Below are 127,500 nucleotides of genomic sequence, written 5' to 3' on the forward strand. Positions count from 1 at the left end.
GGTGGTAGTGGTGGTGGTGGTGGTGGTGGTAGGGTGGTGGTGGTGGTGTGGTGGTGGTGGTGGTGGTAGTGGTGGTTGTGTGGTAGTGGTGGTGGTAGTGGTGGGGATCCTTGACATAACTATTTTAGAACTTAAAGGGGTATTTCACCAAAAGAACAATGCTGATTTATCTTGCACATAATCTCACACACATTAAATCCTTGTGTTAATTCCAGCTCAGTGAAATGAGCTGTCTATGTAGCGGTCTATGTTTTCATCTACATTATTTCATAGCGCTGTAATTAACACAACACAAGGATTCAATGTGCCTGATGACATCACTGGTGGCCATATTCAAACTCATTCACTCTCAATAACAAAATGAAATAAATGAACATGTGCAAAACTGTTTAGAGTGTGTGGGATTATGTGCAAAATAAATCAGCATTGTTTTTTGGTGACGTACCCCTTTAACATCTTTATATTTCAGTGCTTGGAAACATTCCGTCATCAATGCATTACTTACAGATACAGATATAGGTTAAGCTCAAGAGACAGAGGTCTAGTTATGCACTGATTCTTCTTGAAGTTGGCTCTGTGTCATTAAAGTGAATAATTTTCATGATCTGATGAAACGTTCGGTATGCACAACCTTTATTCTTCAACCCAACTAGTGCCTGCAGATCTGCAAAGAAAATGTAGGAGTTTAAACTATATTTAGATTATATTGCTTTGGATTAGAATGGACTGAAGAAGTAGTGTCTCATAGTACAAAAGAATTTAAGTACTTAAAATAAATTGCACTTGGGGCACAATTCTAGGATAGACATTATTGCTTACCCACTGCATTGTGATAAAAATACTTACACAGGTCCAAAATAGATATGAATGATGAATGAGAGCTCTATGTTTCTGCACGCTATAGAGTATCAGACACACAAAAAAACACGTTAACAACATATAATTGTGTAGAGGGACTTTAAACTATATATGTCAGAGATCATACATCAACACATTAACAAACGAGTAGACCCTCTGACCCTGCAGTGTTCGTAGCATGGTGTCCGGTGCTGCTGTGATGACAGCTGTGTGAGTCACTCACTGGGGTCCTGCCCCCCACACCACCCCCCAACCCTCTGGCTGTCCTGGGAGAGAAGATGAAAAGCCTCCAGAATAACTGTGGTCTCCCAGAGCTGATTCACTGTTCTGGGAAAGCAAACCACAGAGAGCCTCTTCTCTTACCTCGCTCAGACAATTACAATGCATTCTAAAAACAGATCAACCCCCCCCCCCCCCTCTCTCTCTCTCTCTCTCTCTCTCTCTCTCTCTCTCTCTCTCTCTCTCTCTCTCTCTCTCTCTCTCTCTCTCTCCTATCTCTCTCTCTCTCTCTCTCTCTCTCTCTAGACTCTCTCTCTCTCTCTAGACTGTCACATGTCACTTTAAAAAAAAGAAAAACGTTCACAACCGGTCCGCAATACTTTTAACAGTGATATGGCCCCCCGTCGACTGTTGTAATGTAAAGGCTGACCAGTATTCATAATGTCAATAACCCACGCCGTGCCCCCGCCATAAGGAAATAGAGCTCCACCACAGATCCCAGCGCTCCACCACAAGTCTTATATGAGTCCGTCTCTGAGCCCGTTCTGCCGGGTCCATAATGCCTCACCAGATACCACAGGAGCCCATAGCTCCCGGCCCACCGCTGCTCCGCCACACAGGCCTCTTACTTCCACATGGGGGGAAAGTAGGGATTAAATATATTGCTTGCATGTAAGTTCTGCAACACAAGAGAGGGAGAGCAGAGGAAGGAATTTGTCAGAAGTCCATAAACACACATTATATAGAGTCAGATTCAGATGCCAGCGAGTGCTCCAAGTGAGGAGAGCTTTCCGGAGGCACACACAGGCATGCACGCACGCACGCACAAGAGAGGGAGAGCATGCACGCACACACATACACACACACACACAGACACACACACACACACACACACACACACACACACACACACACACACACACACACACACACACACACACACACACACACACACACACACAACACACACACACACACACACACACACACACACACACACACACCACGCACACACACGCAGGGGAAGCTGAGGGTGAGAGTTAGCAGAGCTGCTAACTGGGCCTAGGGTTTACAGAGAGGCCAGCCAAGCAACAATGATACAGTACACAGCAAGAGAGAGAGAGAGAGAGAGAGAGAGAGAGAGAGAGAGAGAGAGAGAGAAGAGAGAGAGAGAGAGAGAGAGAGAGAGAGGAGAGAGAGAGAGAGAGGGAGAGACATACAGACAGAGTCAGGGAAGCAGGGAGAGAGAAATGGAAAGAGAGATGGAGTGAGAGAAAGAGAAGATTTGTTGTGGGTCCTGCCAAACCCTCCATTCAGAATGGATGTGTCCGGGCTGTACAGTACCAGATGTAACAAACAAAGTGGAGAAGATGCAGAGGTGGAGCACGGTGGGGAGATAGAGAAGTTAACAGGACATGAGGGATGTGGGAAGATAGAGGAGTTAACAGGACATGAGGGTGGTGGGGAGATAGAGGAATTAACAGGACATGAGGGCGGTGGGGAGATAGAGGAGTTAACAGGACATGAGGGCGGTGGGGATAGAGTTAACAGGACATGCCCACTGAAACGTTCCATCTCTCTGCCAGAGGAGAGAAAAAAGAGTAATTCCAGATGCTGTTCACTGTTCACAATACATGTTTGATTGATTGATTGATTGAAAACTTTATTAACAGATTGCAGAATGGGTACAATACAGTACAGCTCAATACACACAATTGTTAAGGGGATGCAGACCAGAGAAAGACTTTCGTCTTGTTTACACCAGGGTCCCCATTTTCAATTCATCAGGACATATATGACATACATGACATACAGATAGACAGTACTGCTACATCTATACATTTATGACATATCAGATTTGCAAATACAGTACTGTTTGTGATACAGAAGGAGTCAAGAAAAGGGAGTATATACATTTGACGTAGAAACTGTACATTGGAGGAGGTTGGGTGGGGGGGGTTGGGTACACTGGGATATTGACAACCATACTGGGTAATTTACATTGGAGGTGGTTGGGGGGGGGGGGGGGGGGGGGGCACACTGTATAAGCAAGCAAAACTGTACATTGAGGGGGGGGAGACTCTGTACAAACAAACAAAATTGTACATTGGACTGTTGACAAAACCATACTAGGTAAATGACTGTACATTGGAGGGGGTTGGGTTAGGATATTTACAGGGGCCAGTGTTGAATTGCAGTCTCCCGTAGGTGTCTCTTGAGAGAGGTTTTGAAAGTGGGTAGTGATCCACATTCCTTTACAGCTTTGGGTAGGGCGTTCCACATTGATGTGGCATAATTGCGAAACGTGTTTAGTCCCTTATTTGAGCCGAATCTGGGTTTAACATGATTTGTGGAGCTCCCTCTGGTGTTGTGATCGTGGTATTCACTGACCTTTGGGAAGTGTTTTGCCATGTACATGGGTACCTTGGTCGTGTAGTGTATCTTGTAGACCAGGCCCATTGCAAGTTGCTGTACTCTGTCATCTACTCTAAGCCATCCTAGGTTGTCAAAGTGGGCAGGGGTGAGGTGGGTTCTAGGAGTAAGGTCAAGCAGTAGTCTGACCAGTTTGTTTTGAGATGTTTGTAATTTTGTTTTTAGCGCCTTTGAGGTGCTTTGGTACCATGAGGTGCAAGCATAGTCGTAGTACCCCTGAATGAGTGCTCCTGCCAGAGTCTTCAGGGTATTCTTGTTTACCAGAGAGGAGATCCGGTACAAGAATCGAGTTCGTTGGTTGACTTTTTTTATTACATTGGATGCCATTTTGTCACAGGAGAGATTAGCCTCTAGGATGGAACCCAGGTAGGTAATTTCATCTTTCCTTGTGACAATATTGTCACCCACTGTAACTGAGAAGCCGTCGGTCTTGCTGAGTTTGTTATTTGAACCGAAGAGAATGGACTCTGTTTTGCCCATGTGTAATGATAGTTTGTTATCAGCGAGCCATATGCAGATTCTGCCTAGTTCCGAGCTGAGGGTTTTTTCAACCTGTAACTTGTTCTTGTCAGAGACCAGCAGGGCTGAGTCGTCCGCAAACAGGAACAAGTTGCAGTCACAAGCTGACGACATGTCATTTGCATAAATTAGGAACAGTAGCGGTCCTAGTATGCTTCCTTGTGGAACACCACAGCTCACTGTGAGGGGGGGGGATAGGGTACCGTTTACCTCCACCATCTGTTCCCTCCCCTCAAGGTAGGATTGCATCCAGCTCACTGATAGACTATCAAAACCAATTGCTTTTAGCTTGTCAATCAGAATGGAGTGATTGACCGTGTCAAAGGCCTTTTGTAGGTCCAGCATGACCATGCCGCAGTATTTGCCTGCGTCCACCTCTTGTTTGATGTGGTCATTCAAATAGAGAAGGCATGTGTCAGTGGAGTGGGATGTTCTGAAGCCAGATTGGAATTCGTAGATTAGATTTTTTTCCGCTAGGTACTTTTCGACCTGTTCGTAGACTATTTATTCCATGACTTTCGAGATGGAGGTGAGAATAGAAACAGGGCGGTAGTTGCCTGGGTCTAATTTGCTGCCCTTTTTGTGCAGAGGGGTCACCCTCGCAATTTTGAAGTCCTTGGGGACGTGTCCCTGTTTTATGGAGAGGTTTATTATGTGTGTGATGATTGGGGTGATGGCGGCTGCTGAGTCTCTGAGGAATTTGGAGGGGATGTTGTCATGGCCAGTGGCCTTGTTAGGTTGGAGGGCGCTCAGTTTATTGAGTACCTCATCTGTTGTTACCATTTCCAGCTTGAAGTCGTCCTTGCGGACCCCTAGGTTTTTGTAGTAAGCTACTATGTGTTCTACCCCATAAAGCCCTGAGTGGGAGGGTAGTTTGTTTACCAGTGTTGTGGCTATGTTTGTGAAGAAAATGTTTAAGTAATTGGCTACATCCAGCTTGTCTGTGATGAGCGTGTTGTCCGTTTTTATGTTTATGTTTGAGAATCTGGTTTTAAGTTTTTTACTGCATCCTAGTTGATTATTGAGTAATTTCCAAAGTTCACGTGGTTTGTTTTTGTTTTCCTCAGTTTTGTCATTGATGAAATTCTTTTTTGCAGTTTTGATCATGGAGTTTACGTCGTTTCTTAGTCTGTTTCTTTCTAGTTTGAGTTCAGTCACGTGGGCTTGTGCTCTGATTTTCTTGAGATGGGGGATAGAAAGAGGGGGGGAGAAGATGAGTGCATGATGAAGATTATTGTGGGGGAGAGAGGGGTGAGGGTATTGACCATATTCACACAGCGGCCATTTTGCTCTTGTGTCGTGAACAGATTGGGATTCCTTTCCAAGCTTTTCCCAAGCCAGCTCACTCTCCATAGACCATATTCACACAGCGGCCGTTTTGCTCTTTTTAAAGGAATCCCTAGCTGAGCACGACACAAGAGCAAAACAGCCGCCGTGTGAATATGGTCTATGGAGAGTGAGCTGGCTTCAATCAGCCGGAGCACAGGAAAGAGCAGAGAGGATTTGGTTGGCAGATGTTTGACATGTGGGGACTTGTCTCTCCATTCGGGGGTCTGCATAATAGCTCAAAGGGTCACGTGGTAACGATATTAGATACAGTGGCTCACCATTTGGCGTGCGGCAAGAGCACCCACTGAAACGCCTCAGCGGTATCAATCAAACCATAGATGAACTAGACATGTGCTGTAGGTGGCTGACAGCGGGTAGGATATCCCAGAGCGGCTTGATGCTCAATCCACTTTTATGACCATGCCTCTACTCCGAGCTGTTAATAGTAGTTCATATGTTTTGTTTTATGAGAATAGCACCACCGTGAGGCTAGATGTTTTCAGAAAGCGTCCTTTCTATGGTAAGGCAAACATGATATTATGTCAGGTTTGGTGGACATTGGATCAGGAGATACACTAATTTGAATATTGAACATTTGGTCTGATGGTGGCACTAAAGGAAAGGTCATGGGGTCACCAAAATCAATAGGATTCTTCCTCTTGGGGTCATGAATGCGCAGAGCAAATTTGAAAAGATTCAAACAAAAGGTATTCGAGATACACCAATCCTAGAATTAAAAGTTTGGCCTGATGGTGGTGCTAGAGAAAAGGTCATGCGGTCACCAAAATCAATAGAGTCTATCCTACAGGGGTCATATTTGAAAATATTAGAATGAAAGCCATTAAGAGTTATCACATTCACAAGTAGGATATGAACATTTGGTCTGATGATGGTGGTAGAGGAAATGTCATGGGCTCACCAAAATCCATAGTGTAAAATCAACAGGGTTCATCCTCTACGGGTCGTGAATGTGTACCGCAAATTTGAAAAGATTTGAATGAAAGCTATGGGAGCTATCACGTTCACACGAGGGGTCCATAAGATCCCTGATACTGTCGTTCAGGGATATAATTACGTATTCATCCATAAACTTGAGAGGGAACCAATAACCAACAGAAAATAATGTGGATAGATGACCTGTCATGGTTCTGGAGCTCGCTGATCCCTCATAGGCCCTATGGCCACCTTGTCTCCTCTGCTCCAGATGACGGTGCGATTGGCCTGTTGCTCTTGGCTCCGGATCTCACCGCTCGGTTGGCCATGGAGGAACAGACTCGGGGCCGGCCCCCCTCAGCCCTCCCAGCCACTGGGAGGTGAGCAACGCAGCAGGTGTAAAATACTGTCGGGCAGATATATTTCTGGTATGAAATATGGATGTAAGCCTGTATGCACGTGTACGAGTGTGTGTGTGCGCGCATCTGCACGAGGGTCACCCGGAGGTCAACCGCTCACTTTGCCGCCACAGACCAGGCGGCACTCCCAACGCCAGAAAAGCAGCAGTGTCTTTTGCTCATACTCCTCTCTTTCTCTCTTATCCTCCTCTCTCCTGCTCCTCCTCCTTCACTTCTCGCTGTAGTTTGCGTGCAGATGACATGCAGGGAGTCATGTGGTGTGTATCTGTGTTGAGCTCCGGACTTAGCACTGTGTGTGGGGAGAAATGTGGGTTCAAGAGCACGAGAAGTCAAGGAAATGAAAAGCCTAAGAGAGAGAGAGGGGGGGGGGGGGGGGGGGGAGGTGCCTCACACACTAAGGATCCTCCTAATGAGCTTCAGTAAATAACACTGTAAAACTTGGAATCTTACTAATGAGCTGTCACAATCAGAATCACAATCAGAAAGGTCTTTATTGCCAAGTAGTATTCACATACAAGGAATTTGCTTTGGTCGTTTTCGGCGTGACATTAGCGGACATTAGCGTTGGCGCTGCACTGTCACCCCCCCCCCCTACAGCCCTGTAACAATAACAACCCCAACCCACTCCCCCCTCCTTCCGTACATGGCGCTGCCTAGGACGGCTGCCAGTCTGTTTGCGGTGGTGAATACGCATATGTTTGTCTCAAGGCTAGCCCTATAGGCCTATGCGTCATCAAAGCGCATGTAGGTGTTTTATGCTCTGTACCATTATTACTATCTAAAATGTAATAATTGTGGAATATTACTGTAATGAGCTGTATGTGTATGATCCAAGCGTCCTATGATCCTCATAGGAGCATAACAGAAAAAAGCATTCCATGTGAAGGTATTCTGTATTTTTGCACGTCAACTAATAAAGAAACTTGAACTTGAACTTGAGACATTAACAGACAGATAATACAATAAAGAGGTGGAGTAAAATAAAATATGAACTAAGTTAAGCACAATATAATATAATATAATTATGAAAATATAGGCCAGGGCTGTACAACTGTAAATAAAGAGGTAGAATACAATTATATGGGATATAAACTAAATAAAATATAGCAAAATAGAATATAGTACAATTATAAGTAAAAATTAAATAGGAATAGGAATAGGCCAGGGCTGTACAACTGGCCAAGATGTGGTCAAATATATACACTAATTAGAATGAGGTAACAATACAGTGGGCAAGTATATAGTCCAGTGGGGGTGTGTTAATGTAACACAGTGGGGGGGGGGTGTCAGTGAGGGTCCCGAGCCTTGTTGATGAGGCTCACTGCAGAGGGGAAGAAACTGTTCTTGTGGCGTGAGGTTTTGGCCCTGATGGACCGCGGCCTCCTGCCAGAGGGGAGTGTCTCAAACTGGTTGTGACCGGGGTGGTAGGGGTCGGCCACAATCTTACCTGCACGCTTCAGAGTTCTGGAGGCGTACAGGTCCTGGAGAGATGGCAGATTGCAGCCGATCACCTTCTCAGCAGAGTGGACGCTGCAGCCTGCCTTTGTCCTTTGTCCCTGTCCATGGTTCCCAAGAAGCGTAAGGACATCACAGTGTCCACTGGGGAGTCACACAGGGTGATGGGGTTGAGTGGGGCTGGGTTCCTTCTGTAATCCACAACCATCTCCAGTGTCTTGAGAGCGTTGAGCTCCAGATGGTTCTGGCTGCACCAGGTCACCAGATGGTCAATCTCCCACCTGTAGGCGGACTCATCCCCACCAGAGATGAGTCCAATGAGGGTGGTGTCGTCCGCAAACTTCAGGAGCTTGACGGACTGGTGACCAGGCACGCAGGAACTATAAAACGGCAGGGGGTGCTGGGGGGTCGCCAGATGAAGAAAAGTTCAGGCCACTGAACTTAGAAGCAGGCCAGGCCAGTGTTTCTATTTGCACCAGCGCAATAGTTAGATAACCTAGGTGGGGAACAACCAGGAGATCACTGCAACTCACACAAGTTGGAGAACTATCTCTCTCTCTCTCTCTCTTGCTCTCACACACACACAAAGGGAGCCGCATGTGATTGGTGGAGGCGGGATCCTTACGAAAAACTGCTAATCATTGACACATGCTAGCCTGTAATAATCCCCCCCAGAAATATCACACACACTGGCATTTAAAGGGTTAGAATTATAAAATTAATATGTGGTGTTATGATCAGGGCTGAAGTTGAATAAAATATTGTATTTATCAATTACAAAAAACTGAAAATCCATAGAAATCTGTGTTGTTGCTAATCATACATATGCTAGCCTGTTTTTTAACAATAAGTTGTGATGCCATCACAAACACTGGCATTTAAAGGGTACAAATAAAAAAAATGCCTGCACCAGAATGCAGGAAATTAAGTCTTTGTAACAAAGAAAAATCCTGGTGGGGGACCCCCAGACCCCCTGCTTAAAAAGTGGCCTGACTGGGGCTATATTTCCTGGCCTGAATGATTTCCCCAGTCCGGCCCTGGTTAAAAGCCTCCAATGCTTATTAGTGTGTGTGCGTTTGAACGTTTGCATGTTTCAACCATACATTTCCATTTAAATTTTTTTTTTTACCTCCTATACTAGTGGGGGTCGCGGCTCTCTGACACCGTTTTTTTTGGGTCGCGGCCTGAAAAATTTGGGAACCCCTGGTCTAGCCTGTACCCCCCAGACATGTTGCTGGCCCCGTCAAAACAGTATCCTATCAGCCTCTCCATGGGCAGGTCGAGGCGTAAAAGTATTTTATACACAAAAACAGCGTCTCGGCTGTTGTGTCTGGGCCGGGCATTGTAAAAACCCCAAAAGAAGTTCTGAGCTTCCAAGTTGTCATCGGCTAACTGTATATTACACGAGAATTGTTCTTTTCCAGTGAGTGACATCAGTGGTTCCGTCAGCGCTCAAGCCAAAGATTGGGCTTTTGGATGCTTTGCCTCTAATTTGTCGCTGAATATCATGGGCAAGCAGCTGTAAGATTTCGTTTTGGATGTTGTTGGACATCCAGTTGTCTCTCTTTTGGAGCCAATTCTTCAACTCGGGATCAGACTCGGTGCGCACTCTTTCCATCATGAGCTGCCATAACACCCCATCCCTATTTGCATCACCCCTCAGTGGAAGCCCCTGGCGCCCGAGGGGGGGTATAGGGGAACAGACTCAGTTAACTCTTCAATACCTGATGCTGAGGCTGAACCTGTCGTCTCTGTCTCTCTCTGACGTTTATCAGATATAGTGGGACTGTCACTGGGACCGGCGGGACGTTTCGAAAATAAATCTGATATTTTTCTTTTCTGCAAGTGAGACATTCTGTGCTAGCAAAGTCTGACTACTAGCTCAAATCAACTGACTGCGCAAGCACTGTATCACAGTAGCTCAGTGGTTCGTGGCGCGTGGGAAGGGCGGGAGACGGGAGGTGAATACAATTAGTTGTTTCACCTGTCATTCAATCAGTCTGTGACACAGTGGCGGCCGCCACTGGGGGGCGCTAGGGCGCCGCCCCCCCTTCAGGCCCTGCCTGGTTATATGAGAGTAGAACAAGAAAAGGTATCTTTTTGTTTTTTGTTTTATAGCCCTATAAATAATATAAACATGTTTAAAATGAATAATATTTACTCATTTTAAGTATGTTTGTATTTCCAATGCACAATATAACGTTATTATCGCAATTAAAAAACACTCGTTTTCCAGAGCAGGAAGTGACATCACGTTTTTTAAATTTTTTAAATTTTTTCGTATTTCTCGGCCCGGGCTATACGCGATAGCGCTCTGAGTGCGCGTCACAGTTTGATCGCTGTATCCGTCACAGCCAATCAGTGCATAACGCGTTGTGCGTTGAAATATGACTATTATGTTGGAATCCGGGCGCGATTTGAAGCGGTCTAGCCAGTAGCGTCAAGAATATCTGTAGCCGCATTTCGCGGAGACGCTCTCTGATTGGCCGACGCCAGTATTTTTTTCCGTAGCAGAATTTCACAGAGACGATCTCTGATTGGCCGAATCCAATTTCTAATGTTCCAATTCTAGCTTCTAGCTTCCTAGGTTGGTTCCTAGGTTGGTCTAGGTTGTTTGTCTTAGAGCGTGCCGTGACTGCAAGTTCTTTAGACTGTTAAGCTTAGGCACTCTTTCAAAGTTGGTTAAGGTTAGAGTTTGTCTTAGAGCATGGCGATAGAATGCCAGGTAGTTTGCAGTCTGTTCGAGCGGAAATGGACAAAGGAATGTACTTGTTGAGTGTTGTGCTAACGGGCTAACACTTGGCTAACAAGCTATATGGCGGATTATACACGTTTATCAAGCTCTCCTGCCCTGGACGTTTCAACTGAACAGTGAGTCTCTCTCTCTCTCTCTCTCTCTCTCTCTCTCTCTCTCTCTCTCTGTGCTTAACGTTAACGTTTGTAAATAGTTTTTTTTAGGAGCAGTACTGTTAGGCTACTGCTGGCCATTCATGAAGCGAGACATTGCTGATTGTTTATTCATTTTATAACACAAGACTATGACTACCAACTGCCTAGCCAGCCGTGTATCAATCTTGGATGCAATAATAACGTTACTTACCACACTGACTATGTCGATGGCTCATTGATTTAACTACTGCAGCTCTCTCGGATTGAAAATACGTGGATTATGGCTTGTTCAATATCGTCTATGTTTGAATGAATGAATGAATGAGAACTTTATTAACAGATTGCAGAATGGGTACAATACAGTACGGCTCAATACACACAATTGTTAAGGGGATGCAGACCAGAGAAAGACGTTTGTCTTGTTTACATCAGGGTCCCAGATTTTCGATTCATATCGATAGTTTAATAGCTAGCCTTGGCTCGTTTAACAATATGCAAAATATGTGTACAGCCCTGTACTCATACTGAAGTTATTCTTGGTATATAATAGGTCTGATTGTGTAACGAATCGATTCCACGTCGCGCTGTGTGTGAGAGAGAGAAGGAGAGAGGGAGAGATCTGCCTGTGTTTGGAGACGGGCGAGTTTTGTTTCTAACTTTTCTATTTATATATTGTGTTTCAAGTTGTGAATTAGAGTCTAGACTATACTTTATTTGACTGGTTGTGTGTTGTTGTAGTAACAGCTGAGCGACTCGTTCATAAGAGCCGATTCATTGCCGTGAGCGTGAGTCGAATCGCTCACGTCTTGCCATGAGTCTTGCGTGGTACAGTACTGTACTGTACATGTTTGCAAAATATTTGGTATAGCGCCCCTAGTGGCGAAGTACCCACCGGCCGCCACTGCTGTGACAGTCTGTCATCACTCGAAAATCTACTCGGTTTTACACGTATGATTGTGTACATACAGTAGTGTAATGAATGAATGAATGAAAACTTTATTTAACAGATTGGAGAATGGCTACAATACAGTATGGCTCAATACACACAATATTAAAATGGTGACGTGCTTTGAGCAGGATAAACTTATAATATACAGTGTTACAGTTATACAGTTACAGTATATACAAATATATAAATACTACCATAAAAAAAAAAAAAAAAAAAAAAAAAAAAAATGTGCAATAATTGAGAGGGGGTGCTGCAGCACCCCCCGCACCCCCCCTTCCCGCGTCCCTGCGTGGTGACTGGAGGTGCAGCTGTTGGTGTGAAGTGAGAAGAGAAGAGGGGAAAGAACACAGCCTTGGGGGGCCTTGCTGATGGTCTGGGGGTCTGAGGTGTGTTTTCCCAGTCTCACGTGCTGCTTCCTGTCAGACAGGAAGTCTGTGATCCACCTGCAGGTGGAGTCAAACACGCTCAATCTAAACTTCATGAAACATTTAGATGACAAGCTGACATGTCACGCACCACTTTAGGAGTTTGGAAAACGTTTGGATGGCAATACATTTTTTCTTTAATTCTTTCCTGATGCTGGCAAGGTTAAAATTAAGTGCAACGATAGGCGGCTGGAAGTGAGATGGCACAGCAAGCACAACATATTGGGCGTTGGGTGGATTTGATTGTCCACAGCTCCTTCCAGGACTATGAGCTATTAATATTTAACATGGATGGTCTCAGTGGGGATTGAACCCCAAATTCTCAGTTGTTGGCCAAGTAAAAAAATCACATCTTTGAAAGTCAATTATCACAGAAAATATCTCTAGGGTTAGGGTGAGGTGTCCGATGAAGTTAAAGGTGCTGCTGTACAGTAAGTGGTATTTTTAAGATAAGTGTTAAATAGCTGTATATGTTAAGAGTGTTTGGTCAGTAACAGTCCCTCCACTCTGCAGTAAACAGAAAATAAATGTTCTGATATCCTTAATAATAATAATAATAATAATAATAATAATAATAATAATAATAATAATAATAATAATAATAATAATAATAATAATAATAATAATAATAATAATAATAATAATAATAATAATGCAGGACCTCATTAGAGAGAGGTCTTTATTCGGCATGCAACGACACAACAACATGCAATGGGCGGCACACACACACAGAGGAATACACACACACACACACACGTGCAATTGTCTCTCAGGGTCGGCGATGCGATTGAGCTCTGCTCTTAACCCATCCCGTCGTCCTTCCCCCCAAGGGCTGCCGGGGCTGCCTGGGGACCAATCCAAGTGCTCCTGCCCGTCTTCCTCAGGGACGCGTCAGCGTCAGCGATCTGTTGTGCATGTTTTTCCATTGGGTTTCTCTTATCGGGGGGGGGGACCCTTGCGAGCACGGGGAGAACATGCAAACTCCACACAGAAAGGCCTGGGAGATACCCCACCTGGGTACCTGGCATCATGGAAACCTGGTTGCCAAGCGGGACCCTGGACCTTCTTGCTGTGAGGCGACCGTGTTAACCACTACACCACCGTGCCACCACTGTGGTTATCCTATAACCCTAGTTATACGACTACTGGCAGAGCGTCTCGCTTCGCCTATTGGACTACACTCATGTGCCTATTGCACTCGCCTGAAAAAAACAATCATACACCTTACATCTACCATAGCCTTCATTTATAAAGCAATTATTGGTCAACTCCCTTTTACCTCGGTTCATACCTCACCATCACATCAAACCCATCTTACAGCCTACGATCACAGGACTATTTATATGCCTCAGTACCCAGAACCTGCACAGAGTTTGGGAAAATGTTATCTGCCCCCTCTGCCTGGAATGGACTTCAAAAAACTTTGAAACTGCAGGCCCTCACTACCATATCTGATTTTAAAGTTCAAATTACGGGCATTTTAAAGAATGAGATGGGAGAATGTTGATGCTTCATTGTATAATGTGGTGTTATATATATATTTTTTATCTACTTTTTCTCCCCCTTTTTTCTGTATTTTTCTCCCATCCCAATTTAGTCGTTATGCCAATTCCCTTCCCTCCCTTCCTGGTCGTTGCGCACATTCCCCCCCCTCTGGCCGGTCTAGGGAGGGTTGATAGATACTATCACATGTCCCCTCCGATACATGTGGAGTCAGCCAGCCGCTTCTTTTCACCTGACAGCGAGGACTCTTACTGGGGGAGCGTAACGCGTGGGAGGCTCACACTACTTCCCCCAGTTCCCTCCCTCGCTGAGCAGGCGCCCCGACCGCTGTTTACAACGACCAGGATACACACCCACCGGCTTCCCACCCACTAAGACTGCCAATCGTGTTAGTATGGACGACCGACCAAGCCGGAGGTACCGCTGACAGCTGGATTCGATACCAGTGTCTCTGTGGTGGTAGGCAGGCGCTTAGTCCGCTGCGCTACCCAGTCGCACCAATGTGGTATTATATTTTAACCTCCTTCAAAGCCAGGAGCCAAAGCCAATCCAATGTAATCAAAAAAGTCAACCAACAAACAAGATTCTTGTACCGGATCTCCTCTCTGGTAAACAACAATACCCTGAAGACTCTGGCAGGAGCACTCATTCAAGGGTACTACGACTATGCTTGCACCTCATGGTACCAAAGCACCTCAAAGGCACTAAAAACAAGATTACAAACATCACAAAACAAACTGGTCAGACTACTGCTTGACCTTACTCCTAAAACCCACCTCACCCCTGCCCATTTTGACAACCTAGGATGGCTTAGAGTAGACGACAGAGTACAGCAACTTGCAATGGGCCTGGTCTACAAGATACACTACACCACTAAGGTACCCATGTACATGTTGAAATACTTCCCAAAGGTCAGTGAATACGACGACCACAACACCAGAGGGAGTTCCGCAAATTATCTTCAACCCAGATTCGGCACAAACAAGGGTCTAAACACGTTTCGCAATTATGCCACATCAATGTGGAACGCCCTACCCACAGCCATACAAAAATGTGAATCCCTACCCACCTTCAAAACCGCTCTTAAAGAGCACCTACAGGAGGCTGCAATTCGAAACTGGCCCCCGTAAATGTCCAAACCCCCCCTCCCACCCCCTCCTAATGTAGTTTCCTCCCCCTTGTATGTATATATTATCTGTTAGGATCTCTGTTTAACAGTACTGCATATCATGTATGTCATGTATTGTCATAAAAGGCATGATATATATCTGTGTGTTGCGTAGAGTTCCTCAACCTCTTCAAATCATACCTTTGATTCCGTTCCCAACTTGTCAAAATAGAAAATCATAAATCTACTGCCATCTGTCTGTCAACTGGTGACCCGCAGGGCTCTGTCTTGGGTCCAATCCTGTTCAGCATGTACATTAACGATTTGCCTTCTGTGTGTGGCCAATGTGATGTACTGATGTATGCTGATGATACAGTGATCTTTACACACGTTAAAACCACAGAAGAGGTTGCAACAAAATTGTCTAATGTCATGGTGAATGTCACATCCTGGCTTAAGAACAGCTGTTTACAATTTAATGTCTCTAAGACTGTCTGTATGTTCTTCTCTAAGGGCCACAGAGAAGTTGCAGAGCAGGATATCTTCATCTCCGGTCAGAAATTACAGGTAGTATCAGAATATAAGTACTTAGGATTACGTCATAGACCCAAACCTTAGCTTCAAAAATCACATAAAAAAAGTCTGCAATAAGGTAAAGTTCAGCCTATCAAACTTCAGGTACATAAGAAACTTCCTTTCAACCGAGGCAGCAAAGCTATATTTTCATTCAATGGTTCTTTCCCACATCACATACTGTTTGATAACCTGGTCCAATTCACATTCCACCATTCTGAAACCACTTCAATCACTTTACAAACAAGCAATAAAAATTCTAGACAAGAAACCATTCAGGTACCATCACTGTCACATTCTAAAAAAATATATAATCTACTCAGTTGGGAAAACCTGACTCTATATCAAAACGTTTCTGTAGTTTTAAAAATAAAGTGTGGATTGGCTCCTCCTCCTTTGCCCGGTTTCATCAACCTCAAGTCTGCCTCAACCAGGAACATTAGAGGTGCGGCAAGGGGGGACTGTACAATCCCTTTCAAAAAAAGTTTATTTGGCCAGGCCGTCTTTTCATACAGAGCATCCCACCAATGGAACTCAATTCCTCAAACAATTAGAGTGTCCACATCATACCATTCATTCAAGTGCAGGGTTAGGGAATGGCTCATTGAAAACCAGCACTGTCAACACTGAGGTGTCTGTGTGACGTGTGTATGTGTGTGGATATGGTGCGTCTGTCTATGTCTGGGTCTCTTAATATGTCATGATGTGCCCTGTCCTTGTGTCCATGACTGTATTGTGACTTGTATCCCTATCGTATGTCTATGTGCTTTTGTTGTGTTTTTATTCTAATGTTATTTATCTTGATTTTATTCTGTTTTTATTGCTAACCCTTTTTTTTACAAAGGATTTTAGCATGTACCTTCTGGCAGGGGGACTGCCAATGGAAATGAGCCTTTTGGCTAAAATTGGGTGCATTTACATCTGTAAAATGTTTTATTAATGTACACTGTCCCCCTTGAACAAATAAAGTAAACCTAACCTAAACCTATGTCATTAATGTTATTATGAATTGAAAATGGGGGACCCTGATGTAAACAAGACGAAAGTCTTTCTCTGGTCTGCATCCCCTTAACAATTGTGTGTATTGAGCCGTACTGAATTGTACCCATTCTGCAATCTGTTAATAAAGTTTTCAATCAATCAATCAATCAATCAATCAATCAATCAATCAATCAATCAATCAATCAATCAATCAATCAAGCCTCATCTTCCCTCCTCTTTCTACCCTACCTTTTTTACCCTACCCTCCAATCTCCCCAAATCCCATTCAATCTTGTTTGCTGCAGTGCAGCTCAAATGTATCCCCTTGCCCCACTTTGCATTTTATGTCTTTGTCTGTGTTTGTGTCTTGTATGTTTGTTTTTGTTTTGCTGCCATTTTGACCAGGGCCCTATTCCCCGTACCTGGCTAACTGAGTTAGCCGGATAATGTTCAGCATAGCTTGACTTAAGCCAGACATTTCCGTTCCCCGACGTCGGATTTTCTAAGTCACTATGGCAACAGATCGAAAAGTTTGAACCTGCTCCAGAGCAGGTTTAGTTGAGTTAGCTGGATATAAGCTGGCCACTCCCTCGGAACAAAATGGCAGCTCCCTTCCTCAGAGATTGATTGATTGATTGGAAACTGTATTAACAGATTGTAGAATGGGGTACAATACAGTACGGCTCAATACACACAATTGTTAAGGGGATGCAGACCCAGAGAAAGACTTTCGTCTTGTTTACATCAGGGTCCCCCATTTTCAATTCATAATGACATTTATGACATAGGCCTACATGACATACAGATAATACAGATATATCATGACATTTATGACATACATGACATACAGATATACAGTACTGTTACATTTGTGACATACAAGATATGCAAATATACAGTACTGTTAAACAGAGATCCTAACAGAAAATATATATACGAGGGGGAGGAAACTGTACATTGGGAGGGGGTGGGTGGGTGGGAGGGGGTGTTTGGACATTTACGGGGGCCAGTTTCGAATTGCAGCCTCCCGTAGGTGCTATTTGATTTCCAGAATGTATTGATTTCATAGAATGTGTGAAATAGGCCTATAATTAAAAACAATTAAAATACATTAAACTGGTCAAATAAATGCTGATAATAAATCATATTCAGCCTATGGATTTCCTACATACTGCATGACACCTGTTTGAGCTGCGGGATGAGGCGCGCTTGTTTCTGATGGAGAATGTGTCCCAGCTCGCTGCCCACCTCCGATGCCGACTAGATATCAATTGAGGGGGAATACGCGGCACAGCTATACCTACCTATTTGAAAAAAACATTATCTGCACTGACTTATATAAAAAATAAGTACAGATCACGTCTGAATGAATGTGGAGGATGATCTCAGAGTCGCTGTCTCCAAAATTAAACCCAGACTATGCGCATCCATCTCATTAGGTGAGTTGAATATTATAGCCTTCTAAATGAAACACGCTATATGTATTAATTTTATGGTTGTTTGATTATTGTGTTATTTTGTGTAGTTATTGTGCGTGTTAAAAGCCTCCAATGCATATGTGTGCGTGTGAACGTTTGCATGTTTCAACCACCTCTATATAATAGTGGGGGTCGCGGCTCTCTGACACCGTTATTTCGGGGGTCGCGGCCTGAGGAACGATGTATTTATTATATTACATGATACCTAAGCGCATACAGTAGAGATATCCTCATAAGTATCTATTCATTCGTATAATTAGATATACTCTTTATCTTTGGGCTTGTTTTTGTATACTTATTCTGAAAGAGTTGAAATAATTATTTTCGCTAGCAAGATCTCATTTGATTATTCATTCCATTGGCATTAAGCCTATTGCCAGCAGTTACATTTAAATACATATAATCTGATTGATTGGGGTAATAAGGGACTTAAAATGTGCCTATAGATTATGCATTTAACTTGTCGGCGAGGCTATTGAGCCGTACTGTATTGTACCCGTTCTGCAATCTTGTTAATAAAGTTTTAAATCAATCACTCAATCAATGCCGTTAGAAAATCAGGATTTCTGCGATCGACACCTGCTGTCTTTTCAACTGAAGCGGCCGCGCGCACTGATCCTGAGCATCAAGTCTGGTTCGAATGAACGAGACTGAATCCACCTTCGAGGAACAGGGAAATCCCGGATTCAAACATCTGGTTAATTGAATCTGGATAATGGGACTTTTGATCGACTTAGTTGAACCAGGTACGGGGAATAGGGCCCAGGTCTTACTCAAAAAAGAGATCATTGATCTCAAGTGACTACCTGGTCAAATAAAGGGTAAATAAAAAAAAAAAAGCCACGCCTACCTCCGGTCGTATATAACCTGGTGTAGTGGCCATGCTCACCCTTCAGAGTCTGAATTTCATGTGAAAACAGCCAGGGGTCCTCAGGGCCGTAAAGCGAGACGCTTTAACTAGGGTTATAGGATAACCACCGTTATACTTCCTACTGGCTTTGTGTCTCACTTATTATTATTCAATATCTGAAATGAAAGAAGAAAGATGAATAAATAAATAACCTTCTTACTGTCGTCTACTATCATGCACTTTTCCACTAAATAATCCCCCAGGCCATCGGGATGCTCAACGACAATGACACTATGTAACCCTAACAACCCATCATCTACACTCACAGCACACACATCCACATGTACACACTCACTTTAAATAAACACTCACCTTAACACCCACTTTACTCACTTTAGACCAGGGGTCAGGAACCTTTTTGACTGGGAGAGCCATAAAAGCCAAATATTTCTAAATATATTTCATTGAGAGCCATATAGTATTTTTAACGTATAATAAATTAAATATGTCTTACTTTTAATGCGACTTCTGGTGCTGCATGGTTTTGCTGATGGCCTTGTAATCTGGTTCATACGTGGTGAGGTTGAGCAGCTTCATGCAGGCGTTGAGGCTTCCATCAGTTAAACGTAAGCGTAGGTTGGTCTTAATGTTCCTCATATGCGAGAATGACTGCCCACATGCATATGTAGAGCCAAACATGGTCAATACGGCAATACTCACGCTGCATTGTGTGGTATGTCACAGGAAGCTCGTTCCAAGTTTTAAGAATCAGCTGGTCTTCAGGTTGAAGATTTTTAATTTCTGTCCACTTGTGTTCCCTCGCCAGCTCTGCTATATCTTCAGCTACAGATACTATTAGCTGTATCTTCAAAACTAATTTCTGTTTACTTTTAAATGACACAGTATTATTAAGAAATATCACAAGCATTACATTTTTTTTTTTTTACTCAAAAAATTCTGGGAGCCATATGCTGTCACCAGAAGAGCCATATATGGCTCGCGAGCCATAGGTTCCCGACCGCTGCTTTAGACACTTTAATACACTTTATATTATTATTAGTAAAGAGATTCGCACTACAATTCATACCTCATTGCACCTTACCCTAAGTTTGTACCTCATCCCATTTCTGCATTGTACCTCACTGTTACTCTTTTTTACTCTGTATTGTATATTGTATATATATGTATATTGACTATTGACTACTGTCTATTGTATATATATGTATATATATATATATATTTTTTTTTTTACATACTTTTGACTTTTTCTATTTTATACTTTTTATCTATTTTTATCTAGCACACTCCCAGAGGGGCTCATACAGAAAAAAGCATTTCATGATAAAGTATTCTGTATTTTACTATGACAATTAATAAACAAACTTGAACTTGAAATGTGAAACTCTTTATTTGTCATCAGATTAACACACACACACACACATGCACTGAGTCGCTGACGAAATGTTCTCTGCACCTCCCATCCCATATTATACTTGGACTAGGATCTTACTTGATATCCATTATCTTGTCTGTTGTGTCACTACGTTATCTTGTGTGTCCCTCCCGGTCTGTGGTCATCATCACGTGACGTCGTGGTGTCTGGTGTTTGGTGTGGAGGATGAATATATGCCAGCAGCTGATCCTGGATCCTGATGAACTGAAGTGAACCTCTGTCGGCACGTCAGGTCACGGGATGTTGCCAGACTAGAGAGCAGTGAAGACAGGCGTACAAATAGTTTTGCTGTGTTTCTCTGCATTTTGGCGTTACCAAATTCATATTGTCGTCTGACAAGGGTCTCTTAACCCCCCGTAGGTCTAATCTCAAGTCTAGGGGGGGGACGTGCTTTTGCAGGTCACAGCCCCTGATCTCTGGAACAGCATCCCCAATGTCCATTAAATCTGCCCCCTCCATCAAGTCTTTTAAATCGAAACTCAAAACCCACCTATATCGCCTGGCCTTCCCTGACTCACTTTGACTCTTGCCTTGCTTGTTGACGTGTTGTTCTGTTTCCTTTGTCTATCCGTTGGTTGTTTTTTCTGTTTATTCTATACTTTTCTTGTTCTTAGCTATGTGAAGCACTTTGGTTGACAAGCGTCATGTCTAAATGTGCTATATAAATCAATTTTATTGATTGATTGATTGATCGATTGATACCGAATATTGGCCAGGTCTTGCTCGAAAAAGAGATCATTGATCTCAAGTGACTACCTGGTAAAATAAAGGTTATAAATAATTGTATATATCAGTGACTTACTCATAGTATATATTCAGATTCTAAGTGTTATTGACCATATTTATTGTAATTTATAATATAACTGATAGGGCATATAGACCCTCATCTGCACCTTTTGATCACACTGCCTACATCAGGGCTATTCAACTAAATTGTTCAGGGGGCCACATTGTCAGAAACCCAAGGGGCCAGGGGCCGGACTGCCACGGCGCCTCCCCGTGCTATGAATATATGTACACTTGACACAACACGCAACCACATTTTCACAACTTTTATTTAACTACATTGCAAAAGTAGTATACTTTTCAAAAAAAGTGCTTCATTTATGTGCCACATCTGCAACATCTCCTGCAGAAAGTGCTTAATTTACGCACTACGCTCTGCATCTTCTGGCCGCCTCAGACCTACTCCTATCCAAGCTCCGGGAGGGTCATCAAAGAGAAGTCGCCTATTCTCAATCCTTGCCCCACAATGGTGGAATGAACTACCCACCCCAGTTAGGACAGCCGAAACACGTCCAATCTTTCACCGTCGACTAAAGACGCACTTCTTCAACCATTATCTGAATTAAAAAAAGAAAAGAAAAAAAGAAAAAAAATTATCTAACCCTAACTAACCATACTGTCATGCACTTGTCCTAATAAACTAACCTACACTGTAGCACTCAACACTTTGATGAACATGGTTACTCAGCTGATAGAGTTGTGCCCTTCCTGGTGGCTTGTCGTACAGAACTTGTAAGTCGCTTTGGATAAAAGCGTCAGCTAAATGACTAAATGTAAATGTAAAATGTACATTTATGACTGTGCAACAACTGCAACATCTCCTCTTCAACATTTCAATATAAAAATAAAATAAAAAACAAACAAGTGCATGATGTGCATCTGAACATTCTAACATCAACACTTGAACAAAAAAACACATTTATAGTGCAGCTGAGCTTATGAAAAAGTGCTTCATGTCTGTGCAACAACAGCAAATCACAGCATCTTATTAGCACTTATTGTCCACTCTTAACTCTCAAACATCAGGGGGGTGGGGGGCAGACAGGCCTAGCCTACATACACACATCTAATGAGAGCGATTGCACTTCTTTGACTGGGCAATGGCAGAGAAAGAGGGTTCATAGGAAGTGAGGGCTACCCGCAAACAGTGATGCAAATGCTCATTTGTCAAGGAGGCACGTTGCTTGTTTTAATGGCATTCATGTGAGAGAAACTGGATTCACAGGTGTATGTTGAGCCAAACATTGTTAGCACAGATATTGCCAGCGTTTTTATTTTGGGGAATGTCTTGACATGAATACACTTTATCCAAAATGTTGTGGTGGATTCATTCTCAAGTGCCTGCTTCAGAGCAGATGAAGCTTGCATGTCAATTATTTCAAGTTGCAGGAGACCTTCATCAATGTGAAGTGATGCAAGGAACTCTTGTCCTTTTGTGGAAATAGCAGCTACATTGGCAAATGGGTTGCTCACAAAATGCATCAATTCTCTGGACATGTCAAATTCATCAAATCGACTTGCAAAGTTTTCCCTCAATTTATCAATGAAATCTGTCATTAATTGAGTGACTTTTGGCTCAATTGTGCGTGTTAACGTTTAAAAAAAAAAAATTATTATCATGTAATAATAATTAGCGGGCCGCCAGTTGAATAGCCCTGGCCTACATGCTCATATTCTATATTCAGAGTTAATTATATTGTTTACCCTGTTTATTTTTTACTTTCCTACTGTACTGTAATTGTATTGCCTGTATTTATGTCTTTCTACTATTACCCTGCCCATACCTATACGCTATACCAGCCCTCCCCCCTCACCCATGCTGCTATGATGCCTGAATTTCCCCCAAGGGGATCAATAAAGGAATATTATCTGATGTTATTACATGGCGTTTTCACATTCGCCGAAATGCTTGCTTGTGATTGGTCAATAGCGCGCGTCAGAGGTCAGTTATCAGACAATAATGACCGCTGTGGGACAATAATGACCGCTGTGCGCAGCTGTTCGCAATCAAGCCCACTGACAAACACTGTTTCAGTGCAGCCAATCAGACACACCTGCCGGGCTGCCCGCGATAATAATAATCACTTTATTTGGGCTGACAGAGCCACAGAACAACTGCGATTTGTCAAATGAATTAGGTATATTGTTAGTAAGTTAGCCATGTAATAAGCGGGATAATGTAAAGCTTTACTCGGTCATCATCGCAAAATAATTGACCTTCACTGACGTTTAAAACACCTCGCCGAGGCGGCTCGGTATTTTAAACTACGTGTCGGTCAATTATTTTGCGACAATGACCTCGTAGCCATACATTATCCCTTACTTATCCTAGACATGAACCCACCCAGGCAGGCTACTGCAGGGCATGTTGTGGTGCCTTTTGGACTAATCATGGGCGGAGCTAGGCGCATAGCCCTGATAAATGTACCCCCGAGGTCCCCTTTACGACCATCAAAAGCGGGGAGGGTCCTAGCCCCCACACTTGTCCTAACGAGGAGCGGAGGGATAAGACTCCGACCATGCGTAATAGGGCGCAGCTATCCCAAAAACGGTGAGTAGACCATGCGTAAACCCGCCGTCTAGCTCACCGTGCATCCCGCCAGTAGCGGTGAAGAAGAGGTTCCAGCTCTAAGGACCACACGAGAGAAAGGGCCAGGTCCACGAGATAGAACCCGACCAAAGGGCCTGATGAGGGGAGAGAACAGATGGTAGAGGTAAACGGTACTCTATCCCCCCCCCCTCACAGTGAGCTGTGGTGTTCCACAAGGAAGCATACTAGGACCGCTACTCTTCCTAATTTATGCAAATGACATGTCGTCAGCCTGTGACTGCAACTTGTTCCTGTTTGTGGATGACTCAGCCCTGCTGGTCTCTGACAAGAACAAGTTGCAGGTTGAAAAAACCCTCAGCTCGGAACTAGGCAAAATCTGTAATCTGATAACAAACTATCATTACACATGGGCAAAACAGAGTCCATTCTCTTCGGTTCAAATAACAAACTCAGCAAGACCGACGGCTTCTCAGTTGCAGTGGGTGACAATATTGTCACAAGGAAAGACGAAATTACCTACCTGGGTTCCATCCTAGAGGCAAATCTTTCCTGTGACAAAATGGCATCCAATGTAATAAAAAAAGTCAACCAACGAACTAGATTCTTGTACCGGATCTCCTCTCTGGTAAACAAGAATACCCTGAAGACTCTGGCAGGAGCACTCATTCAAGGGTACTACGACTATGCATGCACCTCATGGTACCAAAGCACCTCAAAGGCGCTTAAAACAAAATTACAAACATCACAAAACAAACTGGTCAGACTACTACTTGACCTTACCCCCAGAACCCACCTCACCCCTGCCCACTTTGACTACCTAGGATGGCTTAGAGTAGACGACAGAGTACAGCAACTTGCAATGGGCCTGGTCTACAAGATACACTATACGACTAAGGTACCCATGTACATGTCAAAATACTTCCCAAAGGTCAGTGAATACCACAACCACTACACCATTGGAAGCTCAACAAATCATGTTAAACCCAGATTCGGCTCAAACAAGGGACTAAACACGTTTCGCAATTATGCCACATCAATGTGGAACGCCCTACCCAAAGCTGTAAAGGAATGTGAATCCCTACCCACATTCAAAACCGCTCTTAAAGAGCACCTACGGGAGGCTGCAATTCGAAACTGGCCACCGTAAATGCCCAAAACCCCCACCACCTCCTAATAGACAGTCTCCTCCCCACCGCATGTATATATTCCCTCCCCGCCGTATGTATATTTCTCTCCAACCCACCCACCCCCTCCTAATGTACAGTCCCCTCCCCATCATATGTATATACTCTGTCAGGATCTAGGGGTAACAGTACTGTATATTTGAATACCGTTTAAGTCACAAATGTATCAGTACTAAATACCTATATGTCCCTATGCCATAAATGTCATGTATGTTGTGTATGTCATAAATGTCTATATGAATTGAAAATGGGGGACCCTGATGGAAACAAGACAAACGTCTTTCTCAGGTCTGCATCCCCTTAACAATTGTGTGTATTGAGCCGTACTGTATTGTACCCATTCTGCAATCTGTTAAATAAAGTTTTCATTCATTCATGAGGACCACGAATTTTTTATTAAAAAAATTAATAAAACAGTGCTAGGAGGGAACGAAGCCCAAAGGGTTCCACTCCCATCCCTTTGTCCATAAACATATATATGAACGAAATACATGTAAACATGGTCTAGAAAATAAACTCAAAACAAGATCAGACATAAGGCAGCCACCATGGCGAAAAAATAGAAAAAAAATAGGCGAAGCGAGATGCTAAGCCAGTAGGAAGTATAACCCTAGATATTTTACTTATTTCAAGAAACCTAGTTTTTATTTCTTATTTTTGTCAGACCAATGAATTTTCTGTTTACTGCAGAGCGGAGGGACTGGGAGACCCATGTTACTGACCGAACCCTTGTATCGGTGATAAGATGTAGACCTCTTATTTCAAAGAAATACCATACAGCACCTTTAAGGCTAGGGTTAAGGTAAGGGATGGGGTTAGGTTTACAAACAACTTGTTGGGTGAAAATTATGATGAGTTCAGGCTTTGCAGCTTGGCCAACAACAAGAGACAACCCAAGTATTTATGAAAAGGCTTGTTATTAGCGAATGTAACAATCAACTATTGTTAGTACCACTTGCTCCTTCCTACCAGCAAAGCGTATGCAGCAGTCTGATGGTACTCACCCTTGACAAGTCTTTTGACGGTGCTGCCAACTGCATTGAGGCTCAATGTGCTCGTCAGAGATAGAACTGTATGTACTTTGGACGCCAGCATGGTCCGCCGATAAGGTGTCTTTAAGACAGAGCTGAAGAGACCCCACACAGATAACCAACAGATAAACAGGCGAGATCGTCATCATCTCACCTGCGTCTGGGGTTAACTCTGGATTCCACAACTTATCGCTGGAAACACTGCATGGCAGGTGGTTTCTGTTCTTGAAGTGCAAGAGGGTTCAGGGGTCGGGTGGGACTTACATTTTTGCAAGGGTGGGAGTTTGAGCATATTGTATTCATATTGTATTCAGATTCAGACGTATGAAGTATCTTTGTAGCCGGAAGGTTTAGCAGTAGGTTCCTCTCCTCGTCTCGACAGAAAGTTCCCCGGCCTGTGGCGTGTGAGCCGCTCACCCTCCCTGTCTCCCTCTCTCGGGGCGAGCGTCAATTATTTATAAGCCTCGGGCAGCTAACTTGAAACCGATAACCCACATGCTATTTATACTTCATTTCAAATGAACAAATGCTTAACGGTGGAGCTCCAGGCAGCATGTGTGTTGTACCTTGTCAGCATCGAGTGCCCATATACCAGCAGCTGTATGGACTTAACCCTTCCACTGCCACACACGACAGGTTAACCCTTTACTATCACACAACACGACGGCTGTCGTGTGGCAGTGAAAGGGTTAACCCTCTTGTGTATTGTCGCGGTGGAAGGGTTAGCCGTTTTGGTAGCACGGCAGTGAAAGGGTTAAGAGATGACGTGAAAGATCAATGAATTCCCGTTATCAACTTGGAACACCTGTGCCAACAACATCCCTCAAATCAACAGATAACTACTTTGGACGGTTTCTCCACAGCAGATATTGGAATGCGAGTGATTTCAACTACACTTTAGGGAGAAAGAATATAAACAAATGAAATGTATTTAAAAAAAATAAATAAAAAGGATTTGTATAACATCTGGTAATCGGTGCTGAATAGTAAATACAGATTTTTCCAAACTACTCCCCTACTTAATTTGTGAAAAATGTTAATATGAATATTCATGAACAGGTTTGTTCCAATGACATAATTGACTGATTACATAACATACCTATTGGCTCTGGAGTAACGCTCAGCTCAGGCTCAAACAGCAGACTCGAGACACCAGTTCACTAACGGACTGACCGCCTGGCTTTGGTCACCGACGGAGCAGAATGCAGGGGTCCTCCTGATGTCAAATTCAATGACTTTTCCAATACTATAGTGGAGCATTTTCATGGCCAAACACGTCATAATTCTTTCCTGGCATAAAAGAGTTTCTAGAAAAAGTCTTAAGGATAAATACCCTGGTTTGTAAATAGGCTTCCGATGATTATTATAATCTTTTTTGTCAAGAGATACACAAATTAGATTATTAAATCAAGAGGCAGATAGTTTGGGGTATATATTCCATTGCAGTGAAGGTGAAAATGTTAGTCAATATTTAGCCACACAACATTTAAACAAAGTTGCTTTTAAACATTTGAAGAATAAATGTAAATGTGCATGTAGTTCCCAGCAGGAACAAGACTGACAAACTGAATGGAACTCTTATTAAATAAGACATGCAACCCCCCCCCCCCCCCCCCCCCCCCACCAAAAATAATATTATTCATATATATAATTTGCATAATCAGACATGGATAAAAAAAATAACTGATGGACCCTTAAATTGTGCTGGTCATCTTAAATAAAAGGTACATTAATGTAACTGCTTTGTGCCCAATTCTCAACATTAATATTCTTAATAATACACAATGTTAGAAGGTTCTGTGTATAATTCACAGCATTAGTTCCAAGAATCTTTCATATACAAGCAAAATTGATATTGTAATTTAACAATCCCTAACTGAATTGGGAAATCAGCTGTGATATCCAGGCCTACATCTGGGTAAGCTAACATGGAATGATTGGTAGCCTATCTACCAGTTATTTGCCATCTTTTCATACAGTATTTAAAATGTTCACTCTAGCTTCAAATCAAGGCTGCTAGAACCCTCTCAATCAATCTCTAGTTTCTAATACAGTTGGCCCTGCTGTGCAAAGTAGCCTTACAATATATACCTGTATAAAAGCAACTGAAAAGCACCATTTAGTGACAACAAGCTGTAAAACACACCCTGGTAAATTCTTGTGAACCATTTAAAAAATGTCCTGAAATTCTACGACAATATATTAAATTCCCTGACTGCCCCGTAAATCATATCTCAAAAGCCATTGATATTCCAGAAATTCCACGAGAACAAAAGAACAGACCAAACATTGAAACATGGTCTGATGTGGATTACACTTAACAGTTTTATTTGGAATATTAAGACAATGAAGCATAAGCCAAGCACCAAGTGTGACGGCTACAAGTGTCGCATCATACGGCTCTTTAAAATAAACAGGTTATACTGGAAAATAAACTGTAGGTTTTTTTGTTTTTAAAACGGTGAAGATACACAGAACAAAGACACTGAAATGTGAACATGATTACGTCGTTTACACTCTCCAAATCCTACCTGACAGCAGTAGAAAAAAAGGAGAAAGAAAAAGAAAAAAGAAAACAGAACAGCGATATTCGTCTGACAGAGTTTGGTTCGCCCGTGGCAGCGGCTGCAGCCCCGGATTTGAAGGGCTCTTGTGATTAGTCAGAACGAATAAGGCAGTCTGGGAACACAACAGTGCTGTAGAGTGTGACAACCATTAGTTCCCATCATTGTCAAGTCCTGTTGCCACGGCACCCACATAGCAACCAATGTGCATGTACAGCATTAAAGTGACAGAGGATTGCAACCATTGTTACATTACACTCCATTGCATATTAGGGAGAAGTAATAATGAAAAATTATAATTCTTTAGTCATACATCTTTTTTTTTTTCCTGTTTTCATATAGAACTTAACCCAGTTTTCCAAAAAATATATGGGAAACATGAGAATAACTTTGTTTAAAATTATAATTTCTTTGTCCTCTTTTAAGAGCTGAAACCATGAGCCATACAAGGGGCATGAAGACCCGGGTCCAGGGGTTGTTTGCTGTGGTCCAGTGGGACGGCTGGTGACGTGACCCGCCTGTCTCACATCTACGCCAGACCCAGTGGTTTCTCGCCACAAACGAGGCTATCATAGTGCAGCTAAATAGTGTCGTCCTAACGACGATATAAGTTCAAAATAGTTCAATTCACACCATCTTTTTCTTCTTCTTCTTCAGAACATAGAATATACATGTAAACACCTATCTTTGTTATCCCTTTATGGGGAGGGGTCACACAGAGAGGTGATGCTGGCTAAATGTGGTCCTCGTTTAGACAGGTTTAGGGTGTGATGCGTCTCAATATCTGGGGGTTGCGCATGTGGCAAAAAGTGTGATTATGAGCATATGCAGGTGTGTGTGTGTGCGCGCGCATGTGTTCCAGACAGTTAATGCACCACAGATGAATAAAACGTATTTTCATTAGGACTTCTAATACATCTTTCATCATACAATGTTTTATTTTATTTTTTAGTCTACAACAGGTAATATGAAAAAAAAAAAAAAAAAAAAAAAAAAAAAAAAAAAAAAAAATGCGCTAATGAAAATGTCAGATTTCCTATGAGAAAAACTGTTGAGGAACCAGGGACTTGCCTTGTGCTGCTGGGGCTGCCTGAGAATAAGGGGGTGGGGGGGTAGCAGGGGATAGAGGCTTTGTTCATAGGGGTCACCTGTCACTCAACACCCCTCACAGTCAACTCTGCACCCGCCCTACACCAGACCCCACTATGTGGCTCTGTCCACACACACACACACACACACACACACACACACACACCTACAACCAACAACACACACCCGCCCCTCCAAGTCTGCAGCACGGCAGAAAATACAACTACCAACATTGCTTTAAAACGCCTGAATATACATGAAATAATCCAGGATCACCACCTTCTCTAAACACATGCACACACACACATATTCCCACCTTGAGCAAATACACACAAAACACACAATTAAAGTGCCATTTACTTCAACAAATCCTTAGACGACCCCACCCGCCCTTCCCCTCCCCTGCACCCCAGTCCCGCAGCAGGAAGCTGGGCCACTCAATGGGTCATTGTGTGAGTCGGGCACTCTCTCACTCTCTTTAATGCTAACTTTAGTATGGAAGGGGCAGGTTGCTCAAACAACAGGCCCTAAGTCCACTCTCCTCCACGCATCCCAGCATCAGCAGGTTGATATTGAGGATGTGGTTCGGGGAGAAGAGAGGCAGGCGGGAGGGAGGGAAGAGTCCACTCAACCAACAGTCACACAGCACCCATTAGGCAACACAGACCGGCCCTTTTAGTGCCCAGTAAATTTAGATGCAGGCGAGGTAAAATTAGCCTGTGATTAGCGCCCGCGGGTGGGGTGGGGCAGTGCCAGGACAGGTGGCATTTAGGAAGAGAGAGTACGAGAGTACATGTGTGTGTGTGTGTCTATGTGTGTGTGTGAACTCGGGACACTAGAAGATGTCACGATAACTTTTAAGTCTTGAGACATAAAAATTCACATGCAAACGACTTTAATGTCACAACCCCACCACCCCGCTTAACAGATATCCAGCCATTCTGTAAGTAAAAAAAATACAAAATTAAATAAAAATAAACACATATGGGAGATGACATGCAATATTCAAGCTTTCTGAAGACAAAGTGCAGGGTTAGGGGGGGGGAAATGTTCCACACACCAGAGGAGCGAGCTCGGGTCGGGCGCGCGTGTGCACTCTTATGGGTTTCACAAAACCGGGGGAAGAGGGGCCAGACTTGCACCGAGGAGCTACCATTACACCTGCTGGAACGGGAACCATCAGTCTCTAACAACCAGAATGGGTTGCCGTTTCGCGACACAGTGACAGAAGTAGGGCTGTACCGAATGCTTCGATCATAATGTTGACATTCGAATTCTAAATCAACATTTGAATTTTTTATTTTTAATACATTTTTGTATTTTTTTAAATCTTTTTTTTGTTGCGTCTATTCAATCTGTTTAAACCAATGGGGGTTTTCTTCACAGTTGCAGTTAAAGATTAGGTTACACTAATATTATAATATAAGACGTGACCATCACTTTCATACCAACCGTGCCCTTATTGGATTATTTATGTTGACGAAACTGATGAGTTATATTCATTAAAGAAAGTTGATTTAATAAAATAAAAATACTAATTTAATCAGATTAATCACTTTATTCAAATTGAGGATTCAGTTAAAAAATTTATAACTTTTTAAATTTATTTAAAGTACTTTATTTTTTTAATAGACATTCGAAGCTTTGTTCGAATACTTCAATCGAAGCTTCGAATGTTAAAAAATTACATTCGGTACAGCCCTACTAGGCAGGGTGACCTGTACATGGTGCTGCGAAGGGGTGGAAATGGGTGGCAGGGTGACCTGTACATGGTGCTGCGAAGGGGTGGAAATGGGTGGCTGGGTGACCTGTACATGGTGCTGCGAGGGGGTGGAAATGGGTGGCTGGGTGACCTGTACATGGTGCTGCGAGGGGGTGGAAAGGGGTGGAAAGGTGTGGCAGGGTGACCTGTACATGGTGCTGCGAGGGGGTGGAAAGGGGTGGCAGGGTGACCTGTACATGGTGCTGCGAGGGGGTGGAAAGGGGTGGCAGGGTGACCTGTACATGGTGCTGCGAGGGGGTGGAAAGGGGTGGCAGGGTGACCTGTACATGGTGCTGCGAGGTGGTGGAAAGGGGTGGCAGGGTGACCTGTACATGGTGCTGCGAGGTGGTGGAAAGGGGTGGCAGGGTGACCTGTACATGGTGCTGCGAGGTGGTGGAAAGGGGTGGCAGGGTGACCTGTACATGGTGACACGTCTGTCAGTCCACCTTTCATCTCCGACACCTTCTCGAAACCAAAGTGGATCTCACTTAGTATAGAAATAGACTTTCACACGAAATGTATGTACAGTCGTTATTGAAATCTATTGAATCGTAACTGATGTGTTAATACTATAAGACACAGTGACACGTGTTACTACTGTGTGCAGCACTTTTAAAAAGAGGAGCTTTGGTCACAGAAACTATATTCATAGAGAAAAGCCCCAAAATACATTGCACATTTGTCGTTTCTAATGAGATTGAAAAATTATATTTAAAACCTCCCTCTCTCTCACTCACACACACACACAGGGGCAGTTAACCTCTTTTGTTAGTCTCAAGATTTGAGATATACCTTTCCAATGAAGGTAAGATCACATGGATCTGACGTTAGTGTTACACAGTATATCAATATGATTACTTTAGGGTTTTCATATACTCTCCCTCATTTTGTACGTTTACAAAGGATCAAGGTCCCATCTGAAGGCCCATCGGGACCTCGTCACTGCTCTGCCTGTCCCCACCAATCAGCGTAGTATCCCAGTCACACACTCATATGCCCACTTGGTTAAAAAGAGGGGGATTTAATATTTTTCTCTCTTTTCTTGGACGACAGAGTCCTATGTCTTCACATCTAATTTAAGATTTACAAGGTCGCAGATCAGACAGGTAAAGAAAAAAACGCTTTCTGAAGCCATCGTCATTGTCTAAAACAGGACTATCTACATCTATCTACCCTTAACCTGCCATGTCCTGCAATTATATATCTGTCCAGTGATATGCAACGCAGACATCAGCTCTACTCGCTCAGGGCTGGAGAAGCGCAGATGCCTTGCAGACAAGGCGCTACAATCAGGCTGGTATTGGACCCACTAGAACGACCATAGCAATTCCCAACTATTCCAAGTATAGAAGCCAAAAGAAAGGTGACAGGGGGGGGGGGGGGTAGATGTATGCATGCTTTAGTGAGTGAGAATGGGTGTAACGAAGCTACGACTAACCACTAAAATCCTCTAGCTAAACCAACATGTGATAGCACCACTAAACTTCTTTTTCTTTTTTTCTTACAAAACTTGAACGTGCACCATGAACAATAAAGTGAGCTCAGAGCTCACGTACCTCTTCTTCATTATTCTCTTCAGTCTCATTCACAGATGCCAGGATGTGACGTACTACTGGGGCATTTCATGCACCAGGTTTGGACTGAGAAGCAACTGAATACTCAGAGGGTGGGGTGGGGGGGACAAGACAAAGAAAACGCTCTTAAAAAAGGCACAAAGGTTACATTTAGTTGTATTTTCTTTTCATGATACAAATTCCCAATGGAAATGACTAGCTAGCTAGCCTGTAGTGTGTGTGTGTGTGCATGTCATAGGTCACATAACTACGTTAATTCAGATGGAGCAGTTATGTTACATAATCAAGATAAGTGAGTGAAAGTTTAAGGGTTGCCTTCAGAGTCAGATCCACACATATACAAAAGGTTGACAGAGCAACATTTATGATCATCCCTTATAGTAACAAGCCCCAAACACTAGCATTAGCAGCTTCCAAGAAAAGACTGCCACGCTGGAACTAACGCTTCAGAGTCGTCTCTACCCGGAACTATCCAGCCTGGCCACGCGAGGACTAACGCTTCAGAGTCGTCTCTACCGGGAACTATCCAGCCTGGCCACGCGAGGACTAACGCTTCAGAGTCGTCTCTACCCGGAACAATCCAGCCTGGCCACGCGAGGACTAACGCTTCAGAGTCGTCTCTACCCGGAACTATCCAGCCTGGCCACGCGAGGACTAACGCTTCAGAGTCGTCTCTACCGGGAACAATCCAGCCTGGCCACGCGAGGACTAACGCTTCAGAGTCGTCTCTACCCGGAACTATCCAGCCTGGCCACGCGAGGACTAACGCTTCAGAGTCGTCTCTACCGGGAACTATCCAGCCTGGCCACGCGAGGACTAACGCTTCAGAGTCGTCTCTACCGGGAACTATCCAGCCTGGCCACGCGAGGACTAACGCTTCAGAGTCGTCTCTACCGGGAACTATCCAGCCTGGCCACGCGAGGACTAACGCTTCAGAGTCGTCTCTACCCGGAACTATCCAGCCTGGCCACGCGAGGACTAACGCTTCAGAGTCGTCTCTACCGGGAACTATCCAGCCTGGCCACGCGAGGACTAACGCTTCAGAGTCGTCTCTACCGGGAACTATCCAGCCTGGCCACGCGAGGACTAACGCTTCAGAGTAGTCTCTACCTGGAACTCGCAGGCTGGTCAGGCTTGTGACGCCCTCCCTTTAAATCTGGGACTCTTTACTATATGGATGGAATCCGTTATTCAGAGAAGCGTCCCTGTTCCCACCGATGACTGATGATTAGCGGCGCCAGCAACACCTACTACCCTTAGGGGGGGGGGGGGGGGGATAAATCTTGCAAACATCATAAATCCATAATGCAAGTCCATAAAGACAGCAGACGGTTAGTAAACCTGAGTACTCAATCTCAGACATGGAATATGAACTATGGGCTCCGTCCGTGTGTGTTTGTGCGTGCGTGTGTGTGTACAACTGCATGAACAGAGTTAAAGTGCCTGAGGCCAGTGAAGAACTGACAGACTGCCTTAAAAAAAATAAAAATAAAAAATACATAATGGCAGCAAGAACTGTCAAAATCTTTCCATGAGAAGTGTCCCCTGTGAGAATCAGTGCTGGTATGGGGCAGGAAGAATATCTACAAGAACAGCATGCCGAGTGTACGGGACAGTAGTACACATACTGTACCCCTGTACACATACTGTACCCCTGTACACATACTCTACCCCTGGTAGTACACATACTGTACCCCTGGTAGTACCCATACTGTACCCCTGTACACATCACTTCCTGCTGGTGTGCAGAAGCAGTAGTTCCTATGGACCAGACTCCCATTTCCCTTAAGTGCACCTGATGTACTGATCTGGTCTGAACTCCCCCGGACCCACTCAGAAGCAGTCTCCTGGTTTGGCTCATACTGCTCTCTGTATAAACAGAAGGCTAGGGATGTGATCTGTCCATGCTCTATCCACGGGACAAGCTGACTGCGTTTTTTTGTTTGTTTTCTTTTTATTTTTATTTTTATTTTTCCGAACAGCACCTTCAGACCCCCCCCCCCCCCCCCCCCCCCCCCCCTCCTCAACACACACATCTCGAACCCTCCCGGACAGGCTCTTTATCGAGCGAAAGAAACAATTATTATAGAAAGCACAAAGTGAACTATACAACGTAGCCAAACCATGTGGGGCCTAACTAGAGACTGGGGGGGGGGGCATGCAGGCAGGTCTACAGGCAGGGTGATGTTGTGGGATCAGGCAGACACTTAGCACAGAGGGGGAGAGAGGGGAACTCAAAGCGTGGACTCCGTGCGCTCTCTCACCGTCTAAAAACCTGTTCAACACTAGAACATGTGCTTGCCAGACAGCGTTATACTGAATATAATCATATGTATTTTTTCTGTGATGGAAGTAATAACTAAAACAATAAAGAGATTAGAATGAATCTTGTATAGCTCATTTCACCTAAACTCCCCTCCCCCGCCTGACAGGAAGCCACGTCGTTGTGGCCTCTCCTGACTGGCTAATCGGGAGCGTCTCAAGAAAAAGTGTCGTCCTCCTGCCACGTGCGTGCAGGCCGTGGAGGAAGCCCCCGCCCTATTTGACCTTGAGCGGCGGCTCCCTCTCCAGCCAGCGGACGCGTACTTTCTGTTTGTAGTGATATTCCTTCAGGAAGTCCTGCAGGGCCGGCGGCAGCGGCAGGGCGCCGATGCCGTCGTAAGTGGTCCAGCGGCAGATGGCGGCACGTGCCAGGTGCTGCAGGCCAAACGGGAAGGTCCGGTGGAGCGGCGCCGTGAGCAGCGGCTCGAAGAACATGCAGGCGCTGGGGTCCTTGTAGTGCTCCAGCAGGCCCGTGACCGTGGACGAGTGGAACACGCAGGGGTCGTGGGCGTCGAAGCTAAAGTTGTGGTTCCACTGCTCGATGCGCGCGTGCAGCGAGCGGTTATAGCGGCGGAAGCTGACAGAGAAGAGGTAGTCCTCCTGGGCCGAGTCGCGCAGGAGGAAGGTGCCCTCGGGCCGCCCGTCCAGCAGCGCCTCGGCCTCGTAGCGGTCCATCACGCCCCAGTAGCAGGGCAGAGACGTGATCCGCCGCAGGTCCGGAACCAGGCAGTGGATGTAGTCGATCTGGGTGTGGACCTTCCACGGCCCCGGCTGCTGCTGCCGACTCAGGTGGCCGTCGCCGGAGGCGTGCCTCTGCTTGGGCCTCCTGGCCTGCAGACAGAGGGTGGTGGAGTCCTCCTCGGAGTCACAGTCCTGGGCCCCCGGCGCCTGTCCGCTGGCCCCCGACGACGCAGTCCCCCCAGAACAGCTCGCCGCCGCGGCGGCCCGGCCGTCCCCAGAGGCCTCTCCCAAGCCGGGAGCCATTTTTGGTCCCAGTTTGTAGAGAGAGGAGCCCGGCGGCACAGAGGCCTCCAGGGTGTGGATCTGGGCGTTGGGCGGGGGGTCCACCCCCTCCTCGATGCTAAGCCTGCGCCGCTCGCGCAGACGCTCCTCCTCGTCTTCGGGAGAGGGGTGGGCCGGGTCGAAGGCGTCCAGCAGGGCGGTTGAGGAATGCGGGCTGACGGGCGCGGTGTGCTGCTTGATCAGGTGCCACTTGTGGGCCAAGTCCGAACCCGGTGGGAAGGGGCAGGTCTCCAACATGAGCTCCGTCAGGTGGATCTTCCGCTTGGCGGTGACCAGGGTCTTGGACGAGCGAGAGCACCGGCGAGGGGGCAGGGGGAGGCAAAGCCCCACCGTGTCACTTAGCCTCTGGCGCAGGGAGCGAGCGCTCAGGCTGCGTCCGGCGGACACAGAGTCTCCCATCTCCTGGATGGAGCTGACCCCATAGCGCCTGTCCCTGCGGCTCCCCCGCGACCGCCCGGACCGCCTGTCCGCCTCCAGAGAGCTCTGGGTTTTAGTGGAACATGAGTGTTTTTTCTTGCCCCCCCACGGAGCATGACGGGAGTAGGAGTCTCTCCGGGCCAGGGGAACGCCCCCCGAACCGCCCCGCACGTCCTCCGTGTCCTTGTCGATGGTGATCTCTACTATCTGCGGGATGTCCGACACGCAGTTGTGGCGCCGCCCCGCGGCCGTCACCAGGGGGAGCGGTAGGAGGCTCCTGGGACTGGAGGCCGCAGACGCCTGGGTGTCGCTTCCCTGCCCGAGGTCCACCACCACGCAGTGGACGGCGTCTGCCTCCACGCTGCTCTCGCTGGGGCCCGAGCCGTCGTTGTGGAAGAGGGTTTGGCATTTGCTCCTCAGGTTGCTCCACATCTTGCCCACTTTCTCCATCGATCGGAGACCCAAGACCCTGCGAACAACAAAAAGAGAAGACAAAATCCCATCAGATCGTAGCTCAAGAAATCTCACAAAAGCCACGGGGGCCCCCACTCATGCCTCCGCGAAGGTCGGCTCACATTTCACTGCACTGAACTACTATGAGTCTACTAATAAAGACACGGAGAGGTGAGTTAGCTCTAGTGGTAGGAAGAGCAGACGAGAGTGAGGAGTTGCCAGGCAGACGTGTAGGGACACAAGGCCATGTGGCTATAAATGAACACAGAGATGTGCTCCCAGCTGATCTGCTGGTATGTACTGTATTACAGAGCCAGTCTGGACCTGACCAAACACATTCTCTGCCACCGCAGCAGACGTGCCACCGACAACACTCCTCGGTTAACCCTTTCACTGCCACACTACAAAGGGATAACGATTTCACTGCCACACTATATAAGGTTAACCCTTTCACCACCACACTACAGACAGTTAACCTTCTGTAGTGTGGTAGTGAAATGGTTAACCAAGTGTAGCCGCTAGCCGGGTTTGACAAGGATTTGGAAGTAGTAGCAGCATCTGCTTTCTAATGATGTAATTTTTGTTTTGTTTTTTATTCCATTTATTTTTTTAGTTTTCTGCATTTTTCACCCATTCCAATTTAGTCGTTATGCCAATTCCCTTCCTGGTCATTGCGTGCATTGCCCCACTGTCGGCCTGGGGAGGGTGTAGAACTACCACATGCCTCCTCCGATACATGTGCTACTGCTTCTTTTCACCTGACAAGAGAAGAGTTTCACTGGGGGAAAGTAACGCATGCAGAGGTTCACGCTATTTCCCCCAGATCCCCTCCCTACTGAACAGGCGCCCCGACCGACCATTTGCAGTTTACAATGACCAGGACCCATACCCCACCAGCACCCGCTAACACTGCCAATTGTGTTAGTAGGGACAACTGACCAAGCCGGAGGTACCGCTGACAGCTGGATTAGATCCCAGAGTCTCTGCGTGGTAGGCGAGTGCTTAGTCCACTGCGCTACCCAGCCGCACCTATTATGTAATTTGTTACAGCGTGCGAAGCAGCCAGAGGTACAAAGAAAACCTCAGAAGGATTCCACAACACACTGGTCGTTCACACAGCGTATATCCTTCCCGTTCCAACTCGTGGTTATTGGACTTTGCATCTTAGTGGGGAGTTCTCAACTCTTCAACCAGTATTGACCATATTCACATGGCAGCCATTTTGCCCTTATGTCATGCTCAGGTTGGGTTCCAAATCTGGGAAATGTCCCACTTCCTCCCACGCTTCCTCTGATAAATGTGGCCACTCCCCTTACAGGCTAAAACTAGCTGTGCTACCACCTGGCTTAACACTGACCTGCCTGCTGTGGAACCAGCCTCTCAATATTGATAAAGATAGGATATCATGGATTTGCACAGTCAGCTGTGACAGATAAGAGGCCGGGGATGCACAGAAGGCCAAGTCTTCAGCACGTGACTCATTAGGGTTGATATCCAAGGCCTGTCCCAACCCCTCAGAGCAGCAAATCACTAACCAAAGTCATAGCGTACAGACCAGGCCCCGTTTGGATGAATTCTCATCACTGACTCGATTTGTACGCAAGTCATCTCACTGAAGCCGGCAGCATGATAAGGACAAAATATCATATTGCAACTACTTTGACAGCTTTTGTTAATATAGCCACATTTTTCAAAGCTGCCTCGTTTACAGTTTGATATGGCCTCTCAAAAAGGGTAGATTTGTGGGACGTCAGCCAGTATATGTCCCACTGAATCTCCTCACATTGTATTGTATTCTTGTCTTGAGGGAAGAATGCTTGCGAGACAAAATTAGTTAGTACCTCAGTGCTTGCCTGCATTAGGGATGGGACTTTCTAGCAAAAGTGCTATTCGAAAATCGATGGTTCTTAACACCGAATATTCGATTCAGTTAAAATGTTCAGTTTCAGTTCAATTCAGTTATTCTTTTTAATAGAATGGATAATTAAAATCAAAGGGTATTGCACATAAATAGGCACTTCAAAATCTGAAGTTCAGATAATCCTTCAGAACGTTGATCGGCTCAGCTGACCGACAAATACAATAAATAAAAATTACACCATTCACCATCGTAGCCTATACAGGGCTCTACAGTGAGACCATATTGCTCGCATATGCCCCTAAAAATATGTGCGTGCGAACATGCAAAATCAAGTACTCACACGGCGTGCGAGTGGGGCCAGCGAGTGCAGAGTACAGCCTCTCATTTGTCCTTTTTTTTTCTCCGCTGCGAGAATCGTTAAAAAACTACAAGTCCCACAGTTCACAGCCGCATAAACGTTCCAATCACAGTAGTTTCCTGTGGTCACGCGACTGGAAACCGAAAGTAATGATCAGCGTCACTGTCTGAGTCAAACAATAATACAGCCACGTCGAAGCCCATTCATTTTTATTTTGCGCGAAAGATACCGGAGAATGAGAAGTCAGGCGAGGCAGCTCATGTTACAGAGGTGATGGTTAACGTTAATGTTAACCAAGATACTGACGCTAGCCAGCATGCTAGCGAAGTTGGCCAAGCTAGCGAGGCTACACCCACTGTAGCACCCAATGTAGCCACTGTAGCTAGCGAAGCTACACCCACTGGAGCCGGAGGGAAGACATACAAATTTAACGTGAATTGGCTAAACATTTCCCCATGGCTAGAGTTCGAAAACAATGTCATGTTTTGTAAATATTGCAAAGTAGGATCGATGCATTGCGATGCATTGTTACACCCCTACAACTGGCCCACTGTGTATGTGTGTACAGCTAACTTGGCTAGCGTTATCAACCGCAGAGGTGGGCAATGGGTCCAGCTGTAACGCCGGACGGCCAGAGTGCAAGCGGTGTGGCAATAGGGTCCAGCTGCAGCGCCGGTCGGCCAGAGTGCAATGGTGTGACGTCGTAATTGGCAGAATCGACTGTCAATCAATGGTCTACCTGACACGCAAACTACTGTACTGGAGGTGAACAGTATTTCAATAGGCAACCCTGAAAGGATTATTTTTCTAAAAGAGCAACACTAGCTCCCCTCTCTACTGATGGCCCTGGTTGTAAAGCCAGTGTCTCCTTTTTGTTCAATATCACTGCCTTTCTTATTAGGCCTAGTTGTTGGCTACAACTTTGCCATAGTAGGCATTAATCACTTAATTAATAGTTCAAATGTCTGTCCCATTCCCGTTTGCACACGCAGATGATACACACACACGCACACAGTGGGCCAGTGACTTTGGTGGTATGTGCTATTGCACAGATGTGTCCCGTTCCCGTTTGCACATGCACGCACAGTACAAATATACATTTATTAAAAAAAAAAAAAAAAAAAAAAAAAAACTCTGTTACTTGACATATTTTCACTGTGCTCCTAAATATTTTTGGGTGCTCCTAAATTTCTTTGTGTGCTCCTAAATTTTTTCATTTAGGAGCACCTGTGCCCCTAGTGAAAAAGGTTAGCGTAGAGCCCTGCTATAATAACAGCATTGCATCGGCCTATCAACCGGTTTTAATAAACAAACAGAAACAGTAGCATGTGCATCTTTTAGATCAATTAGGCTATGAGAATTAGGCTGCCTCTAAATATAAAAAGGAATTAAATAAGAATGGTTTGCTTCAATAAAAAATTAAAAGTATCGACATGAAAATCGAATGTGGAGACTGGCATGCCATTGACTATTCGAACATTTTAATATTCTATCCCATCTAGGGATGGGTACCGTTCACATTTGAACCGATACCGGTACCCAACGGTACCTTTTTTCGGTACTTTAGTCTCTAAAAATGTAATCTACCTTACCTAAATAAATAAATGTATTATTATTACTTTATTATTTACATCTTACTGATGTAAAGCACTTTGAACTGCAATCCCCTGTATGAAAGGTGCTATACAAATAAAGTTATTATTATTTATTTAGAACAACATATATACACACAGTCAGTCACACACATATCAAATTATTCTTTTCATCAGCTCTCGGCGTTGCTTCCAGCTTGGCTGGTCGTTCATACTAATACAATTGGCAGTATTAGGGGGTGGGAAAGCCGGTGGGTGGGGATCGGACGTTGTGGACAGCGACTCCTACAGATCGGTTGGTGCGTCTGTACAGCAGAATCAGGAAGTATCAGGGGCAGTGTGAGCCTCCCATGCGTTACTCCTCGCCACTGAGAGATCGCGCTGTGCAGGTGAAAAGATGCGACGGCTGCCTCCTCGTGTACCGGAGGGGACACGTGATTAGGGGTGCACCGATATGAAAATTGGCCACCGATACCGATACCGATTGTTCAACTAACACAATCGGCCGATACCGATAATTGTGGCAAAAAATAAGTATTTTTAATTTTTTTTAATATTTTTTTTAATATTTTTTTTAATATTTTCTTTTTATTTTTTTAATGAAACTACTGTATATTTGTATGTGTGTTTGTATTTGTAGGCCTCTTTACTTACTTAAAAAAGGAAACATCAAGAAATATGTTTATGGTATCACTGATCCCTCTCCCAGTATCGTCTGGCGGCCTGCAGAGGGATACTATTTTCTCAACCAGAGCTTTCAACCAATGCAATGGAACCATTCTGGCGGCCTGCAGCGGGATACTATTCTCTCAACCAGAGCTTTCAACCAATGCAATGGAACCATTTTGATTGACAGTCGATTCGGCCAATTACGCCACACCGCTAGCACCCACCTCCTGCTTACCACCAAGCGTTTATTAATTTTTCTACTTCGGGGCATGCCGCCATTGATCTGCTTGCAAGAATGCGAGTCAAACTCAGAACCACAACAAGCTAATACGTTAGCTGCCCGGCAGTGCCCGCCGACCAGCGCGCTCCACAGGATGGCCAAACGAGACACAATGATTTTACTGCAACAAATGTTATAATAAAACAAAGCCTTTCTATACATTTGTCTGGTTGAAAACTTTATTAACAGATTGCAGAATGCAGGGCTGTACGTTAACTTTTTTTGCACATAGCACTGGTGCTACAGAGGTTGATAGTTTTGTAGCACAGGCCAAAATCTTGTAGCACAAGTATAAAACTTGTTATATTTGTAACAGTCACAAATGTGCCTATTGTATTTGTGTTATTTAGTTGCAGTGCCATGTTTGGCTGTCATTTAGTATATCGCCATGTGTTATTATTACTATGATACTCTCATATGCTATTTTCAATTAATATCATAAACAACATAAGGAATATTAGCATAATTTTGAGTGGACTGAAGGAATGAGTCAGCGTTAATAGTTTTAAATGCAAATAATTTATTGAAACATAGAAGTGGGGTCGGTTGGGACACACACACACACACACACAATGGGGGACCCTGATGTAAACAAGACAAACGTCTTTCTCAGGTCTGCATCCCCTTAACAATTGTGTGTATTGAGCCATACTGTACTGTACCCATTCTGCAATCTGTTAAATAAAGTTCTCATTCATTCATTCACACACACTGTTTCAACTCACCACCCCCGCATCATATTGTAGTCTAGTCTGTCTTCAAACTTCCACTCCTCTCGAAACTTGTTTATTTGAATATCAACATTATCTGTCCATCCTCAGTTTACTATAATATACTCCTGTCCTGACTAGTGACTTCATCATCTTTCCAAACGCACGCACGCACACACACACAGGGAAGGGGAGAGAGTGCCCCCCCATTTCCCTTTCCACACTGTGTCTGCTGGCTCTGCCTGTGATCAGGATTAGCTTGTTAGCTTGCTAACGTTGTAGTGATTGTAATGGTACATAAACGTTAATTTCGGGCGATGTGCGCATAAAGGAATGGCGACGGTGCAAAGCATGTAGATGCATTTGACCCGTTGCGAGAAGAAAAAAACACCACGGACTTATTTCGGGACGTGTAGGCGCACTGCTGTGTTAAGGCAGCAACCGACCAACGCGCTGCTCTGCTTGCAGAAGGCGCACGGATAGGGCGGATATGACTCGTCGAGTTGTCACAAGAGTTTTTTCAAAATAAGATTATCATATGCACCTGAACGTTGCTAGCTTTCGGAGCCTAGCTGGAGCTGCGCGTGGGCAGAAATGAGACCCGCTACAGGATTTTCAAAATAAGAGTATCTATATGAACCGAATCCCTATCGCACCAGTGCTACTGAAGTAAATCCATCCATCGCACAGACCGCTGTTGCTGTAGCACGTGCGAGATATATGTCGCACTGTACAGGCCTGCAGAATGTGTAGTTGGGTACGGAATGAGCAACGGAATGTAACCGAGCTATGCACGGCTTGCTTGCTATCTTCGGGTAAATACTATGCTGATGTAATTGAACGTGTAACTAACTATAATAACGTTAATGCCACAAAACGAATGTTTGTGTCATTTTAACAGCAGATACTTTCTTAAATGCCATCCTCCCGACAGAGCGGTGTTGATGGGGAGCTCTGATGGATTCGCTTGGTTGTGTTATTACTATGCATTGAACAGCTAACCGAAAGCTAGGGTTAACTATGTTAAAGGTTTAGCCATAACGTTACGTTGGCTAAAGTTGGGGCTATTCTTAATCCAGTAATAATGGCTGCAGACCTGCAAGCAAAGTACAGCAAGTTGGCAAAGGAGTATTCCAACGTAAATCACATTTTCACCAGTAACGTTAGTCTTCTGCCTCCCGGCTATGAACGGACTCGGAGTAATGCCTTGCTGCTATGGGTAATAATAATATGCTGATGTTATTGTCCGTGTAACACTAACTATATAACGTTAATGCCACAAAACGAATGCCTTGTTAATCATAAATAGTAACTTTGATGCAGTAGCTTGTGTGTGTGTGGGGGGGACGGCGGGCGTTGTGCAGGTGGGTCGCGAGTGAACTTTTTTTTTTTTTGCCTTTTGACGCTACACAAATGGATGGTTAGTTATCGGCGACTGCTATCGGCACATTTGAGCTTATCGGCCGATAGGCCGATAGCAGTCAACAAGGCACTTATCGGCCGATACCGATACCCGACCGATATATCGGTGCACCCCTACACGTGATGCAAGGCTTCGTCCACATTGCAGCCGACCAGTGGGAGGCATGCATGGTCTAGCAATGTTCGAGACAGGGGAGGGAAGAATTGGATAATATGAAATTGGGATGGGAGAAAAATTGAAAAATGGGGAGAAAAAGTAACGTCACGGTGACCAAATGCGTCCACAGTTTTATAGGATTCTATCTCATTTTCATAACAATAGCTAATATAACTTACCCTGCGCCGTTTTCATTGAGGTTTCTTACAAATTAACAATGTTTTATTTGTCCTTTATATGCAGATAACATTCAAATCTTAAATTGTACCATTATGTTCCCGTTTAGACAACTAACATAATGCTAATGATGCACTTTTGTTAAGATAATTGGGTGACCATTCTCGATCACTGTACTCAGGTGGGTCCCATTAATAGTTTAACGCTGTTCAGATCGCATCAAATAATAGACGCGTCCCAGTGACCTGTGATAAAGGTCTTTGGAATTGTATTAATTTTGTAGTTTTCACATTTTCACCTTTTAATTTTAAACCAATGCTGCCATCTGTTATCATTGTTATAGCATAGCAAACCAGAACCTACTGAGCTGGGACAATCTTGTCAAATTCAAAGATGCCTGCCTTACCTATAAAATCCTACATGGCTTGGCTCCTCCCCCCCTCTGTACTTTCATAAAACAGAAAGCATATGCTGATAGATATACCAGGTCTGTAGTCAGAGGGGACTGTGTAGTCCCAAACAGGAGGTCTGCTTTTAGTCAGACAGCCTTTTCCGTGAGAGCAGCCCACACCTGGAACAGTCTGCCAACACGGCTCAGGGAGTATCAAAGTTACATCTCATTTAAAACTAACTTAAAATCATGGTTGAGAGATGGTCAAGTGTGCGACCATTTTAACTGAGGGGTTGTATTTTGGTGTATTTATTTGTATGTATTTTAGTGTATTGTAACCTATACTGATTCCTACTGTGTTTTAATTACTGTACTATGTTTTTTAACTGAGGGGTTGTATTTTAATGTATTTGTTTGTATGTATTTTAGTGTATTGTGGCCTATACTGATTCCTACTGTGTTTTAATTATTGTACTATGTTTTAATTATTGTTGTGCTCATGTCACCTGCCCCAGAGACTACAGTTGAAAATTAGCCAACTTGGCTAAACTGGCATATTTACAGTCAAATGTTCCTTAATATGCACTGTCTCTGTATTTTAAACCAATAAATACAAAAAAATAAATACAAAAAATCTACTGACAACAGAAAGTGTTGTGTAAGTTATAGTATAACGTCAACTTGAGACCTGCACTTCCGTAAACACCGTTGCCCAAAACACATTCTAGAGATTCCCACTTTTTACTGGTACATAGGTTCATATCTAATAGTCTTTAGATGACTAAATATAGATGAATACTCATGAAATTTGATATATATATTCTAAAATAAGTATAATTTCACCTCATCTACCTGTCGACATGAAATTCCCAAACGCTGACGATAAAAAAGCCTGGATGTCACGCAAAATGGGGCGTGACCGCATTTGGTCCCAGACAATAAGAGTGACTGAGGCCCCGTTTAGACGAGCGTTTTGTGAACAGAAACCGCAAAAGTCATCTTGCGGTTTCACTTTTAATTTTACGTTTAGACGAGCGTTTTGGAGTGGAATTCTCCGTGCAGACGACGCTGTAACGACGGAGACCCGCTGTCACACGATTGGCGCATATGTCACATGACGTGCTGTGAAGACCCGCCCTACTCTGCCTCTGATTCGCAGACTGTGGATGGGGAATGTGATTGCACCAAAGCAGAGTCACTCACAGACAGTGGGTCCACTCACGCCGCGGCGGGACAGATTCTTGTGTATTTAACCCTTTCACTGCCACACGACAGCCGGTTGTGTGATAGTAAAGGGGTAACCTTCTGTCGTGTGGCAGTGAAAGGGTTAAAAGTACTGCCAATGTAGCCTTCAGGTGATCTCCGTTGATATAAGTCAGACATACTTGCTTTGTTTACGTCTCGGCTACTGGCGCATACCTGCTACCTGTGACGTAAGCAGTACGCGCGACCAGAGCCGTGACAAACCTTTCGTCATCGTTTTAACAGATTTATACGGTTTGACAGTTTAGACGAAAGCGCAAAGCTTTTGCGTTTCTAGGAATTCCACCCTGGAAGGTAGTCTCACTTTTTTGCGGTTTCACCCCGTAAAAACGCCGTTTCCGTATAAACGAAAGGCACATCCGTAAAAATATTTTTGCGGATTCACCTGCTAGCGTTTCCGTCTAAACGGGGCCTGAGATTGGTCTACGTTCCGTTAGATCAAATTTTTTTTTAAATTCTTTTCATATGTATTATCTGCAAGACAGCGCCAACATGCAACCTCAACTGCAAGCAGCAGTGTCTCTGTCACTCTGCATGTCGACTGCTCCACTGTCTGTCAACTGAACTCTGCTTTGGTCCAATCACATTCCCCCACCCACAGTCTGCGAGTCAGAGGCAGAGTTGGGCGGGTCTCCACGACACGTTTGGTTATCTCTCACCCGGGGCCGTGCAGAGCATGCACTGCTATAATGAATCTTTTTAGAAGGCTCTGGGCAGTGTAACGCATAATTATGTTTATTATATATCTCTATGGTGTAGCGTATGTTAGCGGGCCTCCGTCATCTTACTACACTTAGTAAGTAAAGTAACTTACTGTCATGCTTGCTTTCACACACACACACCACACACAGTGCCAACGCTTGGTTTTCACAAGCTGAACCGCTTAACGTGTGGTTTCGTTTTAGCTGTAAACGAAATAAATAAATAAATAACCGAAAATTGGCACCGTTGGATCTCACGTGAATCGATACTCGGTAGTACCGATGTGTTTCGGTAGGTACCTTTAAAAGTACCGAATTCGGTACAATCCCTAGCCTGCATTATAAAAAACATCCCATATTGCAGTCATTGTGATATATACAGCAGGGTTTCCGTTGTCCGGTAATTACCGTTTTTTTCCCCGGGGAAATCTGTTGAAGTCCGACATATTTAAATATCTCCGGTAGGGGTGGACGGTATAAACGGTATACGGTATAAACGGTATGAATTTGCTCTACGGTATGGATTTTGACTATACCGTCTAAACCGGTAGTGCAGCTCTAAAATACCAATGACGTCATGTAACCACAGCGCGACTATTTCACTCGCATTTGCCCCTAAAAATAGATAGAATTAGTCATAGATAATAGATATGTGCGAACTGGAAAAAGTTATTTAGGAGGCTTCGCGCAGTGGGCGTGCCAGCCCCTACCGCACGCATGTAAACACGGATCTAGTAGTCTAGTGGGACGGGACACGGGAGCTCAGCTGTCGGCGGCGTCTCCCTGAGCTAACGTTAGCTTATCTACCGTTACAAAATGACCCAGTCAACTATTCACTTTTAGTTTAATACATGATGAGGCATTGTCTAACCGAACGGTATCTAGTCGGCCAGCTACCGATAGCTCCTGACATCAACAAACGCTCCACAAAGTCTAGTAGAGAGAGACGTGTGTGTGCTACCTGTTAGCCGTTAGCTCACGTTAACGCGAGTTAGTTCACCGTTCAAAACGAAATGTCCCATTGAACTAAATAATTCACTGAGGCGTTGTATTAACGTTATATATCCGGCTTAGCCGGATAGCTCCTGATATCAATGTCTTATAACACTGATTCGATGCGTATTCGAGCTGAGGGCTTGCTAACGTTATTCCAATATAATAGGGTCCAGGTGCAGCACCGGAGAATCCTGGCCGTAGCTCTGCTCGAGGCTACTGAGTATAGGTCCAGGTGCAGCTCCGGGGAAACCTGGCCGTAGCTGGAGGCTACTAGAGTACACACAGACAGTGGAGCTTGTTGCGTGGTGGCGATGTCTCGCAGATAATACAAGTACAAGTCTAATTATATAATATATATATTTTATAAAAAAAAAAAAAAAAAATTATATAAAATAAAATTTTGTTTTTATCAAAAACGATTATACCGTGATATATACCGTTACCGTCTATGCTTCAAATTATACCGTGATATAAATTTTAGACCATACCGTCCACCCCTAATCTCCGGTCATAATGTCCTGTGAAAATAATTCCCTCTAAGCACAATTTGAATTGTATTAAAATAGTTACATTTGTTTCATTGTTGCTTCACCAAGCAGGTATAATAATGACAACGATGTGTAATGTGTGTCATTATTATCAGCGCACAGCAAGTTTCAATTTCAGTTCCTGGCATTTTTAACCAGTGGAGAAAGGTAAGAGAGATTTCCCTATCATTTTTCGTATATGAATTATTCAACCTACGTTAATAAAACATACCTGGTGATCAACTACAGTTTGCTGTGAACATTATGATATGTGTGTAGTGTTCTGATAACGACTATTGGTGAAGCGATGTCGAGATTAATTTGAGTTAGGCAGCGGGAGCTTGATACTGGATTTGCGAGAAGCATGCAACTGCAGAGCCGCAGAGCTGACAGTTGTGCCCGCACAGTGCAATACTCCAATTCAGCTATTCGCAATTTAGCTGTTGGGTGGGGGGCGCTGCTGAGCGGTCCCCAGACCGGACCTGAAAGCGCCGCTGGCTCTGCAGTTGCATACTATTGGTATGTTCGTCGTTGGGACGGAGGCGGAGATATAATAGTCATCACGCAACGTTTATATTTCACGATAATGTTGCTGTCTCTCTCTGCCAAATTTCTCAGTTCTTCGCTTGATATAATTAATACTTCTTTTTCTTTCGGCTTTTCCCGTCAGGGGTCGCCACAGCGGATCATCCGTTTCCATCCGTTTGTCATCTGCGTCGTCCTCCGTCACTCCCACTGCCTGCATGTCCTCCTTCACTGTGTCCATAAACCTCCTCTTGGGCCTTCCCCTCCTCCTCTTTCCTGGCAGCTCCATCTCCAGCATCCTCCTCCCGATATACCCCACCTCCCTCCTCCGCACATGTCCAAACCATCTCAGTCTTGCTTCTCTCACTTTCTGCCCGAACTGCTCAACATGGGCCGTTCCTCTGATGTAGACATTTTCGATTTTGTCCAACCTTGTTACTAGTACTCCCAGAGAGAACCTTAACATCTTCATCTCTGCCACCTCCAGCTCCGCTACCTGCTTGTTGGTCAGCGCCACTGTTTCTAGACCATACAGCATAGCTGGTCTCACTACCGTGCTGTAGACCTTTCCCTTTACTCTTGCTGGTACCCTTCTATCGCAGATCACCCCTGTCATCCTTCTCCACCCGCACCACCCGGCCTGCACTCTCTTCTTCACCTCCCTACCACAGTCCCCATTACTTTGGACTGTTGACCCCAAGTACTTAAACTCGTCCACTTTTGGTACCTCTACTCCTTGCATCATCACCACCCCTCAGTCTTCCTTCCCGTTCACACACATATACTCGGTCTTGCTTCTGCTCACCCTCATCCCCCTTCTCTCCAGGGCATGCCTCCACTTCTCCAGGTTCTCTTCCACCTGCTCCCTGCTCTCACTACAGATTGCGATGTCATCTGCGAACATCATGGTCCACGGGGACTCCTGCCTGACCTCGTCTGTCAGCCTGTCCATCACTACTGCAAATAAGAAAGGACTGAGGGCCGACCCTTGGTGCAATCCTACCCCGACCTTGAACCCTTCCGTCACTCCCACTGCACCTCACCACAGTCGCACTGCCCTCATACATGTCCTGTACTACCCTCACAAACTTTTCAGCTACTCCTGACTTTCTCATACAGTACCACACCTCCTCTCTTGGTACCCTGTAATACGCCTTCTCTAGGTCTACAAAGACGCAATGCAGCTCCTTCTGGCCTTCTCTATACTTCTCAATTAACATTCTAAGGGCGAACAATGCGTCTGTCGTGCTTTTCCCTGGCATGAACCCATACTGCTGCTCACTAATCCTCACCTCTCCTCTCCTCTTAACCTAGCCTCCACTATCCTTTCCCATAGCTTCATGCTGTGGCTGATCAGCTTTATTCCCCTGTAGTTGCTGCAACTCTGTTGCAACCCTTATTCTTAAAAATCGGCACTAGCACACTTTGCCTCCACTCCTCTGGCATTTTCGTTTTCCAAGATGTTGTTGAACAATCTTGTTAGAAAAACCACTGCCATCTCGCCTAGGCATCTCCAGGCCTCCGCTGGTATGTCATCTGGGCCTACCGCCTTCCCACTCTTCATCCCAAAGCTGCCCTCACTTCCTCCTTACTGATCTGTTGCACTTCCTGGTTCACTGCCTCCACACTGTCCATCCTCCTCTCCCTCTCATTTTCCTCATTCATCAGCTCTTCAAAGTACTCCTTCCACCTTCTCACCACACTGTCCTCGCTGGTCAGCACCTTGCCCTCCTTATCCTTTATCACTCTGACCTGCTGTATATCCTTCCCTGCATGGTTCCTCTGCCTAGCCAGCCTATATAGGTCCTTTTCTCCTTCCTTGGTGTCCAACCTCTCATACAGCTTGATATAATTAATACAAATGTCCAATATAACGGAATTCGTTAGCTCAGAAAAATGTGATTATAACAGACTGCTGTTTAATCATGTCGGGCGACTGCCCATAGACTATTTGATTTCAAGTCTGCAGCAGCACGGAGTCTCGAGGGACTTATTTTATTTGGAATATAATTAGGGATGCACGATAATTATCGGGCCGATATCAGCAATTATGACGTCATCCCGATAAACTCGATAACGTTATTGATAGCTCCGATAACATATAATAAATGTTTTGGTTAAAAGAAATCCGGTGTGGGTGGATTTGGATGAAGGGCGCTTGTTTTTATTATAGCCTCCTCCCGTTTTGCCAGTACTGTGGTAAAACTGATAGCGTGTGGTTTAGGAACAGGGAGTTTTTCACAAATCCAGCGCTCCCTTTCATGGCTGTGACGTAGTCACGTTACATTCGGAGACAGACAGTCGATCTGCCAATTACGTCCCACGGCTTGCACCCACCTCTTCTTCTTACCACCAATCAGAAGCTCTCGTTCGTTTACCTCCGGATTGTCAGCCATTACTCTACTCGGAGCTAACGTTATCTCCCCGCCAGCCACATTGACAAGTACCAGCGCTTATACATTACTGGCAAATGTCTTGTTGCACTTGTGGCAACGAGCGTTGTCAGCATCAACTTTAGTAAAATAGACAGAGACTTTTGAACATTTCGTTCTGTCCGCCATTATGAGAGCAGAGCTGTCTGTAGCCTACTCGGCAGCGCAGCACCAGTGTCTGTGTGTGTGTGTGTGAGTGAGTGAGTGAGTGAGTGAGTGTGTGTGTGGGAGGGGAAGAGAGAGCACAGCAGGCAGAGAGCACAGAGCTCCCCGCGCAGACAACTGCCAACAAGATTAGTTTGCGACGTTTAAATTCCTCAAAAAAAAACTCCATAATTTCTCGAGTACCGATAGCAGTACCGATGACGTCGGAGCTTATAAATACTAAAAAAAAATATATATATATATATATATATATATATATATATACAGTTAAAAAAAATATTATAATACAATAAATATCGGTTATCGGTATCGGCTTGAGGAGCATAAAGTTATCGGTATCGGTGTCAAAAAAATCAATATTGTGCATCCCTAAATATAATGACTGTATACGCAAAAGTAGCCTAGTTTTAAGTTAAAATATTATAAATCTACATGCCTTGAGGATGTCATTCTTTATATAGCCTGCCTATCAATTGTTTTTAAGCTCAATAAACTCTGACCGGAATTTCTCTCATTTGTCCGGGAGATTGAAATCTTGCAGGACACAGAGACCGGCAACAATTTTTTCTAACTGAAACCCTGATATACAGCATGCTTTAAAGTTTCAATATAAATAATTGATAATGTTCAGTCCTAGGTTTCACCATGAAGCCGTGACATGAACAGGATTCCCACGCTTGCCTTGACATTTTTTTCCATGCTACCTCCTGATTTTCCAGGTACCATATTAAGTGATGATCTATAGGCCCCTGAAGCTTTCCGCCCCCATCCGCGCCCCCCTCCCCTCACACACACAACCACCTAGGGCAGGGTTGGGCAATTCATTTTTACAAGGGGCCACATGAGAAACCTGAACTGTGTTGGAGGGCCAAACCAATGATAACTTGAACTTAATTCTGCTCAATATTCATCATCTCCTATTGTAAAAATTTACAGCGGGCCGGACACGGACGGCCAAAGGGCCGGAAGTGGCCCGTGGGCCGTAATTGCCCAGGTCTGCCCTAGGGCCTAGGACACCAGACTACTGACTAGGGGTGGGACGATACATCGATCCAGATCGATACATCGATGTAATTATCAACAATCGAATCGGATCGATGCGATGTAATAAGATCGATTCATATCGATACTCTTATTTTGAAAATCCTGTGGCGAGTCTCATATCTGCCCAAGAACAACAGCAGTAGCTCCGTGTGTGTAGATGTTACAGCATAGCATTCTCCCTTTCTGTGTGTGTGTGTGTGTGCGCGCGTCTTTGGAAAGACAAGATGAGGTCAGAGGAGTTTGATGTTTAAATGTTATTTAAACATAAACAATATAATACATAATAAATGTAGGCCTATACATGATCATGCAACATCAACAAATTGTTGTAGGAACGGTTTGGGAGAGGGAGGTTGTGAGTTTTGAGTTCCAAAAAATGTAGCTTAAAGTTTAAAGCTCAATATATAAAAACGTGGCACTTTACAGTGAACAGGAGGTCTATTTGTATTAAAAACAATAGATTGATTTTCCTTTAAATGTCTGGAAGAGCTCAAAAATACAAATGTCAAATGATATTTTCATTACCTTTTTTTTGTTGATCTAAATGTTACCGATTGTGTTAAATGGGCATATGATATCATCTCATATCGATCGCAGGCACCTGAATCTAATCGTATCGTATTGTATCGTGAGAGACTTTGTGATATCGGCAAATATCGTATCGTTGTCCAAAGAATCGATATCATATCGTATCATGATGAAACTGGTGATTCCCACCCTAGTTGATTTTAAAGATGTGCCAGTCAAGTCTACATTGTAAATGCTTAGAGATTATGTCTTATTGATAATATCAATGCATGAAATAATGCAACAATCTGTAGATGAACAATAATTTATTGAACTGGAACTTTGAAACACATGAGCACTGGGATTGATATATGTTCTCTCTTCCACTCCTCTCCCATCTCATCCTGTCCTCTTCTCTCCACACCTCCCCTCATGTCCGCTCCCATCTTCTCTTCCTACTCTTCTCAACTCCTCTCCACTCTTCTCCCTTTTCCTCTGTCATCCTCTACTCTGTTCTCCTCCTCTTCTTCTCCTCCTCCTCCTCTTTCATCTTCGCCCCTCTTCTCTTCCTCCTCCCTCTTTCCTTTATTATTAGTCTTATTAGATTATGAGTCTTACGTAGAAGGGTATGCCTACTCTTACTCTGTAAAATCTTTTGTAAATCAAACTAATGAACCTAAAAGGGAAAACATAAGGCTGGTTCCCGTGGTTCCTCAGTACAGCAACCCCACTAGTAAGCTAGCTTAACAGTATAGTTGTATAGAATCAGTCTAGGCATGATCAATGATTTTTCAAAAATGTCTCACCCCAAATGTTCCTATTTAGTAGTATAATCTTTTTTAAGAAAAAAACAAAAAATCACAAAATAGCTAAAAGTAGATATAAGAATGAATGTTACAAAATGTATCAAGACTAGACTATTCATGTCAACTAGTATAGAAGTAATGTCACAGCCTAATGTGAAAATGTATTGGTAGTTAGCTAGCAATGCAAGCTAGCCAACACTAGCTCAGGGTATCTGCAGGTTTAGCCCAGTCAGATTTAAGGCTTTAAGACTTTTTAATGCCACTCAGAATTTAATTTAATACCAATTTCACAATAACAAAATGGCAAAAATCATGGGTACTCTCAGGCGTCGGTTACAAACAGGGTGTTTTCGTTTCGTTTTCAAGATCAGTTTCGCTTTCCAGAGCGCAACGTAGTGGCAGGCGAGTTAGACATTTGTTTTGCGACCTGAGCACTTTCGTTTTGTCAGAACGAGGCGTGGTCAGACCGCAACGGATCGCGTCTCGAATTCAGCACTGAGCATGCGCCGGGAGGTAGTTACCTTGGATGTGCCAATACACTTCCTGCAAAAAAATCAACAAGCCACCATCTTTAACCCATTCTTCGCCAGGCATTGTACCCTTCTTATACCATCCTCTGCCAGCTCTATTTGTCTATGGAGATGTTCACCTACTTTGCAGGGCTATAACTTTTTAAATTGACATTACTATGGCCCATTCAACATCAATTATCTATCGTTCAGGATGTGGGAACGTTAAACTTTTTCATTCACACATTCATACAAAAATACGGTCTAGAGTATGAATATGTTTTTATCGTTTTCTGCAGTATTTCATAGAACGCGAGTTATAGCCATTTATGCATATATTAGATCATCAAATGCAGTTTGATAGCGATTGACGCCAGATAAAAAATTTCAATTGTACAAGGTCCTAAACGTCATGACTCATCTGCTGGTGACCGGAGGGGGGGGGGGTCGTTTATGATGCAATGACTGACGTTAAATGATTCATGTCGTATGGGTGATATATAGATCATAGCAGTTTGTATGGATAATAATAATCAAAAACGCTGAAACTCACCGCAGCTTCCTCGTAGCGATGGGGGATGATACTGGAGCAAAAAGATCGCTATTATGGGATGTTATCTATGCGCTCCATTTCCAGGTTGTATAATACTATATACGTCCAAATAATGTTGTTTATCGAGTTATGGCAACGGATCGATTATCCAGTGTGTCCAGATGGAGTCCCGCGAGCAATAGCGAGTGGCGGACGGGATAGGGGTGACACCAAGCACTTCCGGCCCCACTTCCGGGTTGGCAACTCGCCGATCGGCCACCAGGTGGCGGTATTGAAGCGCTGGAGAGTTGAGTGGAGATCTACAGCACCAGTCATAACTCTGTGGGTGAAATGTGAATACCATGACGACCATGAAATATTGATCTCGATGACGTCGTAATCCATCATTGGCAGATTAAGCATGGCGAGGAATGACGTCTTAATCAGTCAATGGCGGAGAATGGGATAAATGCCTCCTTGAGGCGTTATTTTTTTCCGTAGCCGCATTTCTCTGAGACGCTCTCTGATTGGCCACTGACTGACGCTCTCCGATTGGCCACTGACATGTTTGCCCAATCGCGTGACGAGCTGTGTCTTTGCCCATTTCCGCGTCGAACAGCCTGCAAACTACCTGCCGTTCTATCGCCATGCTCCAAGACAAACTCTAACCTTAACCAACTTCGAAAGAGTGCCTAAACTTAACAGTCGAAAGAACTTGCCGTCACGCTATTAAGACAAACTCTAACCTTAACCAACTTCGAAAGAGTGCCTAAGCTTAACCAGTGTAGAAACAGACGTCGGCCAATCAGAGAGCGTCTCCGAGAAATGCGGCTACGGAAAAAAATAACGCCTCCGTGAGCCATTAGCCAATGTAGATTTATTGTTCAGCAAAGAAAGTGCAATAAACAAAACGGATACATTCACTGTGTGTTCTGCCTCTCATTTGTTGATGAAACAAAACTAACATCAACACAATTGACCACCAAGAGCGGATAGTTTAGTCTCACAAAAAGATCACCGATTTTGTTAGCTTACATGCTAACGCGATATGCCATTATAACAGTATAGCATTGTGGCTAGCAGCTAACGTTAGCTCACGTTAGCCAGCCAGCACCAAACTGATAATATCAGGAGCTATCAGTAGCTAGATAACATTAGACAACGCCTCATGTATTAAACAAAGGTGAATAGATGACTGGGCTATTTTGTTTAATGCTTGTTAAGATTGAAAGAGGAGCTCTGAGCTAACAGGGTCTGGTAGCTAACGTTAGCTCACATTAGCCAGCTGCTCATGCAATCGTTAATGCTAGCAGAATGAATGGATGTAAACTTTATTTAACATATTGCAGAATGGGTACAATACAATACGGCTCAATACAAACAATTGTTAAGGGAATGCAGACTGTTGTAGCTTGGACTGGGGTCCATAACAATAACTTGACAACACATGGTAGCTGCAGCTATTTGGGACAGCTCTGTCGTCACCGGACGTTGGTGAGGGCACGCAGATGTCGGTATCTACTGCGCATGGGCGTTGAGCAACAACGGCTCCGCGCAGATTACATGACACGTTGTCTGTGAGTTTTGGCGAGTATCCAAAACGGAAACACAATTTCAGCGTTGTCAGTAGGGCAACGCGTTTTCCTGCCAAAACGGCATTTCTATTTAACTGGGACAGCAAACGTATTCATTCAGCAACAAAACAAAAACACCTAGTCTAACCATGGCCTCAGTACTCATTCAAGGGTACTACGACTATGCCTGCACCCAGGGACCGAAACTAAAGCCCGCCGCCCGCCAGGGGCGGTCTGTTTTTACCTTTGGCGCATGACACTTAGAGGGCTGCCCGCCGTGTGGCGTGTAGACGTGTAGTTCATAACGATACTCTTGTGCGAGTACAGATTATAGCCGCTCGTCTTTTTTTCTCCGCCGCGAGATCGTTAAAAAACTACAAGTCCCACATTGCACTCAAGTCAACGGTCCAATCACAGTAGTGACGTGACTGGTTTCACGAGAAAGAAAGCAAATGACTAATCGGAAGCTCTCATTTGGCTTGTTTACTTCCGTCTGCTCTAGTCTATATCGGACCTCCATGAGCTAACATTACTGTTTAAACAATGACCCAGTCAACTATTCACTTTTAGTTTAATACATGACGAGGCATTGTCTAACGGTATCTAGCTGGCTAGCTACTGATAGCTGCTGATATCAACAAATGCTCCAGCAATAGTCGACTCGAGTGCTCCGTTCCCTCGTTAGCTAGCTTAGCTAGCTCACGTTAGATGCATCTGTCCCAGTAAACTAAATTGTCTTAACGTTATCTACCGGGCTAGCAGTAGCTACAGATAGCTCCTGATATCAATGTCTTATAACATTGATTGAATGCGTATTCTAGCTGAGGGCATGTTGAATGTGATTTGACAAAAGAACCGTAACGTTAAATAGGGTCCAGCTGCATCGCCGGAGAATCCTTGAATGCTGAATGTAGGGTCTAGCTGAATATAGGGTCTAGCTGCAGGGCCGGAGAATCCTTGCTGGAGCTGGAGGCTACTCAAGTATACACACAGACAGTGGAGCTGTTTGCAGATAGCAAGCATTTTGACTTATTGCGTGGTGGCGATGTCTCGCAGATAATACAACTACAAGTATGATTATATAATATATATTTTATTTAAAAAAAAAAATTTTATATAAAATATATATATATATTTTTTTAATCAAAAAATGTTTGGCAGTTAAGAAATATGCTTGGCGGGTAGACTCTTCCCATCTACCCGCCACTGGCCGGTGAGTCAAAAAGTTTATTTCGCTCCCTGCCTGCACCTCATGGTACCAAAGCACCTCAAAGGCACTAAAAACAAGATTACAAACATCACAAAACAAACTGGTCAGACTACTGCTTAACCTCACTCCTAAAACCCACTTTACCCCTGCCCACATTCAAAACCGCTCTTAAAGAGCACCTACGGGAGGCTGCAATTCGAAACTGGCCACCGTAAATGTCCAACCCCCCCCCCCCCCCCCCCCCCCCTCCTCCTAATTTAGTCTCATCCCCATCATATGTATATAATATTTTCTGTTAGGATCTCTGGGTAACACTGTATATTATTTGCATATCGTATATGTCACAAATGTAACAGTACTATATACCTGTATGTATGTCATGTATGTCCCTATGCCATAAATGTCATGATGTCATGTATGTTGTGTATGTCATAAATGTCACTATGAATTGAAAATGGGGGACCCTGATGTAAACAAGACAAACGTATTTCTCTGGTCTGCATCCCCTTAACAATTGTGTGTATTGAGCCGTACTGTATTGTACCCATTCTGCAATCTATTAAATAAAGTTTTCATTCATTCATCCAGTTGTTTTGTTTTTGTGGTTTGGTTGAATGAATGAATTAATACTTTATTTAACAGATTGCAGAATGGGTACAATACAGTACGGCTCAATACACACAATTGTTAACATTCCCTGCCACGCTTCTATCCATCCATGTATGATCACTGCCACCAGTCTAAGCCTATGGAGATGTTTACCTTCTTTGCAGGGCTATAACTTTTTAAATTGTATTGCTAAATTGACATTACTATGGCCCATTCAACATCGATTATCTATCGTTCAGGATGTAGGAACGTTGTACTTTTTCATTCATAGATTCATACGAAAATACCGTCTAGAATATAAATATGTTTTTATCGTTTTCTGCAGTAATTCCTAGAACGCTAGTTATAGGCCTAAACGCATAATATAGATTATCGATTGCAGTTTATTCGTGATACACGCTATATTAAAAAATCCAACTGAATACGATCCTAAACGTTATGACTCATCATGCACGGATGAACGGGGGGGGGGGGGGGGGTCGTTTATAAGTCCGTGATCGTCAGTAAATGCTTTATGTAGTATGGGTTGATTTATTGATCAGTTGGTTTGTAAACAAAGAAATGTACAATCGCCTTGAAAATGACGTCAGCGTCCTCTTACCGTTCGCCGATGAGACTGGATGAAAAAGATCGCACTTATTTGACGGCGATCGACTCGATCCATTTCCGGTTTGTATAATAATAATAAACGCCCAAATCATGTAGATTATTGAGTTATGGCAGCGATCCATGCACGCCAGTGTGTGTCTGTAGTCCCACAACATTATGTGAGTGCCGGACGCATTTCCCAGACTCACCGAGATCACGTGAGATCTATTTCCGGTTGTAACTTGCCGATCATCGACCAGGCGGCAGTATTGAAGCGTTGCAGAGTTGTGCAGGCTCCCACTGCATCAAACCAGGCTCCGTGAGGGAATTATGAATAACATGGCGAAAAAATGAAATATGACCTCAATAACGTTGTACGCCGTGGAATGGCAGAATTAGCATGAACTTGAATCACGTTGTACAACGTTTATGGCGCAGGATGTGTTAACACTTTAACTGCCACACACGAGATATCTCGGGTTTATTAATATGTGGTTGAAAGCCACTCACGAGATTTCTCGAATTTTTTTAGCGATCTGAAATCATATTGCATCATGCGAGCCTACCCGAGTATACACGAGCACCGCCGGCGATCATATGTGGGAAAAAGCGCCCCCTATCGTCTCCCAGATGACATAAGGGATTTTGGAATGGACTCAATGAAAATGGATGGGGGAAAAAATGCGGTACTCCACATTTTCCAGTCCACTGATCCAGCCGGGGTTACCACAGTTCATTCTGGAGCCTCTGAGCCCCGCTGATCATGGAGTTCTACTGTATCGCGTTGGATCTATACACGTATCGATTTTTTCGAATGGTGATCAGGAATTGGAATATACCAGTTGGATACCATCTGATGTCAGGTAAGGAATCTATGTTATCAGTGTTAGGATAATCAGACTAATTTTGATGAAGTTATAAGCTGTTTTGTGAAATGGGCTCTTTCGGTTTCACTGTAAAAGTCCAAGAGGAAATCAACGCAGCGATTATCCGTGCGCGGCCCGAATGTGCTTGCGTGCACGTATAATATTGATCATCTAGCGTTAATTTGAAAACTATTCATAAATAGGCCGACGAATAACAACGTTGTGGAATATTCCAGTAAAAGACGATTTTCATAGAATGGTCCAGAATGAACAGTTTTTTATCTCAAAACGGGTGCTTTTCTAAATGCTCTGAAACGGAAATGACGCGATAAAAAAAACAATCTGCCTTGACAGCACTGACTGGAAAATAGTCTTTGATAAGCGACGGGCAGATTAGACACAGCCATAATTTAAAACATAGATTAGGCGATATTAACGTTAACATTGAAGTGGATGGTGGCATCAAGGGAGTAAAAAGGAAAACCCGGCGTGGCACTCAAAGTGTTAAGGGGATGCAGACCAGAGAAAGACGTTTGTCTCGTTTACATCAGGGTCCCCCATTTTCAATTCATAGTGACATTTATGACATACAACATACATGACATTTATGGCATAGGGACATAGAGGTATATAGTACCGTTACTAGAGCTGCCGCGGTATTGATGTTTTCCTTACCGCACGGATTTGCAAAATATTTCCTACCGCGCGGTTATTACCGCACGCAAAAAAAAAAAAAAAAAAATTTGAATGCATTTTTTTTTTAGTAGTAGTCTACTTTTTATAGCATATAGCCTGCCTCTAGTCTAAATGTCGATCTTTAGAGGATGACTTTGCAGCATGAATATTGTTTGGGATTCGGCAAGCACGCATTAGTTATTGAAAGTGAAACACGGATTCCAAGTTTCCCATCTGGTCGTGCGCCGTTCACTCGGTGTCGCGGGCAGGGGTGGTTACCCCCCCGACCCTTCCTTATTATTATTACTATAAAGTTACTACTTTATAATAAAGGCATTCGTTTTGTGGCATTACCATTATATAGTTATACGTTCAATAACATCAGCGTATTTACCGGACCATCTCAGTTCCTTTCTTTGCTCAGAGCGTGCTGAGTTGTCCCATTCTGTGGTCTGTTAATAAAGTTTTCAATCAGACAAGTGTATAGAACGAAGGGCTTTTATTATAACATTCGTTGCAGACAGTAAAATCATTATGTCTCGTTTAGTACTCCTGAGGAGCGATGGTAGTCCACTCCGGCGGGGAGTTAAAGCTAACGTTATTAGCCGTATTGTGATGAGCTCTGATCAATGGCTGACATTCAGGATGTAAAAAACTGCAGGACGCTCCCAACGTGTGACGCGTCTCTCTTCTGACCAATCAGTGGTCTGCAATGTTTCACGTGACTTTTCTGGTACCCAATAGGGTCGCTTGGAACCTCGATAGAGAAGTAGGGTATATCTGCAGAGCCGCAAGCCCAACGAGAGGACTCAGAGGAGGGTACTTCATTATTATTATTATAAAAAACAGCGGTGATGCGGTATTCAGCCTACTCTGCGGTGGCCGTGATGTAACAGCGATACCGCGGTAATGCGGTAATCGCGGCAGCTCTAACTGTTACATTTGTGACATATATGATATGCGAATATACAGTACTGTTACCCATAGATCCTAACGTATATATATATATACATATACATATGATGGGGAGGAGACTGTACATTAGGAGGGGGTGGGTGGGTGGTAGAAAAAAATACATACGGTGGGGTGAAGCTCTCATCAACACAAACGTGTCCTTGTTTACATCCGATTCCGTGAATAGATTATTTTGGATGTAAGAGACCAATCCAAACCTGGCTATGTAGGACGTTTTGTCTTTGCCGCATGTTAATGTCTTAGCGATTTCCGAGTCAGGGAACATAGCACGGAATACCTCTCCTAGTCCCTCATTGCCAGTGTAGGACTGGTGCTTTGCGACTGTTGAGAAACCACAGTACCTCAGCTTCAAGCGTTGGCGTGGAGCCGAATGTTATCCAGACTTCTGTTGGTGCAGATGTTATAATAATTGGTGTCGCTGGTGGTAGAAATTGTAGTTGTTTGCAGGCGGGTTTTCGCAGAGGTAACATGCTTAGTGCTCTGCATGTGTGGACTCGACTGCTTTTACTCCCATCGCCCCCAGTTTAAAATCCTTTTTGCAGAGGGCCTCGTAAATGTCTTTCACTGGGACCAACCATGGTACACTACAAACAGAGGGTTGTCGAGCCAGTTCTCATTAAATTTGCACTTTCCCATGATATTAAATTAACGAGTGCAAATAAATACAAATGAATGAAACTAAACGTCAGCGTTATTGCTATGGCTTGATAACGTGTTACCTATACTCCGGTGCTCTGAAATAGTTCCCGACAAACATTAAGGACCATCTTAATTGGTTCCGCTCCATTGCGTGAAAGAAAGAAAAAAAGTCCGACTTTATCTCCCGTTAACCGTTTTTCCCCAGATGACATGGCATTTTATCTTTCCTGTCTATGACATTTTTTAAGACCTCCGAAAGTCGGATTTAAGAAATTTTAAGACAAATTAAGGCCTTAATAGTTGATAAACAAATGTAAGACTTTAAGACTTTTTAAGGTCCCGCGGACACCCTGCTAGTAGCTAGTTAGTTAGCAAACTGAATGTTGGCTAGCAAGATTGCACTCCAGATGTGCTTGCATCATTAACAAAATCCAAATTCAAAACAAACTCAAACTCAAGTTGCTAGCTAGTTAGCAAGATTGCACTGCTTACTAACTAACATTGATAAACCCAGGTTTACCACACAGTTAAAACACAGCTACAGTACTTACATTTGAGGATAAACTTGCATAAGAAGTTTCACTGTAGATGTCAAGGCTCCCGTGTTGGCTGGGAAATGCATGTATTTGACCCTTCTATTGAGATCGCGAGTAACGTTATTATTCCTGAAGTCCACTAGGGCTGCAACTAATGACTAATTTGGTAGTCGACTAATCTGCCGATTATTTTTTCGATTAGTTGACTAATCGAAAACCAATGTAAAAAAAAAAAAAAAAAAGGATTTTTTTTTTTTTTTTTTTTTTAACCTATCTTTGTGAAAGTGGCTTCTCAGCTCTGGTCCAGCTGAAGACAGAGCAGAGGAACAGATTGGACATTGAGCATGACCTCAGAGTTGCTTGTCTACCATCACCCCAGACTTTGAGACTCTTGTCAGGACCAAACAACAACATGATGATCCCATAGCAAATTAAAATAATGACTCATGAAACATTTGAATTTGGATCTTTAAGCCACTTTAAATGAAAATGTATTTGAAGAACAATACAGCAATCACTCATAACAAGATTTTGTTTGCTGTGTGTGAGAGGAGTCCGTGTGTGTGTGTATGTCTTACTCTGATCGCTGTGTGAGTGAGAGGAGTGTGTGTACTGTGTAATTTGTGTGTGTGTCTTACTCTGATCGCTGTGTGAGTGAGAGGTGTGTACTGTGTAATTTGTGTATGTGTGTGTGTCTTACTCTGATCGCTGTGTGTGAGTGAGAGGAGTGTGAATGTGTGTGTGTCTTACTCTGATCGCTGTGTGTGAGAGAGAGGAGTGTGAATGTGTGTGTGTCTTACTCTGATCGCTGTGTGTGAGTGAGAGTGTGTAGGTGTGTGTGTCTTACTCTGATCGCTGTGTGTGAGTGAGAGGAGTGTGTATGTGTGTGTCTTACTCTGATCGCTGTGTGTGAGTGAGAGGAGTGCGTGTGTAATGTATTGTGTGTCTAGTCTGATCATCATCTCCTGCAGGGGAACAATGTTTTCAATGTCCAAAATTTGCTATGGGATCAGCATGTTATGATGTTGTCTGGAACCCTGAGAAGCCACTCTCACAAAGATAGGTAGTGCACAAAAAAATAAAAAACAATTTTTTTTTTTTTAATGACTAATCGACGCAACAATTTCTCGTAGACGATTTTTTATAATCGACGACGTCGATTATGTCGACTAATCGTTGCAGCCCTAAAGTCCACCAATCCGAAACTATACTTTTAAAGTCCATATCACCAAGTTGCCTGCATCAAATTCCAACATCCAATATAGGATGCCAAGAGCATGCTCTACAACATGGGATCATCCATTTCTATCTACAGTAAACGCTGTTCACATGTAAAGGGTTTTTATAAACTCATCTTAATCTTGTGCTCAATAGTTTCATTTTATTACTATTTTACACATCATCCAAGACTTTTCCATACCTGGAAAATGAAAATTAATTCCATGTTTTCCAGGTACCGTGGGAACTCGATCAGCGCCAGAGGGATATGTCTAATGTGTGGTTAAAAGGCCAGGGTCCTAAAGTATAGGAATACGTGGCAGTGTAACTATATTATAGCCAGGGCTCCAGACTAACTTTTTACATTGGTTGCAACAGTGCGCCTAACCTTTTCATTGAGGTGCACCAGCAAATAATTTAGGTGCACCCAAACATTTTCACGACGCCTTTTGCTGCTGCAATAATACATTTTAAGCGTTACCTTTACCATTACCTTTTTTGTCAGTTCCCATACACATTAGTAATTTCTTAACACATTGGGGACGAAGCACGGATATATCCGGCTTTCGAATCCATGCATTGTGGACAGAATCACGGAGATATCCGTGGGAAGTTGTTATTGCTTTTATTCCATTTTAATAACCTGTTCAAGGTCGCCGAGCGGCACTGCAGATCTTTCCTACTCTATGAATTCGACAATGTGCAATACCGGCCAGATCCTCTTAGGGGCGCTATCGCGCTACTGCAATGTGCCCTGTGGGCGAACGGATCAGTCTCTTTGTTTTCTTTCAATGGAGTTTTCAGTTAGCAGGATTCTGGATCTGCAGCCTGTAGCTTGGATTACGTTTCGAATTGCAGATTTCACCATGCAATAAGGGGATTTATCATCAGCCAATGGACATATCGATCTACCAGATGGCGATCGATAACGGGGAAATGCTCGGGGGGATCCCACCGGCTCATGGTAAGATCTTTTTCACGTAAATTACAGCCCGATCAGAGCTTGCTATGATACTCAACCAGCCGACCAGCGTATGTGGCTACTTAGACGAACACGGTTATTGGTCATCAATAATAATAAAAGACGTCCCCCGCCCCCCCCCCCCCCTTTCATGCATACATGCTTTGGGATCGTCCGGATCATATGCAGTTTGAGTTATTTCTGTAGCATCTGTAAAACGGAAATGCCATTGGATATAACGTTAGCAGCTATTAGCTCTATAACTAGCCTTCCAGAAAATATACTAGCCCAAATCCGCTATAAAGCTTATATTCACGGCACTATAAAATGAGAACCTATTGATGCATATTTTCCCCCTTTAAGCCATATTGAAGGGACGGTTTATGCACTCAATTGACAATGAGAATGGACATAGCAATACTATAAAGTATAGATTTAGCTGTACAAAAAGCCACACGTTTGTTTACAAAAGCTGGTCCTCAACCATTATATTAGACGGGCCCCAGTGGCCGCAAAAGTGTTAAGATGTTATGTAAATGATTGTAAAAATAACATTGTATTACAGTTAGCTCACAAAGTCCAATCCTTCACTTTTTTATGTCTATTTTAACACATTCAGCTCAACTCCAGGTAGAGCTGTCCCCAAGCCTGTTTTTGGGATTCGAACATTCGCCAGGGTTTTTCGAACGGATGTTCGAACCATCATTTTTAATCATGCAAAAAATGGGCTCCTAAATAGGGAGGTGTAGTCTGACGTCGCTTTGGACCACCCTTGAGGTCCACCCGTATAGGGATTAATCATTGGGAAAATGGATTATCGGCTATTGTAACAATTCTGCCTCATGAATATTGAAAAGCTTTCCATTTTTGCACAAAACGAGTTCCCTTCTATCACTAACATTATTGTTTATGCATTTTTGGTTGAAATATTTTCATGTTGAGCTATAGATTGTGGAGGTACACCATGCAAATGTTAATGCTTTATTTGTTTTAAATTAGACGATTTAGAAATGGTCAATGGGGAATTACATTGCGTTTTCAAGATGGTGGACTGGCCGGAAACAGCAATAACGTAACCACTACACCTCCCTCCCTATACTAATAGTATTTCGGGTATTTTATTTTGAAAAATGGCCACTTCCATCCGCGCCTCAATCCAGCGTACTTGACTTACTCGCAGGTTTTTTCTAGTTCAGTACCGTCGAGTCTAGACTTTAGGCACATAGCGCACATGCTGCGGTTTAGTAGTACCTACTGGTCACAGGAGGCTTCAATAACGTTTGAATGATAATGCATCTTGTGAATGCGACGGCTCCTGCTAACTTAACGTTAGCAAGCAGGGCTGCGCTCTAACGTTACATGCATAACAGATAACATACCTGTGTAGCGTTAAGCAACTTGTGTTCCGCTGGGAAAGCATCAGCATCACTGCATACACGTTGTTTAATCCAAACGTCCATTCGGAAACGTTGCATTATGAAACCAGTATGAGACGCTGTGTTTTTTTAGCGTTTCTATTCAGAAAGTTGATGCTCGGACCTCTGACAGCAAACTTGTGGAAGTGGGCACGGTTTCAGGTTTCACAGTACCACATGGCTTTTTTGTTTATCCCGTCATTCAGCGAATATCAGGGTGATGATCAGAGCCAATCAGAGGCAGATCGGGGCTGGTCTTTGCAGAATGCACATGTTAGGTAGGGCCAATCAAAGGCAGAGATTAAAAAATATATATATACATTTTTAATTTTTTTTGAATGCACATAGCCAGGGGGAAAGACGCTACACGCACACACACATACACACAGACAGACCTGCTGGGAGCTGGGAGCACCAGTGCGACAAGGGAAAACATTAAGTCGCACTGAACTGATTTTCGTTTTTTTTATGCTTTGATCATCACCAACGGAATACGTTATGGACTAGCGTTACACACATACGCTCGGATCGCAATGAAGGCATTCTTTGATCAACGCAAGATTGATAGCCCTTGATCATATAGCCCTTACCTTGACTAGGATGTGCCCCAAAAAAGAAAATTCCAATTATCTGATCGTGAGTCCCAGTATTGGTGTCGATCGTGTCGCCAACATAATCCGCCACACATCATCCATCTAGAGCATTTCGGGACCCTTGCCCGACATGGAAAAATCAGACCGGACTTAGTTTAGATCGACGCACAGCCCAAGACAATGTTTCAAAGGGTGCTCGATACCGCCGCCTGGTAGGATGCGGCCGGTATTGCACTTTTGCGATCTCAGACTCATTCCCTATGATAACACCAGGCTCCCTGGATGGATAATGAATGGAAATATCGAATAAAATAAATAACGATGAAAACCCGACTTTTCTCTGGTTTGGCGCTCAAGCGTCTGCCAGTTAACCCGACTTTATTCGGGTATGGCGTCCATTGAGTTAATGTAAATTCTTTGTTTCTATGAAGGCGGAACATGTTCTTCCTCAAGTGGCCAATTACGTCATTTCATCCGATGCCACGTGACTTAGGGCTGGGCGATTCTTGCTCAAATGTGAATCACGATTTTTCTCTCTAAGAATTGAGATCACGATTCTCTCACACGATTCTTATTTTTTCAATAAAATCATTTATTGCACTCTCTTAAACAGACAACATAACATATCAAAGTGCTTGACTTAAACTTAAAAGTCTCTTGTAACATACAAAATAACTCATGTCAGAATCGTCATCATTTAAAAAAGTTAGGTAAAAGTTAAAAAAAATATATATATATGTTTTTAATTTTTTTAATAAAAAAGAATAGTCATAATTTAGAAATAAGATTGCATGGGTCTATGAATTGAGATTGCGATTTTATTTCTATTTCGATTAATCGCCCAGCATTAACGTGACTCATTCACTTGTCTCCTGGACTCCCAAATGTGGTATTTATGCATGTACACCACAGCACACACGTCTGGCTGAAGAGGAGCATTGTGTGTTCAGTCAAGAGGTGTTCCCCCTCTATTCTCTTAAAGCCTGGTCCTGCTATTCCATTCAGCAGGTGACTACACTATGTCCCTCCCTCCCTTACTCAAGGCAACCCCAACAAGGCCCATTAACCACTCCTTCATTCAGATATCAACTAAATAAATCCTAAGACTTGACTACTGCAGTCAGTCGACATCACATCTAAAATCATTGAAGACAAGCCCACAGTAGAACAAGACAAACCTACTCCAAACCCTGAATGGGAATGGATGCGGCTTGAACTAAAAAGTATGAAAAACTAAAAAGAAAGCATGCCAAAACTGAATTCGAAATATGAAACATACATCATGCAGTCTATTTTACACACACACACACACACACTTCTACAGACTTGTAGGGACCACCTACACTTCTTGACGCAGCAATTTCATATTATTCATGTGACGGGGTGGGAATCACCAGTTTCATCAAGTCAACCAGCATTAGCCGGCTAGCTACCTAGCATGTAACAAGCTACCATAACGCGCGTTCAACATAGTGGACTATACTGAGCGGCTTTGCTTAAATGCAGCCGAGTGACATTTTATTATTACCGGGTTTCCCCCCATATCACCACTCGCCCATATGCCCTTCACAACGGTGATGTTGTTGAATACACCTGCTGAACCCCTAGCGTTGTCGATACGGTTCCAATGTATTGTCATCTTACAGCACAAGTACAGTACAACCAGAATTAGGGATGGGAATCGAAAACCGGTTCCCGTTGGGAACCGGTTCCTAATTGGCCGATGCCTGGAACCGTGTGGCTCCTGTGACTTTCGATTCCCTTAACGCTGCCAGGTTTTTCCTACAGTTGCGCGCGTTAGCATGTAGCCATGGCAGACTCTATTTGATTCCTTAAGGGCTCGAAATTGCCTGGCTTTTGGTCATATGCTCCCGAAATGCTCCCGCTGTTTGGCTACTTCTATGTGCAGTGAAAACTACTTGAATGCTTTCATTGATTTAGTTTAGGGTGAGCTAAAATTAGCCGCGGAGCTATCGCTAGCTAACGTGAGCTAACGCTATTTAATCAAGCTCACAAAGAGAGATAAACAGCTGACAGCGGATAGTACAGGTACAAATACAATAAAACAGCGGGTGGGGACTGTTCTGTAAACATTGTACTCTTTAGTTCACATATAATAAGAGCCGGATTGTTTATTTACTAAGTCCGTCAGACAGGAAGTACCATGGTGCAACATACAAATGTGTCCGTGTAGCAACACAAGCCAATACCTACAGGACAGGGGCCCGGGGAGGGAGCTCTGTGTGTCTGTGTGTGTGTGTGTGTGTGTGTGAGACAGAAGTCAGAGGAATAACGACTGTTATTCAATAGATTAAATTAGTTTAAGAATAAAAAAATAAATACATTTTAAGAGAATCTCAAATACATTATTTTATTTAAGTGTAGGCTATAGTTAATGTTTTATTTTTTACAGTTTTTGTATTTTTCTGACATGGTAAATGGCTGCTTTTTTATATAGCGCTTTTATCCAAAGCGCTTTACAATTTGTTCCTTACATTTTACCCAATCACTCACACATTCACACAACGACGGCGCAGGCAACCATGCAAGGTGCCAACCTGCTCATCGGGAGCAGTTAGGGGTTAAGTGTCTTGCTCAAGGACACATCGACACGCTGCCCGGGAGGAGCGGGAATCGAACCGGGAACCTCCGGATTGCCAGAAGACTGCTCTACCTCCCGAGCCACTGTCGCCCCTGACATGGGGGCTCAACAATAAATGACAATCAGAAATGTCAAGTTGCATGTTGTTATTCTAACCAGCTTAGTTCTGTTGCATTTCCAATTTATTTATTTAAATTATAAATTGATCAGGTATCGATAAGAGAATCGATAAAGAATCGAATCGATAAGCAGAATCGATAATGGAATCGTATCGATAAAATCCTATCAATTCCCATCCCTAACCAGAATACATTTGGCATACAACCAGAGTGCAAATGTAACAAGTCAAGTTGTTTTATTTAGCTATTACATTACAGTGAAATGCTTGGTTCTTTCACTGCCCAACTCAGTCCAACCTAGACCAGCCCAACCCAGTCCAACCTAGTCCAGCCCAGCATCTTTCACTGGCTAGTTCAGCCCAACCCAGTCCAGAATAGTTCCCTCTTTCATGTTAATATGTGATATCCTAATATTTTGAAGAGTAGAGACAGTGTGATTAATACATGTTGTATGCTAATATTGTGAAGAGTAGACTGTTATTAATGTTTTATGCTAATAAATATTTTAAAGAGTAGAGACACGGTGTGATTTTTACTATGATTGAACATCAATTTAGACAAAGACATACAAAGAAGTAATTATCACAATTAGCGATTTTTTTTGGCTGGTAAAAAATCAGTTTGTCTGGTAAAAAAAATCAGATACTCGCCAGTTGGCTGGTAAGCCAAAAAGTTAGTTTCCTCCCCTGACGGTATTACGATATACCGGGGTATTTAGAAATACCGACGGTATTGAAAATCGTCCGTCACAGTAGGGCTGCACGATTAATCGTTTTTTAATCGAAATCGCGATTTGGAATGATGCAATTATCAAATCGCCAAGCCTGCAATTAAAAAAAAAAAAAAAAAAAACATTTTTTTTTTTTTTTATTTAACCAGGAAGTCCCATTGAGATACAAGATCTCCTTTGCAAGGTAGACCTGGCCAAGATGACAGCAATAACATTTGCAATACATCACACAGCAATAAAATGTGCGATACATCACACAAGAACATAATAAATGTGCATGTATACAATACATCACATGTAAACACAAAGCAGAATAGTCTACATGACAGCTGATTCAGCTGTTATTGGCTCTTTTCTGGGGACCGCACAGCAGCGCGCCCCACCCAACATTGAATTGAAAATGGCTGAATTGGAGTACTGGGCGAACAACAGCATGCGACGCGTCTCCTTCGAGTCGGATGAGAATGACAAGTCAACCAGCATTAGCCGGCTAGCTACCTAGCATGTAACAAGCTACCATAACGCGCGTTCAACATAGTGGACTATACTGAGCGGCTTTGCTTAAATGCAGCCGAGTGACATTTTATTATTACCGGGTTTCCCCCCATATCACCACTCGCCCATATGCCCTTCACAACGGTGATGTTGTTGAATACACCTGCTGAACCCCTAGCGTTGTCGATACGGTTCCAATGTATTGTCATCTTACAGCACAAGTACAGTACAACCAGAATACATTTGGCATACAACCAGAGTGCAAATGTAACAAGTCAAGTTGTTTTATTTAGCTATTACATTACAGTGAAATGCTTGGTTCTTTCACTGCCCAACTCAGTCCAACCTAGACCAGCCCAACCCAGTCCAACCTAGTCCAGCCCAGCATCTTTCACTGGCTAGTTCAGCCCAACCCAGTCCAGAATAGTTCCCTCTTTCATGTTAATATGTGATATCCTAATATTTTGAAGAGTAGAGACAGTGTGATTAATACATGTTGTATGCTAATATTGTGAAGAGTAGACTTATTAATGTTTTATGCTAATAAATATTTTAAAGAGTAGAGACACGGTGTGATTTTTACTATGATTGAACATCAATTTAGACAAAGACATACAAAGAAGTAATTATCACAATTAGCGATTTTTTTTGGCTGGTAAAAAATCAGTTTGTCTGGTAAAAAAAATCAGATACTCGCCAGTTGGCTGGTAAGCCAAAAAGTTAGTTTCCTCCCCTGACGGTATTACGATATACCGGGGTATTTAGAAATACCGACGGTATTGAAAATCGTCCGTCACAGTAGGGCTGCACGATTAATCGTTTTTTAATCGAAATCGCGATTTGGAATGATGCAATTATCAAATCGCCAAGCCTGCAATTAAAAAAAAAAAAAAAAGAAAAAAAACATTTTTTTTTTTTTTTTATTTAACCAGGAAGTCCCATTGAGATACAAGATCTCCTTTGCAAGGTAGACCTGGCCAAGATGACAGCAATAACATTTGCAATACATCACACAGCAATAAAATGTGCGATACATCACACAAGAACATAATAAATGTGCATGTATACAATACATCACATGTAAACACAAAGCAGAATAGTCTACATGATAGTAAAAGTGTATAATACAGGGTAATACAGTAATTTTGCAGTTGGGACCCGACTACAGAAAGCAGCAACATTCTTCTTGTAAATTCTTTTTTAAATATGTTATAATCGCATCGCAATATCTGTCAGAATAATCGCAATTAGATTATTTCCCAAAATCGTGCAGCCCTACGTCACAGTCAAAATCACAGATGCGCTTCAGCTTCTATTACAGTGAAACGGAGTTTTGAGTGTAGTGCACACACGCGCCAGCAGAGGGCGAGACCAGTCTAGTGGAGCGAGTGGGTCACAACGGTGTTCACGTTTTACGGTAATGTTGCGACAGTGCTGTGAAAATACCGTAAAGCGTTGTGACGAGAGTTGGTGTGTGTTGTTGTGGAGTGGTACACTGGTGGAGCAAGCAAATAATCCGTCTCTTATTATGTGAACTAAAGAGTACAAGGTTTACACAACAGCCCCCACCCGCCTTTTTATTGTATTTGTATCGTCCTGTACAGGGCTGTACGCTAAGCTTTTTCACTAGGGGCACACTTGCCCCTAAATGAGAAATGTAGGGGCAAAAAATATTTTTTAGGGGCACATTTTTAAATAACAATTTTACCATTATTTATATCGATTGTTTTTGATTTAAAAAAGAAAAAGAAAAAAAAATTATTTTATATAATTTTTTTTTAATAAAATATATATATTATATAATCATACTTGTAGTTGTATTATCTGCGAGACATCGCCACCACGCAACAAGTCTAAATGCTCGCTATATGCAACCAGCTCCACTGTCTGTGTGTACTGAGTAGCCTCCAGCTACGGCCAGGATTCTCCGGAGCTGCAGCTGGGCCCTATACTGTAGCCTCCAACTACGGCCAGGATTCTCCGGCGCTGCAGCTGGTCCCTATTGACTATATTCAGCGTGCCCTCAGCTCGAATACGCATCGACTCAGTGTTATAAGACATTGATATCAGGACGGAGCTATCTGAACTATTTAGTTTAATGGGACGTTTCGTTTTGAACAGTAAGCTAACGCAAGCTATCATGCACTACTAGACTTACTGGAGCATTTGTTGATAGCTATCAGTAGCTAGCCGGCTGGCAGGCTCACCGAGGTCCCAGTGTTTACAACAGCCACGGGTGCGAGAGGGCTGGAGGAGGACTCAGAGCAGACGCCGCAGCTCGCTGATCATACCTGCTGAGTGCTCGCGTGAGTGACATCATCGCGTCATCACACGCCTTGGATAATTTAGGAGTGAAATGCGAATCCAAGGCTTGAAAGCACTACTCGCAAGCCCGCCCCCAGATAATATTTACCAATCGCAACGGCCAATTAAAGGGGGAATTCGCGACGATATCATCGCACTGTACAGCCCTGCTGTACTATCCGCTGTCAGCTGTTCATCTCTCTCTGTGAGCTACTGAGCTTGATTAGCTAGCGTTAGCTCTGCGGCTAATCTTAGATTACCCTGAACTAAATCAATGACTAGGTTATAAAGCATTCGAGTAGTTTTCACTGCACATAGAAGTAGCCAAACAACGGGAGCATTTCGGGAGCATATGACCAAAACGAATGCAATTTCGAGCCCTTAACGAATCAAATAGTCTGCCAAGGCTAGATGCTAACGCAGTAACGCTAACGGTGCGGGCTTCTGACTACCAATCTGAGAGCTGACGATGATTTGTTTACTTGGTAACACGGGTTGCCACCCCCCCCCCCCCCCCCCCCCACCGATGAAAATGAAAGTCATACCGTCAAATATAAGGTATAACGGTGTGAAAAAAAGGATACCGCCCTTTATAATTCTGTGGGCAACGTTATATCATTCATCTAGTGTGGGTGATATGATCATTGGAGCAGTTAGTATAGAAGACATTACAAAATAACGCTGAAACTCACCGTAGCTTCCTCGCGCCGTTGGGAGATGAGCGTGGAACAGAATTTTTTCTATTATGGGATATAGAAATACCCAATCCATTTCCAGGTTGTATAATAGTATATACGTCCAAATCATGTTGTTTATCGAGTTATTGGCAACGGATCGATATCCATTGTGTCGAGCTCGAGTCCCGGGACGAGTGATCGGACCAAATTGAAATGAGCACCAGTGTCCACTAGGGGTGGGACAATACATCGATCCAGATCGATATATCGATCTATTATCAATAATCAAATAGGATCGACGCAACGTAAAAAGATCGATTCATATTGCGATACTCTTATTTTGAAAATCCCCGCGAGTCATATCCACCGGCGCCCAGTATTGTGAAACTCCGTGTAGACATTACAGCAGTGTTTGCGTCTCCTGTAAAGCACTCAGAGCGTCTATTTTGCGAGCCGATATAAGTCTGTGCAGTTTTTTCCCCGCAACGGGTCAAATGCATATAACAGGCGTTGCATCGTCGCCATTCCTTTATGCCAACGTCGCGTTAAATATCTAAATGAACGTCGCGTTGGCTGCTTAAAAGCTAAGCAGCTAACCGTGAGAGAGAACAGGAGAGGAGAGAGGGGACTTGGAAGGAGGAGGGGTGGGGGCTGTGGGGGACTGTGTGTGTGTGTGTGTGTGTCTGTGTGTGTGTTAAAGCTCAATATATAAAAACAAAAGTGAACAGGAGGTCTATTTGTATTAAAAACAATAGATTGTTTTTCATTTAAATGTCTGGAAGAGCTCAAAAATAAATACATCAATTGATATTTCCGTAGCCTTTTTTTAGTTGATCTAAATGTGACTGATTGTGTTAAATGGGCACATAATATCGCCTCATATCGATCGCAGGCACCTGAATTGAATCGTATCGTATCGTGGCAGACTTTGTGATATCGGCAAATATCGTATCGTTGTCCAAAGAATCGATATCGTATCGTATCGTGATGAAACTGGTGATTCCCACCCCTAGTGTCCACTTCCCAGATGGCGCTCTTGAACCGTTAGAGAGTTGACAGGGGCTCACCAGTACATATAATGTCTCCGGGGGAGAAATATGATTTCGAGCACAGATTTTTGAAATATTTATATCAATGACGCTGTACAGCGTCATCGGCAGAATAAGCATGGCGGGGAATGACGCTGAAAAGCGTCAACGGCGATTAAAGGGTTAACAAAGAGAGGCAGAGTTGATTTAAAAAAAATAAAATAAAAAAATTTATATAATATTTGATGCGGCCCAGCCTCACCCAGACTCTACCTACAGCGGCCCCCAGATAAATTGAGTTTGAGACCCCTGCTCTAGGGGATGTATATTCTATTCAAATGACAATAATGAATATTTCTATTCATTACAGGCACACAGACTCTGGGTTAACATGGGGAATCATCCTGAGAATGCCAAAGTGCAATACCGGCCACATCACACTAGACGGCGGTATCGAGCACCCTTTGTAACCTTGTATCTTGGCCTTTTCCTTGTCGGCCGAGGCGAACGGTTCTCCCGGTTCCATTGAAGCGCGTCGAAATATCCCCGATCCATATGTTGTGGTGGATTATGCCGTGGACCAAATGGACATTGGATATACCAGATGGCGATAAACATTTGGAATATTATTTTTGGAATACTCCCGATCACAGGTAAGGACGATTTGACGTACATTTTTGCTTGATCGGACCTGCAATGCTTTTATACCGATCGGGCTGATAAGGCCTAACAAAAATAATGGTTTGGTTCCGGTTGCCGACCGACCCTGCCGATTTAGGTGCGACCCAATTTATTTTATGAGAATTTCTTTTAATTTTTAAATATCTTTTTATTAATTTTTTCAATAAAGTTTCATAAAAATCTTAGTCAAACCTTTAGTATTATGGATATTAAACATGCTGGCAGAGTACATGCATCCATGTTGTCGTGAACATTTTAATTAAATAAAGAAATTCCCTATCCTATGGGGCGACAGTGGCTCGGGAGGTAGAGCAGTCGTCTGGCAATCCGGAGGTTCCCGGTTCGATTCCCGCTCCTCTCTGGCAGCGTGTCGATGTGTCCTTGAGCAAGACACTTAACCCCTAATTGCTCCCGATGAGCAGGTTGGCACCTTGCATGGTCGCCTCCGCCGTCGGTGTGAGAATGTGTGAGTGAATGGGTAATATGTGAGGAACAAATTGTAAAGCGCTTTGGATAAAAGCGCTATATAAAAAAGCAGCCATTTACCATTTACCTATCCATAGTCGCCGTGGGTAAAGATAAAATAAAAAATAAAATAAAATAAATTCCCTACCTACTCATGGCCTTAACTGACAACCAACAGGAACCAAACAATATTTTTTGTTATGACCAAGCGGTTTTAGTGTTCAATACGCATGCCGTTACTGACAATCAAATCATCAGAAACGACCCCCCCCCCCCCCTTTCATGCATTCATGATGGAACATAATCCCTATGATATAAACCTGATTTCGGAATAATAGTGTGTACAGGCAAGAAATGACAACATCTATACTAGTGGAATTGACGTATACGACTATAACGCAGCATTTCAGGAATTACCCTAGACCGCTCTAAAACCATACTTATATTCACCACGGTATAACGCAGCCGGAACATATGATAGGTGATAATAATAATAATAATAATAATAATACATCTATTTTATATAGCGCTTTTCCAGGTGCTCAAAGACGCTTTACATGGGCAGGAGAGACAAACTATGGCAAAACAAAAAACAGAACAAAACAGAACAAAATAATACATGACAAAATAAAATAAAATTAAATAAAACCAACAGAATTAGAGGTCAAAAGCAAGATTGAAAAGGTGAGTTTTGAGGGCTGATTTAAAAGATGTCAGGGTGTTTGCATCACGGATATGGCTGGGGAGGGCATTCCAGAGGGAGGGGGCAGCAGCAGCAAAGGCAGTCAAATGGGCCATAGTATTGTATCCATAGCTATAATATAGAATATAGTTATAGCTCTACAAACAAAATGATCCACTCGTATCTTTTAAAGCATGGAAGTGCTAGAGCGGGGCCCCGGCTGCCTATTCTTTATGTGCTGCAGAGTGCTTCCGCGTTTTCCCTGATTGGCTGCGACACGCCCCGCGGCAGCAAGGCAGCCGCAGAGCGGAGCTCGGCGGAGCGGCAGAGCTTGCGGCATTATGTAGCCGTAATCCCAGATGTTTTTCATAGCTTGCGGCATTATGTAGCCGTAATCCCTGATGTTTTTCATTCGACGCTTAGCTCAACTGGTATGCCGCCGTGCTGTGGATCCTGCGGCCTTGGTGACAAGTTCGATTCCCTTCAATTTATTATTATTATTATTTTTTTTTAACGTGCATTCTTTCGCCGGTTAAGTTTAGGCATGTTAACTTTAAGCATTGTTTCGGAGTTGGTTAAGGTTAGGCATTGTTTCGGAGTTGGTTAAGGTTAGAAGGGTTAAGTTTAGGCGCTGGTTAAGGTTAGAGTTTGTCTTAGAGAATGGCAATATTCTTTCGGAGTTGGTTATGGTTAAGGTTAGGCATTGTTTCGGAGTTGGTTAAGGTTAAAAGGGTTAAGTTTAGGCGCTGTTTAACACTTTAGTTGCCAAAGGACGAGTTTAGGCGTCCTTCCCCGCCATGCTCAAGTTGCCGAACTCGTCTTTGATATCAATATTTCACAAATCTGTGATCGGAATCATATTTCCTTTCCGGGGCCCTGAGACACAAGTGTGATCTCCTCTCAATCCTCTAGCGGTTCAAGACCGCCATCTGGTGGCCGATCAGCAGATCGAAAAAACGGATGTTACCTTTAACCCGGCAGGACTCACAGTCACTCCATATGTGGTCCGGTCACTCGCTAATGTTAGAGAGACTCAGGCCCCGTCCACACGAACGCTGGGTTTAATGTAACCGTGATTGTATGTGCGCAGTTGCACTGTTCGGCCACACACAACCGGGGATTTGCTACACTGCAACCGCGGTCTTTTGAAACCGGTGGCCAGGGTGGAGTTGTGCGGTTTTGCAGTTGCGTGTGGGCATAGCAACCGAGGTTATTCCCAGTGTTTACAGCAGAGCTGTCGCAATTATTCCCCATGTTCACGGCAGACCGCGGGGTAGAGAGATTAGAGCAGAGCCAACTACACCAGTGTTTACAGCAGAGCTGTCCCAAGTAGCGTTATATGAAAATGATTGTAACAAACTTTTGTTCAAAACGTATCGTCTGTGTTGAAGAGTGTTGTGATCGACTGATGTCTATTGACGCTCAGAGTAAACATGTAGCTGCAGCTAAACTAAACTCATGTGTTGTCAAGTTATTGTTATAACTTATAAGGAACCCAGTCCAGACTGCATCCCCTTAACAATTGTTTGTATTGAGCCGTATTGTATTGTACCCATTCTGCAATCTGTTAAATAACGTTTACATCCATTTCATATCGGTAACGTTACTTCTTCTTCTTCAGTTAATTAATGGCAGATCGCGACCCAACAGGAAGTTTAGTGAGCGTTCAGTCTTTTCTGATTGGTTGAAATGGCCTTCATGTCTGAACAACATCGCCGCCTACTGCTTTGGCATTGTATTACATTGTACTAAATGTATCGGTTGCTGGGTTCCAGCTCTGCCCGTGAGTACGCAGTTATACACGGTTGTCCACCTGTGTTCACCGTGTGGACGGAGTTTTATTTTTTCAAACTTCGGTCATATTAAATCCAAACTCTCGTGTGGACAGGGCCTCAGTCTTCACACAGTGAACATCGATCGCTGCAAATAACTCGAAAAAAACAACATGATTTGGACGTATATATTATTATACAACCTGGAAATGGACCGGGTATTTCAACATCCCATAATGGAAAACTGTCTACCCCACGCTGATCGCCCAACGGCCCGCGGAGACTGGGGTGAGTTTTAGCGTGTAATATTACCGTGTTCGACACTAACTGCTATGATGAACATTTGACCCACATTAGATGAATGGTATAACGCTGCCCACGGAATTATAAACGCCCCCTCGCCCATCCGGTCAACATCAGATGACGTGTAGTAACTTCCAGAAGTCCGTCCAGTTGGATTTTTTTATATCACGCCGATTGCTATCAAACTGTATTTGATCATCAATATAATGCATTTGGGGCTATAAATCACGTTCTGGAGAAAGCTGCAGAAAGAGATGAAAACATACTTATACTTTAGATCATATTTTAGTATGAATATGTGAATGAAAAAGTTTAACGTTCATACACCCTGAACAATACATATAGGACATTGAATGGGCCCTAATAATGGCAATTTAGCAATAGAATTTAAAAAGTTATAGCCCTGCAAAGAAGGGGAACTTCTCCATAGACAAATAGAGCTGGCAAGGGATGGTATATCATGAATTTAGCCTTAGGCAATCAAAGTGTTAAGGTTAGAGTTTGTCTTAGAGAATGGCAATAGACAGCCTATTTCCGCACTGCCGCTCTCTCGCGCTGCCGCGGTCACATGGGCGTTGCAGCCAATCAGGGAAAACGCGGAAGCACGTGACGCACTCTTCCGCTGGGAATAAGCTACACACGCCCCGGCTAATCCCCGGTGGTCAATGAGTTAATGATGTGAGGACACTGTTGCTAGGCAACTGGGCAATGCATGTTGAAGCCATAGAGGCTAACGATTTAGCTAACATAATGACAGTAGGAAAAAGACTTGGCTGTTGGGAATATCAGCATTTTCCAGCATTATAAATTTAGTAAGAAAGACTAACTTACTAGATCACAACTCGTGATTTCAGAGCTTTCAGAGATCTCTACTTAGTTATGACGTTGTGAATACCACAAGAGTGGGTCGTTCATATGGACTCCTCTTGTGAACACGGTAAACACAACCCCAATTTAAGGCACCAATTTGTGACTGTGCTGAGGCTGACATAAAAAAATGGCAGAGCCCATGGGAGTTTGTTTTGCCATGGAATTATTGTAAATTGAGTCTCTTAGTAAATTAATAATATATATTTGGAAATGTTTGATATTACCAAGTCTCATTATTATGACTTTGCATTTTGGTTAGCAAAATAGTTAGCCTCTTGGCTTCGAGACGCATTACCTCGTTGCCTAGCAACGGTGTCCTCACGAATTTAACCACTTCGAGACCACGAACTCACAAGTTCCATTTGAAGGCAACATTATTCATCGTATAAGACCCGCCCACTTTTGCAGTTGTCCATTTTCTATGGCTGAACTTTATGATAAAGATGCTAGCTAGTGTGTGGATATTCCCAAACCAAATAAATAACGCATCTAAACACAACCCTGTTTAAGCTAGCGCATCATCCTTATAACAAAGCTATATATAAAGAAATAGAACAGGGGGGCTTGGTGTTTTTCATTCAAACTTGACAGATTTTGAAGGCTAATAATGTATCCCTTTCTAGAAACTGTCACCAGCTCACAGCAAGCTGAAAGACAAAATCGGACAAACTGGCAGCATCCGTGTTGCCTAGAAACACTGAATGATTGATTGAAAACTTTATTAACAGATTGCAGAATGGGTACAGTACAGTACGGCTCAATACATACAATTGTTAAGGGGATGCAGACCAGAGAAATACTTGTCTTGTTTACATCAGGGTCCCCCATTTCACACAAGGTGAATAGATACTCTGTTAGACGAGCAAACGAAGCGAGGAGATGTTGGCATTGTGAGTAGTGTGCGAGAGAGAGCCAGCTTTCTAACTAGGCTGTGGCAATTATTATGGAAGGCCTTTGGCTTTCTGGAGAGGCCCTTCTTCTTATCCTCGGGTCACAGTTATAGCCAAGTTAGCTAGGCTTGCTAACACTTTAGCCATCCACAGCAGAGTTCTTAACATTGACGTCCATGCAGCAGCGGGTTGACTCTGACGTTAGCTGCGTACACTAGCAGCATAATAGATCATAGATTAGTTATATAAACAAGGGGACAACCGGTACGTTGGCATAGGACATTAGTAGTTAACGTTAGCCGTCGCTTAGGTCGCTAGCTGTCAAACACGAGTCTCCTTTCAGACGCCGGGGTTTACTAACTAACGTTAGCTAGCAAGAGTTCAGATATAGCGCTAGCTAACGTTATAGCTAACTTGGTCTCGCAAGCTCCGTGTGGCTCCAAGTCAGCCAGCTAGCTTGTGAATTCGATATAATAAATAAAAAAATAAAATAAAACATAAGCAATGCGAAACAACACAGGGATACAAAGCAGACACATGGTATAATATGTTCCGACAAAATAATCGCCCGGTTTCCCAGTGTCCACACAGCTTACCCTTTTGTCTTTTAGAAAGCCCTACTCAACAGCTCTCTTTGTCTGCAAAAAAAATGGCTATCCAGAGAAGTCAGGCGCATATCCCCCTGGCGGTCCACCACGGCGGCGTCGGCTGAAAAAAACCCGAAATGTACGCGGATAATTGACCGTTTCATTATGTATACTTAATAATAACCATAGACGACACTTAGTTGATTCATTTAAAAAAGCTAAAATTATCTTCGAGTGTCACGAAAGCCTAATATTTGTCATGGTCGAGTCCTCTCTCTTTTCTCTCCCTGCCCGTGGTCGCGTTCCTGTTAGTGTTCCCCGGCAGGCAGCAGCCGATAGGACGACGGTCGCTCAGCTCAGAGTATAGAAGAGGCGGGACCCACCGTCGGCTCCTCGCATGCGGGAATAGAGTGGCACCTTTGAAATCCAATGGCGACAGAGGGGAGCGTTCGCGCACTTCCGATGGGCACACACGCGGATAGGGGAAAGCCGTGTGACTGGCTCTGCTTGATGATGGGCACCCCATGTCTCCAATGGGAGGAGAAAATAAAGAAAGTATCAAGCTCTCCTTTGGCAGCTACGTGGAGTCGTGGAGAGAGGTGATGCTTGTGGTCCTAGCAGCAGCACTAGCGGTTCATTCATGTCACTCACTCAGGTAGGCCTTGTTGCAACTAAGGGATGGGCATAGCTAGGGCTGGCTGGGTGATGCATGGTAAACCTAATGCACTGGTCTGGCCTCCTCCGACCTAGGCCCACATAAAATGGCAGGCAGACTGTGTGTGTTATGTTACATCCTTCCTCATACATTTTTCTGTATGGCATGTGGTATTCTTCAGTTTAATACATGTGTACCTAAAGCCAATTAGCCTCAAGGCAAAGACAATATCCAAGAAAATACATATACTCCCATGTTCTTAAAGACAATTTCTTAGGCATTCTTAGCTTTTTCAAAATGTTCCAGAGGTTCAATTAGCAAACATTGATGGTATTGCATACAGTGCCTGATCAGGGCATGGGCAACTGGGGCTGCAGCCCGCCAGGGCCCAAAGCTTGCACGGGCCCAGGCCCAGCCACAATAGGCTGGTCTTGCTAGAAGGCAGGGCCGGATTAACGACCGGGCCGTCCGGGCCGCGGCCTGTGGGCCTCTAGTGACGAGGGGCCTCCAAATATTTTTATTATTATTTATTTTTTGGAGGCCCCTAGGGCTGTCTTAAATACTTCGAAGCTTCGAAGCTTCGTTCGATGGCACAAGTTTCGAACATAAAAAAAAAATCGAAGTAAAAAAAACAAAAAAAATAAATCGAAGCTTCGAATTAAAACCGAAGCTCGGCCCCGAAGCTTCGATTGCCAAAAAAAGCTTCGAAGGTCAGCCCTAGAGGCCCCTCGTCACTAGAGGCCCAAACATTTTTTTTTTTTTTTTTAACTTTAATTTTTTTTGAGGCCCCTCGTCACTAGAGGCCCCACGTTTTATTTTTATTTTATTTTTATTTTGGAGGTCGATGTCATACTGTGACACTGAAATGAAAACATATTTCATCAACTAAAATATTTAGTCAACAAAAATATTTCATCAACTAAAATATACAGTACGTCACACCCTGCCGTCTGCAAGTGGCTAATCTTGAGTATTTTTTCTCCTCTTCATAAGAGTTTGAGGTTTTCCGTTTGAGGTAAAAACAGCAATAAAAAGTCAAAACTTGCATCTCCACATCCCAGCCCCGACGCCTGAATACTTTTACCAATGGATTTCCAGTTCCGCGTTCGTGTTCTGCGCTCTGATTGGCCACTGACGTTTCTGGTAGCGCCAATCGTGTGACGCCTCTTTCTTTCACCGGTTAAGCTTAGGCACTCTTTCGAAGTTAGTTAAGGTTAGAGTTTGTCTTAGAGCAGGGCGATAGAACACCAGCCCTGATTCCATACTCTAACCTTAACCAACTTCGAAAGAGTCGCCTAAGAAACGTCAGTGGCCAATCAGATCGCAGAACGCGGAACTGGAAATCCGTTGGTAAAAGAATAGACACAGCCCGACACGAATAAGGCAGATTGGGATCATTATTCATGACAGACAGCAGAGACCCGCCGGTGCTGATAGCGGATATCATCGAGCTCCCCCTAGTGACTAGGGGGCGTTATTTCTAAATCTAGACGCATTTCTGGTTGGCACTGATTGGCACTGACTGACGCTCTCTGATTGGCCACTGACATGTTTGCCCAATCGCGTGACGAGCTGTGTCTTTGCCCATTTCCGCGTCGAACAGCCTGCAAACTACCTGGCGTTCTATCGCCATGCTCTAAGACAAACTCTAACCTTAACCAACTTCGAAAGAGTGCCTAAGCTTAACCGTCGAAAGAACTTGCCGTCACGCTCTAAGACAAACTCTAACCATAACCAACTTCGAAAGAGTGCCTAAGCTTAACCAGTGTAGAAACAGGCGTCGGCCAATCAGAGAGCGTCTTGCCAGAAATGCGGCTAGGTTTAGAAATAACGCGACTAGGGGCCTCCACTACACACTAGTAAAAAAAATTAAAGAGATACGAAAAAAAAATATATATATAATCAGATCCTCATCCAGCGTTTACTTTCACAGCATCTATAGTGACTACTAGTTTCATCTCATCTCTTCTCTATCTATTTTTATTAAATTTTTTGTATTGCAAATAAAAATATGATTGATTGTTTGATAATGAGGGGTGAGAGACGTTGAGTCTACGTGACACTGACGTCCAGGTCCAGGGGTCACTGTCAGGTCAGGTCAGGTCAGGTGACCACTGATCGCGAGAATTGCACTTGCAAGTTGATCAAGTAGGCTAAGACTTGAGTAGTACTGTATGATCATATGACACTCAAAAAACATGGATAAAAAAGTTAAACGGTGGGAAAGCGGAGCTGCTAAGTTAAAATCTAAACAGGAAAGGGACAGAAAGAGCGCGTTACTTCGGCAAAGCATACCAACTATCTCTACTTTTTTCACCCAGTCAGGTAAGACTAAGGAGGACCTGGAGGAGGATAGTCCCCTCCCCCTGGCTAGCACTAGTAGTAGCAGCAACATCGTTAAAGGGGTTGAGCCAGGCGCCCCGGGCAGAGAGGACGAGAATGCTAACGTTATTATTATTGATGCTAGCGACAGAAGAGAGAGAATTCAGAGGCACAATGTGTCACATTATGCAAAACACGCCCCTTGTGAACTTTGGAGCCCCCTAAATTATAAACATCTAAAACCATGAAACTGACCGATACACTTAAAACAGACATGTCAACATCGTTTTTCTACCTGTTTACACAATGATGAGGTAAAAACAATACAAAGATGTAAGGGGCGTGCAGTTTAGGGGACAGGCATGCACACGGCCCTGTAGAGCTACAGCAGAAATCTGACATATTTTACAGGCATTGTTCAAATACATATGGTTTATATTTTTTGTAACATGTACACAGGGCCGCCTGGGAGAAATGCGAGGCCCTGTGCGAGATTTAACGCGAGCCCCCCCCCCAAAAGGTTAAAAAAAAAAAAAAAAAAAAAAAAAATATATATATATATATATTTTTTTTTTCATACAGTCAACATATTCTTAAATAATAGCGCTGCCCGAGGCGGGGCATGATACAGTCAACATATAGCAAAAGAGAGAGCGAGAGAGAGCTCCCGTTCTACAGTCAATATACAGTGTACAGAGAGAGAGAGAGAGAGAGAGAGAGAGAGAGACACATTGGAAAGAAATTGAAATGCTATTTGGCCCTAAACAGAGAGTACACAGTGGCAGAATACCTGAGCACTGTGACTGAAGATCCTTGACTATGTACAGACTCAGCGAGCACAGCCTAGCCATCGAGAAAGGCCGCCATAGGCAGACTGTGTGTGTTAGAAAGAGAGAGAGAGAGAGAGAGAGAGAGAGAGAGAGAGAGAGAGAGAGAGAGAGAGAGAGAGAACATGTGTGTTTGTCATGTGTGTGTGTGTTAGAGAGAGCATGTATGAGAGATCCAAAAGGACAAAGATCAACACTTAAATCCAAGAGAGAGAGAGAGAGAGAGAGAGAGAGACACATTGGAAATAAATTGAAATGCTATTTGGCCCTAAACAGAGAGTACACAGTGGCAGAATACCTGAGCACTGTGACTGAAGATCCTTGACTATACAGACTCAGCGAGCACAGCCTAGCCATCGAGAAAGGCCGCCATAGGCAGACTGTGTGTGTTAGAAAGAGAGAGAGAGAGAGAGAGAGCATGTATGAGAGAGAGAGAGAGAGAGAGAGAGAGAGAGAGAGCATGTGTGTGTGTGTTAGAGAGAGAGCATGTATGAGAGATCCAAAAGGACAAAGATCAACACTTAAATCCAAAGAGAAGAGGGTCTATACCAGAGAAACCAAAGCAGCAAGGAGCCAATGGCCGACATCAGCTAAATAGGCTAGCCAGGTACTGTGACACCAGGCCACACACAGCTTTGGCCAACGGCCCAACGCTACCCAAGCTACACAAACGACCAAGACATTCACACACAGCACATGTCGTATCTCCAAATGTTGTGAAGTAGCATATGTTTTGCCTGGAAAAAAACATCGTTATTAACAAAACATTCGGGAGGGGAAGGAAGGAAGAGTGGGGTAATGTCATGACATTTTCATTAATCTTACCTGCACCAAGGAACGCAGGGCGAAAGGCCGCAACACAGGTATCCACGTTGACGAAAGGCCTCTCGCTGTCGGGACAAAAATAAGCTGCTGCCAGAGCCTTGTCATGGTGCAGGCCCGACTACATCTTCTGTCAAAGATGATGTCGTAGTCAGAGTGCCAGAACCCCCTGCTATTCTCACGGCTAATGTCAATGGTCGTAGCACAAGCTAACAGCTAACTCAAGGCTAACTGATAGCATCAAACGAACGTTCCCAGCCGAGCGCAGCCGGCAGTTAACGTCGAAGCTAAACAGCTAACTGGCTAACAGTTAGCTCAACCAGGCTATCGCTAACCATTAGCTAACGCAGAAGCAAGCTATGCGGCTACATACAGCCAGGTGCTGACACCAGGCACACACTGTTAGCTACTAGTAGTACTACAATAGCTAGTCGGCCAGTTTAGCTCCAGAGAGTGAGAGAGAGAGAGAGAGCGATGTCCACGGCGGGAATAGAATAGAGTTAATAGAATAGGTTAAAAACTCACCAAACGTCCAAGAGGATGGAGACAACCACGTGGAGTTGACGAAGTTCATCTGCCAAACGACCATCCTCTTCATCTTGGCTGCAGGTTAGCTAACGCTAGATAGCCTTTAGCTAAGCTAGCTACTAGCCGACATCATCATGGGCCATGGCTATATCCCGACTGCATCATGACAAGGCTCCGGCCATTTGTCCCGCCTTTCGTCAACGTTCCTTGGTGACTGACCGACTGATAATGACGACCTTGGCTGGCATAACTAAGCATAATAGTCAAAAGCTGCACGCGCGAAATATTCAAACGCAGCTGACTCTTCTTCTTCTTCTTCGTTTAAGTTTCCGGCGGCATACTATGATGTAAGTAACCACTCCCTTCGTTGAAACCAATAGTATGTCTGCTGCAGAGCACCAGAGCTCCAATAGTGACCCAGGTGCAGACCCAGGAACAAGTCAGACACATTCTACAAACGTGTCTAATGTGAAATATATAAGCATATAAGCAAAACTAGATTTTAGGTATGTGATGAAAAAGGGCCTCGCGGGAAGGGGGGCCTCGCAAAAAAAAAATATATATAAAAAAAATATATATATAATAAATAAAAAATATATTTCTTTTATTTTTATTTTTTTTTATTTTGCGAGGCCCCCCTTCCCGCGAGGCCCTGTGCGACCGCACTGCTCGCACACCCCCTGAGGCGGCCCTGCATGTACATGTACAAGTATTGTATTGTAGAACCATATACTCATAACATATATTTTAGTTCACACAATGGAAGGGTTCACATGTTTTCACACATATTTTTTCTTAAAAAATGTCCCCATAAACATACATTTGTCCTAATAAACTAACCTACACTATAACATGCAACACTTTGATGAATATTGTTACACAGGTGACAGAGTTGTATTCCCCCTGAACACCTGTCGTACAGAACTTGTAAGTGTTTTGGATAAAAACGTCAGCTAAATGACTAAATGTAAATGTAAATGTTGTAATACCAACTATTTGACAGTTTGGGACACGGTGGTGATTCTTATTTTCTTATTTCGTAAAACTAAGACTAAAATTAAGAGGTAACAGATCAGAGAAAGACTTTTGTCTTGTTTACATCAGAGTCACCCATTTTCAATACATCAGGGCATACATGACATACAGATAGACATTAATGTTACATCCAGACATTTAGGACATACCAGATTACAAATACAGCACTGTTTGTGATAACTTGTAAGGGTCTGTCTGTCCAAGCTGTTCTAACTGTTTCAATAGGGTATTTCATCCATCTTTAATTAAGACTTATTTTTGGATATAGATCACCTCAAGGCCTGAATGTCCATACACTGTATCAATGCTAAGCCTACATTTTTAGGTCAAATACCCTTTTTAGCATGGTTCAGACCTCACCAACACATCTACCCCAGTGTATTACAAAATCTTTGTATCTAATGTAGACAATATACAATTATATAATTGTCACCTGAAAACATATTGCAGAAACTATGGTAAATGTACTTTGGTGCATGTAAAAACTTCATACAACTTCATGCAGAAGTACAGAATACTTTTATACAAAATGCTTCTATCTGCTACTCTTTCTGTTATTTTATGAAATAAAATAGTATACCATGTAAAATAGAAGTAAAAATAGAGGTCACAGTGTTCAGTATAGACATATGTACAATGTTCGATGCAGAATAGAAGTAACAGAGTTACCATACAATATACTATGCAATGTACTAATATACAATACTATATAGTGCAAAGCAGAAATGGGATGAGGTACAATTTAGGTACAATTTACAGTAAGGTCTACAAAGGTATGGGGTGCATTGCAAATACAATACCAATAAATATAAAGTGTCTTTAGGTGTTCTAAAATGTGGAGAATGGGTGCTGCAATGTGTTGTTTGTTTAAAGTGAATGTATGCGTTTGGATGTGTGTGTTGTGAGTGCATTTGATATTTGTTGTGTAGTGTTATTGCACGTTACGTGATAACACATAATCCTATTGAATTATGAATTCTTTGTTTATAGGCTGAGTGTTACGAAGGATCAGATTAAACCGAATATATATATTTACTGATTGATATATATTGCATAATATTTGTATATCGTCTGATATCCCTTGTGTATTCTTTGTACATATACACGGAATATCCCTTTAACCTAGTACAGACCATAATATTTCGTTCTCCTATTGGACAGCGGTCCCTTAGGCGCCACTGCCATACCCCCAGGGTCTGGTTCAAAGTCACCGCCACAGACATGCCTGTACATGAACGGCCCTGCGCCAGAATACGAGACAGGAATAAGGCTGGTACTAGTTTGTTCACCTAACGTATAAATACGGCGCAGGTGGATACAGCAGTTAGTTAACCTAGTTCGAGTTACCCAATAAGTTGAAGCCTCACCCACGATACAACGTGCGGTGAAGTATGGCCTGTTTGGCCCCAATAGAGCATTGAGACCGCGTGCGAATTAATAACTAAAGTATCAGAGTTTAACGCTGTACCGTCGAGTTCGACCTATTCTATTATTTCAGTAATAGTCTATTTATGTATAGTGTATCGTGCGGCTACCGTTCTACAGTGACCAGCATTACCAACGCTTCCTCGCACCAGCTAGTGTGCTTATCCAGGCTGGGCTGCTTACCCTGGCGCTTTCACCCGAGGAGCCCTAGACGAGGACTGTGTGAACATGTACACTGGATAATCTACCCGACGACTACATAGCCCTTTTCGGCTGGATTATATTTGCTTTGGTCCTGTAATTGATGGAGCGGAGAATCGCCTACACCCACAATTGTGTGGGATTTACCCTGTGAGGAGCAACGTCGAGCCCGCCTCTCAGAAACCTGAGGCTGGCTAACTTTCTTCCATGCGGAGCTGCATGCCACGGAGAACAGCTGTTATTCGTCTGCGGATCAAGAGATTATTGCACCATCTCCTGTACTTGGAGTCTCTCTATTCTTCGTTGACCCAGACTCTACTACCGACAAATCCTCTCCCCTTGCTGGCTTACAACCGGAGGGACCCTACCAGTATCTCCCGCTGCCTTTGCTGGAGTACCATAGATATAATTCCTAAGATTCAGGTTGTATTCATTATCTCCTGCGTAATATGAGAATGGACATACGTTATTGATTTGCTTACGCACATTCTTTTGCCTTATAAGCGCACCCTAAGTAAAGTATTGTTATATATACTATCATTGCTGCTAATAAATATTCTTAAACCCAGTTTTGTGTGGAACCGTGTCATTGTGGAGGTGTTCTCATCATATACCTGTGTACTGTATGGCCAGTAGTAATGTACATAAGACAGTAGTGGTTTAATGATACCATACTTATTAATACAGTCAGGGAATTGTACCCCTCAGTTACAATTGGTCCTTCGAGCCGGAGATAGTAATTAGCGTAATATTAATATAATATTAATATTAACATGGCCGATGATGAACACTCCACAAACGGTTCTCCTAAGCTAGATCGCCCGGAGTGCAGACGGCAGCCACCTCTTCACCTAGAGGACTACGTTGTCAGTCCAATACCTAGCTTTAAAAGGAAGTTAAATACGGATAAAATAACTAAAGCGGATAGTAAAAGTATGCCAAACCCTAACGACCAGGCGACCCCGCCAGTAGAGACCCTAGTGGGTTCTAACGTAACTGACCAAGCTCACGGGGGGGACCAGGAGGGACATGACATGACTTTACCCCCCGACAACGCCAACGGGACAGTCCCTGGAGAGCTCCAGGATAAAGAAAGCGTTCCAGGGACGGAACCCGACCCACTACCAGAAGAGACGCACACCCAGGAGATGGATCTCCTCGGAGCGCGACAGGAGAACGGATCTCCAACGAGCACTGCCAGAAGCCGATCACCTCCGCCTGTGTCTTCCCCCAGCGAAGCGGACAAGATGCTGGCGCAGGCACTCATCGCCACCCTGGCAGCCTCCACCGAACGCGATCGACTTCAAGCGCAACAGACGAGCGAGCGCGAACAAGCTGCAGACCAACGAGAGCGCCTTCACGCGCAACTCCAAGCGCAAGCCCTCAGTGAACGCGAACATTCTACAACCGAGCGAGAGCGCTTCCAGGCGCAACAAAGGAGTGAAGACGACCGCATAAGACTGGAGACCAGACGCCTCCAGACGGAAGAGAACATTGAGAGAAGCCGCGCCGATGCGCAGCACGCCGCCGCCAATGCACAACGCGACGCCGCCAATGCACAGCTCCACGCAGCCCATGCCAGCGCCAATGCGCAGCGCGACGCCGCCAATGCCCAGCGCGAAGCAGTGCGCGACGCCGCCCATGCCCAGCGCGAGGCAGAGCGCGACCGGCTGCAGGCGCAGCTGATGGACAAATTAATTACCATGGCGACACCCCCTCAATCCGCACGGAGCTCCCGGAGATCGTCAAGACAAGGGTCTAGGACACATTCCCCTACCCGACCAAGCGACCCGGGACCCCGCCAACAGGAGGATCCTGTCCACGTCTCCGAACCCCCTCCCCGGCCAGTCCATACAAGACCCAGCAACCGGGAAGAACCGGACCACGCCGAGAGACTGAACAGAAGACTCCAGGACCTAGCAGAGGAAGAGGAGGAGGAAGAGGAGGAATGTCAAGCCGACCAGCAGCAACGTACTCTGGACCAGGAGGCCCAGTACAGCCCCGACCAGCAGCAACGTACTCTGGACCAGGAGGCCCAGTACAGCCCCGACCAGCAGCAACGTACTCTGGACCAGGAGGTCCAGTACAGCCCAGACGTCAGCCCCGAGGCACTGCGCTACAAACCCCCGACTCAACTCACGGGTGAGTTTGATGCACCGCCAGCCCCGAGGAACAGCACCTGGGTACCCGACCTTCGGTACCCACCAAGTACCAGCCCAAGACGACACGCACGGGGAGACTCGCCCAGGAGGCCTCTCCCCCAACGCTCACCGATGTGCCAGCCATCCATGGCATCGTACCTTGGCACACCGACGTTCCCGGACTTCACACACGAGAACAGAGCACAGTACACAGAGCTACGAATGTGCTTAGAGACAATGATGTCCGATGTACCGGATGAAACGTACAAGTATGCTATCCTACTCAAGCACCTGAAGGTGCCCAGAGCGCACAATATAGCGCTGGCATATTCCAACTCTACTACCCCATACACCGCGGCTCTAGTAGCCCTCGACCAACGTTATGGACGCATATGGGACTACGTGATACAGGAGATAAGAGACATTGACCGTCTCCCCCCAGCCAGAGACAACAGAGCATTGGATGACCTCTCTATCAAGGTACAGTCCCTGGTAGGGATGCTGGGGTCCCAAAAGGAAAAAGGGATCTATGAACTGTACGCTAACTCTAATGTAGAGAGGATATTAGAGAAGCTCCCTCCCGCCCGACAAGAGCGCTTTCGGCGGCAGAGAGACCACCGTGACCCCAACGGCCCAGAGGCATCCCTCCTAGACCTGTCTGAGTTCCTCGCCAGGGAGGTCAGCAGCTTACGACTGGACACGTTCGTATGGAGTGGACCAAGCCCAAGACCAGGACCTTGGGGATTAAATGATAACCGCCGGTCGGTGACCGTTATGCACCAAGCCGAATCAGTACCGCAGCACAAGAACCACGACACCCCCTCGACGAAAGAGGAGTGGAAGATTGAATGCCAGTACTGTGAAGGGGAACATCGGCTGTATCAATGCGACGATTTCAACAAGCTGACCACGGATGAGGTGAGTCAGTGGATCAAGGACCACCGCCGCTGCTTCCGCTGCGCGCGCAGCCACATGGCAGCTGCGTGCCGCTTGAAGAAGAAGTGCGGCAGGTGCGGCGGCGCCCACTTGGAGGTCCTGCATGACATCAACAGGCGTCAGCCAGGACAACAGAGTGGGCCCGTCGCGGTAATGTACCATGCCGAGGCGGTGGCACCAGTAACGAAGATCCACCAGACCGCTCCCTACTGTTCCGACTGCTACAGCAGACACTGGGAGTCACGGTGCTACTCGGACGACCGCGAGTCGGCACCACCCCAGACGATCCAAAGCACAGGAGAGCTCCACATTGACCAGCATAGCGGGACCCCCCGAGTGCTCATCAAAGTGGTCAGAGTGCTCCTGAGCTACGAGGACAAGGTCCTGGACACTTACGCCGTCCTGGACGATGGGTCTGAAAAGACTCTCCTCCTCGCTTCCGCCGCAGCCCAGTTGGGCCTGCGGGGTGCCAAAGGTACCATGACCATACGCACCATCAGAAGGGACCAGAAGACCATAAAAGGTGAAAAGGTCTCCTTCAAGATAGCAGCGGTGGACCAGCCCGAGAAGCAGTATAGTATAACCAGCGTCTTCACCAGCCACGACATAGGCCTATCACCGTACACCTACCCCATCCCACAGCTGATGGCCAAGTATGTGCACCTACGTCAACTACCTATACCTCTTATCGACGGCACCACACCGACCTTGCTCATCGGCTCCGACCACGCGGACCTCATTCTCCCAATTGAGGCGGCCCACATCGGAACCAAAGGATGCCCAGTCGCGGTTCAGACCCGACTGGGATGGACGCTCCAGGGCCCCCTCTACGGACTTGACAGTCAACCCACGTCTACACGCTGCCTACACACAAAGGCGAGCGACACCGGCCACTCCCTCGTACAGCCCGTTGAGAGGCTATTGACATTAAGCGAGAGGCCTGTGAGAGAACCGTGGGCACAAGAGGGAGGTCGGAACTCCACCCCCCTCAGCTGCGCTCCAGACGTAGCTGACCTCGAACCTAGCACCCCAAGCAACTCCTTGACGGGGCGGCCAGAACCGGCCCCTCCTCAGACGGGGTACAGAGCAAACAAGAGAAACAGACGGAGGAGGAGGAGGCACAGCCAAGCACAGGCCCGCTTCCTCCTAAACCCCCCTTCATCCCGTCCAGTCGTCATGATCATAGACCAGTCACTACCCCGAGCTGCGTGGCCGGCCGGCCGCGTAAGCAAAGTGACCACTGGTGCCGACGGAAAGGTCAGAGCGGCAGAAGTGCTCGTCCAAGGGCGGACATACACCCGGCCCGTGGCGAGGCTGATAGAGTTGCCAAGGCTCCCAGACACTATTGATGACGACCATGACCCCCCGACTTTGTGAACTGCCCTACCCTCACAACGGACATTGAGTAGTGGACAGTGCGGTTAATCTGTCTCTGCTTATCTAATTAGGTGGGACTAATTAGGAGGCGGCTGTTACGAAGGATCAGATTAAACCGAATATATATATTTACTGATTGATATATATTGCATAATATTTGTATATCGTCTGATATCCCTTGTGTATTCTTTGTACATATACACAGAATATCCCTTTAACCTAGTACAGACCATAATATTTCGTTCTCCTATTGGACAGCGGTCCCTTAGGCGCCACTGCCATACCCCCAGGGTCTGGGTCAAAGTCACCGCCACAGACATGCCTGTACATGAACGGCTCTGCGCCAGAATACGAGACAGGAATAAGGCTGGTACTAGTTTGTTCACCTAACGTATAAATACGGCGCAGGTGGATACAGCAGTTAGTTAACCTAGTTCGAGTTACCCAATAAGTTGAAGCCTCACCCACGATACAACGTGCGGTGAAGTATGGCCTGTTTGGCCCCAATAGAGCATTGAGACCGCGTGCGAATTAATAACTAAAGTATCAGAGTTTAACGCTGTACCGTCGAGTTCGACCTATTCTATTATTTCAGTAATAGTCTATTTATGTATAGTGTATCGTGCGGCTACCGTTCTACAGTGACCAGCATTACCAACGCTTCCTCGCACCAGCTAGTGTGCTTATCCAGGCTGGGCTGCTTACCCTGGCGCTTTCACCCGAGGAGCCCTAGACGAGGACCGTGTGGACATGTACACTGGATAATCTACCCGACGACTACATAGCCCTTTTCGGCTGGATTATATTTGCTTTGGTCCTGTAATTGATGGAGCGGAGAATCGCCTACACCCACAATTGTGTGGAATTTACCCTGTGAGGAGCAACCTGAGGCTGGCTAACTTTCTTCCATGCGGAGCTGCATGCCACGGAGAACAGCTGTTATTCGTCTGCGGATCAAGAGATTATTGCACCGTCTCCTGTACTTGGAGTCTCTCTATTCTTCGTTGACCCAGACTCTACTACCGACAAATCCTCTCCCCTTGCTGGCTTACAACCGGAGGGACCCTACCAATATCTCCCGCTGCCTTTGCTGGAGTACCATAGATATAATTCCTAAGATTCAGGTTGTATTCATTATCTCCTGCGTAATATGAGAATGGACATACGTTATTGATTTGCTTACGCACATTCTTTTGCCTTATAAGCGCACCCTAAGTAAAGTATTGTTTACTATCATTGCTGCTAATAAATATTCTTAAACCCAGTTTTGTGTGGAACCGTGTCATTGTGGAGGTGTTCTCATCATATACATGTGTACTGTATGGCCAGTAGTAATGTACATAAGACAGTAGTGGTTTAATGATACCATACTTATTAATACAGTCAGGGAATTGTACCCCTCAGTTACACTGAGGGTCAATGATACACTTGAAATAGACATCTAAAATCATGAAACAGGTCGATTTTTAGTAGATTGAATCATTAGACTCCTTGGGAGGATAATGCTATTTTCTCAGGGGGTTGACATATATCACCCCTTGACACCTCACTCCTTTGTAAGACAAACAGCTTTGGTGCTGTAATTACAGTGATTAGGCTCGTTTGCCTGTCTTTCATTTTTTATTAATCTGCTTTTTTGTGTATTTTTAGGTGTTTGGTTATGTTTTATCTGTCATTTTGACTGGGTCTAGCTAAAAGAGGGGTCTATGATCTCAATTGACTACCTGGTAAACAACTTCCGTGAAAGAATTGGAACTATATTGTGGTACACAAGAGTAAAACAGACTATTTGCAAACAGCATTGTTCTAAACAATGCAAGGCATAAATCTTTGTATCTACTAGACAGTTTGTATTTATATCTTTGTTATATGAAAAACATGTACTTTGGTAAAAACATGATATCACATAATCCTATTGAATTCTGAATTTGTTGTTTATTGGTTGAGTGTCAATGATACACATAAATTATAAACATCTAAAACCATGAAACTGCCCGATACACTTAAAAACAGACATGTCAACATAGTTTTTTTTACCTGTTTGCATAATGATAAGGTAAAAACAATACAAATGTATTTTTACAAGTTTTAGTACGATCAAGCCCCAAAGGTATTTTCTTTAACCTGATCTAAGGTAAACAAATAGCACATTTATGAATTACTTTGCTGAACAGTGTTTAGTTTTTTAGCCCCCCTGAGTTTTATGCTCTCAATATTTCGATATACATTAAATCCTACACACGATAGGAAATATTCAAACAGCTCAAAGATGATAATTCTAAGGCAAATACATTTTAACTCACTCACCATAGTTAGTGTATAGTTTGGCTAACATGTATGAAAGTTGTTGATACAATATTATAATTCATAATAATTATGCAGAAAAAAGCTAAATACAGAGTATTACCGGCGAGGTTGTTTGATCTTTGTCCCGATGATTGAAGGAAATTCACTTTAAGAACCATTTAGCATGAAACATCTTAAAACAAAGATGTATTTTTATTCATTATAACCATGAAAATAGACTTCCGGTTGAGCGAGCGAGGAGATGGCAGCATAGGAAAACATGCTCTCGACCAATTAAGTTAAAAGTAGCCCAATACGACTCGAATCAACTAAAAGTTTTGAGACAACTGGATGCAAGATTGGGCGCCTTGAGAATGCCTAGAAAAACAAAGAACTCAACGCAGATTGAAATACATGAGGCAGAACGAGAAGACCAGTTAGCTCCCGAGGCGAGCAGGGCTATGGAGGGGAATGACCCACCGACCAGCAGTGACACGGAGGATAATGATACGCTGGACGGCGACGGAGAACAAACAGGCGGAGCGGGCCTGGACCTCATACTGAAAGAATTGAGAGAGTTCAGGAAAGACAACAGCCAGCAGCTGAAGAGGATTCGGGAAGAAATAAAGAAAACTAACACTAGAATCGAGGTGGCGGAAGAGAGAATAGAGACGGCTGAGACACGGATACAAGCGGCGGAGGGGGCGGTATCTGAACTGTTGAAACTCCAGATACAAATGCACGCTAAACTGACTGACTTGGAGGGTCGCTCCAGGCGTGAAAACATTAGAATCCACGGAGTTAAAGAGGGAGCAGAAGACGGAACTCCGTTAATGGTTTCCTATGTAGAAAGCCTGTTTAGAGAACACCTGGAGCTCCCGGCCACGTTCGAAATACGAGTTGAAAGAGCGCACCGCGCCATGATGCAGAAGCCGCCCCCAGAAGCGTCTCCGAGGTCCATAGTAGTCAAACTGGCCAGCTACAGGATGAAAGAAGAAATACTGAAACAGGCATGGCAGAAGCGGGGATTTCAACTTTTCGGGAGAAGGGTAAACCTTGACCATGACTATGCCCCCGATGTCTTGACTAGGCGAAGGGAATACGGCGAAGCGAAATCGGTGCTGAAGGAGAAGAATATTCGTTTCCAAACTCCGTTCCCGGCCAGGCTGAGAGTTTTCTACCAGGAGGGGACCGTGCTATATGGATCAGCGGTGGATGCGACCAGCGACATGGCCAAGAGGGGGCTTCAAGTGACCGTCATCAAACAACCAGCGTCTCTGTTGGAGCAGGTCCAGCGCTTATCGTGGAGCACGAGCAGGAAAACGGGGAACAAGGAAGCTGCTGACGGGAGGGGAAACTACAAAGATAAACTCCAGGCTTTCAGGCGTTAGGACCAGGACTCAGAGTGACTGTAAGTAGAATGGAAAGTGATGGAAATTGACGTTTATCTGGTGAGCCCACCGAAGAGAGAGTGAGTTTCAATATATTTTAAAAACTCCGAGCCCAGCCTAGGACATTCGGGACAGACTGTGAATAATTACTGCAAATGAGAAGAGTACTCTGTGGGCAATAACTAACAAATATACATGTGTGGTCGGGGCTGTTTCCTTAGCCTGCACATAACCTAATGGACAGCAGCATGGACTGGAAAATGCTGACAAGTGAAGGCCCTCTCCCACCAATAGGGGGGAGAGGTTATCCCTCAAAGCCCTCTTACAGTCTGGGCTCAATTAGGGTCATAAGGAAGACCCCACACATGGAAGTCATTTTTGTTAATGTTTGTATTATGATTTTGCTCATTTATGTTTTTTTGGTGGCTGCTGTTCTTTGCAGCCCCAGGGGGGTTAACTTTGATAAAGTGAGTTCACTATCGATAATTGTGTTTAATTCTATTGGACAATATGCAAGCAGTTAAAATTGTAACGTATAATGTGCACGGTTTACTCAATCCAATCAAAAGAAGCAAGATATTAACTAAATTGAAAAGAGATAAAGTGGAAGTGGCTTTTTTGCAGGAAACGCATCTTACAGACATAGAGCATGCAAAACTGAAGAGAATGGGTTTTAAATACCAGTTTTCTTCCTCATATCCGGCGGGCCACAGGAGGGGAGTGGCGATACTAATTTCCAGCAAACTTTGTTTTGAACTCACATTTGAAAAGAAAGATACGGAGGGGAGATATGTTTTGATAAGAGGAAATTTGGGCGGGACATTGATAACTTTACTAAACATTTATGCCCCACCTAACTCGAAATGGGAATTTTATAGGATTCTATTTGATTTGATAATAGCAGAGACTCAGGGGGTCCTGATTTGCGGGGGGGACTTCAACATTAGATTAAATCCTAATCTTGATACATCCAAAACACGCATAACTCAGCCAAAACTGACAAACAAGAAAAGAAATACCGCAATGAAGGATATTGGGTTAATAGACGTTTGGAGAGAGTTGAATCCACAAAGGAGGGACTACACATTTTTCTCCAACCCACATTCGATGTACTCAAGGATTGATTACTTCTTGGCTTTTGGTAAAGACTTACACATGATTGGTGACTGTGAAATAGGCACTATGGACCTCTCGGATCACAGCCCTGTTTATTTAAAAATGAATCTAGTACAGGATCAGAGAAATACTCTGTGGAGATTAAATACCCTCGTCCTGAATCATATGAAGGATCAAATTGAGGTGGATATTAGAGAGTACTTGGAACAGAATGACAATGGAGAGGTTTCCCCTCCGATACTTTGGGATGCATGTAAAGCAGTTCTGCGGGGTAAAATAATTAGATACAGTGCTCATTTAAAGAGGTCTCGGCCAAAAAAAAATTACGATTTACAATCAGAATTAAAACAATTGGAACGAAACCATAAAGACACAGTAGACCGGATAATTAGAGAACAAATAAATAAGAAAAAGAATGAAATAAATGAGATTTATACAGAAGATATTCAAAGAAAGTTGATATTTACAAAACAGAAATACTATGAAGGGGGGGCAAAAGCAAGTAAACTGTTGGCGTATAAATTGATAAAACAACAGGCGGAGAATTCAATTCATAAAATTAAAGACCCTCTGACTACATTTACATTTACATTTAGTCATTTAGCTGACGCTTTTATCCAAAGCGACTTACAAGTTCTGTACGACAAGACAGCAAGAAGGGTACAACTCTATCAGCTGAGTAACAATGTTCATCAAGTGTTGCGTGTTACAGTGTAGGCCAGTTTATTAGGACAAGTGCATGACAGTAAGGTTAGTCAGGGTTAGATTATTATTATTTTTTTTTTTTTTTTTTTTAATCATTTCAGATAATGGTTGAAGAAGTGAGTCTTTAGTCGACGGCGAAAGATTGGACGGGACTCGGCTGTCCTAACTGGGATGGGTAGTTCATTCCACCATTGTGGGGCAAGGACTGAGAATAGGCGGCTTCTCTTTGATGACCCTCCGGGAGCTTGGATAGGAGTAGGTCTGAGGCGGCCAGAAGATGCAGAGCGTAGGGGTCTTGAGGGTGTGTAGTTAGAGACCATTGACCGGAGGTAGGCGGGAGCGGTTCCCTTTGCTGCACGGTATGCTAGGTCGAGGGCCTTGAAGCGGATACGTGCAGCAATGGGGAGCCAGTGCAGGTCCCTAAGAAGTGGGGTGACATGGGCCGACTTCGGTAGGTTTGATATCAGGCTAACCTTATGCAACACAAACTAAGTGATATACAAAACTGTTTCGAATTTTTTTTAAGAAATTATATTCCCAACCCCAATTTGACAAAACAAAGATGGAGGAGTTCTTTAAGACAATTCATCTTCCAAAAATAACCAGTGAACAGAGTAATCACCTCGCAATTGAAATATCGGAGGAAGAAATTAGTGCGGCCATAGCTCATCTCAAACCAAGTAAAGCCCCGGGACCTGACGGATTTCCTTCAGAGTGGTACAGATTAATGAAAGATTTGCTGATTCCGGTGCTGAAATCCACCTTTAATTGGGTCCTTCAGGAGAGTAAAATACCCCCCTCCTGGAGGGAAGCGGTAATCTCACTGATTCCAAAAGAGGGAAAGGATACATCTGAATGTGGTTCATTCAGGCCGATAAGTGTTCTCAACCAAGATTATAAGCTCTTTACGCATATACTGGCAAAGCGAATAGAGGGACTTTTACCACAAATCATCAGCCTAGATCAGACAGGTTTTGTCCGCGAAAGACAAACGCAAGACAACATCAGACGGACCTTACATGTAATTAATCATATAAAAGAGCATAATCTAGAGGCAGTGTTGGTGGGGCTGGATGCCGAAAAAGCCTTTGACTGTGTGAATTGGTCATTTTTATACAGGGTTTTTTGATACATTTGGCTTTCATAGCAGTTTTATTAAAACAATACAGGCTCTTTATGATAAACCAAGGGCTAGAATTAAGATAAATGGGACAGTGTCTAGTTCCTTCGGACTAGAACGCGGGACTAGGCAGGGTTGTCCAATTAGTCCCTTATTGTTCGCAATTTTTATTGAACCCCTGAGTCAGTGGATTATACAGAATACAAATATTAAAGGGATAGATATGAAGGGGGGAGAACAAAAAAATTCCTTATTTGCGGACGATGTATTAGTGTATTTATCAAGCCCAGAACATTCACTTAAACAGTTATTTTTGCTTTTAGAACAATATGAGTCATTCTCAGGGTATAAATTGAATGTAACGAAAACGCAAATTCTTAGTTTTAAATATAGCCCTTCAAGAAATATAAAGACGGAATTTAAATTACAATGGGAAGCAGAATCCATGAGATATTTGGGAGTAAATATACCAAAAGATTTGTCAAATTTGTTCACCATTAACTTCCTCCCCCTGAATCAAAAGATTAAAGAAGACATAAGGAGATGGGATGCAATACCTCTTCTGAATTTTGGATCGCGAATTAAATCGGTAAAAATGAATATTTTGCCGAGATTACTCTATCTGTTCCAGGCCCTCCCTCTAGACCTACCTGACCAAACATTTCAGGAATGGGATAAACTTATTTCAAGGTACATCTGGCAAGGGCGGAGACCTAGAATTAGATACAAGAGTCTACAACTAGCAAAGAGCAGGGGAGGGGTTGCACTTCCATGTTTGAAGGACTATTATATTGCAGCTCAATTAAGACCAATGACGTGTTGGTGTAGTCCAGAATATTTTGCCAGGTGGAAGGAGATTGAGATGGCGGTAACAGCAGAGTATCCAATTCAAGCTGCAATTGGGGATAAGGCTTTGATGAATGATTTAAGGGAGATGGGAAATCCATGGATTAGTTTACCACTTAAGTTGTGGAGTAAGGTAACAGCCCCAAAAAATTCAAAAGAAGCCATAAAAGTTTTGAGATGGTGTGCGTATGACCCAGAGTTCGTACCCAAAAGAATGGACGTACGGTTGAAAGGGTGGGAGACTCTAGGCCTAACAGCATATTGTACCTTTTTACATCAGGGGTCAATGAAGAGCTTTCAAGATCTGAAGTTGCAGCATGGTTTGAAAAATGAAGATTTTTACAGATATCTTCAGGTTCGGCACCATATTGAGCAACTACTGAAGCAAAGTAAACAAACACTTTCTGAAAATATTTTATTAAAAGTCTTCAGAGGGGCTTATGTCTCGAACTCGAACCAAAAAACCATCTCAAGACTCTATAAGGGATTACAACAGACGAAAGGTAATTCATTGTATGTAAAACAGAAGTGGGAAAGGGAGGGAAACCTAAATATAACAGAAGAGGAATGGGAGGATTTATGTGAAATACAATGGAAAACATCAAGTTCACCAGTATGGAGAGAATTTTGTTGGAAATCCCTGATTAGGTTCTTTAGTACTCCAGCTCAAGGGAGCCACCATACCAAATCTTCCAACTGCTGGAGACAGTGTGGCCTCTCAGAGGCAAATCATTACCACATATTCTGGTCATGTCCCTTGCTGATGCCTTTCTGGAGGGAGGTCCATACAATCTTTGAAAAAGTATTCCAGGGGGACATCCCATTTAAATTGGAAAGTCTATACTTCGGCGCAAGGCCATTAGAAAATGGGGATAGATATATATTTCAGATATTAAGTGCGGCCAGCAGGAAAGCCATCACTAGAAAGTGGTTAAGAACAGAAATTCCTACAGTGGATGATTGGATTGATATTATTTATGATATTTTTAAGATGGAAAGAATTACTTTTTCTCTTAGGCTGCAACAGGATAAGTTTAGGAAGAAATAGGAAAGATGGATAATGTACATTACACCGTTACGATCTTCATTTGTTTAAGGTGTATAGAAATGATCATTCGGGATAATTGTTAAGTGAAACTTGTGTAAATGGAGGAGAGTATCAGGAAGATGCACCCCAACATATTATTTGGTTATTTGTTTACTTTATGGTAAATGCAGATGTATTGGAGAGGTACCATAACATATAATTTTGTTTTGTTTTGTTATTTATTATTTTTTGTTATTGTTTTTGCTTGTCTAGAAAAAAAAAAGTATAGGATGTTATTGACTGTATGGGTCCTCACGCACGTAATGATACTTCTGCACTGCAACTTTTAAGTTAAGTAATAATTATTAACAATTGATGCAATTTGTACAGCAGAAGGCGAAATCAAGATATTGTTTGTATGGACCATGGTGAAAATCAATAAAAAGATAATAAAAAAAAAAAAAAAAAACATGAAAATAATACAATGTTAGGTTTTACCGTGATTATAGTGTTCACAGATAGGAATGTATCCAGGATACATTCAGTAACATCAGTAACCCTGAACAGACTTGTGAAGTCAGAGATAGGAATGTATTATTCACATTCAATTATCCAAATGTACACAGTTTGTGTGAAATTTACTCTGCGAAATGTAAGGTGTAGCAAAAACAATTCATATTGTTTCAGTGATGGCCTGGTCGATAGGTCTATTGTCGACTTGTCTTATTTCTACATGAAAGATGTGCTTTGTTCACGCAATAAATATGCTGTTTGTGTAAAAATAATGTATAATATCTGGACTGATTCACTGTATAGTGAATCCAGGGGTATAGTGGATCGATTATATTTTGTATGAAACACCTTAAGACAATGAGGCATTTCATTTATAATATCAAAACACGTCTTATGTTCTATAAGATGTTCTTATGTATCTACAAGTCTTATATAGAATGATGTAAAAAGAGTTCTAGTAATATATTTCACTTTAAAAACGTGTACAGAAAGATAAATATCCGACTCTTGCTATGGGAATTACACCTTTTTCTATACATAGCAACTGTTATGGTATGTTTTATTGTAACTGTTTGGTTGTTTTTAGTGCAAGACTGTCAGCAACATTTAAGAAGGGTCTAGGGTTATCTCCTCAACACTAGGTCTGAGATGCATTTAAGTCCTATTTATAGGTTTTTCCATACCTTTGCAAGGATATGTATGACTGTGCTGCATTCATTTATTTTAAATTTTGTGGACTTTATGGTATTTTATGGTTTATTTATGATTGTGATACTTATTGAATTGTTTAAAGAAGATGTGTTTAACCAGAGGGGTCATTAATGTGTGTATTGTAGGACCTTACAAATAAATCTGATTTGATCATGATCCCAACAAATGGTAAAATGTTTTCAAGCATTACATTTAACAGACAGTGTTGACATTTCGAGGTCTTAAAGGGTTTCAATTAAGGATGCTCGATATTGGCTTTTTTACCGATACCGATATTCCGATATTGTCCAACTCTTAATTTCCGATACCGATATCAACCGATACCGATATATGCAGGGTTTCTCCCCCCAAAAAACTGAATAATTTCAGGTAACTAATAATTTCACTGGATATATATATAACAAATATTGTTATAGTTTTTTTTTTTTTTTACCGATACCGATATTTTCCGATATCACATTTTACTGCCGATATCGGCCGATAATATCGGTCGGCCGATAATATCGGACATCCCTAGTTTCAATTCACAGAGCTGAACTTAAAAAAGTTAGAGAAAAGGTAGAAAGAAACGCAGTTGGTTATATTATAAAATATTTATTAAAGAATATTGCAGATCATGCTGTAACCTTTTTTTATCAATAATATAAGCGTGCATAACATCAATAATGTGATTAATATCTAAAGTTTCTAAACACTTATGATTTGTCAGTTTAAAAGCCGTAACATCCACTATTACAGTGTATAAACATAACAGGTGTGCTCTGTTAAAATGACCATTCATATGATCTAAAATAGTAACTAAGCCGTTTTCAGATAGAAGACTTTCATCCTCTGAGAGTGTCTCTATCATATATTGCCAATTATTTAGCAAGCCTTGCTCTCTCACCAGCTTCAACATATTTTCAAAAAGCCTTAAGCGCAGGCTATTGACATTCCCGTTTACCCATCGATGTACAAGTCCTGACAGCTCCGCGGCGGTCACTAAGGCTTTAAGAGTAGCTACTTTGATTGGGAAGTGGAGGGTTTTTCTTCTAGTAGGACACAGTCTCTTAACCATACCCCGGGTAGGGGATGGCAGTGATGATGCTTTGTTGGTTACATCAACTCTTGAGCATTTCATCTTCTCACTTCCGGTAACCAAGTGGCTGCAATGTCTCCAGACATGCGGGGAGGTCCTTCAAGAGGTGTTAGAGGCGAGAAGGCTCCATCCAGCCGACGAATCAGGGGACCTGGAGTACGATTGACCCCAGCGAGGGGGTGGAGGATGGGGCGTGTCAACCCTAAATCCTCCTTTAAAAAGACTTACAGTGCATTTTGTACTTTTAGATAGCAATCATGGCTTTGTATGTGACACATGAGGCTGATCCTGCTAACTCTGCATTGGATACACTAGATAGCCTGTCTCCACTATACGATCCAGATGAGGAAGTTGAGACATTACCCGTACCCCTGTATGGTTATAGTTTCATGGACCCTCCTTCACAGCAACCAAACTTTGCTTACTATGTGAGACACGGGAAAGATCCTTCTAAGCATGCATTGGATACACTAGATAGCCTGTCTCCACTATACATGCCTGACGATGTTGAGACATTACCCGTAACAATGTATGGTTCAACTAAAACTCCTTCATTGCTAAGCCTCCTCCTAGACACCCCTAGGACTAGTTACAGCCCTCTTTCAACGAATTGGGAGACTTCATCGCCGGATTCATCACCGCCAAACCCCGTCAGGCGTATGGATGTCCCTCCTAATAGCCCCTGGTACACGGGTTCTCCTACATCAGAATCTGATGTATTCCACCCTGACCCCGAAGAAATACCTATCGCTGATGTAACCAACAAAGCATCATCACTGCCATCCCCTACCCGGGGTATGGTTAAGAGACTGTGTCCTACTAGAAGAAAAACCCTCCACTTCCCAATCAAAGTAGCTACTCTTAAAGCCTTAGTGACCGCCGCGGAGCTGTCAGGACAATTGTACATCGATGGGTAAACGGGAATGTCAATAGCCTGCGCTTAAGGCTTTTTGAAAATATGTTGAAGCTGGTGAGAGAGCAAGGCTTGCTAAATAATTGGCAATATATGATAGAGACACTCTCAGAGGATGAAAGTCTTCTATCTGAAAACGGCTTAGTTACTATTTTAGATCATATGAATGGTCATTTTAACAGAGCACACCTGTTATGTTTATACACTGTAATAGTGGATGTTACGGCTTTTAAACTGACAAATCATAAGTGTTTAGAAACTTTAGATATTAATCACATTATTGATGTTATGCACGCTTATATTATTGATAAAAAAGGTTACAGCATGATCTGCAATATTCTTTAATTCTTTAATATTTTATAATATAACCAACGATAGGTTATGACTATAACCAAGTTCTGTTAATTAGGGGTGACGCTTGGCATCACTCATGCACTCCCTCGCGTACGTGCACGCGCACTGAATAAATTCCACAAATGTACCTTTAATACCAGTATTAGTCTGACCACACCCCTCATCAGCTTACCTTCATAAGCAGGTGTGTGGTCACCTGCTCTCCTCCTACCCAAGCTTTCACCACAAGGTGAGGTCAAGGGCTGCAGCGGCGTCGGATGCCAAGCGTCACCCCTAATTAACAGAACTTGGTTATAGTCATAACCTATCGTTCTGTATCATTAGGGGATCCGCTTGGCATCACTCATGCACAAAGGGAGGCCAAGTGGAGCCACTGGCCGACAAATACACCCCGCTGAAGGCCCCCCACAACCAACAGAACAGGGAGGGCCGAGCCCCCCCGACCCCCCCTAATGGAGGGCACCCCCCCTATTAGAGGTTTCCCGGGAGGGCGACGGACCCGACCGTGCGAAGAGGCACTCAAGCAACCCAACGCACAGGGTGAGCAGACCGTGGCTTGACCCCACGACTACACACACGCACAACTCGCATGCCACCCGGGAACGAACAGAGGGAAACAACCTCGTTACTGCCCCCAGAATCACGGGGTCAAGGGCAAACCCAACCCTGTGGCAAGGCCGTAGCAGCGGAGCGCGAAGGAAGAACCAGACCCACCAAAGGGACTGGACCCCCTGGAACGGGGGCCCGGAGAAGTCCATGATGCCAGCATCAAGACCCCACCAGGTGGGCACTTAGTGACCCCGCCCCCCACATCGCCAGCGTATTCGGACAAAGGCCCCTCAGCCGAGCGGGCCCCGTCCTCCCCAACAGTACACCGTCTGGCACACTGACCCTGCAACAGGCAGTCAACATGGCCGTAAACACACAAAAAAGGTTAACCAACGGAAGCAGGCAGCGCACCGGGGAAAAAACCAGGCAACAGGCTGTTAACCCTAGCCTGGAGACTGCGGACGAAACAGGCGCCAGAAAGGACAGCTGAACACAGCCGCACCGGCGGAAGGGGCGTATGCTGGCGTTGTTGCATGACCAAGCCTCCATTAAAAAAAAACCCACCCAGAGGGGTCGAGGCAGAGAAGGCTGACACGATTGGCAGACGTCATGAACGTGCAGGGGCACCCTCAACCGGTGAACCCGGGAGTTGACACTGCAGCAACACACCAGAGAACCAACCACCCAGGTGTTACCCTATGCGGTGGTTGGTCCCATAACCCCCAGGAAAAAAAAACAAAACACACCTGCGGCACTGCCGCAGCCCGTGTTCCAGTTTCCAACAGGGTTATCCCGGGCCTACGGGTCAACGAAAACATTACCTCGGACCGGGCCCGGTGATACGGGGAGCACAGGGTCCCCCGAGGAGGCCAAGACCACCCCAACAGGCCCCTCTTCGCCATGCGTAAGAGAAGAGCGTAAAAATGGAAAACCAGCCCCAGCACCCCGTACTTGGTATTCCCAGGAGGTCACCCAACCAAGTACCAACCAAGACCAACCTGCATGGCGGCCGAGATCCGACGAGATCGGGCGCGTACAGGTTGGCACGGCCATAAGCCATTACGACAGTGTAGAATACAATGTACCCAACAAGGGTTCCATAGCGCTCAACCCTGTGACACCCGGACCGACCTAGCATTTTTCCCCCTGAAAAAAGCCCAAGTCCCTCAGGGTACCAGAACAGCAGATCTGCATCCCCGGCGGACAACGGGTTCAACTGATCCGGACCAGCGCGACCAGAACCAGTCCCGTGCCCTAACCACGCCGACATGCCAACTCCAGGAGAAGGGGCAGATATGCGTGTTGATCTTAAACATAAAAAGAAGGCGCCACTCAGACGTTTCGGTGCGAACCGCGCCCGGCGGCCCACCCCCAGGGCGTGAGACCCTTCCACATATGTTCAGATCCATTCCGTTATCATCCCCTGATATGAACGAGAACCCATCGACAACCACACAGGGCGTCGGAAGAGGAAAAACCCCCATCCCAATTGCTTTATAAAAACGCTGTTTTAAGGCGCGCCAGTCAGTTACCAATGTCCAACAGAACATCCTGAGCTAGCACTATGTGTGCGTTGGACATACCCACATCAATAATTAGATATTAGCTATTTAGACCATCTTATTGAATCCCCAAGACGCCCAGGGGAACGACAAGAGGGGCGAGATGCAACCAACTCCATGAATGAATGAATGAAAACTCTATCCAACAGATTGCAGAAAGGGTACAACACAGTACGGCTCAATACACACAATTGTTAAGGGGAGGCAGACCTGAGAAAGACGTTAGTCTTGTTTCCATCAGGGACCCCCATTTCCAATTCATATAGACACATCCAACTCTTTATAATAATAAAGAAGAAGCATCACCCGTATGAACCCAACTGCACAGCTGGGAGCAAAAAACCCGTTTTCACACGATTTTACATCCAGTCACTCTTTTAATCAGAGAGTAAGACTAGACCCTCCCAGAAAAACCTTCCCACACGAGTTGTAGTCATGAGAAAGACATGCCAACTGTGAGTCACGTGACCAACTGACTCAAGTTACACATAAATCGAGCGCAGCAGACCCGTGAGCCCTACGCTCTAACTCGACACCTTAAGACACCGTAACTCATGGAAGGCGTCGCCATAGCAACACCGCTACGACGGGTGGAAACCCTGCCGGCTCCTGTTTGTAATAGGAGTTGGCAGGATAACCCTCCAACCCCCCCCCCCCCCCCCCCCTGCCAAGACGTCCTACCGGCTCGGCCCTGACCGGCTCAGCAGAAGAGATAAAAAATCTCCTAAACCAATCAAGTGGGAAGGAGGGGTTTATTCGACACCCCCTCACAAAAAAAACCTTCGTTCCCTACACACAGAAAACAACCGTAGCCATTTTGAAAACCTCTGGTAGAATGCTAATGTATAGCGTAAGCTAATACAATGCCCGCTACCCACAAAATGTGAACAGGATTTACAACAAAAAACAAGTCGCATGTGTGTGAATCATACACCCGTTGACTATGTCGTACATAGCAAAAACGCTGACCGAGAGTAACGGCTAGGCCGTGGAACGTGTGTGTACGAGTATTACTGCAACTAACAACACAGCATTGTGAGACACATATACTTAGTTCAAGCAATGGAATAACACCAGTTTCTACCTGCATGTGGAGCGTCAGGCTAATAGAACCCCCTATGACTGAGTGTATGTTGCAGACCTTGCTTAATCTCGTAACACAACACGACTCATCTCACAACGTAAAAGTGCAGATTCATATTTACACAACCCCATCATATGATCTGTGAAGAAACACACAGTTTGTTTGCCAAAAAACATAGTCCCCCTTATGTCGGGAACTTTTTATTTCACAAGTTTTTTAAAGCACAAAATCATAGAGGGGCCAGGGAGGGTGTAAAGGAGAGGGGACACAGAGGAGAAAAGTCACTTTCAGCGGCGTCTGCCACCTCGCGCCGCTCGAGTCTTGCCACCCCGAGGAGCCCTGGAGGGACGGTAGTTTACTGTCTGCTGGTCACGACGTTCCCTACCGTCTCCTCCGGTCGTGGATGGGCCAGCGGTAGCAGAAGCGCCGTCTCTTCTCCTGGCCTTCTTGGAGGGGCCAGCAGCGGCGGCGGAGGCAGTGGTAGGGACGACGGAGACAGCTCGACGTCGTGGAAGCCTTCTGACTCCACCGGCAAGGACGGGAGGCGGAAAATGGGGTTGGAGGATGGATCTCTCCTCTGCCATCTCTCTGCATGTTGAGGTCATCAACCGCAGGGCCTTCCCGAACAGACCAGCGTCGGAGAGGGCGGCCGTCAGAAGAGGGGCTCTCTTCCGTTCCGGCACACAGGCCTGCTCCAGCCAAAGATGACGCTGGCCCAGGGTGGCCAGGGCGCGCACTTTCCCCATGGCTATGGCCAGCACCTGGGAAAGGTGCAGGACAGCTCCTGCCGCCTGGGTGATCTGATCGCATTTTACCTCGTTCAGATCCGTGCCGCCCGTCATAATCCCCGATACAAATCTAGCCAGGTGGGCGATGTTAGACGCCGCAGCCAGCGATTGTGTACCAGCGATGAATGACTGGTCACCCCAATATGCCAATCGCCTAGCCGATCTACCCTGGAGGACCGGCTTGCATAAGGGTTCCCACACCATATCCGGACAGAGGAGAGCGGCCATCGGACTATCAAGCCGAGGCACGCCCTCCCCCATACCTTTGACTAACCCCGACACCCGCGTAACTGGTACGCAGGTGGGGGTTAGTCCCATGATGTTGGCAACCGCCTGACCCTGACGAACATAGGCCCCCATTGAGGGGAAAAATGGGTAGACAACGTCCACCCCTCTAACTGGGCGACGCTGCCAGCGATGACCTATGAGATCATCAGGGACAGGTGCAGGCAATGGCAGCGGCAGCGGCACGCCGTTTGCGGCGGCGGCTACCGCCATGAGCTCGGGAAACAAAGCCTGCAGTTCCCCCTGCGGACCTTCCTCCACCGAACCCGCATCCCTCACATGCAGCAGGCTTCTGCAACTGGTCAAGGAGCCACAGTCTGATGTGGCCGATAGTAGGGCATCCTGCTGATGAGGCCAAGGTGGTTCCTCGACATCTTCGAACAGGGAGCCCCATGGAGCCATTTCTCCCCCCTCCGGTGTTTCCTGGATAGGAGGGATACTCTCCTCCACGGGACCATCATACAAGAATCCGTCCGCCTCTTCCATGAAGTCCTCAGTTTCCATCAGAAATCCAGAGCCGGACTCATCCTCGCTGGTCTCCAGCAGTTCCCCAAAACCAGGCCGTTCGCGCCTGCATGCTACCATCTTGCGACGTGAACGGGCAGACGCGAAAAGTTTGCGTCGCAAATCCTCCGGCTCCAGGACAACCCCCCGTTCACCAACGGACGATTCCCTGGAACCAGAGGAACCAGAGTCGAGATCAGGCCATCGCCGGAGCGACGGCACCGACTCCTCGGCTCTTCGGAGAGGCAAACTATCCATCAGCTGTCTCCTGGGCTGGGTCGGCAACCACGAAAGTGGCAACAGCCCAGCACCAGAACGCACGACGGAGGCGGGAATGGAGAACCGCTGGTGAAGAGTAGGTCTAGCGGGTCTACTCTCCGCAGAATACATTATGACCCAACTTTTTCTTTACAACAGATATGAGAGAAGAAAAAATTAAGCACAATGTAAACTCGTCACAACTCTTTTCAACTAACAACACGTCAAGTGGGGTACTACCGGGCACTTCCTTGTGGTGAAAGCGAGAAGGAGGAGAGCAGGTGACCACACACCTGCTTATGAAGGTAAGCTGATGAGGGGTGTGGTCAGACTAATACTGGTATTAAAGGTACATTTGTGGAATTTATTCAGTGCGCGTGCACGTACGCGAGGGAGTGCATGAGTGATGCCAAGCGGATCCCCTAATGATACAGAACTGCGTTTCTTTCTACCTTTTCTCGAACTTTTTTAAGTTCAGCTCTGTGAATTGAAACCCTTTAAGACCTCGAAATGTCAACACTGTCTGTTAAATGTAATGCTTGAAAACATTTTACCATTTGTTGGGATCATGATCAAATCAGATTTATTTGTAAGGTCCTACAATACATACATTAATGACCCCTCTGGTTAAACACATCTTCTTTAAACAATTCAATAAGTATCACAATCATAAATAAACCATAAATACCATAAAGTCCACCAAATTTAAAATAAATGAATGCAGCACAGTCATACATATCCTTGCAAAGGTATGGAAAAACCTATCAATAGGACTTAAATGCATCTCAGACCTAGTGTTGAGGAGATAACCCTAGACCCTTCTTAAATGTTGCTGACAGTCTTGCACTAAAAACAACCAAACAGTCAAACAGTTACAATAAAACATACCATAACATTTGCTATGTATAGAAAAAGGTGTAATTCCCATAGCAAGAGTCGGATATTTATCTTTCTGTACACGTTTTTAAAGTGAAATATAATACTAAATATATAACTCTTTTTACATCATTCTATATAAGACTTGTAGATACATAAGAACATCTTATAGAACATAAGACGTGTTTTGATATTATAAATGAAATGCCTCATTGTCTTAAGGTGTTTCATACAAAATATAATCGATCCACTATACCCCTGGATTCACTATACAGTGAATCAGTCAAGTCAAGTCAATAGTTTTAATTGTCACGGCATACAAGTATACAATGACAAGTATACATTATTTTTACACAAACAGCATATTTATTGCGTGAACGAAGCACATCTTTCATGTAGAAATAAGACAAGTCGACAATAGACCTATCGACCAGGCCATCACTGAAACAATATGAATTGTTTTTGCTACACCTTACATTTCGCAGAGTAAATTTCACACAAACTGTGTACATTTGGATAATTGAATGTGAATAATACATTCCTATCTCTGACTTCACAAGTCTGTTCAGGGTTACTGATGTTACTGAATGTATCCTGGATACATTCCTATCTGTGAACACTATAATCACGGTAAAACCTAACATTGTATTATTTTCATGGTTATAATGAATAAAAATACATCTTTGTTTTAAGATGTTTCATGCTAAATGGTTCTTAAAGTGAATTTCCTTCAATCATCGGGACAAAGATCAAACAACCTCGCCGGTAATACTCTGTATTTAGCTTTTTTCTGCATAATTATTATGAATTATAATATTGTATCAACAACTTTCATACATGTTAGCCAAACTATACACTAACTATGGTGAGTGAGTTAAGGGGAGACACTGCAGGTGAATAGGGTAAACAAATTTACTAATAGATATCACAATGAAACTTCCCCAGTTGATTACTTATATTAAGACAAGACTTTTTTGTATTACAAGTTTTCTGAAATTGTATGTTTAAATATGCAAATGAGGCATGATCTACTTAAATATGCACTAATTTGCATATAATTCCAGGACAGAAATCTGAACATTGGATAAAGCCATTTTCAAAATTATAGTTTCATTTTGTTGACATATTAGAGCCAAAGGTTATTACAGAGGGGATTTTGGATATCTCTTTTTATCACTCCATAAATCAAAAAATATTCCATTCAGTAAATTTTTATGGTAAAATTCCATATTTCGCCATGTTTTTAGGAATAAAATGTGATATAAATCAGCGTATGAATGCGATATCAACAAACCCTTCTGTAAATACCTTCAGAACATAGATATGAATAGAACTGGAAGGTTTGGTGTATGTGAGTGCTACTAAAGTGGAGATTTCTGGCTCAGAGTATGAGGAAAAACTCTTAAAACTCATTTTTGGGAAAACGCCTTCAAAGTTCTGTATTGTAAAATGCCATACTTTTTTTTAAACAGATATTTACAAACACAATATCTAATCAAACCATTAGTAATAGACAACCTAAACACATGCCTGATAACTGAATAATAATAATAATGATGTTATTGAACTGAACAGAACTACACACAGGCTACAAACAGTGTAGTACAGTGTAGTACCCCCTAATAGGCAAAAAATATTTGAATAGATATCACTATGAAACTTTCCCAATTTGTTATGTACATATAAACTAAGAAAAAATATATTGCACTTCCCCATTAAATATGTGCACATTTATGGATGCAATAAGGCAAAATGATGTAAAATAAACAACTAAATGTGTGTTATTGACGTTTTATTGTCACTAGTTTCATAGAAGACATGTTTAGGAAGCAAAATATAACTAAATCTCAAAATCAACAAAAAAAGTATATTTGACTATTCACCTGCAGTGTCTCGCCTTAAAATGTATTTGCCTTAGAATTATCATCTTTGAGCTGTTTGAATATTTCCTATCGTGTGTAGGATTTAATGTATATCGAAATATTGAGAGCATAAAATTCAGGGGGGCTAAAAAACTAAACACTGTTCAGCAAAGTAATTCATAAATGTGCTATTTGTTTACCTTAGATCAGGTTAAAGAAAATACCTTTGGGGCTTGATCGTACTAAAACTTGTAAAAATAAATTTGTATTGTTTTTACCTTATCATTATGCAAACAGGTAAAAAAAACTATGTTGACATGTCTGTTTTTAAGTATCGGGCAGTTTCATGGTTTTAGATGTTTATAATGTATGTGTATCATTGACACTCAACCTATAAACAACAAATTCAGAATTCAATAGGATTATGTGATATCATGTTTTTACCAAAGTACATGTTTTTCATATAACAAAGATATAAATACAAACTGTCTAGTAGATACAACGATTTATGCCTTGCATTGTTTAGAACAATGCTGTTTGCAAATAGTCTGTTTTACTCTTGTGTACCACAATATAGTTCCAATTATTTCACGAAAGTTGTTTACCAGGTAGTCAATTGAGATCATAGACCCCTCTTTTAGCTAGACCTGGTCAAAATGACAGATAAAACATAACCAAACACCTAAAAATACACAAAAAAGCAGATTAATAAAAAATGAAAGACAGGCAAACGAGCCTAATCACTGTAATTACAGCACCAAAGCTGTTTGTCTTACAAAGGAGTGAGGTGTCAAGGGGTGATATATGTCAACCCCCTGAGAAAATAGCATTATCCTCCTTTGGAGTCTAATGATTCAATCTACTAAAAATCGACCTGTTTCATGATTTTAGATGTCTATTTCAAGTGTATCATTGACCCTCAGCCTATAAACAAAGAATTCAGAATTCAATAGGATTATGTGTTATCACGTAACAAGCAATAACACTATACAACAAACATCAAATGCACTCACAACACACACATCCAAACGCATACATTCACTTTAAACAAACAACACATTGCAGCACCCATTCTCCACATTTTAGAACACCTAAAGACACTTTATATTTATTGGTATTGGATTTGCAATGCACCCCATACCTTTGTAGACCTTACTGTAAATTGTACCTAAATTGTACCTCATCCCATTTCTGCTTTGCACTATATAGTATTGTATATTAGTACATTGCATAGTATATTGTATGGTAACTCTGTTACTTCTATTCTGCATCGAACATTGTACATATGTCTATACTGAACACTGTGACCTCTATTTTTACTTCTATTTTACATGGTATACTATTTTATTTCATAAAATAACAGAAAGCGTAGCAGATAGAAGCATTTTGTATAAAAGTATTCTGTACTTCTGTATGAAGTTTTTACATGCACCAAAGTACATTTACCATAGTTTCTGCAATATGTTTTCAGGTGACAATTATATAATTGTATATTGTCTACATTAGATACAAAGATTTTGTAATACACTGGGGTAGATGTGTTGGTGAGGTCTGAACCATGCTAAAAAGGGTATTTGACCTAAAAATGTAGGCTTAGCATTGATACAGTGTATGGACATTCAGGCCTTGAGGTGATCTATATCCAAAAATAAGTCTTAATTAAAGATGGATGAAATACCCTATTGAAACAGTTAGAACAGCTTGGACAGACAGACCCTTACAAGTTATCACAAACAGTGCTGTATTTGTAATCTGGTATGTCCTAAATGTCTGGATGTAACATTAATGTCTATCTGTATGTCATGTATGCCCTGATGTATTGAAGATGGGTGACTCTGATGTAAACAAGACAAAAGTCTTTCTCTGATCTGTTACCTCTTAATTTTAGTCTTAGTTTTACGAAATAAGAAAATAAGAATCACCACCGTGTCCCAAACTGTCAAATAGTTGGTATTACAACATTTACATTTACATTTAGTCATTTAGCTGACGTTTTTATCCAAAACTACTTACAAGTTCTGCACGACAGGTGTTCAGGGGGAATACAACTCTGTCACCTGTGTAACAATATTCATCAAAGTGTTGCATGTTATAGTGTAGGTTAGTTTATTAGGACAAATGTATGTTTATGGGGACATTTTTTAAGAAAAAATATGTGTGAAAACATGTGAACCCTTCCATTGTGTGAACTAAAAATATGCTATGAGTATATGGTTCTACAATACAATACTTGTACATGTACATGTTACAAAAAATATAAACCATATGTATTTGAACAATGCCTGTAAAATATGTCAGATTTCTGCTGTAACTCTACAGGGCCGTGTGCATGCCTGTCCCCTAAACTTCACGCCCCTTACATCTTTGTATTGTTTTTACCTCATTGTGTAAACAGGTAGAAAAACTATGTTGACATGTCTGTTTTAAGTGTATCGGTCAGTTTCATGGTTTTAGATGTTTATAATTTATGTGTATCCTTGACACTCAACCAATAAACAAAAAAAATCAGAATTCAATAGGATTATGTGATATTATGTTCTTTACATTTACCATAGTTTCTGCTAAATATCCTGCAATATGTTTTCATATGACAATATTTTTACACAAATAGCATATTTATTGTGTGAACGATGCAAAACTTTCAGGTAGAAATAAGACAAGTCGACAATGTAGTTATCAACCAGGCCATCACTGAAACAATATGAATTGTTTTTGCTACACAATACATTTCGCAGAGTAAATTTGACTCAAACTGAGTACATTTGGATAATTGAATGTGAATAATACATTCCTATCTCTGACTTCACAAGTCTGTTTTGGGTTACTGATAAATGACCCCGTCCTGGATACATTCCTATCTGTGAACACTATAATCACGGTAGAACCCAACATTGCATTATTTTCATGGTTATAATGTATAAAATACATCTTTGTATTGTTTTTTACCTCATCATTGTGTAAACAGGTAGACAAACTATGTTGACATGTCTGTTTTAAGTGTATCGGTCAGTTTCATGGTTTTAGATGTTTATAATTTATGTGTATCCTTGACACTCAACCAATAAAACAAAAAAATTCAGAATTCAATAGGATTATGTGATATGATGTTCTTTACATTTACCATAGTTTCTGCTAAATATCCTGCAATATGTTTTCATATGACAATGATATAAATACCCACTGTCTATAGTAGATACACTGTTTAGAACAAGGCTGTTTGCAAATAGTCTAATGTAGCACATTAGAGTTACATTCTTGCATGACAGTTGGGAGTGGTTAGACAACCTTGCAGAATAAGTGTCACTTTTCAGAAACGCGTGTTCTGCAAAAAAAAAAGAGGAGAACTAACCTTGAGTGGTTAGACAACCTTGCAGAATAAGTGTGTTCTGCAAAAGGAGAAGCTGCAGTTTCCTTGAGCGAACACACACACCCACACACACCAAACTGCCAGAAAGGGGAAGTCGGAGGGTCATAAATCTATTAGACTTGACAGAAGCTGAATACACTAGTTTTAGGCTGCCAGAAAGGGGAAGTCGGAGGGTTGTAAATCTGGTCCCAGTGACAGAAGCTGCATACGGCAGTTTTAGACTGCCAGAAAGGGGAAGTCGGAGGGTCATAAATCTGGTCCCAGTGACAGAAGCTACATACGGCAGTTTTGAGCCATCCCATTCGCCATCGTCATTCTCCCGCCTCCTATGACAGCTAAGGGGGCTGTCACTTCAGAATCGTGACAGTGTCAGAACCACTGTAGTGTTTCTGTATGTCATTTCACCCTACAGAGAGGAGACAGCCTACGGAGTGGAGACAAACAGAGCATGGGGAGAATTCTTTCTGCTTAAAGAAACAGCAAACTGACAGAGAGATATTCAGTTTGACAGAGGCTATTGAGCAACCACTTGCAAGAAAACATTCTCTACTTAAACAGACACAAGTGTCTGAACACACTCACACACATACACACACACATTTATTCTGTAAACCTTGGAATACACATATTCTTAATTCTGTAACTTAAACCACACACATTTATTCTTAAGATATATACACATTCTTAAGATGCACACACACATTTATTCTTAAGACTTTTGGAATACTTATTGTGAAACTATATTCTTAAGATACACACACACACAAAATACCTTCTGAAGATATTGTGAAATGTTTAATCTGAAAACCTTGGAATACATACAATCTGAAAATAAAAAAACGTTTGAATCTTTTATTTCTGACAATAAAAAAATACTTATTTTTGAATATTTTATTTTGAAGAACTTTTATTTTGAAAAAGAAAATTTAAACTTTTATTTTGAAAAAAAAACTGAAAACTCCTCCCCTTCCGTAACCAGATGTCCCTCCCTCTCCTAAACCGGATGTCCCTCCCCTCGAAACCGGATGTCCCGCCTCCTTGAACCTCTCGACCAATCAGAGAAGCCCTAGGGGGTCATAAATCATCTCAAAGGGGGCGTGGTTACAATCCATCAAACTTGGCTATATGCCCTTATAAGGTATGACATACCCCTAAGTCCCGCCCTCTTAAACCTCTCGACCAATCAGAGGGCTCCAAAGTTCAAAAAAGTTTGTGGCTACAATCAATCAAACTAAAAGGGGCGTGTTTTGCATAATGTGACACATTGTGCCTCTGAATTCTCTCTCTGACAGAGAAGAGGCAGCGGCAGCCTCTAGTTCAGCCGGCCCACCACCACCAGTGGCTGCCACCTGTTCGTATACGCCTGCCGCATCTCCACAGCCCAGGGGGGTTGGGTAGGAGGGGTGGGTGGGTGGGGGCCACTGTACAACTGTACAAGCAAAACTGTACATTGGAATATTGACAAAACCATACTTGGTAATTTACTGTACATTGGAGGGGGTTGTGTTAGGACATTTACAGGGTCCAGTTTCTAATTGCAGTCTCCCGTAGGTGTTCTTTGAGAGTGTTTTTGAAAGTGGGTAGTGATTCACATTCCTTTACAGCTTTGGGTAGGGCGTTCCACATTGATGTGGCATAATTGCGAAACGTGTTTAGTCCCTTGTTTGAGCCGAATCTGGGTTTAACATGATTTGTGGAGCTCCCTCTGGTGTTATGATCGTGGTATTCACTGACCTTTGGGAAGTATTTTGACATGTACATGGGTACCTTGGTCGTGTAGTGTATCTTGTAGACCAGGCCCATTGCAAGTTGCTGTACTCTGTCGTCTACTCTAAGCCATCCTAGGTTGTCAAAGTGGGCAGGGGTGATCAAAGTCCTTTTAGCTTGGCCCTCAGAGCCCACCACTTCTAAATATTCTATATATTTTTTAAAGTGACATATAAAAACGCCACTGTGCGTGCGTGCACGTGTATGTGTGTGTGGGGGGGCCTCCAGAAGAATCTGGCCCAGGGGCCTCTGAAGTCTTAATCTGGCCTTGCTAGAAGGTATCTACGTTTTGTTTATTTGCCACCTTAACATTAAGTAGTAGCAAGTAGTAATTATTTTGTTCAAATAAGTGTTAAATAGCTCTACATTCTGTCAGCCATCACTGATAAAGAGTGTTTGGTCAATAGTTTTTTTTCTTTTTTTTCTTCTTTTTTTCTTTAGCACATTATTTAAAAAAAACAGTGCTAGGAGGGAACGAAGCCCGAAGGGCTTGTACAGAGTTCCACTCCCATCGTTGTCCATAAACAATATGGACGAATTACATGTAAACATGGACTACAAAATAAACTATAAAAACAGGACCAGAGACATAAGGCAGATACTAATGCGAAAACATGGAACATTTACACGAGTCAGTAACAAGAACAATTATTATTATTATTATTATTATTATTATTATTTTTTTTTTTTGTACAAGAGGGCAAAGACAGAGGAGAATAGCATATTAACGGTATATAATGAGGAAAAGGAAACAAGCAGTCATACTAACTAACAGAAGATGTAACACTGATGACACAGGAGTAACTTAATGTGACAGTGATTTATGATGAAATTAAATGAGATTTTAATTGTTTTTTGAATATGGATAAGGAGGTTGTTGACCTCAATGTTGAATTTAGAGTGTTCCAGAGACTGTACACTGTACATTGGAATACTGACAAAGCCATTGGTAATTTACTGTACTCACTCAGTCAGTCACAGACGAATTGCACTCAGTCACGGACGGTCTGGCATGGACGTGTTTTCGGACACGTGCACAGGTAGCGCCAGCACAGCCGGGCTACTTCAGAGAGGCAGAGAGGCAGCACATGGAAACCAACAAGTTTCAATCCACACGTAAACGAATGTTTTAACCACCCACAACAGAATACTGCAGTTGTCATGTATATCTGATGCTCGATTCTTCTCTAAGACATCACATCCGTCTTGGTATGGACTCATCCAGTAGTTAAAAATTGCATTCTATATTGAATTTATACAGAATGTAATTTGTTTCAGATTTTTACGAAATTGAGAATAACACAGTTGTGGATCAATTCAAGAAACAAATCAATAGATTAGATTAGAATAGAGAGAACAGGAGAACAGCAGGTGAAAGGGCCTAGGAATAGACCTCTTTAGTGTTGGCGTAAAAAAAAAAAGCCCTAGTTATTTTTATTGGTGAAAATGAATGGTGTTTTTGTTTCCTGTTTACCAGTAATTCTGTATTTGTTACGTGCCTTTGGGGTGAGAGGTAAAATTACGTTTTACAGGAGGATTGTATGTCTTGCTAACTAGTCTATTGGATTGTATGTCTTGCTAACTAGTCTATTTTTAAGAGCCACATTAACTAAAGGAGCGGATGTTATAATTTCATTACGCCCCCGCTACTTGAATGTACTGAAGCTGGTGACGTCGGGGACTTGTGTTGCAATGGTCAGCTAGTTTTGCCTGGTGATTTTTTTATTTTTTAAACGTCAAAATTCTGAGACAAAAATCGATATTAGCCCGTGGGAACCACGGATGACGCTAGTTTAATAACCTATTAATCGTCCCATGCCATGGGGGACTGGAGGGGAAATGCCCCCCTCTTACTTGGGCAGAATAGTTACGACACATGTGAGTCCCAGGGCCTACAGTAGTTGTCAAGTCAAACTGGATCTCTAAACCTCCTGAACCCAGACATGACTCAATCAGCAGCAACTGTCTTGTGCCTCAGCATACTGATTTTAACAGGAGAGATCAGTTTGAAGAGCATTCTCTATGCAAGGTTAATTTACCTTAGCTGGACTACATGTAACTGTTATGTTCACAACCCGGATAGGCAGCCGGTAACAATGTTTGTGTGTATATGATGGGGTAAGTTGGGGATGTATTGATGTATGCAGGGTTCGAATGATCTCCTGAGAGCTATGGGGGCCCCCTGAATTATTTTTGGAATTTTGGCTGTTTTCGAAGTCATATTTAGAGGAATATCTCATTAGGATTAGTCTAATACTAAGTAATAATGACTTCACACAACAGTCTAATCATTAGACTATTGTGTGATGTCATTATTCAGTCTCATTCTTAACCATCAATATTTGTTCATTTTCTTACTCACCTCTGATATATAATGCCATATTTACTTATTTGCATTTTGCATCTGATAAAATACAACAATTTAATTTGAAAAAATTAGACCAAATTTATGAACTTGAATTAACATTTATTTGTCTCTGCACTTATAAATCAAAAACTAACAAAATAATCTAATGGAAAATAAATAGTTGTATGGCACAACAGCAGCATTTATCAGGATACAGTAAGTAACATTATCATCTGATAATAAAATGAACATAAAATAAATACTTGTATAAATCAAAATAAATAATGTTATAAACAAATGTGCACAGGTAATCAAGAACTAAATGAAAAATAAATTAGAAGTAGCAGCATCTTCTTAGAACAACAAGAAGAAAAGTAACTACTGCAGCTGAGCCCCCATTGGCCCCCTCATAATTCGAACACTGGATGTATGGTTTAAGTATGTTGCATTCACTTGCATTCAAGTATGTTGCCCACATAACATTAGTCACAAGTGTGGTGATCTTTGTATGTTGCATCTTTAGATAACTGAGTTATATGATGCATAATGTAGAGCACCAGCAATGCATGATGGTAGAGTAATTAAATGTACCTGTTAAACTTCTACAATGTGTATTTTATTGCTTGTATTTTTCTGTGTTTCTATGCTAAGGTTTTTTACCTAAATTATTAAGACCAAAACCATCTACTGGCTAAAACATGGATGAATTAATGGAAAACCTTTGAATATCAATAAAGGGAAAAAGAAAGTAATTCTGTCTGGTCATTTGAGTGAAACCCAGTTAACCCTTCGGGTGAACATACAACATCCTTCTCAAGTTGGGGACAGTGCACAAGTTCAAAAACATACAACTTGACACACAGTAGTCTTAATTCAGATAGCATGGTTCATTCTATTCATAGTATTGACATGACCTGCCTTGCCACAGCTCATTGGCCATGGTTCTCATTTAATGATAATGACCTGCTATTTGATTACAATCATCAGACATCCAAGATGTTTACAATCAAAGACTATTTATTTCTTTTATTTTGTTGAATTTTTCCCAGCCAGCACCCCATGAACAGAAAACTATGGTATACAAATTACTGAAGTTGCCTCATTGAACCCAAACAAGTAGGCCTATTTGAAATGTTGTTATTCATTAGGCCGTACGTCACTATATTTCAATATAAGTCGATCTTAAAAAATAGAATCCCAGGTTAGGCTATTTCACGGTGCAATTTAACCAAGACACGGCTAAGTCACAAACATAAACCTTAAACCAGATCAGTTTAGTTTTTCCACACAAAAGAGGGTATTCATTGAGCCGTCTGCGTACAAAGTGGACACGAAATGAAAGCATTTTTCTGTGCAGAAGGCAGGATGGCGAAATATAACACTTTATGCATTATATCTCAGAGTTATTAGTCTAGGCCTAATTTAAAAATTTTATAATATACAATACCTCTGGAAAAAATATGCCTGCTAACACTATACCAGTGTTATTCTAAAAGTCATCCAAGGATTAGGAGCATGGCCGTAGCCAGCTATGAGGTTACGTTTGGTCAACGACCGGCCCACTACTAGGCTGGGACAGCGGCCCATTGGTACTGACTGACACTGGGCTGGCCCAATCACATCTCTTACTAAGCACCCCCCCACCAGTCGTGCAGGTACATGACTGAGATGGGGCTGTGGTACATGACTGAGATGGGACTGTGGTACATGACTGAGAGGGGGCTGTGGTACATGACTGAGATGAGGCTGTGGTACATGACTGAGATGGGGCTGTGGTACATGACTGAGAGGGGGCTGTGGTACATGACTGAGAAGGGGCTGTGGTACATGACTGAGAGGGGGCTGTGGTACATGACTGAGAGGGGGCTGGTACATGACTGAGAGGGGGCTGGTACATGACTGAGAGGGAGCTGGTATACAGGACTGAGAGGGGGCTGGTATACAGGACTGAGAGGGGGCTGGTATACATGACTGAGAGGAGGCTGGTACATGACTGAGAGGGGGCTGGCTGGTACATGACTGAGAGGGGGCTGGCTGGTACATGACTGAGAGGGGGTTGGTACATGACTGAGAGGGGGCTGGTACCATGTATTGTGCATCATTGTAGGTCAAACCATTAAAAAGTTAACTTCCACGGCAGCCATTTTGGATTTAGGTCTCTCACAAATTGTCCCTGCCTTTTTTTTAAATACACCCGGCTAAATTTGTTTATTAACCCTCCTAGATGACAAATCCATTGAGAAACGAAGTGCCACAGATGACCCAACTACTAGGTCCACATTGTATCATCATAATATTATTTAAAAAATCATTAGGATAAGGGTTCCCTTGATAAAGATGCATGAAAAGGCTGTATAATATACAACACCTGTAGCTCAACTGCAAAAACTGCTTTTTTTTATTTGATTTGTATTTGGAAATTAAAAACACATCATAAAAACAAATTATCTTGACCAATTTGTATTCCTGAGGATATCACCTAAAAGCATTCATTAAAATACTTATTTCCAAGGTGGTCCCCGATGGAAGACATAAAAACACAGCACATATAGCCTACTCAACTGCACATTTGTGCTCAACTGCAAAAATGTATGCCTACTTATGTATTAGCCTACAGGGAAAAACACATTCACAACAGGCAGCAAAGTTTATTTTCATCCAAGTATGGTAATAAGGTAACTATTAGGATATATATGGTATGGATTACTTACTCTTATAACTTATTACTATCTGTGGTAGCTCCACCTACACAAATAGTTTTTGTGCTGTCCATTGAGCATGCACCTTCACGTGGTAGGCACATTAACTGTAGTTCAAACTCCCCAAACAAACTATTGTTAACTGCTATATAAATCACGCATACAACGATCTAACTATTACTCCTATCTGAACATGAATATAAAACAAAAAGGTGATCTATTAACTGTGTAAACCTTATGCAATATTCATCATTGATATTTGGATACTTGAAATCTGTATGAACTGAGTAGTTAGTATCAAATGAAATAAGATGGAACAGCTCCATGCATTAATTGAATAAACAACTATTTGCTCATTACCAGTATGGTATTGCTTAAATTGTACAGCTTTTTGCACATCTTTGTCAGGGAATTCCAACAATTCTGGACCTGAATGTACCAGTTAATTGTAATCATCTCTCTCTCTGTCTCCTTATGTCTAGTCAAGCCAGGTTGTGGAGGAGAGAGACAGGGATGAACAGGCTATAGACTACTTTGCCCATCCTGAGCCTGCTATGATGCAGCTGTTTTTACATCACCACCCAAAACAAGATTCAGCCAAGAGCGAGTGAGTACACTGGTCCACTTGTCTATGGCACTTACTACCCAGCTTTGTAGTGGTTTGGGGGAATAGTACAGTAGGTACGCATATTTAAGGGGACCGCAAGGATGGTGTACTGGTGGGTGGTGTCCGACCGATTATGGTGGGCCGGTCTGGGCCAAAAAAATAAATGGACCTCCCTAATTTCTAAACCCTGGCTACGGCCCTGATTAGGAGGTATGCCTATGTACTGAGATAGCTTCTTCAATATTCTAAGTAGAGAAATCCATACTATTTAGAATAAAAAGCATTATGCTGAATGAAAATAAAATGGGCAATATGGAATGTATGGAATGAAGACTGTTCAGTATAACTATGAGAAAAAGACAGATTGCCATCTGGTGGCAGCAAGATGGAATCACAAGTACAACATTAAATTGATAGAAGGTCATTGTCAGTTATGACTGGTCAGTGATACCCATAGACTGTAAAAACAATATATAATTGATACCTCCCACCGATTCTTGAAGGGTTTAACTTCAGATTGGAAAATAATCTCTTTGCAAAGATCTCACTACGACTAAAAATGCATGTCCATTTTGCTGCATTGCTTATAATATTAAAGGGACATCTCACTTGTTTTATTGATTTGGCACAAGATTGCACAAGTGCCAGCCCAAATCTCTCTCTGATGATATATAGGTGCTGGAGAAAAAATACTTATGTACTCCTTGCCATTTGGTTCAGATAAACAAACATTTAAAGTGAATTATACCATAGTATTATTTAAGGATACAGGTAGTACCATGGCGATCCATGATGTTGACCATGGCTGTACCATGTTAAATTATTTATACAATGGCCAGTACCATGGTAAAATTAGTAAGTACCACAATACGTTTTTGCAAGGGCTGGGACCTCAGGCATCGTATTCACAGATTCAAATTCACATTCAGAGTTTTATTTGCCACATGGAAGCAATTCAATCATACCGTTTTCATACAAAATCATAAATAACGTTCTATCATGGGCAAAAGGAGCAGGAAGGAGAATAATTCTTATAGTTACCTGCCCCCTATTCCTAAACTAAACAAGTATTACTTGATGGTCGGCGTACAACCTAATTTACACAAAATAATAATTCGTACCATATACAAAGAAACAAACAATCCACAGATTAACCACCTCATTCATATTTTTAATTTAATTTAATTTCAAACCTTTATTTATACTCGTGAAAGCACTGAGGTTTCCCTCATTTACAGTGATGACGAGTTAACAAAGGACACAAATATCATAACTAACAGTTATTAATTACAATGAATTACAATTACTACAATGATGGATTAAAAACAATTACAATGCCTTTAAACTCCATGAATGACGGGAATGCTCTGAGCTTTAGAGTCTGTTGCAGGGTATTCCATGTGTATGGAGCATCGTAGGAGAAGGCAGACTTTCCAAGCTCAGACCGAACTCGAGGCACCCTGAGCACAAGCCGATCATTTGAACGAGTTTGGTAGGTGACAGCACTCCAGACCAACAAAGATGTAATATAAGGTGGAAGTTTGCCAATAATTGCTTTGTAGATAAAAAGATACCCATGATAACTACGTCGCAACGAGAGAGATGGCCAGCCTACCCTCTCATACAAAAGACATAGTTTTATAGTTTTACTATTACTAATGAAATGGCTAGGCAGTTTTGTGGATGCTGATTTATTACCCATTACCTTATTTAGAATGTCCCATGTGCCCTTAATATTATTTTTTATTTTCGCCTAACAATTTATTGTAATAATCTTTCTTAGCCCGTCTCATAATTAATACTAACTTATTCTTATACACTTTGTATTTAGTTTCAGCAGGCTTCATTCTACATTTGATAAAATCTCTATAAAGTTTGTTTTTCTTTTTACATGCATTCTCTAATCCCTTGGTTTTCTATTGTCATAACCTTTTTGTTTATATTGAACCATTGGGCAGTGCTTATCATAGAGTGTCCGATAGATATTCAAAAAAGTATTGTAAGCAGCATTGACGTCTTCTACATAGACCCCCTTCCATTCTTCATTCAAAAGATCATTCCTGAACATGTTTACAGCATCATCCTTTCTTACTCTTTTATATCTGTACCCATTCTCCTCCTTCGTTCTCTTCAATTGACAATCAAAAGTAACAAAAACAGGTAAGTGGTCACTTATATAATTTATGACTAATCCACTTATGATGTTATCCTTAAAGCTATTAATAAACATATTATCAATTAATGTAGCAGAGGTTTCTGTTATTCTGCTTGGCTTGTTGATCAGTGGATATAACCCCCTTCCATACAATAACTCAAGAAAATCTGCTGAAGGTATATCTCCTTCTGCACTTACCAGAGTCAGCACACTACTCACAGCACCTCCTGCTCCACTATGCCCACGTTCACAGTGCAGACACTCCCCTCTGATGGTTTATCCTTCGCATCTCACTCCTGATGCCAATTTATAGTGCTCAGCAGGGAATGGAACACGGGACCCCAGGCACCCAGAGCAGCGATGACATCACTGTGCCAAGAGAGAAATCTCCCTTACACGTGGGACACACCGGTTATACTATATTATCAGGGTTGCCTCGCTGAACTGCAGCGGCTCGCAGGTGTGATGCTGTCCACACAGACGGTGTGGATTAAGATCCTTAATCTTCAACAGCCAGTCATTCACTCTACAAAAAATAAGAAGTGGACAATGAGGAATGAATTGAATTGTATGTAGTGTGTGTTTACCTATACGAGAGGTTATAGTATAACTCAGGGGTCGGCAACCTGCAGCTCTTTAGCCAATCAGCTGCGGCTCCCTGGTATTTTTTTTTTTTATAATTTTTTTTTTTTTTTTTTTTTTTTATATTTTATTTTGGAGATCGATGTCATACTGTGAGACCCCCCAGTAAGCTAACCATGGATAAAAAAAAAAAATGAAAGTCTGAGGAAAATAGAGGGGTTAATTCAGCGTGGACAGATTAATTTGCTTTCATGACTAACGATGCAGGGCTTACCTGTATGACTGATATGTGGTGAGAAATTTGCAAACAACAAAAGATTTACTTTTTATTTGATAGATTTTCCACAAATAAGGGAAGGACTCAAATAGAGCTGCATAGTTCAGGGTTTTATTTCAAAGCGGGTCTACACATGGTAGTCTTTTTTCAAAGTAGACTACTTTTTATTTAATAAATGTTCCACAAATAAGGGAAAGACTCAAATATACCTGCATAGTTCAAGGTTTTATTTCAAAGTAGGTCTACAGATGGCAGTGTTTTTTCTCCTCTTCTGTGTTTTATTTCAAAGTAGGTCTACACATGGTAGTCTTTTTTCAAAGTGGACTACTTTTTATTTTATAAATGTTCCACAAATAAGGGAAGGACTCAAATATACCTGAATAGTTCAGGGTTTTATTTCAAAGTCTGTCTACAGACACCAGTGTTTTGTCTCCTCTTCTGTGTTTTATTTAAAAAATAGGTCTACACAGCCAGTCTTTTTTCTCCTCTTCATAAGAGTTTGAGGTTTTCCTTTGTTATAATAACAGGTAAAAACAGCAATAAAAAGTTAAAAACTTTCTTTTTGTTGCTTTATAATTCCATTAATGCAACAAACTGTGTGCTATATAAAGTATAATAAATCGCAAATTACTTTGGGTATGCAATTGTCAGGCGTTTTATGCTAAATGTGGGGTATGCTTGGGGATAACTATATATAAAATGTTATACACTGTAGGGCTGCAAGATTTTGGGAAATAATCTAATTGCGATTTTTCGGACAGATATTGCGATTAAATTTGCGATT

The 127,500-nt window shown here is 43.2% G+C and overlaps 1 protein-coding gene across 1 annotated transcript; it reads right to left on the minus strand.

Annotated features, from left to right (window-relative positions):
* Positions 1–34,954: 34,954 nt before the first annotated feature.
* socs5b (suppressor of cytokine signaling 5b) lies at positions 34,955–81,088 on the minus strand. Its single transcript, XM_084321111.1, has 2 exons — positions 80,828–81,088; positions 34,955–37,146 (listed from the first exon to the last, which is right to left on the minus strand). The coding sequence occupies exon 2, from the start codon at positions 37,125–37,127 to the stop codon at positions 35,454–35,456; it is 1,674 nt and encodes a 557-aa protein (XP_084177237.1). The 5' UTR covers positions 37,128–37,146; positions 80,828–81,088; the 3' UTR covers positions 34,955–35,453.
* Between the last annotated feature and the right edge of the window lie 46,412 nt (positions 81,089–127,500).

Source organism: Notolepis coatsorum (genome assembly GCF_963971535.1).
Source record: "Notolepis coatsorum genome assembly, chromosome: 9".
NCBI lineage: Eukaryota > Metazoa > Chordata > Actinopteri > Aulopiformes > Paralepididae > Notolepis > Notolepis coatsorum.

Excerpts from the sequence above, each read along its gene's own strand:
- socs5b (XM_084321111.1), bottom strand. The coding sequence starts at position 37,127 with ATGGAGAAAGTGGGCAAGATGTGGAGCAACCTGAGGAGCAAATGCCAA.